This window comes from Caretta caretta, chromosome 2, assembly GCF_965140235.1.
Source record: "Caretta caretta isolate rCarCar2 chromosome 2, rCarCar1.hap1, whole genome shotgun sequence".
Classification (NCBI taxonomy): Eukaryota; Metazoa; Chordata; order Testudines; family Cheloniidae; genus Caretta; species Caretta caretta.
Window position 1 is genome coordinate 39290577 of NC_134207.1, and position 144179 is coordinate 39434755.

A 144179-nucleotide genomic window follows, 5' to 3' on the forward strand; every position below is an offset into this window, starting at 1 on the left:
CCACCAACATACCTCAATTCTGACAGCAAGAGGGCAGAAAGTAAGACTACATCATAATTCATTATCTGTCTATTGTTGACCCAATCTTGTGAGGTGCTGAGTGACCTCAGTTCCCATTGAAATCAATGATACTCCAAATGCACCTTGATCTCTGACAAGAAAGTCAATATTACTGTTAAAAGAATCATCTGTACTATATATATATATATACACCCACACCCACACACCCCTTGCTGTAATTATTTCATTGCTGACTCATGATCTTTTTGTGTTGTACTGATTTACATTTGTAAATTTGGTAACTCCTTTCTACGCTTCAGATTTGTCTCCACAGAATTTCATTTTATTATTTTTAACTCATTTCTTCAAACCACCAAGATCTCACTGAGGTTTTATCATTTGCACCAAAGTATTAGTGATTCCTTTCAAAATTCATCTGTAAAGTTAATTACAATAGTATTCTACTCTTTAAGATACTGTACCAATAAAATATTTAATATAATTGGACCCAGAACTTAGTCCTACTGTATCTTATTGTAGGTTCTTTAGGCCTAATTCTGTTTTTATACTGGGATAAATGAGGATTAAATCCATTAAAGTCAGTGGATTTCAACTGGTGTAAAACAAGTAGGTATAACTGGGAACATAATCAAGCTTTCAGTGTTCAATGAGTTTGATTTTTAAAATAATTTGTGTATCAGTACGATTAGAGTTTTATCTAATTCACATTTTTCCAGTTTCCCCATAAGAATTTTCTATGAAATGATATCACAAGGCTTATTATAGCTGACATATATCCTATTGAGAAATAACTGTTTCCTTTTCCCTGTAAGCTTGTTATATCAAAGAGAGAAATTTATAGGTATGATTTGTTTTAGATAAATCATTATTGCCTACCACTATGTGTATGACCTTATCTCCCTCTAGGTGTTACAAATTAACTTCTTTATTAATTCTACCAATTTTCCAGATATTAAGATGTAATTTATACTTTTATAATTCCATGGATTAACCTTTTTCCCCATCTAAAAATAAGCACTGTGTTTGCCCTTTTCATTCATTTGGGAGCTGTTGTATTGATTTAGATGTAATATATGACCTAAAGGTGTTAACGTAACCCAGTCACTGTCCAACATTAAACAGTGTTAAACAAGGCCTGGGGTTTGGTATACAGAGCCGTCAGCCTGCTTAGTACCATGACAAACACACCATTAAAAATCCTTTTAACCTTTTATTAAAGATACAGAGAAGAAACAACAGTTAAAGCATTTGAAATGTAAAGTATTAAGTCAGGTTTTCATTTTAACAACAACTCTTGTTCCCTTTCTCTTTAGCTGGAGAGAGTTTTAGAAGGAACACCCCCTATTCCCTGATAGTCTGTGATGTCATCTGGATCCCTCTCTCTGGCCCAGTCAGTGCATCTCCCAGGGTCAGGATGACAAATCCCCACAGTCTGAGGAAATGATGGGGGTGGCAGCCATGATGGTGAAGCTCACACCAGTAGCCCCCATCTGTTCTTTCATTCTTTTTCCCCTTTAGCTGGAGAGAGTTTTTCTGAGGAAAAAAGAAGTTAGTTGAGATGGGCTGGAGCTATTGTTAAATCCCATTTTATCCCAGGTGGCATTTGGGATTCAGGTCAGTAGAGGTGGCAATGGTTTCTGGGTATCTCCCTCTGGTCTGGTCTGATCAGAACGTCTCGCAGGATTAGGGTGACGAAGGCCCAGGGTTCCAGGAGACTGTGAAGATGGTAACCATAAAGATGTAGCTTACTTCTGTAGTCTCCATCTGTTCTTTTCTATTTTCCCTACACGTCTCTTTCTTTAAGGACCCAAAAAAGGAGTGATAGGTGGAATAGCCCATTCCCTCCTTATCTTGTCCACCATTTAGGCCTACTATCCAACATACCAATTTTGGTTCATTAATTTCTGATTCCACATCCTATTTTTACCAAGCATGATTTTAACATAGTCCTTGAACTATGCCGGCAGCTCTTTTTGTTTAAGCTAATTCAGTCTGTCTCCTTTTCGTACCCTTTCCAATCAACATTTGTTATTACAGTTTATTGTAACATTTTTGGAACCTTTACATACTAGTTATAGTTGGTCTCACAATTAGAGTAAATTTATAGGCCCACTTATCACAACAGACCTCATCCAGGAGTTCATTCTCAACCATAATGGTCTGTGCTTCAGATGCTCAGTCTGCTATTCCAGTTAGCTAAGAATTCTTGAACTGTTATTGAAATTATTTCATCCTGAATCTGTCTTGTGACCTCTCTCTTTCTTTATTAGTTTTTACTGGATTAGATATTTTGTTACAACTACATTATCCTTTTTAATCAAGACTAAAGCAAAATAATTATGTATCTTAGCCTTGCCTTTGTTTTTGAATATTGACTCTCTTTCTCTGTTAAGTAGGTAACTTGCACTTTCTTTGCTATCCTTTTGCTTTTTATGAACTCATTAAAGCTCTTTTTCATGTTCCCTTGTACCTTCTTTACTAATAGTACAGCTTTTTAAAACCAGATCCCTTCTGTCCATAGGCAAAACTCTCACTGACTTTGATGAGCGTTCCATGAACAGAATGATTGCAGGTCTGGGCCTTTTGTGCATTTGTCTTTATGACTTGTCACACAAACTTGTAATTTCTTTCAGATTTGTAAAACAACACAAGAAATACGTGGTTATGGCTGTACACACATTTGTTATGCCATTGCAAACCACATAAACTTCACTCTTCTAGTTTTAAGATCACCAAAACCCCTTGATATTTTTGTAGTTCAGTTATTTGAATGACTGTCCACATGTATTCCACTTCTGGTGCATATCCATCCTCTGGATGATCGGATTTTTTTGGCCAGGAGTGTCTGTAGAGGTTTTGCCTTTGCCATGGATGCCCTTGTGTGCCTCCCCCACCCAAGGTTATACAGGGCAGAGTGGGCCCAACCATCCTTCAGTTTCTTCTTACAATCTGTGCCTGTGAGACAGAACCCCTGCAGTGTCTGGTTCTTTGTGCACAATTTACTAATTTTGTACATATACAGTTAGCAATATTAGTAGAGTTAGTATAGTGGAGGGATAGTATAGTATAGTCAATGTAGATTTCTTTTCTTCTTGTTACACTTGTCTGTATATATGAGTGTGTTTTTATATATCACTTGTAGAGATTTCCTCAGTCCTAGGATTTAGCTGCTATGGCTGAAACAAGTGTCCCAGGGGTTCAAAACTTGCCCCTTTTGTATTGCAGCTTGTCTGCTTAATGACAGGCACTTGAGGTGTCTTTTTTGTCCAAGAGAACACAGAAGGAGAGAAAGGCCTGTTTAATTTCTTTTTCTCCTGTTGTGCTTAATGAGAGGTTCCTCCGAACTGGAGACAAAACAGTCTACTGGCCCCAAACATGCTGTAAGTTCTAAGTTAATGTTCCTGTGAGCTGCAGCTCGGTTCTGAGCTCCCAGGTGCACTCTTGTAAGTCATCAAAAGCATAATACACCGAGACTGGCAGAGCAGCTAAATTCTCCTCCAGCCAGTTGTCTGAAAGGGGTAGGAAGGAATATCTTTCCCATAGTGAGCAGAGACCAAGGTCACCCTCCCTCAGCACTAGTTAAAGGAGTCATCGGTCCCAGACTACTCAAAGGGCAGTTCATGGCCCAAAATTGGTCCCTCTGTCACCCAGGAGCAGTTTGCACTTCACCTGATACCAACTTGTCAGTACTGACGTCTGTGCCTGTGACCCACATCCCCATGACTCCAGTGCCAACGTCTGTGGTGCAGCTGCTCCCAGCACCAACTTTCTCCGCATCTAAGTTATTTTTGGTACTAAGTGATCTTATGATGATAACTCAGCCTGAATCACTACTATCTTCGGCTGTTAAGAATACCCTGTACTTTGGTACTGACTACCAATACTGTTATGGTACCAGTCAGCTCTTCAGTTATACTGGTATGGGGCACTCAAATTCACCCTAGAATTCCAGATATTAGGGTAACTCCACTATTAGAGAAGAAATACTCATTTTCTTCCTTCCCTTCAGAGCACAATAGGGAGGAGTCCCCACTCATTCTCCTCATTTTCATTCATATGACCCATATTGGTCTGAAAAGGAATCTAGCTATTGTCACTGTACGCAGAGACCTATGGGATCTCAGGGAGAACTGTCACCTTGGTATCCACCCCACTGCCCCCAGTCTCTTACCTCAGCAATCTACAATCTTGACCCCACAAAGCCCTTTGGAGTATGCAAAAGGAGAGGAAACCTACCTTTCTACCACTGCTCCAGAGTTAATCTCCCTACCCATAAAACTTTGTTGAAGAGAGAAATCTGGCACAGACTCACACTATATGCCAGGAAGAACAGGAATGTGAGGAAGAATACTTGCAGACAAAAGAGCACTCAATTCCAGCAGTGATCTCTTCTTCCTCACCAGAAAAGGTAGCATTGCCCTCCACTTCCACTCAGCCAGAGGAGTGTGGTGTTTAGATGTTGCTTGTAATTATTAGAATTTGGAGCACTGGCTGTTGGGAGTCTGAAAGGAAAGGAAACGGGGAGGAGTTGAGAGGCGGAGAGAGCTACATAGGGTGCAGCAGCAGCTTGGTAAAGAGGTTTCCACTTTGAAAATAAAGTCCTGTTGAAGCTTGTTAGTACCTTGCCCGGTTGATACAACATTTTGGTGATGAGGATGGATCTTCTGCTTCTGAACCCACCTGCACCCTTTCTGCAAAGCCATGGTGAGCCTCCAATTGCATTTACTACCTGGATCCATATGTTTGAGACTTACCTGCTTGCAATCAGTGCTACAGAGATTTCTGCAGTAAGAAAGCGTGCTCTGCTAATCCACTGCCTTGGAGCAGAAGGGCAGCGTATATTTTACACTTTTTCCTTTGCAGATGATAAATATGAGACTGCACTCACTGCATTAAAGAATTTTTTTGTGCCAAAAGTGAATGTAGTAGCTAATCGCTACAGATTTTGCCAGCTTGAGCAGAAACCAGGGGAAACTATAATGCAGTATATTGCTTCCCTGAGGAGTCTGATTGTAATTTGTGATTTTGGGAATATGGCAGATGAGATGATTAGAGACCAGCTTATTGAGAAAACAACCATGCTTCATGTAAGAGAACGCTTACTTCTAGAACCACAACTTACACTAGAAAAAGCAATAACCATTGCTACTCAGATTGAGTCAGCTACAGCTGAAGCCAAAATAATGAGCATGGATACAGGAGGCACAGTCCAGGCTGTGACTCCTTTGCAGAAAAGTTCACTACCATTGCAGACACACAATTGCAAGAGGAAAACTAATGAAAAACCACCGAATCAGCAAATTCAAAATAGAGTAAAAGCATGCTTTCGCTGTGGATCCCCACAACACCTTGCAAGCTACACAGGATGTCTGGCAAAAGTAGCTCAATGCAATCATTGCAAAAAGATTGGACATTTTGCTAAAGTATGTCACAGTAGCCAGTTCAATCAACAGGTGCCTGCAGTTACAATACCAGATGTTACTGTGCTGAGCTTGGACAAAATCACTATTGCACATATTCCAGAGCAGATAAAGTGTGCTGTAAACGTTTCCGCCATACCCTCAGGCAAACCACACTCTATTCAGCTAATGTTGGACACTGGCTCAGCAGTATCTATACTACCTGATTCCATCTATCTGCATTATTTTAAAGATGTGCCTCTTATTGAACCCATACTTCACTTGGTGTGCTATTTGAAAACCTCTATTCCAGTACATGGCTGCCTGCCAGTAATAGTTACTTTTGGTGATTGCTGTGTAACTGCAGAGTTCTACATTGTCCACAAAGGCACTCCTATCCTTGGCAGAGATTTATTGGCTGCTTTAAATCTCAGGGTAGTTAATGGATGAATTGATCTTCCTCAGCAAAGTACTCTTGCGGTACACACACCAATTTCAGCTGGGACCCAACACTAGGTTGAGGAGAAACTTGGCTGTGCTTATGGGTTTCTGCATAAAGTTAAAATGCGGAATAATGTGATGCCTGTATGACAGAAGTTACAGCGCTTACCATTTTCAGTCAGGAAAGCTGTTTAGGAGGAAGAGGAACTTAGAAAACTTGTTCAAAAGGACATTATTGAAGAGATCAACTCCTTGGAATGGGTTTCACCTATAATAGTGATGCAGACGAAGGGTGGAGACATTCGCCTTTGTGTGGATTTAAGGGAGCCAAATAAAGCTATTGTGATTGACAGCCATCCTCTTCCTCACATAGAAGAAGTATTTGCAGAACTCCATGGAGCAAAGATGTTTTCTGCTCTTGATTTGCAGAGCGCATACCACCAGGTTATTTTGCATGAAGATAGCAGAGACCTCACAGCATTTATTACACATGAGGGACTATTTCGTTTTAAACGTGTTCCATACGGTCTCGCATCTGCTCCAAGTGCTTTTCAAAAAATGATGTAATTGATTCTGAAGAATCAACATGGAGTTCAGTGCTATCTGGATGATACTGTCGTGTTTGAAAATACTTCTGAGGAGCATGACAATAACCTGCAGTCTGTACTAAACTGCATCAGCACAGCAAGCCTCCAGCTCAATAGGACCAAATGGAAATTTAGACAAACTGAACTCTACTTTCTGGGGCATACAATTTCACAGGCTGGACTAAAACCTGATCCAGATCATAACCTGGCAATTTCAAATGCTGCTCCTCCAACAGATTTGCAAACCTTACGTTCCTTCTTGGGTCTTATCTCCTGGTATGCAAAATTCATTCCCAATTATGCTTCTGTCATTGAACCGTTACAGGAATTACTATGGAGAAGTTCAACCTTAGTGTGGACAACGGATGCACAAGCTAGTTTTGAAACTGTGAAAGACTTAATTGTACATAGTCCAGTACTTGCACTATTCAGTCTTGCATTGCCCACAATTGTAACTACTGATGCTTCTGATTATGGACTTGGGGCTGTTCTCACAAAACTGCATGAGGACAACACAGAGAGGACTGTTGCATTTGCTTCAAGGACACTCAGTAATGCTGAAAAAAAATATTCTACAGTCGAAAAAGAAGCACTTGCTTGTGTCTGGGCTACTGAAAAATGGAGAACTTACCTGTGGGGCCGCATGTTCAAGTTGCGCACAGACCACAGTCCTTTGACGATGTTGCTCACCACAAAAGGACTGGGAAGAGCAGGATACCGTATTGCTCGATGGTCTGCAAGACTACTCTCTTTCAACTATGAACTGGAATATAAGCCTGGAAACCAAAATGTGGTCACTGATTGCCTTTCTCGCCTGCCTTTGCCTTCACCAGGTGGTCCACTGGAGGATGAGGATGTAGTGGTTGTGCTTATTACAAGCACTCTCACTGCAGTTACAAGAGAACAATTTCAAGCTGCGTGTTCAGCGTGTCCAATTCAACAAAAACTACAGGAATTTCTGACAAAAAGATGGCCCACTCACCCTAAAAACCTTGACCCAGTTTTGCTGCCTTATTTTAGAGTTAAGGATGAACTAACTTTGTTTGATGGCTGTGTGCTACGAGGTACACACTGGCTCCTTGTGCCAGAAGAATTACAGTCAAAACTCATGCACCTGGCACACTATACTCATCAAGAAATTGTCCGAAGCAAACAACAACTATGGGATCTGTATTGGTAGCCAGGGATGGACTCTCAAACTGAAGCACTCATAAAATACTGTGTCACTTACCAAATGCATGATAAGACAGCAGTGACATGTACCCCTCCATTACAGCCTGTTCCTCTTCCTGAATTTGCATGGGAAAAAGTGGCGATTGACATTGTAGGACCCTTTGATACTGCTCCAATTGACTGCCATTATGCCATCACTTTAATAGACTATTTCAGTAAATGGCCTGAGGTAGCATTTACATCTCAAATCTCTTCTGCTACAGTAATTAAGTTCCTCCCTTCAATTTTTAGCAGGGAAGGTAACCCCAAAGAACTGGTTTCAGATAATTGTAGTCAATTTACTTCCCTGGAGTTTGAAACTTTTCTAGAACAGAGGAACATTTTACACAGAAGGTCATCCCTATATTACCCTCAAGCCAATGGGGAAATCGAACGGTTTAACAGAAGTTTGAAAGAGAGTTTGCAAATGGCTAAACTGGAAGGGTGACTGTGGATACCCTTCACTACTGATTTCTTGCAAACATACTGGGCTACACGACATGCCACAATGCAAAGAACACCCGCAGAGTTACTGCATGGGAAACAGATGAATACTAAACTGAACATTGCTGGATTGTTAAAGGCATGACCTGATGCTTCAAACGAGGATGATGTGAGAAAAACAGTTGAACAAAACCAAGCAAAGTCTAAAGCTTTCACAGACAAGTGGCGGGGTGCTAAAGAACCAAAGTTTGAGTGTGGTTCCTTCGTTAGAATACGAAAACCTGGAATTTTACGCAAAGGGGACCATAAGTTCACAGCTCCTCTTAAAATCATAGAGAAGAAGGGATTTTACACCTATTGACTTTCTGATGGGCGGGTATGGAATGCTTCTTATCTTGCACCTGCCTATGCACCAAGAGGAGATTATGCCAACAGCCAGTCTACATTGGATGACTTCACCATAGTACCAACACAACAAGACATTGCACTGGAACCAGGGCTTGAGAGACGGCCTGTCAGACCCAGACGACCATCTGTCTGGACTAGAGACTATGTTATGTCATATCTACAGTGTTTTCAGTGTAATATTTCTGCCAACAGTATAGTGTCTTGTTTCATATTTGTTCCTGTGGTTAGAACAATAATGTTTATTTTAATTGGGAGAGTTTCTTAAGAGAGCAGGGAATGTGGTGTTTAGATATTGCTTGTAATTATTAGAATTGGGAGCACTGGCTGTTGGGAGTCTGAAAGGACAGGAAACAGGAAGGAGGGGGAAGGAGTTGAGAGGTGGGGAGAGAGCTACATAGGGTGCAGCAGCAGCTTCGTAAAGAGGTTTCCACTTTGAAAATAAAGTCCTGTGAGAATTGTTAGTACCTTGCTTGGTTGATACAACAAGGAGTTGAAAACAATTCAGGAATGTCTGGGTCACATGGGGAGACACATTAGAAATCCCTGTGGAGGTAGTGCACGAAAAATTGCACAAGCTACTGGACATTCCGCACTCCTCTGTGCCTGGAAATCTTGCTGAGCCAATTAATGAAGGATAGTTGGAACCAATACAAATGTTATGGCAGACACCAGCATCAGTAGCACCTACCTCTAAAAAGGCAAGATAGGTGCTTTCAATCCCTTCAAATGGGTTTGAATATTTTTGCCTGCACCCTGTTCCTGGGTCTCTGGAAGTGGTGGCAATGTATGAAAGGTCCAGACAACATGTACTCCCAAAAATGACTCCAAGAGACCAGGAATAAAAAAAAAATAGATTTATTTGGCAAGAAAAAATTACTTATCAAGCTGCAGATGCACATCACAAATTACCAGGTGCTCTTGTCAAAGTACGATTCCTTAAATGGGACAGGGTATTGCAGTTTATTGAGAAACTTCCTCAAGAACATAGGGAGTAGAGCTAGGTGAAATTTTTCAAATGAAATTCTTTTTCAGTGAAAAATGCAAATTCAGAGATACTCAAATATTTTCTGAATTTGTGATTGAGGTCACTGCTTGTTAGTTTCCAGTGTGGAATACATGTGGACAGTCACTCAAAGAAGAAGGACCGGGTACAGGAACAGTGGTTCTTTGAGATGTATTGTCTTCATGGATTCCACAGCCCTCCCTCTTTCCCTGCTACTATAAAGTCCTAAACCACCGGGCCAAGACTATAAAAGGGTTAAAAAAAGAACTAGACAAATTCATGGAGGATAAGTCCACCAATGGCTATTAGCCAGGATGGGCAGGGATGGTGTCCCTAGCCTCTGTTTGCCAGAAGCTGGGAATGGGTGACAGGGGATGGATCACTTGATGATTACCTATTCTGTTCATTCCCTCTGGGGCACCTAGCATTGGCTACTGTCGGGAGACAGGATACTGGACTAGATGGACCTTTGATCTGACCCAGTATGGCTGTTCTTATGTTCTTAACAGAGGAACAGTTGGGCCCACTGTGCCTTTTATGCTCTGGGATGGGAGGGGGATTTGATGACATTTAGAGTGTAGGCATAGCCCCAGTGGACACTGTTGGCCAACAAAAATCCAATCTCATAGGTATGGGGCACATGGAATCCATATGGACAATACAGCTCAAGGAACAACAGTTTCTGTAAAGTAAGTAACTGTATAATATCATATCCATAAATATTCACTTGTTTCAATGGGACGTGTGCTCCTCAGTCACTTAGTGCTTTTGAAAATCCTTTCCTACAGGTATTGTGAATTTTGGCAGCCTATATATGGACACCATGATCTCCAGCAGGATCAAACTTTCTTTAACACCAAAAGTACAGCCAGGTTTCATTTGAGCTAACAGAATAACCCAAGAACCAGCACCTATCTTCACTGAGGCTAGCCACTAGAGGGAGACATGCTCACATATCAAGTCAGTGTATTCTGTAGACCTGTTTCTATGTGCAGTGAACTACTTTTACAGTTCTAATCTGATCTGGATGAGAGTGGAGTATTTTGAATCACCTTTTCCTTTAGCTGTCCCGATACCAGAAGGCATTTTTTAAACTTCTGGAAGAAGAAGATCAGAAGAAGGACAGAAAAGAAAGACAAGGAGGTGTGGGGGGTGTTATTACAAATCCACCACTCAAGAATAGTCCTTCCTAGGGCAACAGTGGTGGAGGGGGATGTCAGAAGGGATGATGATGGGGAGAGGAGGTGTTACCTCATCCTACTCACCTTTGAAGCAGTTTAATCACACCTCCACCTACATTTTTATTACATATTCTCCTACTCCCCCTGACTCAAGTTCTATGTTCCTCCCAAGTCCTCCTGCTTTACTCCGCCCTTTGTCTCTTGGATATGTGCCTTATATCATGCTGTCCCTCTGGCTGGAGCAGCCTCCTATCACTTGTCTGCTGGGCATCCTGTCTTTCCCCCTTCAAATGCCTTCTTAAGATCTACTTCCTCCAGTTATTCCTCCTATCGCTTTCTCCACAATAACCTCTCCACTACCTTCCCTTCCTGTTCTATATCTCTTATTGTGTTTATCTTGTTTAACAGGTGTCAGACCATATCTAACCTATGCTTATCAAACTCTCTTTAGATTTACAGCTCTATATAAATATTTAATCATCATAATGCTCAAAATGACAATTAATACTGGGGGAGGGAGATGGATAGGGAAGGAGAAAAGAAGTGGGAAAAAGAGTAGGAGCTACTTCCTATGTAATAATTCCACCCTCTGATGGTCTTTTCACTGGCAATAGAAAAGGAGAAGGTGTGAGAAAGGAGATGGGGAGGAAGGAAGTGTTAAGTTTCTCCATACACAAACACCAAAAAGATACATTCCATCAGAATGAGCTTTAGTACCTTCCTAGATTAAGAGAGCAAGAGGAAATAAAAGCAAATTCTCCATGAGAGAGCACAGTGTGTGTCTTCTGATGACCTGTATTCAATGCATCTAAAATATGAGACAAAAGAGTCCTTAGAGATTTAAAGGTGCAGTACAAGGAAAAGGCTTATATACTTATAGACGCAAGGCTTATATATAGGGTGACCAGATAGCAAGTGTAAAGAATCGGGACAGGGGGTGGGAGGTAATAAGTGCCTATATAAGAAAAAAAACCCCAAATTGGGACTGTCCCTATAAAATTGGGACATCTGGTCACCCTACTTGTATAGCTAAATATACCACAGAACAAAGGGGAAAGGAGAGAAAGTGGAAGAAAAAGGGAAGAGGGAAGGGAATATTGATTATGTTTGTGTTAGGATAGGCATCTAGACAGTATTTTAAAGGAGTATATTACTTATAGATTTAAGGTAGAAAAAGGAAATCAAGCAAACACTGTATTTAATGGAATAATCCAGAAGCCACAAATGGCAAAAGTCACCAAAATTATATATTTTTTCCCACACCAAAATAGATATAAATATAATGGTGACAGTCTAGGGCACTTAGCAACAAAGAAAGCATTGGATGTTATAGTGATGGAAAGACAGTAGTATGTGATGACTTCAGAATGCATGGAATTGGTGGCATCAGAATTACAGTTCTATTGGACAGGAAGGATTCTTTTTGTTTGGCTTTCATTGATTAAGCTAGTTGTTTTTTTTTATTGGGATTTGGTTCTGATTTTTGACATATTTAATCTACATGCATTTTTGTTTTGTAAATAAAGACTGTATAAAGTAGGATAAGTGACTTCATAAATTCTTCTCTGTAACGTTCTATCAACCAAAGAGATGCTATAAACATGAAGTTAATTGGGGTCCTTTGTGAGCTTTTGTATTTCATATAAGTGTGGATGTGTAGTCCCAGGTTATGGATAATGGTGGTGGCAACAAATTCAGAGGAGCCTATGACAAACTGATAGTGAGTGGTAGGACACAAACATTACTAAGAGAAGGAGCTGTGTTAGTCTGTATCCGCAAAAAGAAAAGGAGTACTTGTGGCACCTTAGAGACTAACACATTTATTGGAGCATAAGCTTTCGTGAGCTAGGTTTAGGTTGGATATTAAGAAAAACTTTTTCACAAGACGGTGGTGAAGCACTGGAATGGGTTACCTAGGGAGGTAGTGGAATCTCCTTCCTTAGAGGTTTTTAAGATCAGGCTTGACAAAACCCTGGCTGAGATGATGCATCCGATGAAGTGAGCTATAGCTCACGAAAGCTTATGCTCAAATAAATTTGTTAGTCTCTAAGGTGCCACAAGTCCTCCCTTTCTTATTACTGAGAGAGTTCAAAATACTGACAGTCTAAACTGAAGGTGCACAGGAAATGTTTTTTTTTCTTGCTATTTTTATTTTGTGTGTGAAAGTTGACTCTCCAATCCCAGTGGAGAAATTGACCATCTGTGGGATGTGATTGAGAGATATTATACCATTTTCTGAAGAAAAAGCAACTTATTTAGGCCTGGGAAATTAAGAAATAGGAGGAGCAGTTGGAAATTAGGCCGCAGATAATAGTCAAGACTGAGCTTTTGCAAATGGAGCTATTTAGCAGTGAGGTGAGATCATGAAGGAACAAGTATAAGTAGGAGCACTGCCAGCAGATTGAGGGACGTGATCATTCCCCTCTATTTGGCACTGGTGAGGCCTCATCTGGAGTACTGTGTCCAGTTTTGGACCCCACACTACAAGAAGGATGTGGAGAAATTGGAAAGAGTCCAGCGGAGGACAACAAAAATGATTAGGGGACTGGAACACATGACTTATGAGGAGAGGCTGAGAGAACTGGGATTGTTTAGTCTGCGGAAGAGAAGAATGAGGGGGGATTTGATAGCTGCTTTCAACTACCTGAAAGGGGGTTCCAAAGAGGATGGCTCTAGACTGTTCTCAGTGGTGGCAGATGATAGAACAAGGAGGAATGGTCTCAAGTTGCAGTGGGGGAGGTTTAGGTTGGATATTAGGAAAAACTTTTTCACAAGGAGGGTGGTAAAGCACTGGAATGGGTTACCTAGGGAGGTGGTGGAATCTCCTTCCTTAGAGGTTTTTAAGGTCAGGCTTGACAGAGCCCTGGCTGGGATGATTTAGTTGGGGATTGGTCAGGGGTGAAAGTAACTGAGGCCACTTACCGGTACGGGGCAGGACATCTCTGGCCCCCAGAAGGGGTGGGGCCTCGGGTGGAAGGGGTGGGGCTGGGGGTCAGCATCCCCCAGCCAGCCCTTCCAGTCCGGCTGGCCCGCGCCGCCCAGGGCTCCCGTGTTGATTTAAAGGGCCTCGGGCTCCGGACGCCACTGCTGCCCAGGGCAGCTGCTCCCTTTGCCCCCCTCCCTCCCCCTGGCCGCCCATTAGCGGCTGGGGGGGCCAAAAGGGGCAGGAATGTTAAAGCGCTGCAGGGTCCGTTGCTGCCCCTTCCCCCCGCCCGGTCGGAGGCCCTGGCGGTACGGACCCTACCAGCAGGGCCGCCGACAGGGGAGGCAAAAGGGGCAGGGACATTAAAGCGCTGCCACGGCAACGCTTTACTGTGGGCTGGGTATGGGCCGGTGCGGGTTCTTACCGGTAGGCAGGACCGGCCCCTACCGGCTCCCTTTCACCCCTGGGATTGGTCCTGCTTTGAGCAAGGGGTTGGACTAGATGACCTCCTGCGGTCCCTTCCAACCCTGATATTCTATGATTCTATGATAAACCAGACAAGCAGCTGAAATTGAGTTCCAGAATAGATGGTCTTTAGGGCAGGGGTCTGTGTCGTCTTATGTGGTTTTTTTAGTGATGAATACAATGAGGTCCTGATCTTGATTAGGGCTCGCAAACATTACTAAAATCTCAAATAGTAATAACAATCATTCTTATTATTCCTAATAATACACACAAGCTTATTCAAAGTTGGCATTGAGTCCCCTTCCATGGTATGCAGAAAATGGAAAGTCCTCTGCAAATCTACTTCCTAGTCCCATTGTGGGACTTCAGTGTTCTGGAGGGCTTTGAGGTGCCCTATGCCAGAATGAATTTCATCCACTGAGAATAGGAGAAACATGTATGAGAAATATGTTATTTCCTGTTGAGTGAGTTTATTAGTGATCAGAATGGAATCACATGGCTGCATTTTTAAAGGTACTTCACTCACAATGGAGTTGATTCATAGCTTTTCAAAAAGGGTACATTAACCAGTTTCCATTGATTATTATTAGTATTTTAAAATTAAAAATAAGCAACAGACTGCAGATAAGGGGCTATCAGAAACCTAGAGAGTGGGAAAGAGAGACTGGTTCACCATTTTAATGATTGATTTAACATATTTAAAATTATTTTATTAGTTGTCATTACAATGCTAATTCAATGCAGTGTAATGCTGTCAGATGGAAAGAATTGTATTTAAATTATATTATGTTAAAATATTGCAGCTATTTTCTCTCTTCCAAAGAACTGTGTGGGAGAATATTTTTAAAAATATACTTTAAATATTTAAAATGTTTCTTTTTAAAAAGTTATTTTATCATTGCAATAAAAATCCCAAATTGTGTAGCAGTGGTGAATAACGCATTTAGATGTGCATTTTTCAGCATTAATCTTTCCTCTGCATTGCTTATAAACTACCTACATGGAACTCCACTTATAAGTAATTAAACATTTTTCAATCAGTTGCTAGAATACTGACTATACAGATACTATAATTATCTATAAACCACTTAATTTGGGAGGATTGAAATTATTTACGTTTTGTGTTACACTTGTTTTAAATAATACAGTTCTCCAGTGTATCAGAAGCACTTGGCTTTATGTTTGTTTTCACTGCACACCTCAGCTATATTATTCAGCACTGCTGTACAGTCTATGCTTTATTGCTTAAATAGAGGGTAGTACTTTAAATGAACACCAGTTACAGCTAACAGTTTCTCATCTAGACAGTTGGATGTATTAGTATTTTAATTACCTGGCTGTAATTTCCACTTAATTTGGAGAATTTCTAACATTCTCCTCCAGCACTAAACCAATCTCATTTACAATGCTTTATTATCACAGTTCAGATTCCAGCAGCAGTCTCACTCAACAGCAGTCATACCAGCAGGATTTCTCTGGCTAGTCTTCAGAACATTACTTACTCTCGGAAGGAACTTCCAGTTGAAGAGTAATAACATCCAATAAACATATTTTATATTTGGAAAAAAACACCCAGTTCAGCTTGAGAAATAATGTCTTTGAAAACAACCGTGTTAGACAAAAGCTAAGGCTGACTTGGTATCCCACCTAAGGTAAATGTACCTACACAAAGGATCTTTGAACTGAGGAGAGAACACCAAATAGCCTTAAATGTGTTTTCTTTGATTTAAAATTTCCAGGCTAGATTTTAAAAGGAGCCAAAGGGAGTTGGGTGGCCCAAATTCCACTGATTTCATTGAGAGCTGGGTGCCTAACTTCTTTAGGCCCCATTGAAAATCTCAACCTAGCTGGATATTTCTTTACTAATAACACATTTTAGGCTAAGTTGGCTGTTTTGTACATGTAAAGCTTTTTTGATCAGTTGGATTATAACAACAGTTCTCTTTTTCTACTAGGCTTCAAGTCACCACCATGCCAATAATTTCAGGCATAAGAAAAAGATAACCAATTATTCACATTAATGATATAGTCTGTAGGGATTGGCTACTTATTTTGTTGCAGGTATAAGAAAAGATCTCTGATATCTGTTTAAAAAGGAAGGCTCTTTCCTTTCTTTTCCCAGGGTGCTCTCCTCAGGAAAGGAAAAAACGAGTGATAGACTAGTATCACTCGCTCTTCTGCCTCCCTTGGTCTCTTCCCTGCTCACCCAGGTTATTTATACTGCCTCCCTTCATATGGGAAAATGCAGCTATCTTTGTGTTCCTGCTGAGTCAGTGCCCTGTGAGCATCAGCAGCAGCTACAAGGATCACAGGAGGAGGCTGTCACAAGGGCAGCAGCTAACACATCACAATGGAGTCTGCTGTACTTGTTAGAGAAACACCCTGGATGTCACCTCAAACTCAGTGACACAACCCCTGCCCGCTTCCACTTTCTGTTTGTGTGTGTTGGGAATTGCAGACGGTGCCTGGGGTTTCCAGTGGCTCTGTGTGATCAGGCCCCAGAATCCAGTTACAGACACAGAATTATTTGATACTGGTGAAAACCGATTGGCAAATGTTGTGCATAAAATACTCAGCCCCTTGAATCAGGACAAGTGAGAGAGAGAGAGAGAGAGAGAGGTACCTCCAGGGAAAAATAGAATCTTCTTGGGCAGAGAGCTCTTTAGGTTTGCTTTAGAGAAGTTTGTTTGGTCTAATCTTTTTTCCTGCCTGTGCCCACCCCATATCAGTGAATAATGAATATCCCCAGGTCACTTATTCATGAATATCTCCCCTGGAGATGAACAGTGATAATCTCACCAGCCTGTCCAATTGGTGAGTTTGTTTCGATGAGTCACGCTCAGAGAGGAGTAAAAGTATTTGCTAATGGCTCATGTTCTTTCCATGCATTGTCTGCAATTCCATAGCAACCCAGACTTGCTGTGAAGCACACAAGAAAGCCAGGCTGGGTTGCTGCAGCCTGTGTGCCCTGAGCCAAGGTTCTACAGTGTCTCTTTCCAGTCCCCAAGCACGGATTCCCTGGCTGTCCCAGGGACAATGCGGCATTAACACAACGGGGGATCAGTCTCTGCGCAAAAAGTTCCAATATGAGGAAGAAGAGGCTCACAACTGGTATGTAAAGCTCTTCCAACAGGGCAAAGGGGCAGTAACCACTTAGGGCTGTGTCTCGGGCTATGGGGATGATGACTCCAAGGGGGGAGATTTAAATTATATCCTTGAAATTCATACAGCAAAATTCTTCAGTCCTGAGAATGAAAGACCATGAACACTTCCTTTATATGCATCCCAAAGAAGGGAAGCTATATCTCAAGTGGGTGAGACTTGGAGCATATCTGTTTCACCTGGGAACGTTTCCTGTGTTGCCTGTTCTCATGATTTTATCATGAGTCGCACAATATCTAGTGTGTTTAGCCCCAGCTTCTGGAGTCATGGAATTACATGGGAATCAGCTTTCTTTATAAAAAGAGCAAGTTTTTTTGTCTTCATGATTTCAGTGTAAAATGTGATTTCAACTGGAAAATGTGAACTGAGTGCACCATAAAGGCTCAAAAACCAAATACCCCCAATATATGATTTTTCAAAAAAAAATCTCATATTTAAAATAATCTCATGATTTTGAGATCTGATTCATGATTTTTAAATGCTTGGGGTTGACAATACATTTGACATTTCCTTAGAGTTTGTTTTATTTCCTCGAATCAGGTTATTTTATTTCAGAAAACCCAGGAAATTAGTAGAGTCCCATCACTTATTTAATTTTTCAGAGCAATCTCTAAATAATGTGTGCAGTCAAACTGATCTCAACAAGCATAAATGGAAATGTGTTGGATGAATAACAAGTAGTATTTTATACCTGTGTTTCAGAGCCTCCAGATATAACAGAAGATGCATTTGTAAGTAAACTTTAAAAGGACCGATAATTTTTTTTCGTTTTGGGACTACAGAGAAAATAGCAGGTCATGGAAAACTGCTCTATGGTTTCTTATTTCTTCCATTGTAGTAGCTGAGCATTGACATGTTTTTCCCAGCAGGAATACTGCTACTTCTGACAATGTTTCTTTAAAAGAATGGTTCTCATTGTTTCATTTGATTAAGAAAAAAATGCTGCAGTGTTAGAAAAAGTGAAACAGAAATTTAAAGGGAATAAGCTTGCAAAGAAAAGCACAATGGTAGAGGAAGGAAGGAAGAAAATAGTTAATTGGAAGGTCCAATCTGATATATTCTACAGATGCATTTTTCTTACCATTCTGAGAGCTGATTTATCTGTTCTCTGCTTATTGCTTCATACCAAATGACACTCCTTTCCCTATTTGAATGCCTATGCAGTATGCATGTTTTTTTAAACATATTTAGTTCTATCCCTGATGGAGACCCCTAGATGCTACTCTAATATAAATAATATATATTGAAATCCAGGTTAATTTCATTTAGGAATAAACAAAAATATATATCATAACATATTAATAACCTAGCTAAACCAAAAGTTTACATTGGGTTAGGCTCTGATTCTACAATCTGCTCCATGTGGGCAGTAGACTTCAGTAGAACTCAAGTAGGTGCATGGATCCAATATACAGAATTCAGCACAGGATTGGGGTTTCTATAATCACTTTAAGGCTTTGACATTTAAAGTGAGCACTAGATTTTTGTCTGTGAGCACTTTTCATTTCAGTAGAAGCTGCATTTGATGTACTGTTCTATTGTCTTACCAAGTCTATCTGTGTTCAGATCCTCCTTGGGTATCTTATAACATCACTCTGCATCTGTGCTAGAACACTCACGGCAGTGATATGGAGAAAGCTAGCATATAGAATAGATACAGTGTCACGGGATACGTTTCCCTAGAAAATGTAAACAGCATTTTTACAGGATACCACTGACAAAATGATCATCCCTCACTGCTTTAAGACTGACAGTAATAGGACCCTTAATACCTGCATACTGTATGCAGGCAAAATTCCCAGTTACTTTAATAAGTTTTGCCTGCATAAGCACTGGAAGTTCAAGCCATTTGTAGTTCATCCAGATTGCCTATTGGAATAATGAGAATGCTTTTAATAATTATAACTTGGATTGTACACCACAGAGCACATCAGGGAAAGAATTAAAAGAAAATGCCACAAACATCTAAAAAATTTTTGTATATAAAATTATATGGACTCTAATAGGCAAATGAGTGTGTAAACATTATTTTGAAATGAGAATAAGACTGGTTGCTGAAATAGAAGTCCTATAGGAGAGTTTTATTGTTTTTTCATATTCTTTAAAAAACTTGCAGATAGGTGCAATAAGTAGCAAAGCTTGCGTTAACAGCGTAGTAAAAGTTTTATGGATTAATGACACCATTTGTTTATATTTCTTGCTGCTATATAAGACTTTAAAGAACATATTCCTGGCAAATAAAAAACATGTGTACCTGTATATTTTCATAGGACTTCTAATTCAGTGCGTAATAAATATTTTGTTTCAAATAATTCACGTAGATGAAAGAAGTATTTACACTACATGTTATTGTATCTAATCATCATCATCAAACTAGTCTTTACCCATTTCAAATCTAATGATGTATTACTTACGCACAGCAAATGTGAAATATAGACACTTTTTATACATGCACAACCTGTTTCTAACAAAACTTTTCACATAAATAGGGCTCAATCCAATGTCCATTGAAGTAAATGGGAGTCTTTCACTAATTTAATTGGGCACTAGATCAGGCCCTTATGCCTTGATTCAGGAGAGATCTTAAGCATATGTTTATTTAAAGCATGTGCTTCCCATTGTCTTCAAGTTAAGCACATGCTTAAGTGTTTTGCTGAACTGGGGCCTAAGACCCTGGTTCAAAGCTTATTGAAATCATTGGGAGTCTTTCCACTGACTTCAGTGTGCTTTGGATCAGACCCTTTGATCCAAATTCTCCTGTTTAATGCTTAGTCCAAATATATTTGCCCTTCCCCTTCCATGCCTCTCCCAGTTCCTGAGTGCAGGTACACAGGAAGCCACTGTGTAGCTGAGCTTAACACGGTAGTGCTGGGAATGTTCATGCCCTACATGCCCCATCAAATGCTGTCCCCCATGTGTGTAGTTGCACTTAATCACCATGGAGGAAGTGTCAGGATTTGCCTTCTTAAAAACTTTAACAGCGCCAATAGATAGATTTAGACTACAGACAGTTTTTATGCACAGAAATAATAAAGTGTTTGAGAAACTGTATGCAGTGTTGTAAAAGCTGTGTCAAACCCAGGATATTAGAGAGACAAGGTGGATGAGGTAATATCTTTTATTGGACTGACTTCTTTTGGTGAGAGAGACACGCTTTTGAGCTACACAGAACTCTTCTTCAGGTCTGGGAAAAATACTCAGGGTCACAGCTGAATACAAGATTGAATGGATAATTTAACATGAATAGCACATATTCTAAGGGACCATTCAAGGTGAAGTGGTGCATTCACAACCTTGCAGTCCTAGGACAAAAAGTGAGTTACAGATTGTTGTAATAAACCATAAATCTAGTGTCTTCATTAAGATCATCATTTTTAGTCTCTAGCAAAGTTATGAATTTAAGCTCCCAGGCTTGTCTTTTGAAAGTATTGTGCAGGTTTCCTTTGAGGATGAGGACTAATAATAGATCAGCTATAGAGTGATCATTTTGTGAAAAGTAAAGGAGTACTTGTGGCACCTTAGAGACTAACAAGTGTATTTGAGCATAAGCGTTTGTGAGCTACAGCTCACTTCATTGGATGCATTCAGTGGAAAATACAATGGGGAGATTTATATACATAGAGAACATGAAACAATGGGTGTTACCATACACACTGTAATGAGAGTGATCACTTAAGGCGAGCTATTACCAGCAGGAGAGCGGGGGGGAGAGTGGGACCTTTTGTAGTGATAATCAAGGTGGGCCATTTCCAGCAGTTGACAAGAACATCTGAGGAACAGTGGGGAGTGGATGGGGGGAATAAACATGGGGAAATAGTTTTGCTTTGTGTAATGACCTATCCACTCCCAGTCTCTATTCAAGCCTAACTTAAATTGTATCCAGTTTGCAAATTAATTCTGTTTTTGAAATTTTTTTGTTGAAGAATTGCAACTTTTAGGTCTGTAATCGAGTGACCAAAGAGATTGAAGTGTTCTCCAACTGGTTTTTGAATGTTATGATTCTTGATGTCCGATTTGTGTCCATTTATTCTTTTTACGTAGAGACTGTCCAGTTTGACCAATGTACATGGCAGAGGGGCATTGCTGGCACATGATGGCATATATCACATTGGTAGATGTGCAGGTGAATGAGCCTCTGATAGTGTGGCTGATGTGATTAGGCCAGTTGGCAACAGGCTTTGTTGCAAGGATAGGTTCCTGGGTTAGTGGTTCTGTTGTGTGGTTGCTGGTGAGTATTTGCTTCAGGTTGGGAGGCTGTCTGTAAGCAAGGACTGGCCTGTCTCCCAAGATCTGTGAGAGTGATGGGTCGTCCTTCAGGATAGGTTGTAGATCCTTGATGATGTGTTGGAGAGGTCTTAGTTGGGGGCTGAAGTTGACGTCTAGTGGCGTTCTGTTATTTTCTTTGTTGGGCCTGTCCTGTAGTAGATAACTTCTGAGTACTATTCTGGCTCTGTCAATCTGTTTCTTCGCTTCAGCAGGTGGGTATTGTAGTTGTAAGAATGTTTGCTAGAGATCTTGTAGGTGTTTGTCTCTGTCTGAGGGGTTGGAGCAAATGCGGTTGTACTGTAGAGCTTGGCTGTAGACAATGGATCGTGTGGTGTGGTCTGGATGAAAGCTGGAGGCATGTAGGTAGGCATAGCGGTCAGTAGGTTTCCGGTATAGGGTGGTGTTTATGTTGACCATCACTTATTAGCACCATAGTGTCCAGGAAGTGGATCTCTTGTGTGGACTGGTCCAGGCTGAGGTTGATGGTGGGATGGAAATTGTGGAAATCATGGTAGAATTCCTCAAGGGCTTCTTTTCCATGGGTCCGGATGATGAAGATGTCATCAATGTAGCGCAAGTAGAGCAGGGGCATTAGGGGACGAGAGCTGAGGAAGCGTTGTTCTAAGTCAGCCATAAAAATATTGGCATACTGTGGGGCCATGCAGGTACCCATAGCAGTGCCGCTGATTTGAAGGTATATATTGTCCCCAAATATGAAATAGTTATGGGTGAGGACAAAGTCACGAAGTTCAGCCACCAGGTTTGCCATGACATTATCGGGGATAGTGTTCCTGACGGCTTGTAGTCCATCTTTGTGTGGAATGTTGGTGTAGAGGGCTTCTACATCCATAGTGGCCAGGATGGTGTTTTCAGGAAGATCACTGATGGATTATAGTTTCCTCAGGAAGTCAGTGGTGTCTCGAAGATAGCTGGAAGTGCTGGTAGCGTAGGGCCTGAGGAGGGAGTCTACATAGCCAGTCAATCCTGCTGTCAGGGTGCCAATGCCAATGTGTTCACCCACAGGTGATATGGTCTTTTTCATTTTCCTGTGTGAGTTCATTTGTGAGCACAGTGATTGTCTGGTTTCATCCACATAGTTGCTATTGGGGCATTTAGTGCACTGGATGAGGTACACTGCATGTTGTGATAGGCATGTGTAGGACCCAGGGATCTTGAGAGGTATGTTGGAGGCGTGTTGATCATTATAGCAGTGGAGTTATGTCTGCAGGTTTTGCATCTGTTGTTCTGGCAGGGTCTGGTGCTGCTTTGAGTTGGTGTCCTGGTCTGTGGGGAGTTTGCTTCTGATGATGAGCCTGGAGAGGTTGAGGGGTTGCTTGAAGGCCAGAAGAGGGTGTTCAGGAACAATTTCTTTCAGGATGGGGTACCCATTGACTATGGGTTGTAGTTTTTCAAGGATATACCCTGTATGAGTTCTAGTATGTCGTGTAGTTGACAAGCTGGGGTATTGTGGCAGATTGGCCCATTAATTGACATTAAAAACTAGACAGGATTCTCTGTCATAAAGCTGACAGATTTTTAAAAAGCCAACAGAGAATACATTCTATGCTGGCTTGTTCTTTCTTCCATTGATATGAGTGGGAGTTTTGCCATTGATTTCAGAAGTTAAGATGGGGAAAATTCCAGTTTGGGCCAGGCCCTAACTATGGCATACTACTGCTTGACATGGTGTGCCAAATTCTGATCTGGTTAGCACCCTCTTATTCACCTTTGGTGGCTACCCCATTGTGGGTATCAGTTGGGGGATGGAAAAATGCTCCACAGAGCAGCTACATTCCTCTTTCCCAGGTGCAGATAGGTGGGAGGGTGTGGAACGAGTCAGGAATATGTAGGTTACTTGCATATCAATTTTTTTCAGAAGTAAATTTGCAAATTTCCCATTTTTACTAGCTTTTAGGTTTACAAGTGTTTTCTCTGTAAGTTCTTTGGCACATGGACTGTCTTTGTATGCTTTGTATGGTATTGAGCACATCAGTGGTGTACAATGAATATTAAATAACAATACAATGATACACTGAAAAGTCTACTTTTGTGCAAAAGTTCTGATCTGCTTTAAGGCAAATCATAGTATAACAGACTATAATATATACAAATACACATCAACATAATTACTGTAAACATTGTCTTGTGTTTTCATGTTCCCATAGGAAGATTATTTAGCGACAGATGATATGCTTGTGAACTACTTTAATGAATTCTTGAGTCTTCCAGTAAGTATGTTATATTAATTTCTTCCTAAATGCAAGAAAAAACTTTGTGATTAGTACTAAGGCAAACTGACTTGGAAACACATATTGTGTTTTTTAAATTAAAGTGTTCTGTTGGCTTTCCAATTCTTTTGAAGGGCTTCTATATTGGTAGCATCTAAATGTCTTAAGATGTTATCATCAGTAAAGCTTTGCCAATATCCATAAAATACAACATAGTATCTGGACTTCTTGGGATATAATTTCTCTTGCTTCAGGTCAATCTATATATGTAACTTCCAGTTCATCAAAATATTATAGATTAGAAGTGAAGAAGATATATTTAGTGCTTATGTTAAAATACCTTTGAAAATCAGGCCACTTTTATTTAGGTGCCTAATTTAAGGCATTCAGGTTTGCAAATATTAGTCCTAATTCACCTCTCTGCCATTGAGACTATGGACCAAATTCAGCAGTGGCGCATCTTCACTGATTTAATTTAGAGGTGCACCCTCCCTCCCCCATATACCATTACTGATTCTGTCTGAAAGTATATTTCCCTGATTTCAGTGGGAATTTTGCCTGGGTGAAGATGGTAGAATTGGATTCTAAAATCCAGTTTTTGATTTTTAAATAAAATTTGTAAGCATGTAAAAGAATGGCCCACGATGATGATACTGTCCTCTCACAGGAGCTCTCTCCCTATATACTGTATAGTACCTCTCACTGCAAGTTTCCTGGGAAACTCTCTCAACTATCAGAGGGGTAGCTGTGTTAGTCTGGATCTGTAAAAGCGGCAGAGTCCTGTGGCACCTTATAGACTAACAGACGTATTGGAGCATAAGCTTTCGTGGGTGAATACCCACTTTGTCGGATGCATGTAGTGGAAATTTCCAGAGGCAGGTATAAATATGCAAGCAAGAATCAGGCTTGGGATAACAAGGTTAGTTCAATCAGGGAGGATGAGGCCCTCTTCTAGCAGTCGAGGTGTGAACACCAAGGGAGGAGAAACTGCTTTTGTAGCTGGCTAGCCAGTCACAGTCTTTGTTTAATCCTGAGCTGATGGTGTCAAATTTGCATATGAACTGAAGCTCAGCAGTTTCTCTTTGAAGTCTGGTCCTGAAGTTTTTTTGCTGCAGGATGGCTACCTTTAAATCTGCTCATGTGTGTCCAGGGAGGTTGAAGTGTTTTTGTATATTGCCATTCCTAATATCTGATTTGTGTCCATTTATCCTTTTACATAGGGGCTGTCCAGTTGGGCCAATGTACATAGCAGAAGGGGACTGCTGGCACATGATGGCTTATATTGGAGGATGTGCAGGTGAATGAACCGGTGATGGTGTGGCTGATCTGGTGAGGCCTGTGATGGTGTTGCTGGTGTAGATATGTGGGCAGAGCTGGCATCGAGGTTTGTTGCATGGATTGGTTCCTGAGTTAGAGTTACTTTGGTGCGGTGTGTAGCTGCTGGTGAGAATATGCTTCAGGTTGGTGGGTTGTCTGTGGGCGAGGACTGGCCTGCCTCCCAAGGCCTGTGAAAGTGAGGGATGGTTGTCCAGGATGGGTTGTAGATCACTGATGATGAATTGGAGATGTTTTAGCTGAGGACTGTATGTGATGGCCAGTGGACTTCTGTTGGTTTCTTTCTTGGGCTTGTCTTGCAGCAGGCGGCTTCTGGGTACACCTCTGGCTCGGTTGATCTGTTTCCTTATTTCCTCATGTGGGTATCGTAGTTTTGAGAACGCTTGGTGAAGATCTTGTAGGTGTTGGTCTCTGTCTGAGGGGTTTGAGCAAATGCGGTTGGACCTCAGCACTTGGCTGTAGACAATGGATCGTGTGGTGTGTCCGGGGTGGAAGCTGGAGGCATGAAGGTAGGCATAGCGGTCAGTGGGTTTTTGGCATAGGGTGGTGTTAACGTGACCATGACTTATTTGTACCGTGGTGTCTAGGAAGTGGACCTCCTGGGTAGATTGGTCCAGGTTGAGGTTGATGGTGGGTGGAAGCTATTGAAATCGTGGTGCAATTCTTCCAGGGTTTCCTTCCCATGGGTCCAGATGATGAGGATGTCATCAATGTAGCATAGGTAGAGAAGGGGCGTGAGTGGACGCGAGCTGAGGAAGCATTGTTCCAGGTCAGCCATAAAAATGTTGGCATATTGTGGGGCCATGCGGGTGCCCATAGCGGTGCCACTGGTCTGGAGGTACATATTGTCACCAAATTTGAAATAATTGTGCGTGAGGATAAAGTCACAGAGCTCAGCAACCAGTCGTGCTGTGGCATCACCAGGGATACTGTTCCTGACAGCTTGTATTCCATCTGTGTGTGGGATGTTTGTGTAGAGAGCCTCTACATCCATGGTGTCTAGGATGGTGTTTTCTGGAGGATCACCAATGCATTGTTGTTTTCTCAGGAAATCAGTGGTGTCACAGAGATAGCTGGGAGTGCTGGTGGCGTAGGGTCTGAGTAGAGAGTCCACATATCTGGACAGTCCTTCAGTGAGAGTGCCAATGCCCGAGATGATGGGGCATCCAGGATTTCCAGGTTTGTGGATCTTGGGTAGTAGATAGAATAACCCCGGTCGGGGCTCTAAGGGTACGTTGATTTGTTCCTGTGTTAGTGTAGGGAGTGTCCGGAGTAGATGGTGCAGTTTCTTAGTGTATTCCTCAGTGGGATCTGAGGAAAGTGGCCTGTAGAATTTGGTATTGGAGAGTTGTCTGGCAGCCTCCTTTTGGTAGTCATGTTCATGATGACAACAGCACCTCCTTTATCAGCCTCTTTGATTATAATGTCAGGGTTGTTTCTGAGGCTTTGGGTGGCATTGCGTTCTGCATGACTTAGGTTATGAGGCAAGCGATGTTGTTTTTCCACAATTTCTGCCTGTGTATGTCGGCGGAAGCATCCTATGTATAGGTCCAGAATGTCATTTCGACCCTCAGGAGGAGTCCATGTGGAGTCCTTCTTCTTGTGCTGTTGGTGTGGTGTATCAGTGTGCTGTTCAGTGTTATCTTGAAAGTATTCTTTGAGTTGGAGATGGTGAAAGTAGGCTTCCAGCTCACCGCAGAGCTGTATCATGTTTGTGGGGCTGGTGGGGCAGAAAGAGAGTCCCCGAGATAGGACTCTAGCCTCACTAGATAGCCTCACCTCAGTCCCTGGAAAAATCATGGAGCAGGTCCTCAAAGAATCAATCCTGAAGCACTTGCATGAGAGGAAAGTGATCAGGAACAGCCAGCATGGATTCACCAAGGGAAGGTCATGCCTGACTAATCTAATCGCCTTTTATGATGAGATTACTGGTTCTGTGGATGAAGGGAAAGCAGTGGATGTATTGTTTCTTGACTTTAGCAAAGCTTTTGACACGGTCTCCCACAGTATTCTTGTCAGCAAGTTAAGGAAGTATGGGCTGGAAGAATGCACTATAAGGTGGGTAGAAAGCTGGCTAGATTGTCGGGCTCAACGGGTAGTTATCAATGGCTCCATGTCTAGTTGGCAGCCGGTATCAAGTGGAGTGCCCCAAGGGTCGGTCCTGGGGCCGGTTTTGTTCAATATCTTCATAAATGATCTGGAGGATGGTGTGGATTGCACTCTCAAGCAAATTTGCGGATGATACTAAACTGGGAGGAGTGGTAGATACGCTGGAGGGCAGGAATAGGATACAGAGGGCCCTAGACAAATTGGAGGATTGGGCCAAAAGAAATCTGATGAGGTTCAATAAGGATAAGTGCAGGGTCCTGCACTTAGGACGGAAGAACCCAATGCACAGCTACAGACTAGGGACCGAATGGCTAGGCAGCAGTTCCGTGGAAAAGGACCTAGGGGTGACAGTGGACGAGAAGCTGGATATGAGTCAGCAGTGTGCCCTTGTTGCCAAGAAGGCCAATGGCATTTTGGGATATATAAGTAGGGGCATAGCGAGCAGATCGAGGGACGTGATCGTCCCCCTCTATTCGACATTGGTGAGGCCTCATCTGGAGTACTGTGTCCAGTTTTGGGCCCCACACTACAAGAAGGATGTGGATAAATTGGAAAGAGTCCAGCGAAGGGCAACAAAAATGATTAGGGGTCTGGAACACATGACTTATGAGGAGAGGCTGAGGGAACTGGGATTGTTTAGCCTGCAGAAGAGAAGAATGAGGGGGGATTTGATAGCTGCTTTCAACTACCTGAGAGGTGGTTCCAGAGAGGATGGTTCTAGACTATTCTCAGTGGTAGAAGAGGACAGGACAAGGAGTAATGGTCTCAAGTTGCAGTGGGGGAGGTTTAGGTTGGATATTAGGAAAAACTTTTTCACTAGGAGGGTGGTGAAACACTGGAATGCGTTGCCTAGGGAGGTAGTGGAATCTCCTTCCTTAGAAGTTTTTAAGGTCAGACTTGACAAAGCCCTGGCTGGGATGATTTAATTGGGGATTGGTCCTGCTTTTGAGCAGGGGGTTGGACTAGATGACCTCCTGAGGTCCCTTCCAACCCTGATATTCTATATGGACCTGGGCACCGTGAACTATACATTCGTCACCTCCAGGAATGTAGTTTACCAGAGCATGACAGTTAAAGACACAAGATAGATACATCTGCTTCAGTGTATACAGACCCATCTACTCAGTAACACAGCTGAATGGAAACACATTTCTCCTGCACGCTTCAAGCCACACTGGCTTCCCATTGCATTCCAAATTCCTTTTAAAGTCCCTTTCAAAGCATTCAGTGAGTTGGGTTCTGGTTATCTAAGGAACTGTCCTTTATTTTTGTGACTTACCACAATATCTGCATTAATCAGGGATGCTGGAGCTGACAGTACCCAGCTTAAAACTCACAGGGAGTAGGCATTCTTGGTGGCATGCCCTTGGCTGTGGAATTCCCTTACAGCAGAAATCAGGATGATAATGGATTTTACCAACTTCAAATTTTAAGACCTACTTCTTTTCAAAAGCCTTTCCACTATAAAATCCCTAAAGAATGGACAATGTTACTTCTCTGGAGATAAAAACATTTCAACACTTCTCTGGTATTAAAAATAGATATATTTTCCTCTCTCTTGTGTGCACACAAACACACACAGACACATTAATGGTGTAATGTGGAGAGGAAGATGAATATAGTCCTGCAGATTGTTACTTTGTTAAATGGTTTTATTGGCACCCAGGTACGATGGTGATGGCTGCAGAAGAAATACCTAAACACACAGTCTAGCTAGGGATCTGGAATCTTTATGCAGGCAAAACTTCCATGGGACGTAAAGAAGGACTGAGTAAAGAAGGACTCTAGGATTTAGCCTATTGAAATTATCCTGAAAATAAATTAAACAAAAGAAATAAAATAACGTTTAGGCTAATTGCACTTTCAGAAAATAGACACTATGGGCCTGATTGCCCTCTTACTTATACCAGTTTAAATCAGGAGAACAGTGGTTTAAAACTGGTGTTACTAGAGCAAAATCAGACTGTGGATGGGTGGGAGAGAGCAAGTCAGATAGCTGAAAAAAGTTAAGAGTATTCCTCATCTTTAAGACAACTCTAAACCTCTTCGGAAACACCATATCATGGTCAGTAGGTCCCCATAATTTCCAGGCTGCACTGAGGAAATTTGCATGTGACTTGGCACCACTACAACCTGTCTCCAAGTGGCTTTTTCACCACTGAGTCCTTGCACCCTAGGTTATGTTGCCAGAAACTGGCCTAACCCAGGACTAAATCTAAATGAAAGCCTTCGAGAAGTAATCTAGACCAGTTTTTCTCAAACTGGGTTCCATGGACCCCTAGGGGGTCCACGAAGGTACTCCAGGGGGTCTGTGGCCCCTGCTGATCAACCCCTTCCTCTCCCTCAACTCCCCCCCTTCCCTCCTAGTGCCTCCTGCATGCCAGGGAACAACTGTTCCCCTGCATTTAGGAGGCATTGGGAGGGAGAGGGAGGAGCGGGGATAGGGCAGAATCATGTCCAATGCTGGTGGCCCCGCTGATCAACTCCTCCCCAAACTCTTCCCCCTCCCTCCCAGTATCTCCTGCACACAGGGGAACAGCTCTTCTCTGGCATGTAGGAGGGGGAGGGGTGGAGCGGGGGCAGGAAGAGTTGGGGTTAGGCCTTGGGGGAAGGGGTGTAGTGGGAGTAGGGCCTGGGGCTGAGTGGGGAGGCTTGGGGGTCCGCGAAAATTTTTTTAAATCAAAATGGGGGTCCTTGGGTTGCGAAAGAACCACTGATCTAGATCATCAAAAGAAGTCGTCCTTATTTCTCTCCTTACTGACACTAGATTGACTGATTGACAAAAAGCTCATTTCTTCTCCATTAATTAGATCTTTACCAATTGCCTGTGATTTGCTCCTTATTCAGCATTGGGAGTGAAATCCTGGGCCCACTGAAGTCAGTGGGAGTTTTGCCATTGACTTATCTTCACCTAGGATTTCACCCTGGATTCCTAAAGCTGCTTAATCACTTGTACTGGTTTGGACTTTCATTGACATTTATGTAGAGTACACATCTTAAGGGAGTTTTGGCAAAGTCAAAAAGATATTGTATGATTTATTAGGACTTTGTTCATTTTCTGCCTGTTCAGATTCTGATCCTAAGAGATGCTGAGCTGTTGTCACTCATTTTCTCTTGGGTTTAGGTTATGAGACTGTGGGTGGGGTTTGGTGAGCAAAGTTACACATTAGGAACCTCAGCTGAAGTTAAATATTTTTGGCAGCTGTAAAAGCTGAGGCCATAAAGATGGATAAATCTGATGTTTTGGGCATATGGTGATGGATGCTGTTTTGGGAGGAATAAAGGACAGTACAACACAATCAGTACAATTAATTATAAGACTTTACAACTCAGAACTGTGCATTCAGTTTGTTCTTCAGCCAAGAGCATATTCAGCTAGTCTGTTTGCATCCGATATCTGAGAGGTTTATTTGCTTTCGACTGTTTGCGTATGATTGTTTGTTTATTAAAATTTCTCATAAACAGCAATATGAAAACAGCTTTTTTTGTTTTTGTTTTTTTGGCTTAGTGACTTTTGTGAAACTGAGTTGATGTCCCACCTACTGGATGCTTAGAATACGGCTGACATAACTTTCAGAAGCAGGAGGGGGTGTTTTGCCACCAGGCCAAACCAAGTTGATTTTTGCCTTTCAGATTTGATCATAATATTCTTGGGGGTCCTGGATTTACTGCATATTTTATCATGGATATAAAACTATTATCATCATAACAACAAGAAATGTTTATTGTATTTTTCTTAAGCAGTGATGTAAATGCTTCCTTCCCCCATCAACGTTTTAACTGTTCTAAGGGTATTTCTGTTTGAGGTGCTGATGATATTCTCTATCTGGTAGAGTTTTAGCTTGTGTATATGTGTGCACATACTAAGCCTGGTGAGAGAAAACTACATCTTTGATGCTGTTTTGGTCTCATACACATTATTTGAAGTCTTACTTCTTTCATTTCATTAGTGTATATGTCTTATAAATGATTTGTTGTCAAACATCCAAAATGACAATACAATTTATATTTAAAAAGTTCTCATTGGCATCTGTTTCACTACATTAATGTTGCCAGATGTTTTCTGTTCAGTTAATTAGAATGTACAATGAAAAATCCAGCATACGAATCAAATGCTAGAGATTGAGTAAAAGTAGATTTGAGTGATAAATTAATGTTGTCCTTGGTTAGTTTTCAATTTAAATACCATAGAACTAAAATAATCCGGTGATGTCTACTCAAATAGTTCCAGATTATGGAATTTCTATGCCTCGTTTGCATTTTTCTGCAAGGGAGAACACATCAAAGCTTGGGAAATTTTGATTTTTTTTCTCTCCCCCTCGCCCTCTTTTTAAAAATAATAGGAAATGAAATAATAAAAAATATGTTCGGTCAGTATTAGCTTACACAATCACTCAAAAATCAGAAAATGCCAAAGTTAAGGTGAAATATATAAGAAATTTGCAGATATTAAGTTGGGGGGAGTTCTGGACACAGAGAGAGACAATACAAAACAACAAGAACAACAGAACCATTTTAAAATGCAGGCTTATAAATCTGGAGAAAAATAATTGAAACCACAAAGAAACCTTCAAAATAACAATGTCAAAAGAGATTCAGGGGTGAACAGAACATTACATGTGCCTTTGTAGAGTGATATGGCTGTGAAATATGCCAATGCAATTCTGGACAGCATGGTCCTGACTCAATAAAGTCTATAAGCACATGCTTAACTTTAAGCATGTGAATGGTTCTATTGACATCATGGAGACTACTCACATGCTTGAAGTTAGGCATGTGTTTAAATGCTTTGCTGTATCAGGGCCTATACGTAGAAGCATTACATGATGTGAAAGGAATATAATGGACCATTTCTATGGTTCTGCTGTAGCCTAAGATATTGTGTTCAGATCTGGGCACCTCGTTACCAGAAAGACATTGACAATTTGGAAGGACTTCAACATGGTTACTTTGGATTTAAACCGGTGTAACAGAGAACAGAATCTGGCCTACAGTATGCATTCTCATAAAAAAGCAAGAAGCTCAATGAAATGAAAAATATGCCAAATGAAAGAAAATAATTGTATTTTCCAATATAGGTAAACACCAATTTTACAAACTCTGAGTGAAATCCTGACCCTATTGTATGAAGCTGAAGGGAGTTTTGCCAATGAATGGAATATGACCAGGATTTCACCTTCTAATTTTTATGAAATTCTTCTTAATTTAAAATGTTGGTTGTCCTCCAGTTTGATAGTGGGCTATTTGTATGTTCTGTTTTTAAAGAACCTCAATTTCACAATTTTTTTGGGCATTCTCCAAGATTTTTGACCAGATCTATCTGTAATTTTCCCCATCATTTCTGCTGAATGTAAAAATTGAAAGGTAGGATTAGTTTGGGTTTATAGCAAAAATGGGAGTGGAAAATCTGGTAACCACAACACTCAAACTAATGATTACCAAACTCTGCTTTTGGGTATTTTTGCTTTTGTTCAGACAGCCCCCATTGGAGCTGACAAAAGTTGCACATGAATATCTAAAAGTGGGATTTGGCCCATCCTATATACTACACAGTACCTGATTGAATTGGCAGTATATGGTAAATTTCTTGGATTTGACTTTTGGTAGGCTGTTGACCTACTATATCTAAATACGAGGCATAAGCCTTTACTATATATGCCCAACACTCAGAATGATCCACCCACCAAAATAGTAGAACAAGAAGCTTCACTGGATATGGGATTCAATAATTTATGATATAAACAGGGAAGTAGGGACCTGATCCTGAGCTGCTTGCAGAACTGTCATTGAAGACAATGGGAGTTATGTGTGTGAGCAAGCACTTCCTGTATTGGAGGCCTATATTTGCATGGGAAGAAGGTGAATTAGTGTCTGAAATGAGTGACATCGTTTGTAATTAGATATAGTTGAGAGCTGTGGTAATAATTTATTGGAAAACCCTATAATGAGTAGGAAAAGTGGCAAGCATGCAGATTTACTATTGCAGTCCCTAGCAAAAGCCATGGAACGAAGAAGGAAAATGTCTAATGATGCTATCTTGCATTCTGTAGGGTGCTTCCCTACTGCAGAAACAGGAATTTTTATATGAAAGGTTTCTCTTATTACAACTTCTTTTGCAGACCTTTGCAGAGCCAGTTAAGTTTAACCCTGATTTTGACGTTTTTGAAGTAGTTAATGATACCCCACAATGTCTGGAAAACCAGCTGAAAAAAATTCTTCATGATCAGAAACCTCCCAGTCCCATTTATGATGTTACAAGGAAGGCAAAGAACGATGGGCAGCTTTCCAAAAAGAGCAGCATTTTTCCAGTCTTCAGTGTTGACCCAAATTACAGTATTATGGTAAGCTTGTTACGTCCAGTGACTTTATATTTAAATCCAATTATATTGATACTGACAGCAGTTACTGTTGTGTTTGGCTTGTTATCTTGGGAAAAATGTTAGATTGTGTGTTAGGAAAACAGTACGATGGCCCAAATTATGTCTTGCGACGCATATAGGTCTTCCGTTCAAGTGAATTGAACTACACATGTGCATCCTGTAAAGTAGAATTTGTTTTGGTGGTCTGAATGCTCACTAATATTAAGACAAAAGTTAGACCACATCTATACTGGGAGCACTTTATCAGTATAGGAATAACACAGTAGAATCATAGAATATCAGGGTTGGAAGGGACCTCAGGAGGCATCTAGTCCAACCCCCTGCTCAAAGCAGGACCAATCCCCAACAGTACTTGTCAGTACTCTACTGACAAGGCATTCCTAGTACAGATGCAGCTATACTGCCAAAGAGGATAGAAAGAAAATAACATTCAGTATACTGGGAAACTTGGTTTATTCCCATTGTTGCTTATATTGTACTGGAGTAAATTATGTGACTCTAGTTTCTTTCATTCAAGGCTATTCTAATTAGGGCTGTCAATTAATTGCAGTTAACTCAAGTGATTAATGCAAAAAAATTAACTGCAATTAAAAAAATTAATTGTGATTAATCATACTGTTAAACAATAGAATACCAATTGAAATGTATTAAATATTTGTGGATATTTTTCTACATTTTCAAATATAATGGTTTTTAATACAACACAGAATACAAAGTGTACAGTGCTCACTTATTTATTACAAATATCTGCACTGTAAAATTGATAAAAGAAATAGTATTTTTCAATTCACCTCATACAAGTACTATAGTGCAATCTCTTTATCGTGAAAGTGCAACTTAGAAATGTAGATTTTTTTTGTTACATAACTGTACTCAAAAAAAAAAAAACATGTAAAACTTTAGAGCCTACAAATCCACTCAGTCCTACTTCTTGTTCAGCCAATTGATAAGACAAACAAGTTTGTTTACATTTACGGGAGACACCACTGACTGCTTCTTATTTACAGTGTCACCTGAAAGTGAGAACAGGCATTCGCATGGCACTTTTGTATACGGCCTTGCAAGGTATTTACGTGTCAGATATGCTAAACATTCATATGCCTCTTCATGCTTTGGCCACCATTCCAAAGGACATGCTTCCATGCTGATGAGGCTCGTTAAAAAAACAATGCGTTAATTAAATTTGTGATTGAACTGCTTGGGGGAGACCTGTATGTCTCCGGTTCTGTTTTACCCGCATTCTGCCATATAGCAGTCTCGGATGATGACCTAGCACATGTCTGTTTTAAGAACACTTTCACAGCACATTTAACAAAACGCAAATTAGGTACCGATGTGAGATTTCTAAGGATAGCTACAGCACTTGACCCAAGGTTTAACAATCTGAAGTGCCTTCCAAAATCTTAGAGGGACGAGGTGTGGAGCATGCTTTCAGATGTCTTAATAGAAGCAACACTCTGATGCGGAAACTACAGAATCCGAAACACCAAAAAAGAAAATCAACCTTCTGCTGGTGGCATCTGACTCAGATGATGAAAATGAACATGCGTCGGTCCACTTTGCTTTGGATCATTATCAAGCAGAACCCATCATGAACATGGACACATGTCTTGTGGAATGGTGGTTGAAGCATGAAGGGACATATGAATCTTTATAGTGCATCTGGCACGTAAATATCTTGTGACGCCGGCTACAACAGTGCCATGCAAATGCCTGTTTTCACTTTCAGATTACATTGCAAAAAAGACATGGGCAGCATTTTGTCCAGCAAATTGTAACTAAACTTGTTTCTCTGAGCGACTGGCTGAAGTAGGACTGAGTGGACTTGTAGGTTCTAAAGTTCTTCATTGTTTTATTTTCAAATGCAGTTATTTTTTGTACATAATTCTACACTTGTAAGTTCAACTTTCATTATAAAGAGATTGCACTACAGTACTTTTATTAGGTGAATTGAAATATGCTATTTCTTTTGTTTTTTACAGTGCAAATATTTGTAATCAAAAATATAAAATGAGCACTGCACAGTTTCATTCTGTGTTGTAATTGAAATCAATATATTTGAAAATGTAGAAAAGATCCAAAACTATTTAAATAAATGGTATTCTATTATTGTTTAACAGTGCGATTAATCGCCATCAATTTTTTAAATTGCGCTATTAATTTTTTTAATCGCTTGACAGCCCTAGTTCTAATGCCTTGTCAAAATTAGGAATGAGGCTGCTCTATCTTATGCCAGGGCTGGAGGCCAGTTACAGAATCAGAGAGCTCTAACTGGCTGCCTCTCTGTTTTGCTGAGCATAAGCTTGGTGAAGCAGAGATTCTGGCTCACAACAGAATAAGAAAAATCTATGCAGTACTGCAATATTTGGCGGCAAACTAAACAGGAAAGAGAATAGGCTGAAGAGATGGGGCAGTAGCACTATATCAGCCTCCAGATAAGAAAACAAAATTAATGCACAATGTTGAGAGAGGTCAAAGAGGCAGCAAAATCTAACAAAAGTATAGTATTGATGGCCTTCAACTGCCCACGTATACACAAGTCCAATGGGACAAAGTTTGAGAAACAATTTCTTGACATTGTAAGTGACTGCTTCTTGGAACAGCAAGTTGTAGAGCACACGAGAAGTGAAGCTGTTCTTGACTTAGTAGTAAGTAACCCACAGGAGCAAATTCAAGAAGTGACGGTATCTGAGTCACTAAGTAATAGTCACCACAGTATAAGCAGGTTCAACATCCAAGGTCCAGATAAGGTACCAAAAATGGTTATGAACCACTGCTCTAGGTCAAATTCAGCCTTGAAATAATCAAGTACGTTGATTTCAGTGGTGTTGCATAGAGGGTATATGTTCCTTCCTAAGATCAGCAGGGTTTTTGCTGTGTTTCTCTGAATATCCTGCCTCTTTTTCACCACCACTAATGCCTCTCACATAGGTTGGGGCAGGGGGACAGTGGTGCATTGTTTCTAAGAATAATTGACCCTCCAGGGGATTTTTCACATAAGGGAAATATTGTGACCTTTATAAAGAAAAATATTCTTCAGGGCATTCCTGACACTTTTTTTTTTGGTCATGTTGCACCTCTGTTCTGCCTTCTGGCATCCTGGGTGGGTGACTTGTATGCCCCCTCAGCTTTCGTGTGATACCTATGACTGACCGGTATGAATTCAGAAGCTGCTGGGGCATACCAGCATGCGAAAAATCAGTACAGCAGCTACACAAAGTGAAAGAAATCAGCCACAGCTGTTGTATCCTGCCAACAGCGATAATACATCTTGTGTTCTTTTTCTCAGTCCTCGTCTCTCTCTCAGCCTGTTTGGACTTTTAAACAGGAAAAGGGTACATGTGTTGGTTTATTACAGATGTGGGGTATGTATGAATTGATCTGAGGTCAGTCAAGAATCAATTGGGGGTGAAATGTATGAAGGAAAGGCATATGCAGTAATGGGAAGAACTATTAACAAATAGAGAAGGAAACTGGTAGAGGTTCTGCATATCTTTCTTCACATAGCAAAGCACTTAAATAAGACCTGAGCAGTCTATGAGACCATCCACATGCCTAAAATTAAACACATGCTTCAAAACTATGCTGGATTGGGTCCCGCAATGCCTAAAGCTGGCCCTAGTTACAAAATCTACTGTATTAAGTTTAGAACTTTTTCTTAGAACGCTTTCCTTCAGACGATAAATATAATTTTGCATATTATCCACACACGTTACAAATAACTCAAAACACCAGGATTTGATTCAACTGGTACCCTAAATGTTAGATATTTTTCTTACATCCAGAGAGATTGGCCAAAATAAAGAGACAACCTTTTGCATTTCCAAAAACCTTATCAGTTACCAAAAAGAGGCATACACTGTAGGGATGAGAATAATTATTCTTCATCTCCACAAAGGATATGACCCACAGCCAACATAAGCCTTCCACATTTTGATATATTTTCTTTTATTTAAAAGAAACCACCTACATTTCAAAGTAGTTTAGATATTTTAAATCCCCTGGGGATATTTATGGAGCAGAAATAACCCTTGTCCCTTATGAAATATTAGATCACAGAAAGATAATTCAGGACCTAGCCAGTACTGATTAATTGATGTAGCAAAGTGCTAAATAGCCATAATTTTGTCCCTGCTGTGGCAAAATACCTTGTTTGCCTCAGTCCTTTTTAGCCTTGGAGACTCAGGTTTGGCGCAAGGCGAATCCTTATAGGTGGCACAGGGTCCTGCTACTCCTCTCCTCAGTCAGTCCCTTGTGCATGTTTTACTTCCCCTCTGGGGAGTGAGTACAGCCTCCCTACTGGGAAGATCTGGTGTCTTGCTGCAAACAGCCTACTGACAGCTTCCCTACTCCCTCACTCTCCCCCACCTACCACCCAGGGGAGGGTTTAAAAAGGTCCCAAGTAGTTGGAGTCAGCTGAACCTAATTGGTTCCCTAGCAACCCCTTTTCCAGCTGAACCTTATTGCTCCTTCATTCTCTCTCCTCAGTGGATAGGGAGGGGCCTTTTAATCCCCTGGGACTAATTACTACCTCCCTTTTAGACTAACCAATTTATTTGAGCATAAGCTTTCATGGGCTACAGCCCACTTCAACGGATGCCATTCTATGCATCCGTTGAAGTGGGCTGTAGCCCATGAAAGCTTATGCTCAAATAAATTGGTTAGTCTCTAAGGTGCTACAAGTACTCCTTTTCTTTTTGCGAATACAGACTAACACGGCTGTTCCTCTGAAACCTACCTCCCTTTTGTAGCTGTTTGTCCTGGGTTTACCACACTGCCTATATTATACCTATGGACAAGCTGAGGATTTCATTCTTCCAGGCCATCAATGTCACTAACAATCAAGTCACTAAAATAAAATCTAGGAACAGAGAAATACACTTGAGAGAAGTGAAAAAGCTAAACTAAAGTTGTCAAAGGTGCCAGATTTTAGGCTTATTTCTTATTAGCCAATAGAGAGATACTATGGGACTACTTCTCGTCTCACCTATGCTGGTGTAAATGAGCAATAATTCCACTGATGTCAGTTTCAGAGTAGCAAGTGAGCTGTACCTCAGGAAAGCTTATGCTCAAATAAATTTGTTAGTCTCTAAGGTGCCACAAGTACTCCTTTTCTTTTTATTGATGTCAGTATATAACTGCTTATTATGTTCATGGCATACACACAGAAAAATTAGATAAAAACATAGATACTCTTGCTGGAAGATTGCAATGTAACAGTACTTTATTTCTTAGAATTCAAAACTATAACACCCAAGAACCTACAGGCTGCTCCCTAAGGCAGAGAGGCACAATTCATCCCACTTTGCTTTAAGATGGCTCTTTCCAGACTGATGTGGATTGCATACTTTGTTACAGAGCTCCTTAGCCTGCTAACAGGACCAGGAACCAGCCCCTACCCCTCACACACACTTAAAGTGATACCTTGCAATTCTAACACTGTCCTCAATACACCATATGGGTGTAGGTGAAAACGGTTGTTTTTTTTTAAATATCCACAGTCCTCCTGCTTTAGCGCTCTTGTTAAGACCACTTGAAAGTTTCCTCAGCCCTCAAAATATTGACGAAAACACTAACTGTGGTTATTTTTAAAACAAGTATCGTCCCCAAAGTTACCCGTTTCACATTGCAGATGATTTGTGGGCAGCTGGTACTCTGATTTGCATTCCTCTGTCACTTGCACTAGTTTTGAACAGGGAACTTGCAATGGCTTACATTTCCATGTATGCAGTTTTAAGAAAGATCAGAATCAGACCCCCGGTTGTTATAGGAATGTAAATTAATTCACTTGTCTGGTTAGACTATGTTTGAGGGGGAAAGTTGTTTACTTTACTAGAATTACTGCAAGGTAACCTATCAATTAACTGGTTTCAGAGGAACAGCCGTGTTAGTCTGTATTCGCAAAAAGAAAAGGAGGACTGGTGGCACCTTAGAGACTAACCAATTTATTTGAGCATAAGCTTTCGTGAGCTACAGCTCACTTCATCGGATGCATTCAGTGGAAAATACAATGAAGTGAGCTGTAGCTCACGAAAGCTCATGCTCAAATAAATTGGTTCGTCTCTAAGGTGCCACAAGTCCTCCTTTTCTTTTTATCAATTAACTATGTGGCAAATAAAACCTGATGAAGTGAAGCATTAACAGATAATTTATGTTTTTTTTTGTTTTAATAGTGTCTTGAGCGAGAACAGGGAATTCAGTGGATTAAGCAAGAAAGACTCCCAGCCTTTCTAAAAAGTGATTGTTACTTTGAATACAGGTATCGTCCCCTCTAATGTCGTATCAAGTATTACATTTGTTAATTTATCTCCTCTATTTAGTTTGTCTTGACATAACTCTTACAACATTTTCTCAGATCTTTTGCCCCATGTAATCCACATAATTTCAGTGATTTGGATAAATTAAAATGAGGCTGATGCCTTTTCTCCACTTCCTCTTGACTCTAATTTCCCTTGCCCATGAAATGACAAGACTGAAATAAAAGCTATTCTAGAATTAGGGTAATGCTGCTATGCCTGCTTGTGTTATGCATGAGGTCAGACTCGATAATCACAATGGTTGGTTCTGGCCATCAAATCTGTGAATCTATCTAGCCATATCTAGGTACTGTAAATGAATTATAAAAAGTAGTGGAATCTGTGTGGAAGGGACAGCCAATTCTCTGTTATCCTTTTTGTTTTAATCACTGGTTTCTACCATTGTGAATGTAGCTAGATTTTCCTCTGCCCAGGTTCTTTGAGGATTGCTATGGCAAAATGGTGAGTCTTGCAGCATGACCTGATGTACTTGTACTTTTCCTGACCTCCTTTGAGAGGATGTCCCAGAGCCTTGGACCTGCTGTGGGAAGGCCCTTCCTCCAGATCCCTAAAGTTCATGTCTGGGTTCTGTTGGTTGTAGTATGCAGGATGATCACAGCTTTGCTGGTGAGTCCCTGAAAGAGTGGCTGCTTGGTAGCCTGGTTTACCAAGTCCCTTTTTTATTGTAGAAATTGACCAGTTCTTTGGGCACTGAGTGCTGCATAAAAATATTTTAAAATGTTTGCTGTAAATGTAGCAATATTCAATATACTGAAGACTGTGCTTACATTGGAGGGAAAATTGTACAAAGGATAACAAATCCTAGAGAAATGCTGTATTTTCCCTTTAGGCAATAAATGGACATGCCTAAGCCTTTTCTGTTGTGTCAAACCATTTTCTTCATTAAACAAAACAAAAATTATATAAAATGAACTCTAATCATTTGCTTAATTCCCACTGAAGTTAGTATTTAAAACTAAACACATGCTTAAGGACCTTCCTGAATCAGGGCCAAAGTGAGCACAGATGGGAGGAAAAAAGAGACCGAATCTGACCCAGAACACCAGATCTGAACACTCCATTTCCTCCCCGCCCCCACATCTATGATGAAGTTTGGATTTGGAGCTAGATTCAGATATAAACTCCAGGCTCAAGCCTAATGTATACCATGCCTAGCTTTTGGAGGAATTCTTCTCTGGCTCTATGAACCGTAGAATGGCTGTCATTCTTCACATATGTAAATATGGTCCGGGGGTAAAATAGAAGATAAGTAGCATAAATTCCCCTTTAGAATTTATTTTGAGAATGCTAATGTTTCTTACTGTCAGTTGTAAAGAGAAATCAAATGAATGTCTTGATGAATGTTTTAACTGAACCACTCATTTGTCTCCTAATATATTTAACTGTAGGTTAGCTAAACTGCTTTCTCAGGTAGAATGGAGCCAAACTGGTATTAACTTCATTATAGATACAACATATTATCCCTGGATTATGAAAAGAGAGCTGACACCTCCTTTTCCTGAGGAGGGTGAAGAGGAATTAATTATGAGAAAGTTCTATGTTTCACTTGGCCAGGTAAAATCCGCACAACGTATAGGCAATGGCAGCAATTTTGTGCTGGAAGGAGCACACTGGGCTAAGACCCTTTGTACTAATTTAGTCTGTCTGTCTCCCTCTGGCATCTTTTACCATAAACATTTGGTGTTATATGTTATTATGACATTTTACAAACTTTCACTCACTTTTCAGTTAAGTTCACATTCAGGGTAAATTTGTAGGCCCATTTATCACAACTCTTTCAGTTTCCTCTAAGTGCAGGGGGAGCTCTGCTGTTCCCACTTCAGCCCCTGGCCTCTCTGGAGAGTCTCTTCCTTCAGATTTCTGCCTAGCCCTGAATTCTGGGCTCCAACTTATTCTCCCTTTGGATAGAATATCCACAAGCAGCCCTCCTTCCATACAGCTGTGTTTCACTCCTGGCTGGCTTCCCAGCTTCCAGATTCACACCACTGTGGCCTCTCTGGAGAGACCTCTCCCCATGTGTCCTCCTGGCCCTGGTTTCAAACTCCTCCCCTTAGTTCAGGGGCCATGCTTTAATCCTGGCAGGTTTCCCTCCATATTTCTACATCCATTGTAAACCACCATGATAACAAAACCTATGTGGTGAGAGAGCACAGAATAACTACAGACAATATGGTCTCTGTTCTGAGAAGCCCTGCAACAAATAGATCAAACAGAATTATTGTATAAGCTATGTTGAACTTGTTTAATGTTGCTTTTCATAGGCTACAGTTACTCAGACAAAGGATTGGTTTACACTAGCCAAAAAAAGTCAGCAAACAACAACTACAGATACAGTTACTCATCCTTTAGTTTCCACTCAAATTCAAGGCACACGGTATTGGTCTACAGGCCCTCAGAGAACTGTTGCATACAACCACAGTGTCAGTCCAGGTAAGTAGTAATAGTGCAGCTATGCTACTTAGATAACAAATATGACAAGATTGAAATCAAAGCTATTCTGGAGTTAGAGTAATGCTGCTATATCTGCTTGTCATTGTTCTGTGGCCTACAACACAATACCTAGGAACTTGGATGGGGAAGAGAATAGGTGTATTTCTTCTTCACTCCACAACATTAAATGCTGCTTACTATAAATGGCCCATAATCTCTCATCTGCTATGCAGAGCAGAGGGAAGCAAAATGGATCAGAAAAGTCCAAACACATGGGGAAGTGTTGGAACTATGTCTCTCCCCAGTCCTGTGAGAACACAGAAACTGCTGCATTTGAGAATTGCCTCATCAGGGCCATGTGGATCCAAAGCGTGGATAGGGTGGTATGGTAACTCCTCAGGACATTATTGCTCTGGAAACCTACCTTTGTAAAATATGCTGACTCATTCATTAATCATTAATGTACACAGGTTGCACTAATATGTAAGTCATGACTTAATCATTAGTTTATGCAGAGCTGCAAGCAGTCAGGTCAAGACTGTACAGCACTTGCAGGATCTGTATTGCATGGGGCTGGGACTGGGATAGGAATGGGAACCAGCAGGAGGTCCACTTTGCTGTTATATTTTTCTGCTCAGAGTATAATGGCTTCAAATGTTGGGTGAGCCACAAAGTGTTTTAGCATAATCTAAATTTGAAAGAACTTTTAACCACAACACTTCAGTGAGTCCCTAAGCAGTGCACCCCCGTATTCCACCACATTCACTTCCTCCTTAGTGTGGGTTGCTAGTAGCCATGTGGACAGTCTTTCTCCTTGCCCCTCCCCTCAGTTGCCTAGTAATCAGTGAGTTTTCACCCTATGGATCTATTAGCTCTCCTGCCTGAGAGCTTTGTCTTCTAGTGTGGAGCTCTGTTTTTCATCTGCATCTGGCTATTACTTTGTCATGCAAAATCTGCTGCTCCTTCAATCTAAAAGGCATTCTGCATGCACAGTACTTCCCTTCCTTAACCTCCACAGACTGGGGCAGAGTCAGAGAATTGGCACAGGTGAGGTTTGGTTGCAAAATAGTTACCTCATGGGAACATCCTTGGAATATGCGGTGCAGGACATGGTCAGATAGCAGTGTCAGCCAACAAGGATGAGGGCAGTCTAGCCTAGTGGCCAGAGTCAGAGCTGTAGTCAGTCATTGGGAGCCAAAGCCAAGGGTAAAACTGGAAGGCAAAAACTTGTTACCAGAGCCAAGGGTCAAGCTGGAGTCCATAGTCAGGAGCCAGAGCTGAGGGTCAAACTAGAGGGCAGGAACTGCAAGCAGGATGACAGACAAGGACGGGTTCAAAGCAGGAGCAGGCACAGCAATGAGCATGAGCATTGAAAAGCAAGTGAGCTGCTGCTGGCTTAAGAGCCAATCTGCTGGTATCTGCGGGCAATCAGTTGCTTGGCTAATCAGACAGCTTGCTGCAGACCAACTGTACTGATGAGGCTGCCTAGAGACTAGCTCTCCTGGAGACCGGGATTCCTGACACACACCTCTACTTGGAATTTATGCCACTGGGGGATCAGGGCCATGGGTTAGCTTGATGTTTTTTGCCACTTGTGATATTTTTAATTTGTTATGTGATAAAATAATATTTAAATTATTCCTTCATCAATGTAGATTAAGAATTAGAGTAAATTAGATTAGATTCAGTATTATGAAAATTAGTGGATTTTTAAAATTTAAAAATATTTTTAAAAAGTGGAATAGTGTGAGTATGGAACATAGGAATTTCTATACTAGTTCTGACCAGTGATCCATTCCGTTCAGTATTCTGCCCATGACATTGCCCACCACTACATAATTCACAGGAAGTAACAAGAAATACTATAATGGAAAATTATGGAATAACTTGCCCATCCTAAACTCTGATTAGTAATGGATGTCTTATGCACTGAAACATGGACATTTATATCTCTTGTTGTGCTGAATGGTTACAGGAATACGGATGGGATTCGGTTAACTCTCAAATTTAAAAAAACAAATTGAAACCAAGATGCTGTATAGCCATGGTAAAATTATGACTGTTTCTTCTTGCTTTTCATTTAGATTCCATTCCTTTTCAAGGCACATGTAATTTTTCTGCTCAGTCTTACACAGCTGATTTATACAACAGTAGCAGCAGTAATCTAGGTAAGCGATATTTATAGATAAATGGTCACTTGTGCCAACTACCACCTGGACTGGAAAAGTCCTATTGCCCAGAAGCCTGGGATATGCAGAAGGAATCTGGGCAAGTAAAAGTGTCAGGTTTCCTGCTCAGCAGATAAGAACAACAGGGGAGGCTGGAGGCCAGTTTAATAACATGAGACACATCTGCACTGAGCTGTCAATCAAAGGGAGGATGGCTAAAGGGGATGAGTGGGAGTGGAGCAAAAAGAAATGAGTTGCCTCAATGGTACGGGGAGAGAGGGGGGAGCTGGTTATTTATCTAAACACATTATTAATGAAACATTTGTAAACGGAACTGATTCCTTTTTGGGTTAAAGATTTCATCTGTAGGAACTCAAATGTGAAATTGCAGAACTACTAACTGTGGTTTGTAACCTATCATTTAAATAAGCTTCTGTACCAGATGAATGGAGGATAGTTAATATCCTCCAATTTTTAAAAAGGGCTCCAGAGGTGATCCTGGCAATTACAGGCTGATAAGCCTGACTTCAGTACCGGGCAAACTTGTTGAAACTATAGTAAAGAACAGAATTGTCACACATATCGATGAATATAATTTGTTGGGGAAGAGTCAATATGGTTTTTGTAAAGGAAAATCATGCCTCACCAATCTACTATAATTCTTTGAGGGGGTCAATAAGCATGTGGACAAGGGGGACCCAGTGGATATAGAGTACTTAGATTTTTCAGAAAGCCTTTGACAAGGTCCCTTACCAAAGGCTCTTAGGCAAAGTGAGCTGTCAAGGGATAAGAGGGAAGGTCCTCTCATGGATCAGTAACTGGTTAAAAGATAGGAAACAAAGAGCAGAAATAAATGGTCAGTTTTCAGAATGGAGAGAGGTAAATAGTGGTGTCCCCAGGGGTCTGTACTGGGACCAGTTCTTTTCAACCTATTCATAAATGATCTGGAAAAAGGGGTAAACAGTGAGGTAGCAAAATTTGCAGATGATACAAAACTACTTAAGATAATGAAGTTCAAAGCAGACTGCGAAGAGCTACAAAGAGATCTCACAAAACTGCGTGACTGGGCAACAAAATGGCAGATGAAATTCAATGTTGATTAATGCAAACTAATGCACATTGGAAAACATAATCCCAACTGTACATATATTAGCTGTTCCCACTCAAGAAAGAGATCTTGGAGTCATTGTGGATAGTTCTCTGAAAACATCTACTCAATGTGCAGCGGCAGTCAAAAAAGCGAACAGAATGTTGGGAATCATTAAGAAGGGAAAAATAATAAGACTGAAAATATCATATTGCCGCTATATAAATCCATGGTTTGCCCACATCTTGAATACTGCATGCAGATGGGGTCATCCCATCTCAAAAAAGATATATTGGAATTGGAAAACGTTCAGAAAAGGGCAACAAAAATTATTAAGGGCATGGATCAGCTTCCATATGAGGAAAGATTACTAAGACTGGAACTTTTCAACTTGGAAAAGAGATGACTAAGAGGAGATATTATAGAGGTCTATAAAATCATGACGGGGGTGGAGAAAGTAAATAAGGAAATGTTGTTTATTCCTTCTCATAACACAAGAACTGGGGTCACCAAATGAAATTAAAAGGCAGCAGATTTAAAACAAAGGAAGTATTTATTCTCACAAAGCACAGTCAACCTGTGGAACCCTTTGCCAGAAGATGTTGTGAAGGCCAAGACTATAACAGGGTTAAAAAAAGAATTAGATAAATTCATGGAGGATAGGTTCATCGATGGCTATTAGCCAGGATGGGCAGGGATGGTGTCCCTAGAGTCTGTTTGCCAGAAGCTGGGAATGGGCGACAGGGGACAGATCACTTGATGATTACCCATTGTGTTCATTCCCTCTGGGGCACGTGACATTGGCCACTGTCAGAGGACAGGATACTGGCTGGATGGACCTTTGGTCTGACCCAGTGTGGCCAATCTTATGATCACAGGGTCCTAGGATTCAAGGTCCCAGACATGTTCATTTGTATATTTACTCTTTCCATACATAAAAAGATGTTATTCCATTGACAGGTGCCTGTCCAATGCTTTGAGCACCCTGACAACAATTAAAATCAATAAGCTCATGCCATTTTCCAATATGACAAGTAATACACTTTCCATTCCGTCATAGGTAGATAAACAGCTACCATTTATTATTCCCTGTTGCTCCTAAATAAAAAACGCCTCCCACCTCAAACCACCACCTGGCCACATGCATGGGAGAAAAGATGGGCCTAGCAGTATGACCAGACATTTAATAGGTGTTCTGGGGGTAGAGGTGCCTATGGGTTGGGATGCCAGTTGGTGGGGTGCTGCCTGCTGGCAAGGTTGGTTGCCTTGGGGTGTGCTGGGGTCAGATGGTTGAGAATGCATGGATCTAGTGGAACAAGGTGGGGAGTGAGTTTCATAGACTCAAGGGGCTCTCACAGAGAACATTATGGCAGAAGACCCCTCCTGTTTATAGCAAGGTAGCTGCAGCTCAAGCTCATCTGCTGATCCCAACTGTGGCAGTATGGCACTTTCCATTGCTGTCAACAATAAAATGCAAATATGTTCCAATTTTTGTAACTTGAAAACTTGTTTCTGTCGGCCAGGAGAACAGTTCTGAATCTGACAGAGTTTTCAATGATCTCTTTTGATATAATGCAGGAGTGGATTCCCTGGCTATGGAATACAGTCAAAGGAGTCTCCCCCTCCTACAGAGGACAGGAACTTCAAAAACTAGCAATGTTAGTGGGAGATCCAAAAGTACAGAGCTTTACACTTCTGTATCCATTGCTGACACTCCTTCCCATACTATGTTAAGAGTATATCTAGACCAGAAATGGGAGAATGGTGCTGAGGAGAAAGAAAATCTGGAATTCGATGGTAGACCGGAAATGCCAGCTTTTCAAACATTAGAAGAGTTTACATCAGCTTATATTCAGTATATAGTGAGTGAATCAATCTCAAAACTGATGGGACAACCGGCTGCTAAGAGCAAGACTGATATGAACTTCAGTAAACTGTCCGATGTATTTATACATGAGTTATCAAATAATCAACTTTCTGCTACTGCTGCAGAGCCACTTACTTCCCAAAGTGTCTCTCCATCCAACAAGTTAGACTCCAAAGCACATTGCATAAAACAGGAGACTGAAGAAGTGAGTTCAAGTTCAAGGTCTGAAAGTGATGTCACAGACAGTCGGGCTGCCTGGTGTACCAGTTACAGAGCTTATGATATTGGCAACAGAAATGAATTTGAAAGATTCAAGAAGTTCATAAAAGGAACTTTGGGTGAAAGGTACTGGTGGCTCTGGATGGACATTGAAAGATTAAAGGTCCTTAAGGACACTAGAAGGCAGCAAAGGTATTTGCCATTGTTTTTAATGCTTATAAAGAAGGCTAGATAAATGTTGTCTATGAGCATTTAGAATGACCCATGCATAATGGATATGAGTGAATAATGCAAACACAATGGTTCTAATTCTGATTATTTCACTAATACAAGGGTAATTCATGAATAACCACTGAAGTTGGCTGAGTTATATGTTTGCAAAACTAGTGTGAGGTCAGAATCAGGGTGAAAATTAAGGCTTTATACAAAAGGGTTTTTTATAAAACTGAATATGAATAAATGTCTTAATGAAAACAGAATGAAAGATACTCTATAAATGTAAGATTTTAAAGTCACAAGCAGGGCATACAGTATGACACACTTCCCAAACAATGACAGGTTTCAGAGTAACAGCCGTGTTAGTCTGTATTTGCAAAAAGAAAAGGAGTACTTGTGGCACCTTAGAGACTAACCAATTTATTTGAGCATAAGCTTTCGTGAGCTACAGCTCACTTCATCGGGTGCATCTCTAAGGTGCCACAAGTACTCCTTTCCTTTTCCCTAACAATAAGTTTCAGAGTAGCAGCCATGTTAGTCTGTATCCGCAAAAAGAAAAGGAGGACTTGTGGCACCTTGGAGACTAACAAATTTTTTGAGCATAAGCTTTCATCCTATGAAGTGAGCTGTAGCTCACGAAAGCTTATGCTCAAATAAATTTGTTAGTCTCTAAGGTGCCACAAGTCCTCCTTTTCTTTTTCCCTATCAATATGCTTTATTAGATTTAGGTCACCTGTCCTAAGCCAGTAGGAACATTTATTCTGTACAAAACTTGGCTTTATTTGGTAATAGAAATGTTTTGGATTCTGCTATTTAGAAATGTTTGAAAATGTATTTCCAAAATGACAGCTGTTTGCTCAGTGGGATGAATCATGCCTATTATGATTGAATGTTAATATCAGTGGTTATAGCTTATTTAGGAAAGACTGAGTGGGCAAAAGGGAAAGGGGAGTGGCACTTTATGTAAAAAATGGTTGTACATATTTCCAAGTCACTGATAACTTGAAAAAACATTATCTTGAATGCTTATAGATTAGTGTCCTAACTGATAAAAAACACAAGATGTGGTATTAGTTGGTATTTACTAAAGATCACCAAATCTTACTAGGGAACTGGACGATCAGCTCATAAAGTTTAAGGTCAGAAGGGTCCATCGTGATCATCTAGTCCAGGGGTGGGCAAACTTTTTGGCCCAAAGGTCACATCTGGGTGGGGAAATTGTATGCAGGGCCATGAATGAAGGGCTAGGGCAGGGGTCTGGGGTCTGGGAGAGAATGCGGGGTGTGGGAGAGGGTGAGATGTGCAGAAAGGGCCTCAGGGTAGGGGGTTGGAGGGCAGGAGGGGTGCAGGAGGGGGCTCAGAGCAGGGGTTCAGGAGGAGAGTGGGGTGCAGCAGGGGGCTCAGGGCAGGGAGTTGGGATACAGGAGGGGGTGCGGTGTGCGGGAGGGGGCTCAGGGCAGGGGGTTGGGGTGCAGGAGGGGTGTGGCAGGGGGCTCAATGCAGGGGGCTACGGGGCTCAGGGCAGGGGGTTGGGGTGTAGGAGGGGGCTCAGGGCAGGGGCTTGGGGTGCAGGAGGGGTGCACGGCATGGCAGGGGGCTCAGGGAAGGGGGTTGGGAGCTCAGGGCAGGGGGTTGGGGTGCAGGGACATGGTGCCAGCAGCTTCTGGGAGCGGCATGGGGCCAGGGCAGACAGGGAGTCTGCCTTAGCCCCGCCACGCCGTGCCATGGGGCTGGCAATCCCGTGGGCCAGTTAAAAGCCCTGATAGGACGGATCCGGCCCGCAGGCCATAGTTTGCCCTCCCCTGATCTAGTCTCACCTCCTGCACATTGAAGGCCACAGAACCTCACCCACTCCAGAAATAGACCCCTAAACTCTGGCTGCGTTACTGAAGTCCTCAAATCATGGTTTAAAGACTTCAAATTACAGAGAATTCACCATTTATGCTAGTTTAAACCTGTAAGTGACCCATGCCCTATCCTGCAGAGGAAGGCAAAAAATCCCCAGGGCCTCAGCCAGTCTGACCTGTGGGAAAATTCCTTCCCACCCCAAAGATGGTGATCAGTTAGATGCTGAGCATGTGGGCAAGACCCACCAGGCAGATACTTGGGAAAGAATTCTCTGTAGTAACTCAAAGCCCTCCCCTTTCCTATTATTTTTCCCCCTTGCTTGGGATGCAGGCTTCAGATACTTTTTGCAACTTTGACTTAAAGTAATTCCAAGCCTCCTCCACATTCAGATCCTTGAGTTCTTCAGGCCAGTCCACTTCCTGAACTAACTCCGTTAATTTATTAAAGTTAGCTCTTTTGAAATTAAGGACCTTTGTTGCAGATCTATTTTTGTTTATTGTTCCATTTAGTTTAAACTGAATTAACTCATGATCACTCAAATCAAGGTTGTCCTCACTAGTTCTTCTAGGAGGTCCTCACTACTCACCAATGCCAACTCTAAAATGGCATCACCTCTTGTAGTTTCAGCAATTATTTGGTGAAGAAATCTGTCAGCTATTATACCCAGGAAAATCTGGGCCCTACTGTTATTAGTAGCACTTGTCCTCCAATCTACATGTGGGAAGTTAAAGTCTCCCATAATCAGACAATTCCCAGTAGAGTTTATTTCATTAAAAAAAGAAGTCCATATCCAAATTGGATCCTAGTGGTCTGTAGCAGACCACAAGCATATATTAGGGGAACCTCTAATAGCTTTCTTCCTCAAAGTGATTTTGGCCCAAACAGACTGTCTTATCCATTCCATCACTTCTAATTTCTTTACAGTCTACCTCATCATTAATATACAATGCTACTCCAACACCTTTGCCTTTATTTCTGTATTTCCTGAACAGCACAGACCCTTCAATACCCGTACTCCAGTCGTGACTACTATTCCACCAGGTTTCTGTTATCCCTATAATATCTGGTTTCACTTCCTGCACCAATAGTTCTACTTCCTCCATTTTGTTACCCAGACTCCTTGCATTGGTGTACAGACGTCTTAACTATTGCAGCTTGGCTTCGCCCACATTCCTTGCCCAATTGGGTGCAGTCATTTTACTGCCAATATCACCTACCTGACTGGTATCAGCACTATCCTTCCTCTTAATGCCCATTCTCCTACCCACTGCTGTTCCTTTCTCCATTGCTATATCCTTTCTTACTTGATTTTCCTCCCGCTCAAACTTAAAATCAGTCATGGAAATTACATGAGCATCTCCCAGTGGTCTCCCCTGAGTTTCTAGTTTAAAGTTCTTGTAATGAGTTGTGTCAACTTCCATCGAATGAAGTCTGTTTTCCTCCCTACTCAGGATGAGTCCATCCCATGAGAACTGTCCTTTGTCCATGAATGCCTCCCAGTGGTCAAACATCCTAAAGCCCTCCTTCTAGCATCACTGTCTGAGCCATCTACTGATCATCATAATCTAGTCTCACCTTCATTCTCCTCCTCTAGGGACAGGCAAAATCCCACTGAAGATCATCTGAGCCTCCATTTCCTTAAGTGTCTTCCCCAGCCTGGCATAGTCTCCATGGATATGTTCCAGCAAGAATCTAGCTGTGTCATTTGTTCCCACATGAAGGATAATCAGCAGATTCTTTCCTGCTCACATTAGGATCCTCTTCAGCCTCAGGTCCACATCCCATATCTTAGCTCCCGGCAGACAGCACACCCTTCTGTTCTCCGAATCCGCTCTGGTGACAGACCTGTCTGTTCTTCTTAGTAGGAGTCACCAGTCATGTAAACCTGCCTTTTCCTGGTGATGGTGTGTCTCATTCATCACCGTCTGCCTGTTCTCAGCCGTCTGCCTGTTCTTTTTGGCTGCAAGTCTTTTTGTCTTTTATTCTCCCTTGCAATCTTCTGCAAGTCATCCTGTATCCTCCTGGGGCTCTGAACTCTGGGTATCTCCATTGACTCTTCCCCTCTTCTTATAAGACTATCCACACTTCTGTTCTTCCTTTCCCTCCCCCCTTCAGTTACTGCCAGCCATGCCCTGCTTCATTTTTCCAACTCAGCAAACCTGTCCCTAAACTCTATTTGTGAGGTCCCGCCCACCACTCACATGAGGGGAAGGAGGTGGAGAGGAGCGGGCACTTACCAGCAAAAACAAAAGTCAGGGCCTGTGCTGCTCAGTACCTTTTGAACAGGACTGGAGCCTAGAAAGTCTGCCATTTCATCAAAGGAAAATGATCATGCATCAACCTTGTTATCACAAATGGAGTTTCCCACACACTTTAATCCAAAAACACTGGTTAAGATAAAACAATAAGATAGATTTATTAACTACAGGAAGATGGATTTTAAGGGATTACAAGTGGTGATGCATTAAATCAAGATTGGTTATAAAAAGAAAATAAAAGAATAAAACACAAGCTAATACCTAATTTAACAAGCTATGTGAATTTAAAAACAAAGGGGTTTTGTCTCACCGTATACAACAGTCTGTATTGGCTGAAAAGCCTTCCAGCCGAGGCCCCTCTCCCAGTTTAAAGATGTTTCCTTTTTGTCTTTCAAGCATTGTAGCTGCTGGGAGTAGAGATGGGAAGAGAAAGGGGTGACGTGGAGGCCACTGTCTCTCATTCTTATACCACTCTCCCCTCTTTGAGGATTACCTCCAGCTGGGGTGAAGGTGAAAAACAGTCTTTTGTGGACTTGAGGTTTGAACCGGCCCTGTGATGAAATATAAATTTCTTATTCATACCTTCCCCCTGCCGGAGAATGTCTCTGTAAGCAGGTGATAGCTCTTTAGCACCTGGCTGGGGTGTTGGTCTGTCCTTTGTTCCTGTGGTACTGGTTTGGGCCTACTTTTCCTAAACTTGGAGTATGTTACAGCAATGTTATATAGTCGAAACTTATGTATATCGACATTGAACGTAAAGTTATATTTTACCAGGTGAATTATATTCAGCAGGTTATGAGTTTTCAAATTATACCCCACAAGGCATACTTGTACAAAATTTATCACAGTCTTGTAAAAGTGGTGACTATAATAGTATAGACTCTCACAAAACAAAGAGGTTATGTTACCTCTGTATTGGGCCCTGGTGTGACCACCCCTGGAATAGTGTCCAGTTTGGTGTCAATAATTCAAGAAGGATGTTGATAAATTGGAAAGGATTCAGAGGAGAGCCAGGAAAATGATTAAAGGATTAGAAAACATGCCTTTTATTGTTACACTTGAGGAGTTCAGTTTATTTAGTTTAACAACGAGAAGGTTAAGGGGTGACTTGATTATGGCAGCACGCAGAACACAGGTACTACAAGTGTGGCTACATGCCACAGTGAAAGGCAAGCTGCATCCATACTTGTCACTGTGGTGTGTAGCTACACATCCTGGAGAAAGGCTCTGGCATCAGGGAGCTGCCAGAACCTTTCGCTGGTGCTGGGGAAAGGCTCCAGCAGTGAGTAGGCAGCAGGACACTCCACTGGTAAAAATAGCACTATAGACATGGGAGGCTCTGCTTGGCAGGGCTGGCTCTAGGATTTTTGCCGCTCTAAGCAAAAAATTTTTTGGCCGCCCCAGCTTTTTTTTCGTGTCCTACCCCCGGTTCTGCCCCAACTCCGCCCCGCCCCAACCCCTTCCCCAAATCTCTGGCCCCGCCTCCTCCCCCCCATTGCTTCCTGCGGCTCCCCCCCCACAACCCCCTGCCTTATCTCACCTCCGCTCTGCCTGCTCCTTGAACATGCCGCCGCTCCGCTTCTGCCCCCTCCCTCTCAGGTGAGGGAGAGGCAGCGCGTTCAGGGGAGCAGGCGGAGCAGAGGTGAGCGAGGTTTGGGGGGAGCGCAGGAAGTAACGGGGGGGGGATAGAGGAACTGCTCCATGCCCCAGCTCACCTCAGCTCCACCAGCGCTGCCTCCCCCGAGCGCAGCGCCGCTCGGCTTCTCCTCCCGCCCTCCCAGGCTTGCTGCGCAGGAGGGGAGAGAAGCGGAGCGGGGTGGCGAGCTCAGGAGAGCAGGCGGAGGTGGAGCGGAGGCGAGCTGGGGCAGCATGGCCGGTGCTGGAACGCCGCCCCTAGAAATGTGCTGCCCCAAGCACCTGGTGCCTAGAGCCGGCCCTGCTGCTTGGGCATGTGGAGAGACGTGTAGGGTATATACCCTGAGGGTTCAGACATGTAGGGCACTCTTCTCCACTCTGCTTTCCTAAGCTCTGGCTCACTGTCTACACTGCTATTTATACCCATGCAGAGGTGCTGGAACTAGGGGTGCTGGGGGTGCAGTAGCACCTCCTGGCTTGAAGTGGTTTCCGTCATATATAGGGTTTATAGTTTGGTTCAATGGCTCTCAGTACCCCACTATAAAAATTGTTCCAGCACCTATGTACCCATGCTAGCTGGATACTTACATACTACATAGATGTACCTTATATGTACCTACATGGGGAAACAAATATTTGATAATGGGCTCTTCAATCTAGCAGAGAAAGGTATAATGTGGTCCAGTGGGTGGAAGTTGAAGCTAGACAAATTCAGATTGGAAATAAGGTTTAAATTTTCAACAGTGGTGGTAATTAACCATTGGAAAAAATTAACAGGGGTTGTGGTAGATTCTCCAATATTGACAATTTTTAAATCATTTTGGGGAAGTTTTATGGCCTGTGCTATACAGGAGATCAGACTAGATTATCACACTGGTCCCTTCTGCCCTTGGAATCTAGTAATTTATGTGCAGGGTCTAATATATGTATATATTTTCTTTGACTCAAGACAGCTTGATAAAATGAAAAAACTCTATCTCGTGAGCAGTGGAGATTATTTTCTCAACTCAGAAGTCTTATTCAAACTGGACCTGCTACTTGGAGACCAGTGGAATACAAGACACTTAAAATGGATTCAGCCTGAAGTAGTGAAACCTTTACTTCTTTACTGGTAGGGATAACCGAAGATGAACTCTGACGCCATTGTTTTTGTAGTGTTTATTTCCTTTTACTTTGACCCCAATCTGCTAAAGTTGTGAGGGAAATTCTGACCTCATTTACTCTAGTACAACCCCATGGAGCTAGCGTTAGCATAAGAGATAGCAGATCCTGGCCCTGTGAATTTTTGTTTGAGAGATCTGAGACTCAAGGTCAAACTCTATATTAAACTACATCCTGTACAGCCCATCTAAAGTCGCTGGTGTTGCACATGATATAAATCTATGCAGAGTTTGGCCCTGACAATTTACTGTTGGACCTCTGTTATACAGAATATTAATAGCTGTCTTGCTGTAACTTTGAAAGCCTGCTTACTGCACTGCTGCTAAAAGTTTAAATGTGGATAATTATATTTGCTTGTATTGTAAAGCACTTTGAGATCTGAGCATTAAAAGTGTTATACAGAGCTGAATACTATTATTTATTTAGCTTTGATTTACAAAGGCTGTTCTCTCAAGGACTTCACAGTAAATCATCTGTCTTCATATTAATTGTTCTCCTTCTGCTGTAGTAGATTATGCAGATTCTAACCTAGTTTGCAAAGCATAATCAGCCATATTCTTTTTCATTTCCTCCTCACCCCCCACCCCCACCCCCAAAGTGAAAATCTGCATTCATGAACTAAGGCTACCAAATTACTTCATGCTACCACAGTGCCTCATGGGAGCTGTAGTTTGGGTGTCTCATGGCTCCATTCTCTTTTATAGACTAGACATAGATTGTTAGATTGAATGTAAATTGCAGTCTCATGAACAAAAGCAGCTGTATTATACTTTGCCATTTAGAACCCTAACGTAATTTAGGCAATAGGTCACTTTTATATTTAGAGTAGTGTAAGAGGTAAATTTATCTTTTATGTTGTCTGATCTTTAACTCTGGTTATTAATAGCACCATACATTGATGTAGTAAATGTCACATTAGTCCAATAGTTTGTGTTTTGAATAAATTCTGCTTGTATGTATTCCCCCCCTGCAGGGGTCCCAGATTTTGTGTCACTCATACAGCTGCAATACGAACTGCCAGTGCAAAGTTGAAACAGTGGCACACCTCTCACGAGAGACCAAGGACAGATATTGATCCTTACCCACAAATGGTGACGTTGTTGCCACTGCGAGCTAAATCTTGTATTCCAAGGTTAGCACCTTCCCATCCTCAGGTAGGCATGATAAGGACCCTCAGAAGTTAACGGCAAAAGTTCTATTGAATTAAAAGGGACATGGATTTCGTCCTCATTCCTTGAGTCAATTTAGAGTCAGATCTAGTTAATCTAAGCTTGTCTCATCCAAAATCTATGTGTAAAATGCAGTAGAATGCTACTGTGTTTTGTACAGTAGCTCCCATTCAAACTGCAGGTCAATTTCTGTTCACAGTTACACCCTGACAACTCCATTGATGTCAGTGGGCCACAAGGATATACCTGAGAGCAGATTTTAGCTGAAAATTTCAAATTTCATTGAGTTACATAAGAGCTAGAAGGCAAGATTCTGCTCTCTAGTATCCTGGTGTAAATCTGGAGTAATTCCACTGGTTTCAATTAAGTTACTTTGGATACATACTTACTAGCGTAACAGAGAGCAGAATCTGGCTCACTGTCTCTCAGATCATAATTGTTTAGTCAGAACAGCCATCTGTGATATTTTTTCTAGAGATGGTCTCAGGCTACAAAACTCAGATCTAGATATGGATTTTTAATATACTAGAATTTGTACATTGCGAGATCAGGGTTCTTGACTCAGCTCATCACAAAGGGCCTGAATATGAGAGGTCACTTCAATGGAATTTGCACGTACTCAGCAACACTCAGGATCAGGTCTCAAGATAGGAGCTATTTACAAATTGTGAATCCAGATCACAGTTCAGATTTCAAATACTCCCAAGGATAAAGGATGCTCTGATTCAGGGGTGAGTTCAAACCCATTTCTAATATTTTTATTGGAATAATTTTTGGAATGCAATTTTAATATCTATGTATATTAAAAAAGTAATTAATACGATAGATGGTTCATTATGGTCTAAATTAATCTTCGTGGCCTGATGTTACTGCAAATGGCTTCAGCTGTTTAATTAAAATTTCATGAAACTTCTTGATTTCACTTTATAGGGATTTATGCAAACATTTTTCTGGTTGTTGTTTTTAATGACGTGGGCTTGGATCCTTGAGATACTCGCTGAGTCTGGATTTTGAATGAACTCACAGTCTTAATGGAAACAAACAAATTTTCACCTGTTTTAATTTCAAACTCATACATAGTGCAGTTTCATTGCATAGCCCTAAACTGGTCCAGATTTGCTTGGAAGAGTTTTGCATTTTAGCAAAACTTTCTGGGAACCTAGCTTCAGATAACTGAATTTATAGGAAAGCCTGAAACTAGGTGAGCTTTGTGTGGTCTCAGGTTTTGTCAGAGCTGTGCAAAACGTTCATAATTCTAAGTTATCCTTTGAACATCTCAACTGATTTGTAAACTAGAGGACATTCATCTGCTGCCATTCATTTTCATCAGCATCCTTAGAGTCCAAAAGGAACAAAATCCTGGTCCTGTGAGCAAAGTTTGAGCAAAAGGGCTTTGTCCAGGAAAGTATGCAGGGGGTGGTGGAAGTCTAGATGAGCAGGTGCCACCACTGGGTAAAGAAAGGATTAGTAGATTGCATCTGCACTGTGTGTGCCCCCGGATGTGCCCACATTTACCCCTGATGGTGAATAGTATAATAATGTACAGCTTCCCCCTACACAAGTTGTCTGCTTCCCTGTGCAATGTCTATCTGCTGTGTTTTGTAGTTTCCATGTCTTCTGGATCAAATCTGGAATCAGGAGCTACAAAGACAAAAAAGGTTACATTAAAATTGAAGGATCTTGATTGTTTAGGTGATTTGTTTAATATGGGTCATGTTAAACAAGATATTCCATATTCTCCTGTACCTTCATTCCATTTGCAGAAATCCCACTGATGTCAATTGGAATTTTATGTAAAGATGGAGGTGAAATATTGCCCTCTGCTAGCAACTTTTAATGCTTTGTAGTTATTAAAGGATGATGGAAAAAGCTTGAACCTACTTTACATATTGTGATTGGAAAGAAAGTCCCTGATGTCAATAGAAACCTTTAATTGGAGAGCATCAGAAAGAACAAAGGTGGGAAAATTTATTACTGAGTTATTCTATTTTTCTATTCCTTTAGAGAAATGAAACCAGCTCACCCACAACCTTATTAAAAACAAATGTGATGAATTTATCTTCTAAAAGAGCTTCCAGATTATTGTCAGCTACCCTGCCAGCAAGTGAAACCATCATAAGGGATGATTTCTACAGTGTAACCAATAAACCTGATGTTAGTAGAAACAGGTAGGTGCAAAAATCTCTTGTGTATTATCTATAAATCCCATACTTCTCACCTATTTAACATGGTTTTACAAAAGTCTTAAGATACTCATTGTTTTTACGGAATGCAACTTTTCCATTGCCCACTAATTTAATACAATAATCTGCTCACAAGAGCACAGTTATGATTTAATCTGCCTGTAGTGGAAATTTCTTCCTAACCTCTAGCTGTTAGTGGTTTGCCTGTGCCCAGGAGCATGAAGGCTTTGTCCAGGGAAGTATGCAGGGGCTGATGGAAGCCTAGATGAACAGGTTTATTTAGATGAGTAACATTTATTATCCTTTCTGATGTAACTGTCAGTGTTCTGACTAGGCACATACATATCTTTTTTAAATCCTTCTAAGCACTTGGCCTCCATGATAACTTGTGGGAAGGAGTTCCACAGGTTAATTATGTGTTATGTAAAAAAATATTTTCTCTAACTTCGTTTTAAATCTGTTGCCTTTCAATTTCATTGAATTTCTATTTGTTCCTTCTATAAGAAGACAGGCTAAATAGTAATGCTCAATTTATCTTCTCTATACCATTTATTATTTTGTTACGCCTACATCATGTCCCCTCTTATTTGTTTCCTCTCTAAACTAAACATTCCTAATCTTTTCTTAAGCAATTATCAAACATTTTTGTTTCTTTGTGGGTCCAGGCCAAAATCAGTGGGAAGCAACATGACTCGTCTCTCAGCTGTTACTGATGATACAAAATGCCTGAAGTCCCAGACAGATAGAAAATACACCTATGCTGAGTTGCTCCCAGTAAGTAGCCCTGGAAGAACCTGGCTTCCCGGAATCTATGGTTGAAGACACTTCATTCTACAGTATAACCAATCAAAGGGGGTACGCCCTCTGATTTTGGAAAATGTGTCTGATTATACAGATAATATCTTTGCCTTGTGCAATGTTTTAATTAGAAAGTAGGGCTGTTGATTAATAGCAGTTAACTGACACGATTAACTCAAAAAATTAATCATGATTAAAAAAATTAATCGCCATTAATCGCAGTTTTAATCGCACTGTTAAACAAGACAATACCAATTGAAATTTATGAAATACTTTGGATGTTTTTCTACATTTTCATATATATCTTGTATTCTGTGTTGTAATTGAAATCAAAGGGTATATTTTGATTACAAATATTTGTACTGTAAAAATGATAAACAGAAGAAATAGTATTTTTCAATTCACCTCTTACCAGTACTGTAGTGCAATCTCTTTGTACTGAAAGTGCAACTTACAAATGTAGACTTTGTTTGTTACATAACTGCACTCAAAAACAAAACCATGTAAAACTTCAGAGCCTACAAGTCCTCTCAGTCCTACTTCTTGTTCAGCCAATCGCTAAGACAAACAAGTTTGTTTACATTTACAGAAGATAATGCTGTCCTCTTATTTACAATGTCACCAGAAAATGAGAACAGGCATTTGCATGGCACTTTTGTAGCGGCGTTGCAAGATATTTACGTGCCAGATATGCTAAACATTCATATGCCCCTTCATGCTTTAGCCACCATTCCAGAGGACATGCTTACATGCTGATGATGCTTGTTAAAAAAATAATGTGTGAATTACATTTGTGACTGATCTCTTTTCGGGAGAATTGTATGTCCCCTGCTCTGTTTTACCCACATTCTGCCATATATTTCATGTTATGGCAGTCTCGGATGATGACCCAGCACATGTTGTTGTTCGTTTTAAGAACACTTTCACGGCAGATTTAACAAAACGCAAAGCAGGTACCAATGTGAGATTTGTAAAGATAGCTACAGCACTCAACCCAAGGTTTAAGAATCTGAAGTGCCTTCCAAAATCTGAGAGGGACGAGGTGTGGAGGAGCATGGTTTAAGAAGGCTTAAAAGAGAAACACTCTGATGCGGAAACGACAGAACCCGAACCACCAAAAAAGAAAATCAGCCTTCTGCTGGTGGCATCTGACTCAGATGATGAAAATGAACATGCGTCGGTCCACTTTGCTTTGGATCATTATCAAGCAGAACCCATCATGAACATGGACACATGTCTTGTGGAATGGTGGTTGAAGCATGAAGGGACATATGAATCTTTAGCGCATCTGGCACGTAAATATCTTGCGATGCCTGCTACAACAGTTCCATGAGAACACCTGTTCTCACTTTCAGGTGACATTGTAAACAGGAAGGAGGCAGAATTATCTCCTGCAAATGTAACCAAACTTGTTTGTCTGAGTGATTGGCTGAACAAGAAGTGGGACTGAGTGGACTTGCAAGCTCTAAAATTTTACATTGTTCTATTTTTGAATGCAATTTTTTGTACATAATTCTATATTTGCAGGTTCAACTTTCATGATAAAGAGATTGTATTAGGTTAATTGAAAAATACTATTTATTTTGTCTTTACAGTGCCAACACTTGTAATAAAAATAAATATAAATTGAGTACTGTACACTCTGTATTCTGTGTTCTAATTGAAATCAATATATTTGAAAATGTAGAAAACACCCAAAAATATTTAAATAAATGGTATTCTATTGTTTAACAGTGTGATTAATCGCACGATTAATCGCGATTAATTTTTTTAATCTCGCGGTTAATCTCGATTAATTTTTTTAATTGCTTGACAGCCCTATTAGAAAGCCAGAACTCACTCATAGTTACCACTCTATGGTATCCATTGGTCTATTCTATTTTTTTATTCTTAGACTAGGAAATAATGGTGGTAAGTGTCATACTGTGGTATGGTAACTACTAATAAATGATTATGTTTTAATCATAATAATGTTCTTTGTGTGATAGTAAAAAGGATTACTATGTGTGAGTTAATGGATAAATGCTTCAATAGAGACATTCCCACACCTTAGTACAGTTTTGGGCAGTATTTTAGTGATCAGTGGAAGTGAGAGCTTGAATATGGCCCTAAAATATGCAGTGATGAAAACAGTAAAATATACATGAGGAACATTTTTTTTCATCACTCCTACACTTTATTGTATGGCTTGTAAAATTACTGCCTCCAAAAGCAACTCCCTGAATCAAGTGCACAGAAGAATGTTTTCTTAATTTTTGCTGAACTGATGGAGGCTTTGGGGGCTTCCTGCTTCTTGAAGTCCAAGAATTAAGAAATAATGCCACACATACAACTATAAATCCCAAACTCTTCATGTCCATTGAACATTCCAGAGGTGTCCTGTTCTTTCATAGAGATGTTGGCACTGTTCAGGAAATAAACTCTAATGGTTAAACCTTTCATATGTGCATTGAGTTCCTTAATCTGTTAATGGACTGGTTTCTTTTATTAGGATAGTACTCTTGTTTATTCCTTTGCTGAAGGTATTCTCGTTTAGTTAACAGTGGTGGAACAGGCGGATATTTGTGGTCAAGTGAAATTTATATTGGGGAACCAAACATTCAGGAAATATTCACACAACTGAATATCTCTATTTGTATATCCCTGTCTTTTGTCTGGAGGAGTCTGTCTCTGGCTGAGGGGAAGAGAGGCCCAGCCATTTATTCTCCACTTGGTTATTCATGGAGGCTATCAAGGACCCTTATGGTCATTTATGCCACCACAGGACATGACGGTGGAATCTGCTTGGTGTAATGAGTGGTCAGCAATGACAATCGTTAATCACTCTCTCATCACTGACCCAACCATCTGCCCACCAGGTTTTGACCTGCCAAGGCACCTGTGGCCATCCCTGAACCGGTTTCGAACAACACAGGGCAATTGTGCAGCCAGTCGCTCTTCAAATGGGGTTTCTCTAATGACCCATGATGTAGATATAGTCAACTTCAGCCTACATTGCATATCCTTGACGAGTGCCCAATGGCTTACTTTGATGGTGGGTGAACTCCAGTATGAAGATGATTGTGCTGTAGTTGCACACTCAAAGAAGGATCTATAAAGAGCCCTTAACTGCTTCTCTGAGCTTAAAAAAAGTGTAGGACTAACCCTGAACATTGGAAAAACAAAAGTTCTCCACCAGCCAGCTCCTGGTCAATCATCAAACCGAGCAAGGAAGTTCTACATTGACAGAGAAGAACTGAAACTCTGAAACCAGAGAAGAACCTTGCCTACCTTGGCCACCATCTTTCACAGAGGGCAGCCATAGATGTTAACATTCAGCACAGAATAGGCTGTGCCAGCCTTGTCTTTGGCAGACTGTCTTGATGGGTGTTCAACAACCATGACATCAGAACACACACTAGACTACAGTGGTAATTCCAACTCTCCTCTATTCCTGTGAGACTTGGGTGACCTACAGAAAACACCTGGAAAGCCAGCACTATCACTTTCTCCAGAAGATCCTCAACAGAAAGTGGAAGGATCGCCACATTAATGTCATTGTCCTCATGGAGGCCAACACCTTCAGTACTGAGGCCATGATTATCCAGCACCAGGTGAGGTAGAGAGGGTACTGTGCGCGCATGACTGATGCATGCCTACCAAAACAACTGCTGTACGCCCAACTCACCAAAAGAGAAAGGAAATGGGGAGGCCAAAAGAAACACTTCAAAGACACCCTCAAGACAAAGATTAAGAGATGTGTCATCGATACCACGCACTGGTAGACAGTAGCCCAGGACAGGGCTAACTGGTGAAGACTTGTCAGAGAAGGAATGATCACTTTTGAGAAAAATTGCCTTGCCCTGGTTGCAGAAAAATGGCAGAAAAGAAAGAACAGACAACTGTCATACAGCAATCATGGCCCAACCCTGCCTTCCAACATCACCTGCAATGTCTGCCAACGAGTTTGTGGCTCAAGGATTCAGTCACCAAAGGACCCATAAAAAGTAAAATCTGTGGAAGAGATCATCCTTGACCTCAGGGGATCACTGCTGCTGCCACCCAGCTGATGATGATGCTATCAAATGGCTGGGCACACTGAGCATATTCTGAGTATCAAGGATTCTAACTATCCCGTACCCTTAGGCTTCCCATTGTGTGACCCCTTTCTCACGAGACCCTCTCTCAAAAGGCCCTGCTCTTTCTTTCCGACCTGCTCTTGAGCAATCTTTGGAGAGAAACCTCCCATCCCCAATCCTTCATCCACTCCCAGTGTCCTCACAGGATGAGACCAGTCTGCCACATATCTCCTCAGCTCTTCAGGGGTCAGCTCACTGGCCTGCATTTTCCTTGGGATTCTTTGCAGGAGGATAGGAGGGAGATGTCAAAATAGACTCTCTCTCCCTTAAATCTCTCCTGTCCTACACAATACTCCTGGATACTTTGATACCTGGAAAGTTACTGGAGCAAGTTAATAAACAATCGATTTGTAAGTACCTGGCATGCCAAACCAACCTAATTTCCTTCTTTGACAGGGTTACTGGCCTAGTGGATGGGGAAAGCAACAGATTTGATTTCCTTTAATTTTTAGTAAGACTTTTGACACAATTCCACATGATATTTTCATAAACAAACAAGGGAAATGCTGTCTAGATGAAATTACTATAAGGTGGGTGCACAATTTGTTGAAAGACTGTACTGAGAGTTGTTATCAATGGTTTGATATCAGATGGGACCCATGGGGGCGGGGTGTGTGTCCTCAGTCTGGTATGCTTCAACATTTTCATTAATTACTTGGATAATGGAGTGGAGAATATGCTTATAAAATTTGTCGATGCACTAAATTGGGAGGGGTTCCAAGCAGTTTGGAGGACAGGATTAGAATTCAAAACAACCTTGATGAATTGGTCTGAAATCAACACGATGAAATTCAATAAAGACAAGTGCACAGTGCTACATTTAGGAAAGAAAACTCAAATGCACACCTACAAAATGGGGAATAACTAGCTAGATGGTAGAACTGCCGAAAAAGGAGCTGGAGGTTGTAGTAGCTCACAAACTGAATGAGTCAAAACTGTGATGCAGTTGCAAAAAAAAGGCTATTATCATTCTGGGATGTATTAACAGGAGTGTTGTATGTAAGACACAGGAGGTAATTGTCCCACCCTACTTGGCACTGAGGCCTCAGCTGGAGTATTGTGTCCAGTTTTGGGCACCATGCTTTAAGAAAAATGAGACAAATTGGGGAGAGAGTTTAGAGGAGAGCAATAAAGATGATAAAAGGTTTAGCAAACCTGACCTCTGAGGAAAAATTTTAAAAACTGGGCATGTTTAGTCTTGAGAAAAGAACATGGAGGGGGATCCGATAAGACTTCAAATCTATTAAGGGCTGTTATAAAGAGCATGATCAATTGTTCGCCACATCCTTGAAGGAAGAACAAGAAGTAATCAGCTTAATCTGCAGCAAGGGAGAATTAGTTCAGATATTAGGAAAAATGTTCTAACTTTAAGAATATTTAAGTACCAAGGAAGATTGTGGAAACCCCCTCACTGGAGGTTTTTAAGAACTTGTTAAACAAACACCAATCAGTGATGGCCTAGGTATTATGGGTCCTGCCTCAACACAGGGGGATGGACTAGATGACCTCCGCACACCAATTGTATGTGTAATATAATGTAAAATCTGGTTGACTGGAGTGAAGATGTCAGCTGAAGAGTCTGCGTAGCACCCCATTTCAACATAATGACATCTAAGAAAAATTAATCACCTTTATTTCTTGCTGTTCTGTTAACCTAGGGTAAAAGTCCTACAGAGAGTGTTGTCCTAGGGGGTTCTAAAATGGAATGCATGTTGCAGTCTCTTTATGTGGAGAACAGAGCAGGCTACTTCTTCACATGCTTCTGTGAGAAGTCAGGGAATGAGGTATGAGGTATTTTCTTACCCTGTGGTAATTTATTCCATAACTGACTGAACACCAAGCTACAGAGGGCAGCCAGGCTGAAAAAATAATTGGAGAAAGAAAGGGGTGGTGGTCATGCATATTTTGGAACTAAAGATGGGCCTCAACCTGACTATCCCAAACCTATTTGAAGTCTGAGTGTTCCATCAGGGATGAAAGGGACTATTCATTGTGAATAACTGCCTTTTCCATCTGGCAGAAAAACCAGATGAGATCCTGGCCTGCAGAAAGATTTAAAAAAGGGGGGGAAAGAAGAATATCTACTAGAATATAATCTCTTTCACATGCTAGTCTTTCACCCCCTTCCTTGTGGTGTCAGTAATGTCCAGAAGTATCCAGCATTTGCAAAAAGTTCTTTAGCGTTAACTGAAGTTCCATGAACTTCTAGGAAACATCATTATATTTCTTCTCTGCAGTCTGCAAAGCCACTACTTGCTGCAGGATGTAGAGGGAGAATATGTTGGAGCTAGTCAGCGTGTGGGCTTTGCAGAAGCAGTGAATCTTTAGGAAAGATTTGAAAAAGATGAGGACGTAGGCAGTGGTCATTCCATCCATTGGCAGGTTTCTTATAGATTTCTCACAGATGTCTAGAATGCAGCAGCAGTGGCCAGAAATGCTTTCTTCTGCCTTTGGCTCTCCAGGAGACAAATAGCCACAATTTTTCAAACCTGGGTGCCTTAAATTAGAATCCTAAATTACATTTAGCCACATACATAAAACTGGCTTCACTTTGCAAAGAGGATGAGCATCCATAAATCCCACAGAAGTAAATGGGATCTGTGGTGATCACTCCCTTCCAAAAATCAAGCCATTTATATCAAGTGTCTTCAGCTGTGGAACTTGTGTTCAGCCTGACCTCTGACTGAAACAAGTCTGTAACAAACAGGTTATGGAGCAAAACTCCTCTCTTCAGCAGGTATTCCTTTAATTGTCAGTCTCAAGAAGCAGCTAGCCCAAGAAATGTGACCCAACCCTCATAAGTGAAGGGCTAGAACAGAGAGGTGGGGGGAGGAGGGGAAGAGCTAGCTCTTTCTTCTGAAAGATGTTTGATATTTTTGTTTGACTCAATGAAATGGGGGCCAAGATATGATACCTTAGAAACAAATATAATAACAATATAGTCAATAACAATATAGTCACAATAACATATGCCCAGTATAAAACATTTAATTGTCTGGATTATTGCTGCAAAATGCAATCCCACCATGGCACAAGTTCTGCACGTACATTATCAACATTTCTTAAGTGCTGGCTTCACGCCATCGAAATGTGGTTACTTTTCAAATGTTAACTGTAACGTTAACAATTTTAATGGCCAATTATATGCAAAGGATACAATAAAAGATATAATATCGCAGTGACAATGCCATTAAACATGTTGTCCTGTTGCCAGTATGCAACAGAAGATTAAAACCATCTTAAATTGAGCTTGATTTATGATGACCCCAAGGAGCTAAACAATTACTTGGATTGGAAACCCAAGCTTTTATAAAGCCCTGATAATTGGGTAGTAATAACTTATATTCTTTTTCCATCTGTAGCTGTGGAAGAACAGTGCGTACTTTTGGTTTGACCTACAGGCTTATCATCAACTTTTCTACCAAGAAACCCTTCAGCCTTTTAAACTATGCAAGCAAGCTCAAGTAAGTTATAAATGTGTTTTCCCTTCAGTACTATCTTTGTTCAATGTAAGACTGTTTAAAAAAGACAGAAGAACTGAAAGGGTTTCCAAGTCTCCTCAACCCCAAGCAAAGGAAATTTGAGGTTGTGGACAATAAATCCAGCTTTAAATTGTTACCATGGAATTGCTTGACTTAAATGTTAGCCATGCATAGTTTGTTTAATAGGATCAATTCCATTCCCAGTTTTTTCTATTAATATTCAGTTTGCATAGTCTCCCCTTTGCTACTCACTGCCCATGTTACCTCTTATTTGAAAATAGCTACTGTTAATGCTGATCATTCTTTTCGTATGTTTATGTGTAAATCAGTTGCTACCCTCTCCCATGAGGGTTAGAATTTCAAATCCTGAAGCCTAAGCTTAGGATATTGACTTTAGTCATAGAAGTGGATCTTCCAGTTGTCAGTCTTATAGCTTTTCCTTTTCTTAATTTCAGCCCATTATTACTCCTGATTATACAGTTACTCTCCCTCCTTGGTGTTAAGCTGCTGCACAGATTTTTAGAGTGCTAATGAGATTGCTTACCTGTGAGAGTTCTTCACTGGCTTTACACTGTAAGTTCAGGTGCAATGAAAAAGTTAATTATTCTCCCACTGACCAGCAATGTCGATAACTCAGACCCTGGCCCTATAAGACTGTTGGATACTGATGTGGGAGAAAGATACAGCCATTTTAAGTATGCCATATACATTTTACTGTCATTTTGAGAAACCTGGGTCTCCTTTTCCTTTCTAAATTATCCTGTGACTGGGCAAATTGTATCTAAACCTTTAAATATATGTCCGTTGCCCCAAAGACAGCAGACCCAAGTATCACTTAGGGAGCACCACTTCCCATGTCCATAAAGCATATGTCTGTAGAGAGAGGAATGGCAATTTAAACAACCAGGGTAATTTAAATTACAATGTAATTTGCATTATAAGTTATTGCTGTACTGAGCAGTTGTAACTCTCCCTCCATGGCTTTTCCATAGCACTGAGTGTGCATGGGTCAGTGGCTGACTGTGGATATTGATTGAACTGGCAGAGGGATGGCTACTCCTTGGGATCCTTGTCAGGGGAAGGAGGAGGCACCTCCTACTCCATGCTCTCATACCTGCCCAGAAACACGTGGAGTCCATGTGTGTCCATGGGGAGCTGGGGAGTCTCAACCTACTTCAGTCTCCCATTCAGGTTCACTGGAGACAGGGACTCTCTCCTCCCGCATCACCTATGGCCCTCTTAGAGCCATCTTAGACCCACAGGTGCTGTGTTGGCTACCCCTACCCTTTAGTTGCAGTTGTCACAGCTGGGTTTCTGGGCTTGCTTTGGCGGGGCTACGGAGGATTTTTTCCTGTATTTGCAGCATCCTAAAGGGCTGGTAATGTAGGAAATTAAGGAAAAGAGATCACAATTAAAACAAACAATAGACATTAGACTTCGGTGGTAATGTCATTAGTAAGGGGTAATAAAACAGAGTAATTATTGTTAATACTTGTGTCCAATGTCCAGTACACATGAGAGGCTTTAGAGGCTAGCTTCTGGGCTAAACCAAAGCCTGGGACCCAGGAGTTCCTGTGGTGGAGTCACCCCTGTTGCCCCCACCACCTTGTCTGCGGAGGAGGATGCGGAAGGTATAACTGGCTGAGTCACTCCCTCAATGTCCACAGAAGCCTGAGAGACTTTGTACTGGGCCTCAATAGCCTGTGGGCATAGGAATGTTTTAAGGTGCATGAAGAATAAAACACCCTTTGTCTGTACCCTCACTCTCCTTCAGAGTGGGAGAGTAGCAGGACTGAATCCTGTCTTCAGTTAGGGAGGGCTAGACTAAAGGAGTCAATCTTCACTCATTGGGATGTTAATGCTTAAGGCTGGTTAATCTCATACTAGAGCCAATTAATGCCTGGTAGTCTGAAGGGGTGAGAGCAGAGTATGGCAGCATGTTCAAAGTTAATAAAGTTGCAGCCTGCTTCTTTAATTCCACCTCAGTTCTGCATCTTCATTCTTCTGTCTGTCCTGATCTAAGCGTTCTTACTCATGGGCAATAAGGGAAACACCACAATAACTCAGGGATAACAAACACTCAAAGCAGTCACAATGTTGAGTTTTTCTCTTTTTCCTAAAATTCAGGAGGACACATTATAAATTGTATGTATCAGTCTCTGTCTTAAGACAAAAATGTCAAACCTAGTTGCCTAAAGTTTGATGTCTAAATTCATATTTAGGCATTTAAATATGTGAATGGCCTGCCTTGAGTGCCTGCAGAACACATATATATTAAAGGGAGCTGCAGGTACATAGGATCTTTGAAAAATCAGCCAAATTTATTTAGGTGTCTTAATATGGATTTAGGAGCCAAATTTACTTTTGAAATTTTTAGCCTTTGGGCCCGTGTCTCCATTGTGTTGCACCTTGTGCAGTCATTTGCACCAATGCAAAGTGGATATGAAATACTGCCATTCTGATTTGGTCAAGTTTTATACTTACTTTGCCCTGGACTAAAAGGCTACATGACTGAAAAGCAAGCCTTTAGTCTTGTCTTATCTTATTTCCAGCCCTGGCCTGGTGGTGACAGCAAAACATCATACAATCAGCGTTACTAGGCAATCACAGAAAGCTACATACACATGACCATTAAAGTAAATACATCAGAACGAAATATGTGAAACTGTTCCATTAGCATCACAGCTGAAATGAAATATAACAAATCAACACATGTGCTGAAACATTTGGTATCATTCTCAAGTTTGCCTTTTAAGGCTGCACACAAATTATTCTTGTTTTCATTGGAACACAGATGAGAGTCAAGCTGTATCCAATCAAAAGGGCCTGCTTCTGGAAAAGATGCCTTCCCGAATTCTGCACTCACCTTTGAAACAATGAGATAGTTATTCCAGCTACTCCTAATGTCAATCAGATTTCTAACAGCACATTGTCATATATTTTACTATTTACTACTCAGAGAGATCAAGTGTTTCATACGATTTTCTGTACATAACACAGTTAGAAGAAAGAAGAAACTTTGATCACTGTATTTTCCTGGTCAGTGTTTTATCTAAGCTTTATGATATGCCCTGGCATGTGTTTCCTTAATATATAAGTGTGTATAATAAAAGAAACTCAAGTGAGGATGAAATGTGATGCACTAGAAAAAGATGAGTGACAGTAATAATCCAGGAATGTATGGGTTATTTCACTATAAACACACATGCTGGAGTGTAAAACGAATTGGAAAAAGAAAAATAATAAAGAAACAAAAGTTGCAATCTGCTATGAAAAATAGTATTTAGGGTTAGACAAATTTAATACCATTATTGGAAATATAGTATTTTAATACTAGAGCCAATTTAGATGAAGAGTTATTATTATCATGGATTTGTTGAGGAATAATACTAAGCATCCTTTGTGTTTTTGCATAAACCTAAGCATTCTGAGATTACATACTGAAAATCTTTACATTTAGGGATGAGTTTAACCAAAACCCCAGATCTGAACACTCCCAAATTTGGGAGTTCATAATCCAGACCTGAATCATAATCTGACTTTCCCAGAAGTTTGGTATATTTACATTTGGTCCTTTATAAATAACTTCAAGATGCAAATTCTGATCAGACTCCAGATTCCGGTTTTGGTTTGGACCCATCACTAACTTTAATACTTTTATAGAAAAATATATAGCTGGAAGGTAGGAAAATTCTTTGTGTGTTTTACTGAAGTTGCAAAACATTGAATAAATTAAGTCTGATGGGCCTGAGATTTTACATATGCAAAGATCTTTATTTGAATTTTACAGCCTTATGTTCATTTAATTTAAAGCAAGTCTCTTGTAATACACAATATAATGCTCTATGAATTCCTTAGTGCACAGGCTCGCATAGGGGCCATTCAGGAGTTTCACAGCCCCAGTGAAAATCTGGAAGAACAGTAATTCTTATAGTTCCCTTGCATGGAGCGGAAACAGGGCCTCTGATACACCACGGTAGTTGAGCAGGGCAGTCACCTTGGACACCAGCTTCCAGGAGGAGCCAAACTGCTAAGCAGCTCGCTTTTTTTGGTCTTGGCCGCTCAAAGAGTGGAGATGAGCACCGAAAATGTTTTCCACCCTCGGGGTGCTCCTGGATACACCCATTAAGAGCATGTAATGTGTTCTTCCCTCTGAAACTGACTGGCTCCATTTGACAGTGCAGAAGGAGAAAGTCATGGGCACCGCTTCTCCTCCACTTGTTTGTGATGACCAGCACAATTTGCAGTAATATCCCATTCACTCCTTACATTCAGGCCAGGGCAAGGTGTGCAGTTGTGACTGACCCCTGTATTGGGAACACAAGGTGGTGGAAGGTTCCGTGTCACCTCTCCCATCATGCATCAGCACAAGCACTTAGTCACACTCTGGCCCTATATTTCTACTTGGGGGCTCAGACATTACAATGATGGGCATAGTATAAAAATCTTGATAGATTGTTGTGGGCCAGCTTCTCAGATGTCATAAATCTGTATATCTCCCTTGAAGTCAACAGAATTACATCAGTTTAGAGCAACTGAGGAGCTGGTCCTTAGGGTATATGTCTATGCTGCACTGTAAACCCGAGTGTCCACACCAAATTGTAAAACTGGGTTTACAATTGCTGGACCCTGGTCTCACAGCCATGCTAACACATCCATACTGCACTGCACAGACCTTCTGACTCAGTTCTGCGAGTGCATACACATTGCAAAATGACAGGGCTTGGACCCAAGTCACGGTGGTTTTCAGGCTCTGACCCACCCCATAGTGGGGTCCCAGGACCCAGGTCCCGAGTGCTTGCTGACCTGACTCAGACTGATCTGTGGGTGGATGGATGTAGGGCTTGGGCTCCAGTCTGAGTCAGAGCCTGGCCTCCATGTACCATGTAGACATACCCTTAGTTAGGGAAAATTAGAGCCCTCCTAAAGCTCATTTAACACCTGTAAATTCCCATGTCTAATAAGTAATAACTATATATAGCCTAATGTATACAACATCTGCTTTATGTAGGAGCTCATTCTGTAGCATCTCCACATGTGAAATGGAAGTGGTATCACTAGCAGTTCCACATGTGGAGCAGCTGCTGCATCAGGCCCTCATGTTGCAAAGGTAGTGAGTTCAAAGCCTGTTAATAATTTATGACATTGTCTATCAAGGTAATTATAAATTAGTTTTCCCCACTTTTCCAATTTCTAAACCAAAACAAACAGAAAGCCATTTGAATGAAAACATTTTGTATATAAAAAATTCTATTTAGAGAGAGAGAACAGTTCCATCAAAGAAAGATGTATTTTGCTTTTTAAAAAGCCACATTACAAGAGGAAAAGGAGGAATTGTGGCACCTTAGAGACTAACCAATTTATTTGAGCATAAGCTTTCGTGAGCTACAGCTCACTTCATTGGATGCATACTGTGGAAAGTACAGAAGATCTTTTTATACACACAAAGCATGAAAAAATGGGTGTTTACCACTACAAAAGGTTTTCTCTCCCCCCACCCCACTCTCCTGCTGGTAATAGCTTATCTAAAGTGATCACTCGCCTTACAATGTGTATGATAATCAAGTTGGGCCATTTCCAGCACAAATCCAGGTTTTCTCCCCCTCCCCCCACAAGCCCACTCTCCTGTTGGTAATAGCTTATCTAAAGTGATCACTCTCCTTACAATGTGTATGATAATCAAGGTGGGCCATTTCCAGCACAAATCCAGGGTTTAACAAGAACGTCTGGGGGGGGGTAGGAAAAAACAAGGGGAAATAGGTTACCTTGCATAATGACTTAGCCACTCCCAGTCTCTATTCAAGCCTAAATTAATTGTATCCAATTTGCAAATGAATTCCAATTCAACAGTCTCTCGCTGGAGTCTGGATTTGAAGTTTTTCTGTTGTAATATCGCAACTTTCATGTCTGTAATCGCGTGACCAGAGAGATTGAAGTGTTCTCCGACTGGTTTATGAATGTTATAATTCTTGACATCTGATTTGTGTCCATTTATTCTTTTACGTAGAGACTGTCCAGTTTGACCAATGTACATGGCAGAGGGGCATTGCTGGCACATGATGGCATATATCACATTGGTGGATGTGCAGGTGAACGAGCCTCTGGTAGTGTGGCTGATGTTATTAGGCCCTGTGATAGTGTCCCCTGAATAGATATGTGGGCATAGTTGGCAACGGGCTTTGTTGCAAGGATAGGTTCCTGGGTTAGTGGTTCTGTTGTGTGATATGTGGTTGCTGATGAGTATTTGCTTCAGGTTGGGGGGCTGTCTGTAAGCAAGGACTGGCCTGTCTCCCAAGATTTGTGAGAGTGTTGGGTCATCCTTCAGGATAGGTTGTAGATCCTTAATAACGCGTTGGAGGGGTTTTAGTTGGGGGCTGAAGGTGACAGCTAGTGGCGTTCTGTTATTTTCGTCCCCTAACGCCCCTACTCTACTTGCGCTATATTGATAACATCTTCATCATCTGGACCCATGGAAAAGAAGCACTTGAGGAATTCCACCATGATTTCAACAATTTCCATCCCACCATCAACCTCAGCCTGGTCCAGTCCACACAAAAGATCCATTTCCTGGACACTACAGTGCTAATAAACGATGGTAACATAAACACCACCCTATATCGGAAACCCACTGACCGCTATTCCTACCTACATGCCTCCAGCTTTCATCCTGACCACACCACACGATCCATTGTCTACAGCCAAGCTCTGCGATACAACCGCATTTGCTCCAACCCCTCAGGCAGAGACAAACACCCACAAGATCTCTATCAAGCCTTCTTACAACTACAATACCCACCTGTGGAAGTGAAGAAACAGATTGATAGAGCCAGAAGAGTTCCCAGAAGTCACCTACTACAGGACAGGCCTAACAAAGAAAATAACAGACCGCCGCTAGCCGTCACCTTCAACCCCCAACTAAAACCCCTCCAATGCATTAATGGAAGCGGTTCTCCATCTGGTCCTCCCAATGGCAGGAGGGATAGCTCAGTGGTTTGAGCATTGGCCTGCTAAACCCAGGGTTGTGGGTTCAATCCTTGAGGGGGCCATTTAGGGATCTGGGGCAAAAATTGGGGATTGGTCCTGCTTTGAGCAGGGAGTTGGACTAGATGACCTCCTGAGGTCCCTTCCAACCCTGATACTCTATGATTCTCTATGAATTCCACCTATGCAGTCCACTCTGCAGCTCATTTTGGAGTACCTTCTGCTGCTGAAACAACAAGGTCTGGCCTTCTCTTCTGTCAAGATCCACCTAGTGTCCATCTCAGCCTTCCATCCCAAGGTCGACAACCAATCTGTCTTTTCACACAAGATCGTGATCCATTTTCTCCAAGACTTGAAGAGGATATACCCACCAGGTTAGAGAACCCATTCCTCCCTGGGATCTAAACCTTGTCTTGTCAAAGCTCATGGGCCCACCATTTGAGCGGCTAGCAATGTGCTCATTGTTACACCTCTCCTGGAAAGTGGCCTCCTTAGTGGCCATCACTTCAGCCAGAAGGGTATCCGAGATCCTGGCCCTTACATCGGAGCCCCCATATACGATCTTCTTCAAAGATAAGGTTCAGTTGCATCCACACCTGTTGTTCCTCCCAAAGGTGGTGCCAAAATTCCACTCCAGTCAAGCAATCTTCCTGCTGGTATTCTGCCCTAAACCCTGTGCGAACAGAGAGGAGCAGCACTTGCACCCTTTAGATCTTAGACAGGCTCTGGCTCTCCACATACAAAGGACCAAACAGTTCCGCAGATCAACTCAGTTGTTCATCACAATAGCAGAGAGAAGAAAGAGCCTCCTCATCTCTGTCCAGATAATTTCATCCTGGATTACTTCATGCATCTGGACATGCTATGAACTCATGGGCATTTTACCTCCAGCTAATCTGACTGCTCATTCCACACCTCCTCAGCTGCCTTCCTAGCACAAGTCCCTATTCAGGACATCTGGAGAGCAACAACCTGGTTGCCAGTGCACACGTTTTCAACACACTTCCTAGCAGACGTTGTTCCAACACCCAGCAGACTAGAGACGATGCCAACTTCGGCCATGCAGTCTTGCAGTCAGCCTGTCCTTGAACTCTGAGCCCACCTCCTGCACAACTGCTTGTGAGTCACCTACATTGGAATGGACGTGTGCAAGCACTCAAAGAAGAAAAAATGGGTACTAATCTTTCTGTAACTGTTGTTCTTCAAGATCTCTTGCACATGTCCATTCAAAAACCCACCCTCCATCTCTTATTGGAGTCACTCAGTAAAAATAAACTGAAGGGGCACAGGGCTGGCAGGCATCCAAGGCCACTGGAGCTGACCCATGGATACCACTAGGGGAAAAAATTCATGCAACTGTGCTCGGGGTGCACACACATATACATTGGAATGGGCATGTGCAACACATCTTGAAGAACAACAGGTATAGAAAGGTTAGTAACCATTTTGGGGTTGTTGTTTTTTTATGGTTGAAGTTTGATATGCTAAATAAAGAAAAGAGAAGTTATTTTTTAACTATTCAAACATTCCTCTGCTGTGCTCGACACTGAAACACAATAGTATTTTATTAGTGCATGAGAACCAGAAAGTAAAACTGACCAGCCTTACTTCACTGTCTAAGCTGAGTGAGACAAAACAGGGAAGGCTATTTTCTCAGCTGGTGTATATTAGTGTAGCCCCATTCAAGTCAGTGAGCCATGCTGATTTACCCCAGCTCAGAATCTGTCCCAAAAGTTGCATTATATCGGGGTCTCAAACTCAATTTACCTTAGGGCCAGTGCCAGTCCTCAAATCCTCCCAGCGGGCCAATAATGTCACTGAAGACGGTGTTCAGAAAAGAAAATGTTTATATTGTATTTTTTATTTTGAATTTCTTAGAAATAATAAAACTGTCATACAACTTTATACAATTCTTCGCCTCCCAGAGAGTTTTTAGTGTTGGCCAGCCACCTGGCAACGCTTCAGTTCTGTCAGTTTGTTGATGTTTGGCATCAGTGACTGAGCAGTTAAAACCTGCAGGATTGCAGCAAGGTGTGCATCAGATAGTTGTGTTCGGTATTTTGACTTGTATTCATTGTGGGGGAAAAAGTGATGCTGCCTCTATGGCTGCCTCTGCCTGGCAACCAATGATGCTACCTCCATGACTGACTCTGCCCGGCAACTAGTGGTGGTATCTCCCTCTCCCCCAGCCATTTGGAGCTGCGGGGGATGGTGCCTGTAATTGAGATTGCTGGCAGCCTGTCTGCATGCATCTCTCCTCCCTGGGCCTCAGTGGGGAGGTTCTCAGGTCGCAGATGGCCTGCAGGCCGCGATTTTGAGACCCCTGCATTATATTTTTGAATATTCTTACAACTTTAATGATATAAGGTGCTGATAACAACAAAAGTCAAGAATGTTTAAAACTATATGAATTTTATCATAGACTCATAGATATTTGCTTTGGTGAGGCTTTAGGCCCCAGCACTCCATTGGGATACGCTGAAGTGGGCTCCTGTGCTGTGGCCGAGTCCTAGTGAAATCAGTGGGGGTCTGCATAAGCACAGAAGTCCATGCTAGTGGATCCCGAAGCAGGACTGCGGTCTTATTGGTATTTCAAATTTTCAATTTTAGGTTAAAATTCCAAAATCTTGCTTGGCTTGGTTTCTAAAAAGCAAGAAGTAACCATCTTTCACAAAATGGTTTTTTGTGCTACAGAACAGTGCATCCTGTTACAGTTAAATGTGTAGAGTAATAACAGTGTGTAACTCAAAGATGAAGATCCGCATTTGTTGTTGTTAATTGTGATTGCTTGAATGTAACTAAGGATCAGCAAAATGTCTCTGTGTAAGCATTACCATCACCGTTATGCATGATTTTGGCATCAAAGAAGCTTTTAATAAGCAGAAAATGTAGGAGTAAGGAAGTCAGGGAGCTGTGGCATAAACTGTATTTTGGAAAACTTAGTAGCATCGAGGGAATAGAGGAAGCGGGGGAAAGATGATGTGTTCGAGAGAGTAACTAGGATAATAAAAAACAGTTTGCTACCACACTCGTCTTTAACTAACTTATTTACTGTGGCCATTAGAATGGATGGTGGTTAAAAAACTGTTGTCTTCTCTTTTATTGTAGTTCCTTTATGCCACTTACATTGCTCCTTCTGCCAGCATGGATATTGGACTGCAACAGGATAAGAAAAATGAGATTTATCAGAAAATTGAGCCACCTTATGAGGATCTTTTTGACCCAGCAGAAGAATATATCCTCACCCTTCTGCTGGTACCATGGATGAAAATGGTGGAAGTAGACAAATGCATTTATGGAAAGGTAACTTATATAGGGCCAGCTAGTGAGTGCCCTTTATTCTGTCCCTTGATCATCCCCATTCCAGTTACTGGGCTTGAGTGAGTGCAGGTACTGCTCCCTCAGTGTTCCTCATAAGGGAAAGAATGGGGCCATTGCTGCAGTTCCCCTCTGCACTGACCCCTGGAGTGAGTAGGACACATTGTGGAGAGCAGGCTACACCGTTCTGTAGATGCAACCTGCACTGTTCTCTAATGAACTGGACCAGTCTGCTCTGGGAGGGAATGTAACTTCCTGAGGCACAGGCTTTCCCTGTGGGATGGTGTGCTCTGTGCGGTCTCATAATCACACCATTGACTAAAGGTCACCTTTGATTTTACTTAGCATGAGTGGTCAAGGAGTCATTTTTTTTTACCATGAAGAGATAATAAGCAGAGTTGTCAGAGTGTCATTATAATGACCCTAAGTCAAGACTAACTGCCTCAAACATGTCTTAGTGCTTAGAATTAGTTGTGGCTAATGCTTAGAGTAAGAGGAAATATTGTACAACAGACAAGGAGTGTTTGCCTGAAACACTCTACCATGTAAGCACGTGGTGAGTCTCCTGTGAAAGAATTGAGTGTATTCTGCAGGCTTATTGAGGCAGCCTGCTCAGTGTCCAATCCAGATATGAGGTGGGAGTGGCTCTCTAGATAGAGGATCTAAAGTAAGGGCTGGGCGATCCTGAGGGAGAAACTATAAGAACAGCAAAGCCAGAAGAGAAAGTTGGAAATTCCAATTTTGCTTCTTACAAAAAAATCAGAACAAGAAGTAATTAGGCAAGGCTGTGTGTTCTGACTGTATTCTGTATGTGGACTTTGTTTAAGAGTATGTTGGGAAATGCAACCGCTCACAAGCGGTTACAAAAATTAGGACCAAGTTTTGCTCTCAGATTCATAAAGTGTATCTGTGGATTAGGTGAGGAGGGGCAGTGATCCGTTTAATGGGAATGGGAATCTGGAAACCTGGGTTCTGATCCTCGTAGTTTCACTATAACCTTGGGTTAAGTGGCCTTCTTTTATTATATGTAAAGAAAAGAGCATTACATAATAACACCTCCATAGATGAGGGTATATTTGTTAATATTAGTAAAGCACTTTGAGATCTTTTATTGGAAATCACTATAGCAGTGAAAAGTATTATTATTATTATATTCTCTCTACGTGCATGAACAGCTATGAGCATGCCACACATATGGGGAGACCAGGATATCAAGGTTGAAGACTGACAGGCCTGAGAACAGAATTTTGCCATGCTGTACATTTTATGCCATAATCTCTTCTCTTTCTAAGCTTTGTCACGAGAAAGATATTTCAACTACATTCTTAGTGATCTACAGAATATGCTATCAAGTATCAGAGGGGTAGCCGTGTTAGTCTGTATCCACAAAAACAACGCTGTAATTGGCCAACCCATTCATTAGTATGAAATTCCACTTAGACTTTGCCAGACTAATGTTATACTAAGCATTACACCTTTTGCAAACATTATTAACACTTAACATATACTGAGAATAGCAGCTCCTCTGACCAAGTGGTTTCATTGTAAAGCATAATTCTTAATATTTTTTATTAAAAGAGGGATGACATTTTCTGAACATTCTTTTAACATATTGTTTTAATCTAAAACCTTTTATGATTGCTTTATGTTAATTTCATGCAGGCAGCCTACAATGTCTCTGTTAGTGATATAATGAGAAACTTTTATCACCCTTTCTGCACAGGTGGTGTTTTGCTTTGCTGTTGTATGGTTGTGCATAAACTTTTCAAATGTCAATACTCTAATAACAGAAGAGAGCTGGGCAGATGCGTAAAAAAATATAGGGCCTGATACTGTTGAGTCCAGCAAAAAGGAGAAGACATATTCCTTAGAGTGGACAGAACAGCACATGCTCTGGAAAGCTCTGTGCTGCTCCTCTCAGACTATGCCCTCTTGATCCAATCCACTCTTCAGTAACTTAGTTCTCCTTCTACGAAAGATCCAGCTTTGCTACTTCTTTAGGGAGAGGAGACTCCCTGTGTCCTCTTTCCCAACTTGCTTGGCAACCCAGAACAGTTCATTTAGTCCGTAGAAAACAAGATATTTCAACCAGCAATAAAAAAGAGGCTTAAATCATACATTTGAGGCATGGTCAAAATATCTTTTATAAAAACCCAAACACCAAATCAAACCTTTTTCATTATGGTGTCTCATCACACTTCTATCAATTCTCTCTTTAATCTTTGTACAAAATGGTCTGAAATTATTTTTCAACTTGTTTTATTATTACATATTATTTCTCAAAAAACAAAACCCAACAACGAAGAAACGGAAAAGGGTTTTCCAGCAGTAGAACAGAGTTAGATTGTAGCCCGTGGACGTTCAGATATACGAGGCTGAGTATGGTATGAGTGTCTAGATAGATGTTAATTTGGAAATATCGTCTTTTCTCTTTCATATAAGCTCTTCCATAATTAAGACCATGGTGGGGGAAGTCTGTCTGTGATGGATTACTGCACCACTACAACCTGTAGGTCCAAGTTTGGTAAATGTCCAGTTGCCACATTTGAACATTCCAACCAACACATAGATGCATAAAACAGTTACTTATGCACCTAATTGCTGATCTGAGCATACAAATGCAAGATTACTGTTGTTGTTGTTGTTAAGCACCATATATGTGCATGGGGCTACACAGATTAAAAAATACCACTCAAGTCTTTGCCCTGAACAATTTACAGTCTAAAGGCACCAACTGACACAATATGGAACAAAACAGGAAAAGCACAGAATAGTTGTCTTATAGCTTTAATATTTATTGGTTGGATTCTCTATTGAGGTGCTCATGTTTCAAAACTGGTGATGAGCATCATTTCCTAGTGAGTGCTAAAGTTCTAAGAACTGGATTGCTGCTTCTCAGTGGCTCTCATAGGGATGCAACTTGCAGTGATTTTTTTTTCTTCTAAACATCTGTCTCATTATTGGCAAGGGTGTTTCTTTTCTACCCACTGTCATTGGCAAGTTGCCTGCCCAGCTCTCCATCTTTCTATAATATGTACTTTGGGAATGACATAAGATATTATTTTTATTAGGTGGAGCTGGTGGAAGAAAGTCGACAGCTGGACTCAGTGTACTTTAGAAAGCTACAGTCTTTGCATCAAGAGAGTGTTTCCAAGAAGGATGAGGTAAGACAAGCACCTACTAACAAAAACAAACTTGATTTCTATCTCAGAGGCTTAACACTTTATGTATCAGCAATGAAAGGAGACTGTGAGCAGGTTTGATGGACCAACAGTGCTGTTCATTAGTATTAATTTTCAAATGAATGCTTGACAGCCATCATTGTTTTAATTATGGTTCCAATTCTGCTCTCAGTTACATCAGTATTTGGGCCTGATTCCACCTCCATTGAAGTCAATGGTCTGACTTCTACTGACTTCAGTGGGAGGTGGATTGGGCCCTAAATATTGAGGAAATCCTTTGATTTCAGTTGAGTGACTGGTTTATTTAAGGATAGAATCTGGCCCAATATGTTTAAAATAAAGCCGATGACAAACCTTAGTGATATATGCAACTTATTTCCTTAGGAATCGGGAAGTTTTTATATCAAGACAGATTCTTCTCCTTTTCAGCAGTGGTAATAATCTCTGTGTAGCAGCATCATTCCTTGTCTGCTTGGTTATGACAGAGCAGTGTTTCCTGTAACAGGAGAAAAAGTGACTGCATGACAGCAATTAGCAACAACAGAAGAGAAGGAATTAAAAACAATACAGAGGGATTAATGGAGGATTATTAAATTGTCCAGGTTATAGAGGTAGAAGACTTCTTTATATAATTGAAATTGTTTCTTCTGTTAGAGTGTTGCTCCTGAAGTCAGTCCCCTACCTCAGCCTGATGTTCTCCGAGAAGGACAGGTCTTAAGTGAAGTCCCTGAGGAATACAGAGATTGTAGCCTTCATGACCTGATCCACAACGGACTGGAGTTAGAACAGTTCCGACTCTTTCTTGAAGAGCATTCAGCAGTGTATGTTTGTTGTTTTTCAATAATTTCTGCACTCAAAATGCCCATTGTCTTTTATGGGATTTTTGGCATGTAAGGGTTACAGGATTGCAATCTATCCATTTTTTTTTGAGAATTATATGTATGCATTAAAATGAGAATTTTGTTCAGACATCAGAATGGCAGTCTCAGCTGTTTGCTAGGAATAAATCTCCTGTGATGAAATCATTTGTGGTCAAATGCTGCCTGCATATGTCCCAGGGCCATTTAAAGGCATGCGCCCAACACAGACTTTGATCTATAATGAATTAAACCTTCTTTTTTTGGTAGAACAATTTGAATCTATTTTTTTTTTTCAAATTGAAGGCTCAGAATGACAAATATATACACACAGAATTTGGGCACACAGCTATCACAAGTGTGTAAGCAACTGCAGTTTTGGTTCATGTAGTTAACACAGTTAAATACACCATCATAGTAACTGCATGTGTAATTTATGCATGCACACACAAATTTTCAAAATTTGAGCCTACATATGTAAAATAAAGATTTCAACAGAAGTAAATGCGGGGTTTGCGCCTAACTTCCCTATATCTTCCCACATTAGTCCCCATATTTTTAACATTCCAGAAAATTGCAAAAGTACTCAGTTCTTAAGTAACTGCTGAAAATAGTTAAAATATTTCCTTTTTTCAACCTTCCAATCCCTTTTTACACTCATCCATTTCTTTAAATTAGGTTCCCCTAAACTAATGCTGAGGGTGTTGTCTACTCGTCCAGGGTAAACGGTAATATAATTATAGACTAGCATAGAGCAAAAGAGTCAAAAATGCCTAAGTGACAGGTGCAGAGCTTTGTGGAGAAAAGGCATTCTGTTTCATGGAGGATTTTGAGATTTTAAACTATGGTTTTGTTCTGATTTGGAAGCTTTAGGGCCCCTGGCTCTGAGGAAGTCTACCTAGCAAGCTGCCCCATAGCCGCAGACCCTGGAAGCCCTGTGGTCCCCAACTCTGAGGCAGTCTGCATAGTGGGCTGCCAAGAAACTGGGTGGGAGAACTGCTAGGAAACGAGGCAGTGTTCCAGCTGAACGTTTTTTGAAACTGAACTGTCTCCGTTATACATTCCAATTTGGACAAATCGGCAAATTCCAGTGAAACGTTGTTGTTAGAATTTTTCCAACCAGCTCTACTAAGGAGACTAAGTCCTAGTAGGACTTAAACTCCAAAGTACCCAAGAGACTTTTGACAATGAGACTTCAGTTTTTAAGTCAATTAGATACTTTTGTAAATTTTACCCATGAGCTAATACCTCAAAAAATGAAACAAAAGTCAGCAAATATTTATTAGAACAAGAAATTAAAGTGGTTTGGCTGGATCTCCCTCTGCGTGTTTCACTTTCTGCAAATATTCTAGCAAACAAGTTTACTGTCAGGAATGTTCACAGAAACACCAAATTTTAAAAGAGAATAATCATAGAAAGTGAATTTGGAAGTGTGAGTATTGTAAATATTTCTCTTCTCCAATGAAGGAACAAAACCAGTATCATGTAACCTGTGTGTCCAATCAAGATTATCCCGTTAAAAAGCTGGAATTTTTAATATCAAATACTCATATTGAACTAATTATGAGCAATTTACAGACCAGGAATTTTATGTAGAAATTATTCATCTTTTAATATGGATAATAAAATAGTTGAGGAAATAGGAATTTATTAATAGATGATTCAAAAAGAGCACAAGAGGCAAATTCATCAAAGAAATTATTTGGTCTGGTCCACTGTAGACTGAGACTTCAAGGCATTCCCTTTCTACATCTGATTGTTGAACAAGTGGCATAGTCGTTCTCATGTTAGCTTATTTCTCATCTAGTAGGGAACAACCGAGGCAAAAAGTCTATCCCTGATAGAGCATGCAAGATCTGGACACTTGATTCCACTTCTGTTAATTGTAATTAAAATAATAACTTGTTAGAATTCTAATGAAAATGACATCAACATGGAATAATGAAGAATATTCTCATTGATTTCTTTGTAGCATGGATCTCATGTGTTGGACAGATATTGAACAATTCAGAAGGATGCTCCACAAGGAAAAAGAAAAAAGAGAGGAAAAATCTAAAGATATTAAAAACAAGTACCTAAATAAAAAATACTTCTTTGGACCCAATAGTCCAGCTACAAAAGAACAACAAGACCAGGTATCAGTATATAAAACAATATTTATACACAGCTGTCACAGTTCTGGCAGATCCCCCCCTGCTGGACACGCTTCAGGCTGCTGTGGTTGGGTCCCAGATACTGGCCATAAAGGCTTTAAGCTTCCTGAGTCAGAATAGGCTCCTCCACCATCTCTTTGTGCATCTCTGGCACATTTTCTGGGCAAGATCTCTGTCTGCATAAATGGGACTTCAAGGTCCAGCTGCCCGAGTCCCCCAGGACCAGTGCTGAGCCCACATAGACACCCCAGTTGCTTAAACACACCCTTTCCCAGAGATCCACTTTGTGGGCACTCAAACTTACAGTTCACCTCCTTTGGGACTCATGATGGTGGAAGCAGACAGACACACAGACCTTGAAAGGTTCCAAAAGTAATCACTCTTTCCTGTAGATAGCTAAAGAATTATACATTTTTAGACAAATCAATAAAATGCCTTTACACATTTCCCTGCCTCAGTTTACTCACCAATCTTGACTGTTCTTTGGGTTTAGGTCATAGTCATCTTGGGTGTCCAGGATTCCTCTTCTCCATATGGCTTCTCCTCTGAATCACTGAGTCTCTCTCTGACCCCTTCAGACAATGCCTTTTTGCTCTCTACAGTGGTTGTTGAAAGACCCTTTATCTTATAGTTTCCAGTCCCCTTTGTCAGGTAATCAAAATCCCTCACCAGGTGAGCTGTTGACTATTTACTCCCTCCCCCCACTAGGAGCAGTAGCCATCTTTGTCCATGGGTACACCATTTAAATGGAGGATCACCAGAGTTCAACAACCCTCTATTGTTAGCCCACTGCCAGGTGCAAGAATGCCTCTTGTCACCTCCTGTGGGTGTTAACTCAATATGAGGCAAAAGACAGAAGATAAGGCAAATAAGCCCCACATTAGAAATAGAGTTTGCAGTCTGACCCAGATTCACATAGAGAGACTCCAGCTTCAAATAGAATTCATCAGCTGTCTGCAGATTCCTGAAATCATCACAATAACAATTATACAAATACATGTCTTTATTCCAGCAGAACTTTGTGTTGACTGAGAGGTGTCCACTTTAATTAGCCGTCACTTGATGAATACCCAGTTTATTTTTCTAACAGATTATTTAATTGCGATTTATTTTTGTATTTTTGGTATTCCTAGCACAGAGGTGGGCAAACTTTTTGGCCCAAGGGCCACATCAGCGTTGCAAAACAGTATGGAGGGCCAGGTAGGGAAGGCTGTGCCTCCCCAAACAGCCTGGCCTCCGCCCCCTCTCACTTCCCGCCCCCTGACTGCTCCCCTCAGAATCCCCCACCCATTCAACCCCCCCTGCTCCTTGTCCCCTGACTGCCCCCTCCTGGGACCCTCATCCCTAACTATCCCCCCCAGGACCCCACTCCCTATCCAACCTCCCCTGCCCCCCCCCCCCTCCTGGGACCTCCTGGGACCCCACCCCCTGTCCAACCCCCCCTGTCCCCTGACCACCTCCTCCCGGGTTTTTGGGTGATGTGTGTGAGACCCTCCTCAACTCAGGGAAGGTATTTTATACAGTTTCAAATCGTTTGTGCCCCAAGGCCTTTGAACTAGGTCAGGCTATTCCTCAGGGGTCGAAACTTGAAAAAGACTTGCTACCTGCATTGTTTCATTATTGGGAATTTGTGTTAATTTCTCCCATTGACTTTAGTTCCTGCAGGAGCCATTCCTTATCTGACCCATTTAGCCAGGAATGCAGTCACTAGCCAGCCCATATAGATACACTTAATATTTATAAAGCTAACACAATAGTCTTTGAATGTTCCATGTTTCCATAACATTGCATCTATCACAAGGGATAAGTAACATTTGCCCAAACACAAAAGAGCTTCTCTAATCTGTTATTGTATTTGGATTGTTTAGCTAATGCAGTCAGGTGGAGGCTGGGGACGCATACTTCATGATCGACTTTCCGCAGCAGTTCTGCTAGAAATTCAAAAATACGTCCAGATGAGGCTAGAAAAAAAGTGGCTGCCACTGTTCCTGGCAAAAGAACAATCTGGGGCACGTAGAAAAACAAAGGTAATGTTTCAGATATGGCCCATCCCAGTACTGTTTTCATGCTGAGATGTAGCTTACTGCTAGGGTAAGATGGTGCAGAAAAATGACAGTCAATCATAGCTCATATTGAATTTAAACTGAAGGGAAGTGACTTGTGCATACAGCTTGCAGTGTTAAGTTGATGCCTGCGAATGAGGTTTTTTTCCCTCTAATAGCCCAATCCTGCTGATGGCCTCGTTAGCCACTGAAGCTGAAGAAGGCAGTTGATGCTGCCTTCACAGCCAGCCAATATAGGGAAAAGTTGGATCTTTGCATCAGAGTTCACCCTCTCTACTCCCCCACCACACATAGTCACACCCAGAAGAAATCCAGCTCCACAGAAAAGAGTTGGAGGGATGCTCAGGGAGACAAGAGCACAAACAAATGAGCTGGTTTCCCACACTTTGCTACTCCTGTTTCTCACGCTGCCCATGTCCTCCCACCTGAAGCTGTATCGCCTACAGGAGTTACTCCAGGCCTTCTGCAGAGCTGCCAAGTGGGAAGACTGGCTGGCTTCAGGCCTGGCTTCTGACTGGTTACATTAAAGAATGATCAATTAAATTACACATGAGTGTTCAGAGTAGGGAGAGCTTTTCTCCTGCTGGCACATCGTCTTCTACCTTTTTTGCTATGGGCATAGCTTCCACCTCACTGACTTTTATGGCAGTGTAGCTAGGATGGGATCTATGAGTGGTAGGGGGAATGACACTGCTGCTGAGAATAGCAAAAAATCCTGTTTTTAGCAGACACACACAAACTGAATGGAGAGTTTGTATTGTACTGATTGAGGCAAAACCTGCCGTTTCCAACCAGGCACTGAAGTCATTCAAATCAGACATGTAACTTAGTTTTAATTTTTTTTTTAACATAAAGACGTTTCAAAGGGCTTACAAAAATTTGGGCAGATTGGATCGTCCATCTCTCTATTTGTTGATTTAGAGCACTGGACACTTTTCACGAATCTGTATTTTGTAGGTTTTTAAGTAAGCCAAATTATTTTATTTGCAAGACTATGATTTGTAACAATCATAGGAGCTTTGGTCTTTTTCTACCTCCATTTATGTTTCCTTACTATGTTCCCTATCTTATCACAAAGTGAAAGGATAAAAAGGTCCTTTAAAGCTGGGATTCTCAACCTTTTTCTTTCCTAGCCCCCCCACCCATCAACATACTATAAAAACTCCAGGCCCAGCAGTGGGCGGGGGTTTCAGATCTCTTGGTTTCAGCCACTGGTATGGGGAGGTGGGAGGCCTCAGAGCTTTAGCCCTGAGAGGCTCAGGGGTTCAGTCATGGGCAGGGGCTCTGGGATCTGGATTTCAGCCCCTGGGTTGGGGGGGCTGGGGTTTCAGCTGTGGGAGGGAGGAACCGCTTGTGGCTTTTGTCCTACAGCTCTGCATCTGGTTTCAGCCCCTCAGGGGGTGCTGAGGCTTGGGGCTTCAGCCCCGTGGCTCTGCTCCTGGCTTCAGCCCCGTGGAGGTGCCAGGGCTTGCCTTCAGTCCCGCAACTCTGATCCTGACTTCAGGCCTGCAGAGAGCGCCAGGGCTTATGGCTTTAGCCTCGGGCTCCACTCCCAGTTTCAGCCCCATAGGGGGCACCGGGGCTTGGGGTGCCCAGCTTCAGCCCCATAGGAGATGCTGGGCTCGGGGCTTTAGAATCTGGTTGAGAACAGCTGCTTTAATGTTTATTTAGTGGAATTGAAACCAGATGACATTCTCCATCCATCTTCATAATTCAGGGTGACCAAACATGCTGCGTTTGACCATGCAGCTCTTATTCAGAGAATCTTCCCTTGATTTAGGTGGGTGTTTTGGCTGCAAAGGGGCTGCCTGATCAAATCTACCTTTTCTGAAGCAGATGACTTAAAAACTGGGAGCATTTTATATCCAAACCCATTATAGCCTGCACATTAAACAAGAAGAATTTATTACTTGGCATATGAACATACTGATAATCTTGTGTTCAGCCACAGATAAGGGACATAGCTGAAGATCTCCTAATCCAGAGAAATGAGAAGAAGATTGGGTCCTGGAAGGCAAGTAAAGTATGTTATGTCTCTTTTCCCTGGTATTCCTTTGTTTCCCTATTGAAGCCTGGAGACTTCTTCATTGTTTCCCTGCTTTACATATCTAGGCCCAAGTTCACTGCTGGCATTTGTGGGTGTAATTACATTGACTTCAGTGGAGTTGTACTTGCTGACATTAGTGATTAATTTGGCCGCCAACTGGATGGGACTTCCAGCAATACTTGTACTAGCCAGAGGGGTCGCTCTGGAGCAATTCAGGTCTCTCCCCAGGGATTGTGCAGCAGTCTGAACTCCCCTGAGACTCATAATTGGTACTGGATTTTTAATGCACGTTCATCTGTATTTTCCATGCAGTGGACTTATTGGGACAAGCTGTTCATTCCAGCATCTGGTAGTTTATTTATTATTGAGAGTGGATTACATGCAGACACAAAAGAGAATGTGAAGTATGCAGCAGAATGGGCAAGTTTAATCATATCACACAGTATCCGTTTCATTTAGAATTGTATTTTAACCTTACAGCGCTAAGATAATATCGATTTTAAACATCTTAAACCTCAGTCATCTGACATTTCAGGAGACTTTTGCCAGTTTTTTTCCCCTTGAAGAGCAGTGAACTCTTTGTGGTTGCCAACGTGCAAGTTGTATACATTTATTCAGTCTACATTTTATTGTCTGTTGAATTCAAACTAGAGACCAGGTCACCATTACCGCTGCAGACCACTAGATAGAAAGAAATCCAAAGTGCAGGTGGGTTCTGTTAACTGGGTTTTCACCTGGTACCTGTGTTTAGGGAAATAGTTATTTGCAGCATCTCACTTAGGGCTGTGCTTTTGTCACATCTCATCATATAAGCAGGATGCATTTGATTATTTTTTCACTCCCATCTCCCAGCACTTAACCAATTCCTGATCACAGTGATCACAGCACTCTGAATGGAAGCAGCTTTAGCATGTGAGGGAGGACTATAGTAAAATGATTCTTTTGAGTCAAATTTAACAAATTTTCTCTTAAACCAAGCTGATTTTTGGGTCGCCACTACCCATCTCCACTGGAAGAGAAGTACAGCCCAGCTGCCTGTGCTGCAGATTGTATATAGCTACTGCATGAGGAAAGCAATATGGTATCTCAGCCCTTAGGTGACAACAGCATGCATGGTGGTCACAAAGTCGGCATCCAGAAGAGATGGTTGCAACCTCCTTCCGAGCTGAGGATGAGAAAAAGCCAGTCTAGCTGCTGTTGTCCTGAATATTCTAGTAGCAGTTGAGGGGCAAACCAGAAGTCCAGACTGTGAATCCAGTCAGCCAGTGATGAGCACATCATCTCAGACTTAGGGATTTATATTACTCCTGCCATATCTTCCAGTTCCTTCCCCCACCCAATATCATTTGGTCTGTGTTATGCAGGAGATCAGGCTAAATGATCATAATAGTCTTCTTTGGCCTTAAAATCTATGAATCCCCTCAGTCTTATCTGGATTATGACTCACCCAGCTTGCCCTCAGCCAAACATTAAGGGCTTGTCTTCACTACGGGGAAGATCAATGCTGCTGCAGTCAATGCAGTGGGTGTTGATTTAGAAGGTCTAGTGAAAACCCAATAAATCGATGGCACAGTGCTCTCCAGTTGACTCCGGTACTCCAGCTCCCCGAGAAGAGTAAGATAAGTCGACCGGAGAGTGTCTCCTGTCGATGCAGCATAGTGAAGACACTGCGGTAAGTTGACCTAAGCTATGTCGACTCCAGCAACATTATTCACGTAGCTAGAGTAGAGTAACATAGGTAGACAACCCTGGTAGTGTAGACAAACCCTAAGTAATGCATGTAGCAGTTTTGGAGAGTCAGAAGGCATGGAGGAGTACAACGGGGTATCATCAGTGCACTTAAGGCACCACAGTCCTTGCTTCCTTACTAACCCTCCTAGAAGCTCATACACAGGTTAAACAAGAGGGGTGACAAGCTGGAATCTTGCAGAACTGCAGGATCGAGGAGCAGTTGCCCCACCAACTCTAAGAGTGCTCATCAGTGTTACAATAAAGCCAGTCCCCGGAGCAGCCCCAACCATCCTTGTTATGGCTGCAGTTGAGCTAACAAAAGCTCATGAGCAGAGGTGTCAAAAGAGTTGAAGCTACTCATCATCTTGATGAGTTGGGGTTATTTTCTCCTGTTTGCTCTGGGGTTTTTATACAGTTATTTAACTAGAGAATCAAGCACAGCCCAGAATAGTAACATCAACAGTCTACAGATGGGGAAACTTAGGCAGAAAGGCTAAGGGACTTGACCAAAGACAGTCAGAGTCTGTATCAGGGACGGTATTGGCAAGCAAGAGTGCTCTCAGTGCTGTCCTTAGTTACTAAGCTGTGCTGCCTCTGATTCTATTGAACTGCCCTCTTGGTGGCCCAAAGCCACGCTGGCTGCTCAGCAGAGGAACCCACTCGATGGCACCCAGATGGCTGGCAGCCAGGAGGCAGCTTGTAATGGCACTAACATCACCAGTAGCAGCCTCGGCAGCATTTCCAGCCCTGATTCTGTCTGTGGCTTTCCGAAACATTGAGGGACTTGTTATAGTTCCCACAGTGCCCAAAAGTTAGGCTGGGTGACTGTAGCAGGGGACTGTGTATAACCTGTGATTTTATTTTACTATTAAGAGAAACCATTGACAGACTTTCAGCTCCAGCTTTCACGTTACATTTCCAAGGCTATTTGCAACAAAAAATATTCCTCTACCCCTTGCTTGCTAGCCATGGGACATTACTCCCTCCCTTTAGATCCTCATGGATTGTATACTGATGTTATAGGGTAGTTTTCAGTCATCCATCTGATAACAGCGAGGAATTGCTTGGCTTATTGTACAAGAATAATAGTAAAGCATGAGAATTGTGAGCTCAGTAAAGAAGGACTGAGGGTTGATTTCCATTCTAAACTTCATGTCAAATGAACTTCTGCATAAATTGTCTTTCTTTCTCTATCCCCTCTGGCTTTTCTTTTCGCTCACCCTTTCATGCGCTCTGTTTCACTGTCTATTTTGAAGCATGAAGATTCCCAAAATGTCTCGATGACTTTAAATCACATTTTACTATTCGTGGAATTCATTCCAGAAACAGCAAACTCTCCAGCTTCTGTTGGTGATCATGGCAACACTTTTCAAAACTGGTTTTGTTAGTGAGGTCCATGTCAAAAGCATTTTGGAGTTTTTAGCAATGTGGTTTGTCTGTTCTTTTCTCTTAGTTGCTGTTGTTTGTTTGTAGAAAACTCAAACTGTTCCCTGAAACATAGCTTGTTGCCATAATTAATAGCAATGGCTGTTTCCATTTCCTCTCTCGTCCCTCCTTTCCAAAAAATGTTGTCCCAACCAACCAACCACACAAAGAAAGAAAGAAAAGAAAAGAAAGATTGCCAAGTTCTATTGTATCCTTGTCATAAACTACTGAAAGTTAGGGTCAGTGCAAAGATAAGAATCAGACAGTTTACCCTAACTAATGCTTTTGTTATTGCTTTTTGAAACAGTTTATTCAGTGCATTTTTTTCCTTTTGACAGCATGTGGACAATAAGTGGGTTTCTTCATCTAGAGAAATAATCATGTTCCGTAAAGCGCTGCTGAATCCAATAACAGCATTACAATTTCAGCGCTTTGTGTCTTTGAAAGGAGATTTACTGGAGAATGGAGTGCTCTTCTGGCAAGAGGTTCAGAAATATAAGGTATGGTGCTATAATGTGAGCAGAGGAATATCATGTAGATTTAAAAGTATATATCCATTAACATACTTCAGGAGACTTTTAACTATAGTGCCTTGATGCAATTTACTGTCAACATCAATGCCACCTGGTTCATTTTAAATTAATTGAGAATTTCATACCCATATTCCTTTGTGCTTATATACATTATAGAATCCTATTGACCTTTACAGGGATATTGTCAATTAACTCATGCCCAAAATTTTATTATTATTTATATGTTGAGCATTGATGTGCTCTGTGCTGTACAAAACACAGTGGGCATTCTTAAAATGTTTATTCAGGTTATAGATAAATTCCACTAGTATTATCCATTGTAAGTAAAGGGAATACTAATTTTATACACAATATGTACACAATTTTACAAAGGGTAAGTGTTCAGGAAAGATGCAGTCTGAGTTGTCATCATCCTCTCGTTCTCCCAAACTAGTCATGTCTCCTTTGGCCCAGATCCTCCGCTGCAGTAGATCAGCGTAGCTCTATTGACTTTAATGGAGCTGCACCAGAGTATTAGCAGGAAGTAAGTCATGCCTGTGTTCAGGAGAGCACAAGGACTAGTTTGTTGGGGAAGAGTCAACATGATTTTTGTAAGGGAAATCATGCCTCACCAATATACTAGAATTCTTTGAGGGGGTCAACAAGCATGTGGACAAGGGGGATCCAATGGATATAATGTACTTAGATTTTCAGAAAGCCTTTGATAAGCCTTTGACCCTCACCAAAGGCTCTTAGGTAAAGTGAGCTGTCATGGGATAAGAGGGAAGGTCCTCTCATGGATCACTAACTGGTTAAAGGATAGGAAACAAAGGGCAGGAATAAATGGTCAATTTTCAGAATAGAGAGAGGTAAATAGTGGTGTCCCCCAGAGGTCTGTACTGGGACCAGTGCTATTCAACATATTCATAAGTGATCTGGAAAAAGGGTTGAACAGTGAGGCAGCAAAATTTGCAGATGATACAAAACTACTCAAGATAGTGAAGTCCAAAGCAGCTACAGGGGGGTGGGATAGCTCAGTGGTTTGAGCATTGGCCTGCTAAACCCAGGTTTGTGAGTTCAATCCTTGAGGGGCCCATTTAGGGATCTGGGGCAAAAATTGGGGTTTGGTCCTGCTTTGAGCAGGGGGTTGGACTAGATGACCTCCTGAGGTCCCTTCCAATCCTGATATTCTATGATCTCACAAAACTGGGTGACTGGGCAACAAAATAGCAGATGAAATTCCGTGTTGATAAATGCAAAGTAATGCACATTGGAAAACATAATCCCAACTATACATATAAAATGACGTGGGCTAAATTAGCTGTTCCCACTCAAGAAAGAGATCTTGGAGTCATTGTGGATAGTTCTCTGCAAACATCCACTAAATGTGCAGCGGCAGTCAAACAAGCAAACAGAATGTTGGGAATCATTAAGACAGGGATAGATGATAAGACAGAAAATATCATATTGCCTCTATATAAATCCATGATTCGCCCATATCTTGCATGCAGATATGGTCACCCCATCTCAAAAAGGATATATTGGAATTGGAAAAGGTTCAGAAAAGGGCACCACAAATGATTAGGGGTATACAACAGCTTCTGTATGAGGAGAGATTAATAAGACTGGGACTTTTCAACTTGGAAAAGAGATGACTAAAGGGGGATATGATAGAGGTCTGTAAAATCATGAATGGTGTGGCGAGAGAAAATAGGGAAGTGTTATTTACTCCTCATAACACAAGAACTAGGGGTCACCAAATAAAATTAATAGGTAGCGGGTTTAAAACAAACAAAAGGAAGTATTTCTTCACACAAAGCACAGTCAACCTGTGGAACTCTTTGCTAGAGGATGTTGTGAAGGCCAAGACTATAACAGGGTTCAAAAAAGAACTAGGTAAGTTCATGGAGGATAGGTCCATCAATGGCTGTTAGCCAGGATGGGCAGGGATGGTATCCCTAGCCCCTGTTTACCAGAAACTGGGAATGGGCGACAGGGGATGGATCACTTGGTAAGTACCTGTTTTGTTCATTCCCTCTGGGGCACCTGGCATTAGCCACTGGTCAGAAGACAGGACACTGGGCTAGATGGACCTTTGGTCTGGCCCAGTATGGCTGTTCTTATGACTACGACAATGCCTGGCCCCTACACATAGGCTGCAGAGAGTGGGGAAGGCTGCTGTGATCAATTAATGTGATCAATGATTATTATTATTTATCATTCATCCCATATTGCAGTAAGAGATGGAGACCTCAGTCAGGATTGGGGCCCAGTGCTTCCAGGCACTGTATGAACACAAACACTAAAGACAGTCCCAAGTAGGAGTAACAAACAAATGGAAGGGCTGGCAGGAGGGAGGATGAGGATAATAGTGTAAGAATATGTGGTTGCTTGGGCAAGCTATGAGCTTAATTTGCATGTTTCAAGGTTTATTTAAAAAATAAATAATAGCTATAAATAAATGAGATACTAATGATACCAGTAATCATTGCTGGCCACCTGCTTAGCCATCATAAATACAAGTTAACACATGAATAATGCTGCCACCACAGAAAAGCAGAGCTGGCTCATCAGGCTTTGAAATTACTGAACTCTAAGTGCTTCCCAAGGCCACTGGTTCCGAAGGCCCAGCAGAACTGAGACTCTAGCTAAGGCTATGAGATGGTGATTCACTTGTTACTCCAGAACTGGGAGTAGCTGAGAGGCCAAAACCCACACACAAATGACTGAGGTTTATGTTGGTTTGTGGTTCTCCCGAGCTACATTATGGAGAAAAGTGGGCTCCAATTTGAAGTGATTTCTCTGTGGACATATTCTATGAAGAAAGCTATTGTTTTACCCTCCATTTATGTTAATTTTATTTATTTTCCTATCTAACAAAGAAAAGTACAATCTGACCATAATTATACATGCACACAATTTGGCAGAGTTGGCAGCTGCTGCTCTTCATAGATGCCAAGGACTAGACGAGCAGGCGCGTTGCAGGTCAGGATGTACCATAGGACCATTGCCAAAAAGCTGTGTGCAGAACTTTGCATAGTACCTGCCTGCAGTGCCTGGATCATATTGTGCCATTGGTTTTCAAACAGAACTCCCTGTGAGAGTTGACATCTGCAGTGCTCCTTACCACCTGGCAGATTGGTAGGATATTTTTGGGCAACTAAAAGATAATAAATAAGAAGAAATGACTTTTAAAATAAATATTAGACAGTAGGATTTTTTTTCTGTCTGCTACACTATGTTCTGCCTCTTATCTTTCCTTTTATATCCTATGGCTTGTTTCTCTTTCCTCTATGATTTATTTGATATTTTTTACATCCTAAATTAATAAGAAAAGGCATAATATTATTGTAGGATATGATGAATATGGTTTTCTATTGTCCTTTCAAACATACATTTATCTGTTCTCATTGTAATTGTTATCATCTTTTCCTTTCACACCATTAAAAAGTATTAATAATAAAAACAAAACAGTTCTCTGAATTATGAAATATCTTTTAAAAACAATGGGGTTTAATTTCCTTTCAGATTAAAGATCAAGTTGCAAAACAAATTCTTCTATCAAAAGTTAACCCAAATTCTTGAGCTCAATCAGATCTGCTCCCACAGGTTCTCTAGAGTGCTCACTGCATCTTAATAGAGATATTTAAGGAACTGTGATAAACTCATAATACTATGGAAAGTTAGGAATTCTGCACAGAAGGAAAATGCATATCAAAGGATTTGAAGGCAGTTCTTCATAACATTTTCTCATAGGTTAATGCTGCCACTGCACTTCGTCAGAGCTTGACTACACAGCACTTGCTTTCAGTCACAGGTTTTATCAGAATTATAGGATCATAGGAATGAGACCCTTGCAAGTGAATTCCTGTTCTCCATGTTTTAGTGCTGTGTCCACTCTACTTTTAATAATCCCAAGCCATGGGACTTTGGGAAACTATAAAACAATCCTGAAGATCTCAGTGTCAAGAAGGTTTCACTGGTAGCCTAAATTGTTCCCTTTCTTAATTTCATGCCATTTCTCCTGGTTAGAGCTCCTTATACCATCCTGAGTCATTCTTATCTCACTGTTTGTAGGGAGTCTCCTTGTCCCCTTTAGTTATGAGTCACCATGCTATCCATAGACTTTTTTGGAAATCAGTCCTTCTCACGCCTTCGTGTTTGGAACTACCTTACTTTTGTCAATAACGTGCTGACATTGAATCTAGAATATCAAGTGCACAGCTTCACCAGAAGCACATTCAGGGACTATCACGTCTGCTCAATGACTATGAATACCACCCAGGATGTCTTGGGCCTTTTATGGTGTCATTTGTTGTTAAGAAAGTCAATGCAAGAATTCTGTTGCATCTTAGTTAAGGGTGTGTGTGTGTGTATGATCAGTGGTGCAAGTAAGCCGGTACGGTCAGGTACACTGTACCATTAAGATATTTATTGCTGGTACACCATACCAGAAAGACACATTCGGTATCTGCTGAACACCCAGGGCTGTCTCAGGAACCACAGCGGCGAAAGGAGCAGAACGTGGGGCTGCTGGGTTGCCCCACGCCAGCAGCTCCTCTGGCACGGCTGTACCATCCCCGGTCCCGGCCCCCAGCTCTTCCACACAGCTGTATCTCCTTTCTGGGGTCTGTATAGCCCTGCCAGAGAACAGGGCTGCGGGCGGGGATGGGGGCGGTACAGCTGCGCTGTAGGAGCTGCTGGCGTGGGACCACCTGGCAGCCCCACATTCTGCTCCTTTTGCCACTGTGGTTCCTGGGAAAGCCTTGCAGTTCAGTGGATACCGATTTCTGTCCATGGATATCCACATCCACAAGTATAAATTTGTATTCATGCAGGGCTCTAGTCATAGAACATTTTTTGTGAGGCACGGGCGACTGGCGGGAGGGGCACAAAGGGTCAAGTGACCCTCCCTAGGCCTGTGGTTGGGAGAGGAAGGGGCTAGAAGGCCAGCGCCTCTCCTCTTCCAGCCATGCTGCCTGAGACACTGCCCAGTGCAGCGCAGCAGCTGCCTGGGAGAGCCAGGCACTCTTCCAGGCAGCTGCTGTGCTGCACCGGGCAGCATCCGGGAGTGGCTCTGGGGCCTGGCTGCCAGGAAGAGCAGCCGAATTACAGAAGGAGCCAGTGCAGTGGGAGGACAGAGCCTTCCTCCCAGGTAATGGGGGATGGGGAGAGCACAGTGGCCCCGGGCTGGGAACAGGGCAGGGAGGAGGTCACATGGGAGGTCATGTGTGGGGGTCACGTGAGGAGGTCGCGTACCCCCCTTTAGCTGGTGCCCCACTTTGTGTCCCTCCCATGAGTCGTCATACCGGTAAGAGTTAAAAATCTACTTGCACCACTGTGTGTCATAATTATTTGCATATAACTGATCTTATTCAGATCGCTTAGCTTTTGTAAAGGACTGAATGGCTAGTTACTGATGAATAATACATTCACTGTATGCTGCATTTTCCACTGTTCAGGATTTGTGCCATTCTCACTGTGATGATGCCACTATCCAGAATAAGATCACAGCTATCATCAACTGCTTTATTAATTCCACCATCCCACCAGCTCTGCAAATTGACATCCCACCGGAGCAAGCTCAGAAGATTATAGAGCACAGGAGAGAACTAGGGCCATATGTATTTAGAGAGGCACAGGTAAGACGATGGGGATGGGTGAGGAGAAAAGTATCAGATTTGGTTAGAGATGTTGTGCCTGATCTTTAGAGATGGTCTCTGTTATTATGGGCACAATTTTGGGCCCAGAAATCATTGTGGGCACAAAGTTGCTGTCATTATATGAATTGTTATCCTGAAAAATAAAGGGTCAAGATGTGGGAGAGACCTCTGAATATTGTTAATCACCAATACGCTGTATAATCTTTTTCAGCTGGTTTTACCATGGGAAGGGGTGATCAGCCCTGCATTAGGAGTTCTTGCTTTAGACCTACTACTCCATTTTACTGAATTGCTTGGTGTGAATAGTTAAAATGTAGGGACCAAATTTTGTGGTTTGAGGAACCACTTAAGTAGATACAAAAAATGTTACGGACATTAGCAAAACACAAAGGCAGCTTATAACTTACTGAAAATGCTGCCTTTTCTTTTTCCTTTTCTTCAGAAGGTCTGTGTAATAGGAACAGGCTGTGAACAGGTTTTTTCTCTCTCTGCTCATTCTGCTGCACAGACCAAATAAGGTCATTTGTAAACCCACACTTTTTACCTTCTATGGTCATTACCTTTTATACTTCTATTCCTCAAAACCATGTAGCTGTGCCTTTTCCCACCAAATTCCTACCCCTTTTTAAAAGATCTATTAATGCAAATCCACAAAACATTCAGATCATGAGGTGAATGATTTGGAAGACAGGAGGATTCATACAGATCATAAGATAAGAGAAGGTGCTGATTTAAGGGCCCAACTTGTATAGAATGCAGCAAAGTCCAGAAATACAGCGTGGGACTAATGGAAGAATTTGGCACAACGATATGACTGACATTCTTATCAAATATCACTATTAAGCACATTGACCTCAATTTTGTAAAGTGGTGAGCGCCCTCAACTCCCACTGAAGTCAAGTGACAATACAGGACTTTCAGCAATATCATGCCTTAGCACAATGTGTTAGTAGAATGTATTGCTCTCTGATTGCTTTTTTTTTTATTGTTTTTCTTATTCCAGTTCAAAAAAGACCCCATGAGAGATTATATCATTTAAAAATTATCCAAGATTTGCTCATAGATCTCTAATGTGGTTTAAGAGCTTTTCCAGAGGCAAAAAAAAAAAAAAAAAAATTCCTTTCTCTTAAGGAGGGCAAAAAAACAAAGCTGTCTCCCTGATGAACAGAATATTTGGAATACTTAAGCAGAAGAATGGTGTAAAAAGCAATCCAAGTGGTGAATATTTTATAAAGAATACTTGTAAAAAATGATGGATGTTTTCATTAATGTAAACAATTGTTTACGGAAATATAAAAAAGAGTGTCTTTTAACTGTGTTTTAGGAATATTTCTCACCAGTAACAAACATACTGATGAGAAGCATGTGCAGAGCAAAGCTAGACTGAAATGTCAAGAGACAATACGTGGGAGGAAACGTGCTGTGTACTAAAAAGGAAATAGTTATTGCATTGTTATGGTAAACTACATTTACTTTTTACAGTACACTCTGTTTTCTTAACATAGTCATGTTATGCTTCCTTTTCTTTCTGCTCAGATGACTATTTTTGCTCTTCTGTTTAAATTTTGGCCAAAATTTTGTGAATTTAGAAGCAATTTGGCAGATGAGAAAATTTTGCCTACTTTGGAGCGAAAAAAGGAAAAGAAGAGACAAAAAGTGAAAAGAAAAACAACAGAGGAAAGACTTGCACTCGTAAAGGTGAGAAGCTGAAATACCATAAGCACATTTTTCAGCAAACAAGAGTAAAACATTCAAATATTCCCCCTATGGGCCATGAGAAGACTCCCATTGACTTCAATTGGCTTTGGATCAGGCCCTAAATGTCTTTTGTTAGAATACAGGCTTCAGATACAATTCAGTCCTTGGAGAATTAGGCTCCAGTCCTGCAAACACTCACGCATATGCTTAAATTGTGTGCTTAAAGATAAGTCCATGGGTAAGTGTTTGCAGGATTGGGACATTTGTTCTCCCTCTCATTTTAAATAGGGTGGAAATATATTTCTGATCATCTCTTGTGGTGAAGGAAAAAGTAAAAACATGAAAGGCTAAATTTTCAAACGGACCTGCATGTGCTGCATACGTAAAACTGTCAGTTGCACATGGAATTGCATTAGAACACGCTGTCATTGTCAGTAGACCATGCTTAGCTGTTTACTATCAGGCCACAAATTATATTTAAAATCAACATGTTTCTTTGCATATGTAATAAAAAGCACTTTTAGATTATTCAAACAAAGATTTTGAAATGCCAATACAAGATTCTCTCCTTATCCTCTTTGTTTATTTTTTGCATTTCCCTAAGCGCTGACAATGACATTATCAGTCTACTCGCTTTCACTTTTGTTAGTGGGTAGTTTCTAATTTGTCTGAGTTGTTAGTTTCTCATGCAGTAGTAGAAGTAGGCTGTGTTTGGGATGCAGCTACTACAGGGGAATGTTTGTGAAGCTGTTTATCTTGAAATTTTGTTTTTAAAATATGGAAAAAATTCTGTTGATATTTTGTGTGATGAAAGGTTGCGTTTACAAAATCTAAATGTTGGGCCAACTGTGATACGTGTGTGTCCCTTTAAGAGCAAATAAATTATTACACCTGCAAGCCTTCTAATTAGCACTTATATAGCACTGTACGTATTCAAAATACCGTACAAACAGGTGCTCAGATACTGTAGAGATGTGAACTATATGAGTAGCTAGATAGGTAGAGACATTAACTAATAAATCCTCACAACAGCCTGGGAGATCATGTAACTATTATTATCCCCTTTTAGAAAGGGAAACAGAGACACAGAAATGCTGTGGCTTTCCCAAGGCCACACAGCTGTCAGTGTCAAGCCAAGACCGAAACCCCCAGCTCATGCTCATTGCTCCAGAGCACATCTTCTCCCTACTGAAATGCCTGCATGGGCATGGATAAAGAGTGCAACATTTATGGGTAGTGCATGTTTGTGTCTTCACCTTGGTAAAAACAGACTTTTCCTTCTCTCTAGTTTCTTTCTTTTTTTTGAAGACTATGGAGTTTGGAGCAACAAAGCTGAAACTCCCTAGCCCTTATATAGCACAAAGAAAGTCCCATGTAGAAGAGGAGATTGTTATGGAGCAAGGAAAAGTTGATGCCTGTGCAAAATCTTTTCTTTACATTATTTGAATATTTTAATATTCTGTGTATGTGCCAGTCAGCGTTAGGGGAAAATCCAGCTCCTTCATCTGTGGCTGTTGATGGCCCTGTGGCAGTGAATCCAATGTAGAGGGGCTGGACACAGGGGAGCTATACACGGGTTGCATCATCTCTGTCCAGTGCAGAGTCCAGCTCTATGCACAGTCCCTGGGTGGCAATGTGCTGGGTTGTGTGGTCGTGAGGTGAAGGTAGCCCATAGCAGGGCCAGAGGATTCACTCACATGCCAGTATTTCAGCTATTGGGCTGAAGTAGCTGTTGTGAAGGTCGCAAGCTCGAGGGAGGCTGCTCTCCCCCTCCCTTTCTGCACATCTACCCATGGCCAAACCCAGCAATTCATCCTGGGCTTTGAGCTATGGTTTTGCTCCTGGGTAAGGCATTAGTCTATACATGCTCCATTCCTTATTCCTATTTGCATTAGTCACTCTATAAATTGCTCTTATGACAATATTTCTGCATAAGCAGTTGCACTTCACTTACAGAAAGAGCTTTTGCAATCTTAACCGGAAAAGCACCCAAAGCCTGACTGAAAAGTTGCAATTAGTTTTAGTTTAAATCTGTGCTCATCCTTCCCTTGCCCTCCACCAAGAGAGGACAATCCCCCGTGCCAGGGTTTGACTTTTCCTTCTTCTCTTTATCCGCTTGGCACAAATGTAGGTTACTAAATAGATCCTACTAAGTGCTAAGCTTCTCTTATCCAAGGAAGTTGAGGGTGCTCAGTATCTAGCAGAAACAGGATCTTTAATTTTTAGACCATAAAGCTTTAACTATTTTTTTAAAGCAGTTTCTTGGAAGATGTAAGTTAGTCAGTCACTATTTTATAAAACCTTTCAGTTCTTTGGTGGATAGGAAAATTACTTAACTTTAATTTCCAGGATTTTATGGTATGTTAGGACAATTAGGGGAGGAAGATAAATAAAATGTTATGAAAATTCCAAGAAATGTAGGAAACAGAAAATCCAAGGTTAGAGGAAGAGACGATCTATTACATGAATGGATTGCTGCTGTTTAACCGATTTCTGCTTTAAAATCGTACAGTGGGTGACTTGTTGACCAAGTGGTACTGCTTTGTGCCAGGGCAACATACGGTCATTAGTGTGTTAGATCAGCATGACAGGTTTCAGAGCAGCAGCCGTGTCAGTCTCTATCCGCAAAGAGAACAGGAGGACTCGGGGCACCTTAGAGACTAACCAATTTATCTGAGCATGAGCTTTCGTGAGCTACAGCTCACCTCATCGGATGCATACTGTGGAAAGTGTAGAAGATCTTTTTATACACACAAAGCATGAAAAAATGGGTATTTACCACTACAAAAGGTTTTCTCTCCCCCCACCCCACTCTCCTGCTGGTAATAGCTTATGTAAAGTGATCACTCTCCTTACGATGTGTATGATAATCCAGTTGGGCCATTTCCAGCATAAATCCAGGTTTTCTCCCCCTCCCTCCCCACACACAAACCCACTCTCCTGTTGATCACTCTCCTTACAAGGTGTATGATAATCAAGATGGGCCATTTCCAGCACAAATCCAGGGTTTAACAAGAACGTCTGGGGGGGGGGGAGGAAAAAACAAGGGGAAATAGTCATTGCATAATGACTTAGCCACTCCCAGTCTCATTTGCAAATTGGATACAATTAACTTAGGCTTGAATAGAGACTGGGAGTGGCTAAGTCATTATGCAAGGTAACCTATTTCCCCTTGTTTTTTCCTACCTCCCCCCCCCCCCCCCCCAGACGTTCTTGTTAAACCCTGGATTTATGCTGGAAATGGCCCACCTTGATTATCATACATGTAGTAAGGTGAGTGATCACTTTAGATAAGCTATTACCAGCAGGAGAATGGGGTGGGGGAGAGAAAACCTTTTGTAGTGGTAAACACCCATTTTTTCATGCTTTGTGTATATAAAAAGATCTTCTATACTTTCCACAGTATGCATTCAATGAAGTGAGCTGTAGGTCACAAAAGCTTATGCTCAAATAAATTGGTTAGTCTCTAAGGTGCCACAAGTACTCCTTTTCTTTTTGCGAATACAGACTAACACGGCTGTTACTCTGAAACCTGTCATCATCCAAAAACTCTCACAAATCCCCCATTCCCAGTTTAAAGAATAGGAAGTATAAAATTTGTACTCAAGGTTATATTGTGTCTCTGTCCAATCAACGGAGAGTTTGAGGGTTCAGAGGTCCTGCTTTGGGATGGAAGATAAAATTCGTGCTGGAGGGGCAGCTCAGGACCCTGTTGGGCAGTGTTTCAGGAGCTCTGGTCAGTTGGATGGTGAGGAGAATGAGGGAAGTATAGAGGAAAGATGCTCTTCTGTGGCAGGTAATTGGAAGATATTGGTCCTTTTGCCGACTCTGTCATCTCTGCTGCATGACCATGGGCAAGCCATTTAACCTCTCTTGCTCAGTTGTGCCATCTGCAAAATAGGGGTAACACTTGCCTCACAGGATTGTCGTGAGAGTTAATTAATCAATGTTTGTAAAGGACTTTGAGTTCCTCAGATGGAAGGTTCAAATGCAAAGCATTATTATGACATCAGAAAAACATTCACAGTGAGGGTTTTTACCAAGGGTTGTGGTAGATGCTCCATCACTGAAAATGTTTAAATTGAGAATGGATGTTTTTCTAAATAATCTGCTCTAGTTCACCCAGACCTATTGGACTTAAAGCAGGAATTATTCAGGGAAGTTCTGTGACCTGTTTATGCAGGTGGTCAGACTAGATAATCACAACAGTCCCTTCTGGCCTTAAAAATCTAGATTATGTGAGTTTGTCTACACAAACATTTAGTTTGCGGCAAATTGGGATGCAAATCTACTCTGCTTTAGCTTGCTGTGAACTAACTGTCCACTGAACTCTGCTGACATACATTAACCATTTGTTAATGAGCTTTGATCTACTCCTATTTCAAAGAGGACTAGATCAAAGTGCATTAACAAGTTGTTAATGTGCATTAGCGGGGTCCACACAGACAGTTAGTCCACAGCAGGTAGATTCACATCCCAACGCCTATAAAAACCAAAATCTTATTAGCATGCAAGAATGATAAACTACAAAACTGGGCATCAGAAATACAAAAGATGCACAAAATATTCTTGGAGTGCTATGTGATATTGCATGTGTCAGCTGAAATGCAACAATACCATCTTCTCTGACTTTAATTCTTCACCCCAGCTCAGCTGCAATTATTTGCAACTAATCAAAGAATTGTTTCTATTGGTAACAGCAAGTGAAAAAAGTTGTCAGCTTATCAGACAGTATTTCTGCAGATCAGAACAGTGTGGGTAGAGGAAGACCTTCATCTGTAACTGGATATGGACGACAGGTGAGTAATAAAATATCTTGCTACAGATATCCACACCCCCACCTGCATCAATTGAGAGAAGTAAGGCAGGGTGCTGATGTAAAGGGAAGGTGGAGGATTGGCTACTAATGCTGCTGTTGCAGGGTTCTTAAAGAACTGGTCATTTCTGGTACATTAACTTTTCAGGTTAAAAGCCTTCCCTGCCTCTTCTAATGTTCTTTCACTTTTAGATGCTGGGGAGTATTTCTAACAACTTGAGGCCTTTTGAGTTTATAAGTGAAGGTAGCACTGATTTACACTTGAGATAAGACCAAGGCAATGGAGTTTCAGATTCATATCAGAACTTTCCCAAAGACTGGGGATCTATAATGCCAGGGGAATAGTAATTTTTTTTCTTTCAAATAACAAAAGGAATGAGCACAGCAGCTTCTGAATACCAAGTGATGGTTTATAGTGTAAAATGAATGGATGGAATATAGTTTGGAATATAGACCAGCTTGAATGTCATCCAAAATCTCAAACCAACCAAAATCCATGTTTTTGGGTTCAGTGAAGTTTGGTTAAGCACACTGTCCCCTACACAGTCCTCTCCCTCAAAGAGGCCTTTTACCTTTGCTGACATCCATCTCTGGAAAAGGCTCAATTGACTGATTCTGAAGCCAGGATGCTACCCTACATGGACAGGCCAGGGTGGAGAGGCTTCAGAATTTCTAGGAGTCTGGTATCCTCTGCTGAACCAGCTTCTGTCTTCAAATCCTGTACTAATGTAGGAAGTGAATTAAAGTTCCTCCCACTGAGCCACCAAATCTAAAATTAGCCTCAGACTTTCAATGTTTTAGGGAAAAAAAGGCTGATACAGAACATTCCTGCCTTAAACCAAACAGAGGTACAGTCTCATAACGTTTGGGTGAGTGCCCTAAAGCTTACTTTGAACCTGACTGGGTACATTAAAATTTAAAGAGCAGCATTTTTTCCTTACTGCAGGAGAGAAGGTACCATGTCGTAGACCAACCATCTCAGTAGGTAGAAAGGTGCTGCCAAGTGTGGACAGAAAGAATCAGGAGATTTCATATCACCTGCTGGGATCTGGGAGGGGTAGCTAGAACATAGAGAGGCTCACGGCGGTGTGGGGGGGTGACAGGGGAGTGGGCACTTTTGAGTGCTCAAAGGAACAAAAAGAATGAAATTTTGGCAGGGGTAAGATTCTGTAATGTTTTAGGAAGAGGAAAGGAAGAAAAATGTGACATGGAGAAGGGAAGAGTAAAAGAAAATGGAGACCAAAATAAATTAGGATAAGCATCCAATCTGTCAGACTTTTTTGAATTGCACCTCCCAATGCTTTGTGATTCACTTCTTGCTAGTGAATTGTTTCATAATTTCAGTATTTAATGGCATAACTCCCCTTTCAATAACTTCTTCAGCTGCGAGAAAGCTGGTATTGTATTAACATAAACAAGCCCTCCTGCTGCTGAAATAGACCATCAACTACCAGTCACATGGTATAGAGGCTGATGTTTGAAAATGGTTCTTTCAGGTTTCCTGGTCTTATTCCAAGTACATAGAAGCCCTCGAGCAGGAGAGAGTACTCCTTAAAATACAAGAAGATCTGGAGAAAAGGACATCATTATTTTCTACAGGTTATTAATCATGTTCTGTGGTTTAGGAGGACAGTATTCTGACTACTAAACATTATATGGTGAAAGTCACACAGCATGAGGCCCTCCTCATTTGTTCTGCTTTAGGGCTGTGTAGGTGGTCCTCGCCTCCACTAGCAAACTACCCTGTCTGCTGTGGATTGGCTCTTCACACCAGCCCCATATTGCTCAGTGATAAGGGTGGTGTTCAGAGCAGCCAGGGGAAGGGCCATGGGATCCAATGTTACCAGTGCCATGCACATGTAGCACAGAGGAGAATGCTCTCTATTTCAGCCCGTGCACTGACTCTGCAGCCGTGCATTTCAGCTCTGTGCTCTAGGCTGCATTTTACCTCCCCAGTTCCTTGCACTACAGCCACTTGAACTTTATGTGGACAAAATAATTTAAACATTCTATTACACTGTCAGTGTTCTCTCCCTGAAGGTATTGGGAGTTGCAGCAGCTCATATCTGCATTGAATTTAATGTCCTCATAGTCCATGCCCCAAAACTATACAGTCAACTGTGGTGATCCATTAATTTTTTGGAGATTGTGTATGATTGTATATAAAATAGGCACTTCTCCTAAGCAAAAGCACAGTTTCCCTCAAATTCAAATTGCTTTCTTTATACAGGTATCTCATCCATGACCTATTTGAAGCCTGACTTCACTGCAAATCCAGAGAAATCCATCACTTCATCAAACACTAGTCTGATTTGGGAGAAACAGTCCAATCTTCCCAAAGACGTGGGAAGTGAGTCCCAAATAGTTAATAATTTGCTTCTGTTTGTTATTAATTGTTGAATTACATCCTTGGATTCTGAAATTCTCAGATTATGACTCAGAGCTAGCTAGAGACTAACTCTGCCACTGCAGCTAAAACAGAATAAAAAAGGGTAGAGGAGAGAAAATGAAAGAGATGTCAAAGGAAAAAACAGATTTTGCTACAATTTGAAACCCCAGGTTAAGAGTCCCCTGGGTTCCTTCAGGCTAGGCTGAACCTATGGTGCCTCTCTTGAATTTTTTTTTAAATTGATGCAGTCTAGAATTACTGTAATGTCTATGGAAACATGCCTCCATTCCTTCTCAGGCCTTGTCTACACTATGGGGGGAGATCGATCTAAGTTACACAACTTCAGCTATGTGAATAACGTAGCTGAAGTCGACATACTTAGATCTACTTACCACGGTGTCCACCCTATGCTATGTCGACAGTAGACACTTCTCCCACCTCGTTCAGTTTAAGTACAGGAGTCGATGGGAGAGCGATCTGCGGTCGATTTAGCGGGTCTTCACTAGACCCGCTAAATCGATCACCTGTGCATCGATCGCTGCACGTCAATATCCTGGTAAGTGTAAACAAGCCCTCAGTTTCCCCTTCATCTTTTATTGCTTTCTTTTAATTTTCCTGCTTTAGGCAAGGTGGACTCAACCCTTCCCTATTGCTAGTGCACTTCGTAGTGCCTGGATGGGCCCTTTTTGAGGCAACACCTTTTGTCTGTGACCAGCAGAAGGAGCAATATGCGACAGGCTAGGTTTTCTTCATCACTGTTTAAAATTCTTTCTTTCTTTCCCATGGTTTTTCAGCCTGTTCAACTCCTCCCCTCATGACTCTGTCCTCCTTTATGCTCTCTAAATCACTCCCACATCTTTGGTTCCTCATTATCAGTTCCCTTTTCTCTCTTCCTCTCATCCCATCCCATTTCCTTGCTACCTTCTGTTGCCCCACTAACTTCCTTAGTACTCCATCTCTTTTTTTGTCCCTTCCTTTTCCCCACAAACAACCCAGGGTTTTGGCTGCCTTAGGATGGCCCTGAGACTCTGACTGTGATGTGATTGTCTGCTCTTGTGACTCTGCCTCTGATACAGGAATGCAGCTCACTCTTAGCACTGCTCCTCTCCTTCTTGTATTACCAAAGAGCAGCACATCTCATTACTGCCTAGATATGAACTAAAACCTCTTGATATCTTGGTGATTACAAGTTCCATCCCTTCCTCATGGTTGCCGCCTTGCTAATGGTATTCTGTTACCCTTTGCAGGAGGATTTAAAACCTAAGTGAAGAACAGAACGCAGAGATAATGAATTATGGCGGCCTTGGGACGAGCTAGCAGTCAAAATAAATAATGTGTGGTTTGGTTTGCGCTCATCTTTTCAGAGCACAGATAATCAGTTTGGATATTATAAGAGCCAACAGACGCTAGAATCAATATAACAAAGGAAAGCCCTCCAACATACTCAGTGGCAATATATTGTTCTTATTTACGCTGGTTGGTGCCTAGAAGCTGCAATCAGGATTAGGTCCAATCACACATATAAACACACAGGTAGATGTGGTTCCTGCCCCAAAGATCTTACAACTGGATTCAGCTTCTTCAGTGCCTGAGCTAGTGAATAAGTGCTACACCATCTTAAATACAGCACAATGCATTTGCTAAAGGATCCCTCTGCCTTTGATTCTATAATTGTCAAGCAGGGTGGCTTTGTGCACTATGACCCTGATTCTGCCTTTACATACTCGCATGCAACTCGCATTCCATTACTGACAATGATTCATGAGATTGCAGAGCTGTCAAAACCAAACCCTAGCCCTGTTGTTCAGTCAATATGATTCCAAGCCACAAGGTTAGTGGCTTCTGCTGTACATGGGCATAACCCAGGTATGGGAACGGAAATTCATTGAGTTTCAGTTTGTGGCGGTTCCTAGGAATTATACCAATTACAGGATGGGGTTTTTCTCTCTCTACACCCAGTAGAAGAAGGCAAGGATACATGTGAATCTGAGGGACCTGCCAGAGACCAGGCTATCCACTGTAACTCCAGTGTAGCCCCCTACCAAGAACATCCTTGCCCTCTGCTGTTCCTAGAGCCCCTCCCCATAAAGGATTCATTCCACAGCACAGAGTGGTAGGCTGTGGGAAATTAATGCAGCATATGGGCTGTGGGGGGAATTTGGAAGAGTCCAGCCAGCCCCTTTTTCTTAAGCTCAGGGAGCTGGAACCATATGGAGCTTTTATGGAAGGGTTTCTGCAGAGTTGAGGGCAAAGATGGAACAACCTCACTTTCGTAGGTTCAGGCCCGCCCATCGCATATACACAGAACTTCCTAAAGTTCAGATAGACTTTTGGTTCTATTATTTCTGCATTGTATGCCTGAACAGCACACATTGCAACTGTTTGCAGCTAGCAGAGCACATGCAGTGGCATGTGGCCGGCCTCTCATTAAAGGGAAAGGCAAAAGAGAGTTGTGCCATGCCACCAAGGCAGTGGCATGTCTTAGTCTAAAAGTCAGTGAGTGACTCTACCTGTATTCTGGGAAGTGTGTGGCATGGTATGAAATGCTGCAGACTGATGGTCTGTTTCTGATTTGTTGTATTCTCGCCTGCATGGTATTTTGAAACAGTTAAATAGCATGAAGACAATGTTTATCTTTCATTAGTAGCTTTTTACTTGAGTCATACTTGGATTACTTATTAAATGAAGCCTATTATCCAGATATATGTCACAGATGATAACACTCCACATGAATGTATTTCAGCCTTGCAATATTGTCACGAACATTTACCAGCCCACGCACAAAAACTACTCTCCCACCCATTACCATGACAATGATGATGAAAAAATTACCTTACTTGCCTATTTAAAAAAAATACTTCTCTCAGTCAGGGATTAGAATTTTGCAAGGCTGGTACAATCCATTCATTGCTTTATGAACCCAAAGGTCCCCCAGAGAGCATCACACAGCAATCACTCTATATCTAACCTATCAGTCATCCTCAAAAGAAACTTGCATGACACTTTCAAATGATGAGCCTGGGAGTTTAAATTCATAATTCTGCTAGACACTAAAATCGTGGCTGGAACAGAGACACTGGATTTATGGCTTATTACAACAATCTTTAACCACTAACCCCCTCTTTTTGTCCTATGACTCAGAGGAGTTAATGGGTCACTCTACCTTTAATGGTCGCTTACAATATGCACTAACTCTTTATGCTAAATAATCTGTTCCACCTTGCATTTAGCTGGGACATTTGGAGTACCTTTCCCAGACCTGAAGAAGAGCTTTGTGTGGCTCAAAAGTGTGTCTCTCTCACCAACAGAAGTTGGTCCTATAAAAGATATTACCTCGCCCACCTTGTCTCTCTGATGTTCTTTAGTCCATTTCACATTTGAATTTCTATGTTATATAAAAAAATCACATGTAGCCAGTATCCCGTTGAGTATGCATCTGATGATGGTCATGTGTTATTAAAACCACCAAATATAAGGAATATATCATCATTTTTATACATCTGTTTTAGACAGAAAGTGGCTGGGTTGGGTGTAAATTTGGGGGAATGGGTGTCTGAGTGGACAGAGCTAAGTGATAGAGCTCCTTTCAGCTCCAGGTTACTGGATCTAATCTTATCCAATAGTGACTGAAATTTACCACCTAATGGCTGTTTGGTGATGTATCTGAAAAGCACTGTTAGCTTTAGTCCATCACCTAGTGTCAGATAATGGTAATTACCAGTCTCAGCAGAGAGGCTGAGGATTAAATAGATATGGAGATTAAATTATTTTCTGACCCAAGAAATGGGATTACTCTAGATCACTACAAATGGGAATGTCAGCACTGCCTTTGGCTTTCCCTGTTCTATGGAAAAGAAGTACTTGTGGCACCTTAGAGACTAACCAATTTATTTGAGCATGAGCTTTCGTGAGCTACAGCTCACTTCATCGATAGCTCATGCTCAAATAAATTGGTTAGTCTCTAAGGTGCCACAAGTCCTCCTTTTTCTTTTTGCGAATACAGACTAACACGGCTGTTCCTCTGAAACCTGTTCTATGGATAAATCAGCGCTAGGGCTGTTGATCCAGCACTTTTCTTTAGCACTCAATGCAGTAAATATTTTTTTTAAGAAGTAAAAAAGTTACATTGTGTATGTCTAAGATCCCTCCCTTTTGTCAAACCACACTTCATTTCCATTAGCTTCAACCATGGGTACCTTGGCTTTTATCAAATGTGCCTTTTAGAAAACTGTAGGGTTCTAGCAGAACAACAGTTTTGTATGGAGTTTGTTGCTACAGCTTGAGGCAAAAACTCCTGTTATTTGGCAATATGCAATATCAGAAACCATTCCAATCTGATTGGTGATTTATCTGCTCTAGCGGTGGTGAAAACACAGAGTCTAATTATACTTATTTGAACATATACTTTTCTCATTTAGTGCCATGGGATACAATATATTTAGGCTTAGCAGAATTTGGTTTTTATTTTTTTATCATTTTGAAGGATAATATCATTAAGCCTTTTTTCCAATGTTTATCAGCTGAAATTTTCACAGCTGTGGCAAATTTTGGGGTGGGTGGGTCAGGCAATTATTATTTAATGGCAGTAGACACAGATTCAAAAACTTCAAGCTTCAGAGCTGTTAAAACACAAATTGTAAACATCACAGCTCAAAATATTCAAAGTAAATATCCTTAAATCAAACTCTAATAAACTCTCAAGCAGCACTTTTCTGTGTCTCTCTGTAAATTTCAATTATTATTGATGGAAATATGTTTTCATACATTTGTACATGTAATTGATGTTCACTGACATTTACCAATAAAAAATTAATCCTTCCAAACTCAAATATATTGAAACTGTTTGGAGTTTTCTTAACTGATGTTTTGAATATATAGGTATTTATACTAAGTACCTTTACCATATTACTTCACATTTCTCCCATCAAATCCTACATTTTTTATGAAAATCATTTGTATTCTTTGTCTAGAGTGGACTGTTTATTTTTAAAAGCCCAGCCATGAAGTTATTCAGTCAAAACTCCCCTTGATTTCAAAAGAAGTTTTGACTGAATAAGGACTTCAGAACAGCGGCACTGGAATGGAGTGGGGCAAGGCCCTCCCACTTTTGAAAGTGGATGGGTCTGTCCTGTCCACTCTTTGCCATGGGCCTGGCCCCTGCCCCTCCTCTTCCCTTTGAGACCCTCCAGCTCCCTGGCTGGGCCAGAAGCTGAAGCCTGGACCGGGGAGCCTGGGCTGCTGTGGGGAGCTGTGGACCCTCCACCTGTCTGGCGTGGGGTGAGCCCAAGAGCAGCCCCTGGCCCACATCCCCGTCTCCTGGGCCTCCAATCCAGGGCAGATAGAGGGCCCACGGCTCCCCACAGCTGGCTGGGCGGCTCTTAACATGGCTTGGCTGTGTCTCTTTGGCCCCTGGGATCCCGGACCTGGCTCCGGCTTCTGGCTTGGCCGGGAGGGGTCTCGGAGGGAAGAGGAGGTGGGGGCAGGCCACAGAGGGGGTGGGGCCTCATCCCCCTCACACTTTTAGGAGGAATCCATCGCCCCTGCTTCAGGATCAGGCCCTATACATATCTCTCAGCCTGCAAACCTGCCAATGTATGACACAAGCCATCAAACTGTGTGATGAATGGCCAATGTTTCATATGCCATATACTGATTAATAACAGGAGAGGACTCTGTTTCTAAAGCTAAACTGACTCTTTATTAAAAGGATTATTTACCTAAACTTTATCTATTATTTATCTAAATTTTTGCCTCCAGCAACCCATGCTCCTCACAAGTTCCATGCAAGTTGCTACAGCTGAAATACATAGGCCTTGATTGTGACGTTAAGGCATAGATCCATATTAGCTCCCTGATATGCAGGCAGGCTTGGCTGCTGCACCACCCTTTAAAAGGGAGCAGAATGATCTTCCTAGTGTATCCAGCCGGTGCTGCTGGCCATTGCCTTTTCTACATCCTGATCCCTTTGAGGGTGGCTGTCATTCATAGATGATACATGCCTGCTGACAAGTGGGGGGGCACAACCCCAGGACAACTAGAGCAGGGGTGAGCAAACTTTGGCCCTGGAGCCGCATCCAGCCCTCCAGACATTTTAATCCGGCTCTCGAGCTCCCGCCAGGCAGCAGGATCCAGGGCTTGCCCCACTCTGGCACTCCAGCCGGGGAGTGGGGTCGGGTGCTTGCCCCACTCCGTGCAGCTCACGGAAGCAGCAGCATATCCCCCTCTGGCTCGTACATGTAGGGACAGGCAGGGGGCTCCACACATTACCCCCGCCCCAAACGCTGCCCCCACAGCTCCCATTGGCCGGGAACTGCCCCTCTGCGTAGGAGCTGGAGCGGGGTCATGCTGCTGCTTCTGGGAGATGCCTGAGGTAAGCGCCGTCTGGAGCCTGCACCCCGACCCCCTCCGGTACCCCGACCCCCTTCCCCAGCCCTGATCCCCGTCCCACCCTCCGAACTCCTCTGTCCCAGCACGGAGCAACCTACTGCACCCCTAATCACTCATCCCCAGCCCCACCCCCAGAGCCCTCTCCCCTGCCCCCCACCCCAACCCCCTGCCCCAGCCCAGACCCCTCTCCCACACCCTGAAATCCTCATTTCTGGCCCCACCCCAGAGCCCACACCCCCAGCCATAGCCCTCACCCCCTCCCGCACCCCAACCCCCAATTTTGTGAGCATTCATGGCCCATCATACAATTTCCATACCCAGTTGTGGCCCTCAGGCCAAAAAGTTTGCCCACCTCTGAACTAGAGTCACACACCCCACCCTCTCAGCAGTCCTCTCCCTTCCAGAAAGCAGCCCCCCCAGGAAAGCAGCCGCCCCTTTCTGCAGCGCCCACTTGTTCCTCTGCCTCTCCCAGCACAGTTAAAGCAGCTGCACTCTAAGCTGCTCCCAGCTGTTCCTCTCCCTGCTCCCCTGGCTCAGCGGAGCAGGGAGGGGGCTCAGCTGCACCACATGACCAAGCAGTCTGGGGGGGCATGGGACCCCACATGCCCCCTGCCTCGCATCACCTCTGGTGAGCATGCTTGAGAGGCTACTAGCTGGGAGTAGTCTTGTCCCTGTGCTGAGAGTTGTGTTGTTCTTATTAAGTCATGGAAAACTTGTATTTAACTATCAAATTTTGAAACCAGAAGCTAGTGTTGACTGCAGCCCTCAGCTTCCTGCAGTCCAGAACCCTGCCTGCCAAAATGGAGGCTATCAGCCACAAACCCTCATCGTTCTACAGCCGTAACAGCTAGTGCACACAGGCATGCAAGGCAAGAGAAAGGCTCTTGGTGCCCTCCCCATTGGAAACGTTAGAAGGACAGACACAATCTAGCCCTTTGTTTTTATTCAAACTATTGATTGCAATGGATGTTTTGCTTGGGTAAAAATTGATTGAAACTAGGGTAAGTGCTTCAAGATTTCACCCCATAATTAATAAAACTCCTGAAATAATGTTTGTATCCAATTTTAAATAATGTGACATAATTCAGTCCTGCTGTAAATATATAGAAGCCAGTGGAGTTACACCAAGATGAACTTGACCGAGGGGTTTAAAAGTGCTATATAGCTGGTTGGTCAATATTTGTTTCACTTTTTGATTACAGTGCTCTCAGTTAACAATTGTAAATCATTTCAGAATATAGCTAAGAATGGTTAGTTAGAGCTTTTAAACTTTGTGATCAAAGTGTCTGCAGACTATTGGTGGTTCTGTAAATATATTTAGAGATGGGTCTGCACCAAAATTCCAGATCTGTGCCTGGGTTTGGAACTAAGCTCACCATTCACACCTATCTCTAATGACCTGATTCAGAACACTCCCAGGATCAGGGAAATTCACTATTCAGGTCTGTATTTTGAACCCCTATGTACCAGACTGTTTGAATATGCAGTATTGGAACAGACCCATATCTAATATTTTAAGTTTGTAGTCCCCAAACTAGAAACCAGACAGAATTGATTTTTCCTTTAATATGAAGACAAATCTTGCAACAAAATTCCATCACTGAATTGGACTGATATGAAACATTAAAAATATACAATTTTCCACCTCCAAACAAATGTACTCATACTTTGCAATTTGCACTGGCAATATAATAATGTAGCTAGAAAACAAATACACAATACACTGCATTGCTTTAGTGCCAAATAATAATTTTCCACACTGCCCAGATACTAGAAAAGGATAGGGATATGCAGAGGTCTGTTGGGCTTGCCGGAACATGATATGGATATTCTAGGTATAAATATGAGGTCTTGTTTCTAGTTTAAATAATCAGTTAGCCAAGGTTTGTAACCTCTCTAATGCACACGCTTTTATGTTGGATTTGCTACTATTTTTCTTCTATTGAATTTAAAATGTTTATTTTTTTAAAGAAACTAAAAATGTTGAAGCGGTTGCTTGTTCCATATGTTAATTAAATGTTTGTTTAGAACATGTAGTTATTTAGTATTCTGATGAACTATGTGTACTCATTTTAACTTTTCATTTCCGAAACGTCAAAAGAAAACAGAAATGCACTAACAGTGTTGCTTTTTTAATTTGGGATTTTTCTTTTCTCTCTTAAAACTATTTTGAACGAGATCCCTTTGTGCAGTATGTGTTTGAAGGTCTTTTGTTAACAAGATTTTTTTTAAAGGAATTATCACTTCTCAGAAGAGGATTCTTGAACAAAGAAAAGTGCTCTTGTCCTCAGCAAGGAAATTCAATGAAAGAAACAATAGCACAAACAAATAAAAAACCTCACCTTTGTCAGAATTCAGGAATGCATCAACACACAAGGGCTTATACATAACACAGTAGCTTTCAAGGCAAGCAAATAAAGAGATTTAATTGTAGATATATAAACAACTCTAGTCTGAAATACACAAAGCTAAGTAAGTGCATCTATTAGACAATTCGCTTTCTAACCATTGTTCAGTCTTCATTAGTACTCTTTACCCATATGCATTTCCCCTCCCCTCCCCCCCCACCCCCCCGATATGGTGGTCAAATATTAAGGCATCCGTCTTGGAAACAAAAGATACTGGTGGGCTTGAATACCATTCATGCGTGAACCAAGTAGATTGTGAAACAAACCTGGCACATTTCTATGAGAATTTAGAACTTTGCCGCTTGGGAAATATATTCAAATTAAAACCTATGAAACATTAAATTGTCTTGTTCTGTGAACTATTTCAATGTTGCAATCAATAGGGGTTTAAGTTCAGTATACATCACCTTCCCTAATAATTTTCCAGCCATTTTCTTCCAAATCATTGTTTAAACTATGGTATCTGGTTAAAGCAGAGCTCCCCAAACTGTGGGATGAGCCCCTCTTGGGGGGCACAGAGGAACGTTCAGGGGGGCATGGTGGGATCTGGGCCAGGCCCTATAGGGGCAGGAAGGGAGTGCTACCCAGCCCTGTTCTGGCCCTGGCCCCAGCCACGGACATGGCTCCCAACCTTGCTCTCCCCTTTCACCCTCAGCCCCACCCTCAGCCTTGGCCCCCAGCTGCAGCTCCACTCCCGCCCCCAGCCTCGGCCTCTGGCTGCTGCTCTATTCCCCAACCTGGCCCCAGATCCGCCCCATACTGTGGCCTCAGTCTTGGCCCTCTTACTCCTGTCCATGCTTCCCTCCCAGCCGTGGCCCCACTCCTGGCCCCAGCTTCCAGGGGGGTGGGCATGGACAGGGGTAAGGGGGACATGACCGTGAAAAGTTTGGGGACCACTGGGTTCAAGGGTTTGGTTCTTTACCCGTTTGCATCTCAGAGGATGCAGATATAATACTGCCTTGGTCCAGAGTTATTCCTCTTTTACTGCTCTGTACTCATGTATCACCATCTGGGGAAAGAAAATGCACCCCTGTTTTAAGTGTGTTTGCCTTGTGAAACAGCTACAAGAGAAGAGTAACTCTCTCTTTATTCTTTCCTCCCAAAATAGGTACATAGGTTTTACTGAGTAGCAATTAACAGCAGATGGCTAACTGCTGGCCTCAGACTAGTGTGTTACTGTTTTCAAGCTGGAGAAATAATAACTAATGTTTGACATAAAAAATAAGTGTGTGTGTGTGTGTGTATATCTCCCAGTAATAGTATTTGTGTTTAGGCCATTCCTGGGCCCTCTTAATGCCTGGCTGCCCGATCTGGCAAGTGCAGAGCAATCTCAGCTCCCACTGACTTCATTGATGGTCAGCATCTGGCAGCAGTAGGTCCGAAGAAAGCTATCCATAGGGCCAGAGCAATGTAATCCAGCTGGTCCTTCCATTGTTTATCCACCATCCAGGTATTGAAATGCCGGGACAGCACTAGATCCTGTGCCACCTCAGCTCTACAGCTGAGGCCAACAGAAAAAAAGCAAAGGAAAACCACCAGTACAGAGATATAAAGAAGTATCCACTTTTCCAAGTCACTGAGATATACAGCTTCCTCTGAATTCAAATGCTCATCCTCTATTAAAGTATGATTTGGGGCATGACACTGCAATCCCTCTGCGCCCAAAACTTCCACTGAAGCCAATTATTCAAATCTAACTTAATGAAGACCACAGCTTTGTTGGCTGTGCAATCACTGGTAACCATCAACAAACTGATTCATCTACAAGTGGGCCAAAAGTTACAAAAGCTGGTTCTGAGTTCGTTTGTACCCTTCATCACAGATTATACCAAAATTAAAGCATGCAATACTTGAACTGACTTCAAAGGCTGAGCTTGCACTTCTAGCTAGCTAAGCCTTTTACTGGTTTATGTTTTCCATTTGGCTTCATCACCCTGTTTTCTGCTGATGCCTTTCTAGAATTTCATTTACAAATATTACAGCTCTGGTTGGTGAGACACGCTAATTAATACCATGGTGGAGGCTATGGCTTGTAGCAATCTCATGCCTCCTGCCTGGAAAAATGCTGCAATTTTTCCACTCACATACATCTAGCCCCAGACTGAACATGGCCAAATGTGTCTTAAGAAAATGTACTCTAGACTCATTTAATCAAAATACATTTAGCCAGGATTACACTGTTATCTATTGCCAGCTCTGTTAATCACAAAGCTCAAACATTTCAATGCGGTCGAAACATGAGATCTACAATTTCCTCATTCGATTCTTTTCAAACACAACAATAAAGTAAAACCAGGCCATTTTATGATTTCTTTAAAACCGGTTGAATGCCATCAGTAGATTAGGTAAAAAATAAAAATAGATAATTCTGTGATTTTCTGAAAGTCCCGTCTTATTATCTTGTCTTATCTTTCAAACTTGGGACCATATCCTGACATTGATTTTAGCTTAGTTAGGAATCTTGTGTGCAGAATGATGGGAGCAAGTAACTTGAATCACTAACTGGTAGGATGACAAACCTTGTTAACGTCATGATCATAAATAAAATCAGTTTTATTTATAAAATCCTGAACATCAAATGACATTACAGGCAGAGGCATACAGCTTAGCAGTCGAGCATGGCGCTCTTTTAAGTTGATGGTCCCTCATATGTTATAAATGAATCCATATCATCCAGAGTCCTTCTTTTTGTTATGATGTGTATTGCAGTAGTGCCAGAGGTCCCTGCATTGGGCACCTGATGGTGCTAGGTGCTGTACCAGGAAGAGGCAGAAATGGTCCCTGTCTCAAAGAACTGACATTCTAAGATGACAAGCAGTGTACACAGTGTAAGGGAGATGGATACAATCAAATTATGCAACATTTATATGCAAATTATGTACTTTAATATTTTTTAAATAATGAACACAAACACTTCAGCTATACCCATCTGTTCCTCAACCTATACCTTTTTGTAGGTATTCTGGAAAAAGCAGGTCTTGGGGAGAGAGAAATGGCCTTCCAGCTCAGTTTGAGACCAGGACCACGGAAGAATGCTTTTGTTAGAAAAGTGTTGCCTTGCAGGCAGCAAGGGTTACAGACCCATGAAGAAATGCAAAGTGGTTCAAATGAGATAATAATACTTTAACTGTGCTGTCATGCTTATACTACAAACAATATCCCAGACAGAATATTTTAATTAGTCTGATATGTGCTGTGTGGTATACTCTAGTGGAGAGCGCAGAGGCTGTGAGACAGGAAAGTTGGATTCTGTTTCAGATTGCCACTGGCTGTATATTGACCAGATTGTGACCTCCTTGTTCCTGCTGTGAGCAGCTTCTCCCAGGAGTAGTCCCACTGGGTATGTCTGCACTGCTTAGTTAACCCAGGCTTTTACTTGGGTGTTTCCCCTAAGCCCCCTCCTGGCCACACAGAAAAACCTCTGACCAGAGTTCATTGGTGCTTTGGCCTCAGGCTAGCTAGCTTGTCTGGGACTAGAGGCTAAAGCCTGAGTGAAGCTTTCACTTAGGCTGGTAACCTGCCCACTTTGTAGTAAAGCTGCAGGCTGAACTACCTGCATGCTGATCGCCCTCCAGCGCCTTCACACATCTCCCTGTGTGCCCAGAAGGAGAGACAAGTTTGCCCACAATTTCCTGGGAAAGAATCAGCTCAGCTTAATGCTTCACAAAGAACTATGGAATAGGCCTCCAGAAATCCTAATGACACATACGCACGGGTGAGAGCAGCACCAGTGAGGACAGAGTAACTCGAGTGTGGCTTTGCAGTGTGGCTGCTCATATCTAGGTTAACCTGGGTGCTCAGGCCTGGATGCCGATCATCTGCATTAACTCTGCAGTGAAGACATATCTATCGACAAAGGGGGTTCACAATCTTGCTGTGTGTGTGTGACTTTGGATAAATCAATGCCAGTCATGGTGCCTCAGTTTCCCCACCTTTAAAATTGGGATAATACTTATCCTTCCCTTTGAGATCCTCACTGGGAAATGGCTATGGAAATGCTAAGTATTATTTGATATTATTTTTACAGTTAGTAATCTGTAGTGTTTTGTTTCTGCCTAAGGTTTTTTAAATTATTATTATTATTTTTTTGGTTTGATGAGAGAACATGCCTGCTGCAGGAGAAAAAACAAAGCCTTAAACTTTAAAGTTTCCCCAGTGTTCTTTCAGATGCATGAGACGATACTAACAGTAAAATCAGACTGCTTAAAAATATGGGGGTATCCACGGTGCTGTCTGATTGTGAGAGGATGATTAGTTTAGAATGCAGGTAATTTGTTTGCTGAATGGCAAAATGTTTTCCTAATTGTGTCCCTTTCATATAATCTGTCTGGTCTGCCTAATACATACATAGATCATAATAAACACCTATAATTTTTCATCTTCAAACAGCTTTATTGACATTAGCTAATTAAGCCTCACCACAGAGCTAGAAGGTAGTTAGGTTGTTATTATCCCCATTTTGTTGATAGAGAAACTGACAGAGAGAGATTAAGCATCTTTCCCATAGCCATGAGGGAGTCAGTGTCAGAGCTGAGATTGTAGAGGTGGATACATTATGATTTGTTAGATGGTAAGTGCCTGTCATAACCCATCCAAAAAAATTACAGAGGATGGTAGAGATTTTGACAGTGTCTCAAAATCAGGGAGGAGTGGTTCTGGCTCAAACACTGTGCTAGCTGAGGGAGAATTTGTTCCAGTGGACTTGTTTGTCAAGTCTGCGATGGCCCTGTTCACCTCCTCTTCCAAAGATGGCTGTTGCTGGATAGCCATCAAAAAAGAAAATGACTCACCCGCTGCCTGTCAATTTGCTCCTGGAGACATAGTGTGTTATATCGATTATGGGTCTCATTCTACATTGTACTGGAAAGCAGTAGTCATGACTGTTCATGAACTCTCATTTCACAAATGGTGGACATCATTAATCTGACATGTCACTACAATAAAGTAATGTGGGACATTTAGCTCCATCAAAAATGCACCTTCTCCATTAAAAATGCACTTTGCGCATGTCTAAGCTGCCAGGCATCAAAATTATTCTAAAGTTACTTGCAATGATCTTATAAGACTTGTCATATCAGCATCTCAATAGGAATTCAAATCCGCTAAAACAGAAGGGCTAAGAAAGTTTTGTGTAAAAGGCTGCCGTTGCAAGTAACTTCAGAATAATTTTGATGCCTGGTAGCTTAGATTTATGCGAAGTTTTTATACTTGAACAAGCTTTGCATACTAAGACTTCTTTATTAAAAAGAAGTGCAGGGGAGCCTCAAGAACATACTGTGAACCAGCAACCGTCTTAATGTCCATCTCAAATATATGCCACAGAAGGGGAAAGTGAGGCTTTCCTGTGTGGAACATAGGTGTTACCTGACACCAGGAAGCTGATATTTAAAGCCAGCTTCCAAATTTGCACTCAGAATTTTGTGCCTACAATTAATTGCAGATGCAATTTTGCAGGCAGAATTAATTAATTGAAGAAATGTTGGCAGTTAGAAACTTCCTGATTTTCAGGTGAAATCAGGATTTATGAATACTATATGTTGGCCTAGTTATTGGGGTGTTTCCTGTATGACTATATTGATTTAACTCAGCAGGAGTCTGACTAGAAAAACAGATAGCAAGGAAAAAATGGTTCTAGATAAGCGAGCTCTTGGCAAACATTTATGAGATGATAAGGAACAAGGCCAGAACTATTAGCTTTGATGATTTTGCCTATTCTCCAGTAAACCTACGAAACTGGTTTGGATCCGAACAGGAAAAGGTACCCGAACACAGAAGGACAAAAGAACTTTGACAGGGTTAAAAAGACCGTCACCTACAGCCCCCAACTAAAACCTCTCCAGTGTATCATCAAGAATCTACAACCTATCCTGAAGGATGATCCATCACTCTCACAGACCTTGGGGGACAGACCAGTCCTCTCTTACAGACAGCCCCCCAACCTGAAGCAAATATTCACCAGCAACTACACACCACACAACAAAAACACCAACCCAGGAATCAAACCCTGCAACAAACCCCGGTGCCAACTCTGTCCACATATCTATTCAAGGGACACCATCATAGGACCTAATCACATCAGCCACACCATCAGGGGCTCGTTCACCTGCACATCTACCAATGTGACACATGCCATCAGGTGCCAGCAATGCCCCTCTGCCATGTACATTGGCCAAACTGGACAGTCTCTATGCAAAAGAATAAATGGACACAAATCTGACATCAGGAATCATAACATTCAAAAACCAGTAAGAAAACACTTTAATCTCCCTGGTCACTCAATAACAGACCTAAAAGTGGCAATTCTTCAACAAAAAAACTTCAAAAACAGACTCCAACATGAAACTTGCAGAACTGGAATTAATTTGCAAACTGGACACCATCAGATTAGGCCTGAATAAAGACTGGGAGTGGTTGGGTCATTACAAAACCTAAACCTAATTTCTCCAATACTGATTTCCCCCTACTGTTACTCACACCTTCTTGTCAGCTGTCTGAAATGGGCCACTCTCATTACCACTTCAAAAGTTATTTTTCCTCCCTTGGTATCCTGCTGTCAATTGAATTGTCTTGTTAAACCTCACACTTGGTAAGGCAACTCAATTCTTTCCTGTATTTATACCTGTTCCTGTATTTTCCACTCCGTGCATCTGATGAAGTGGGTTCTAGCCCACAAAAGCTTATGCCCAAATAAATTTGTTAGTCTCTAAGGTGCCACAAAGACTCCTCGTTGTGTTTTCTCAAGAGAGGCAGTGATCATTCAGGGGAGATAGACTGAGAAACAGGACCCCACTGGGGGTGTCTGAAGAAGCTAGCCCTGCCTAAGTTAGCATCAGGGGATGGTAAACCTTTAGGTAAGACAGACGTATGTATGATGTTGATTTAAAATCCTATTTATCTAAAAGCTTTGTTCTTACTGCTAAAGTAAACAATACTTTTGTTTTAAGAAGGCAGTCTGGTCACTGTATTCCATGGTCACGGACTCTTGAAGGGAAGAACCGGAGGTGCCTGAACTCAGCTGGACTACAAGGGTGAGAATGGCTAATATACAGGGCTCAGTCTAGGAGTGGGAGAACTGTGAAATTCCAGCCTCAGACAAGTAAAAGCATGAGGCCTAACACCTGAAGGCGTGCCCTCAGAGGTACCAGAAAGGCAGGTGCAGTTAGCCCTGTAGCTATGACATTTGTCTATTTTGAGACATAGTTGAGTCTCCTGTTTGATAATATGATAAATCATGGCACCATGTACTGGACAATCAATGGGTGTCATTCATGGAATAATGAATAATGAATTCCGGGCCCTATCCTGTTCCCATTGACTTCTGTAGGAGCAGGAGCAGGCAATAAAGGTACTGTACCACATGAGCACAGGCATCAGAATCTGGCCCTTTAAAAAGTTCAACAAAGTTAAAAAAATTGTAAAATGAGATTTTAAAATGATATAAACAGTTTATGAAATCAACAAAAGGCTCATGAAATCCCCATCCACTGAGTTTATTTGGATTTTAATGTTTGCTTTTTTTCCTCCATTGTTCGGGATACCTTTTAGAAGTTTGAAAATGATTATTTTCCCCTACCAATTTTGTATTCTTTCCATTTGGGAATCATTGATTTGCCCCGTCCCTGATGCTCTGAATACAGCTGAGATTAATACAGCTGTTTTATTTAACTGCCACTTCAATTTTATAAAATGCCTTATCATACCATAGCATCTATGTTTGTGCCCCAGCACCTCTGATTGATGCCAACACATTTCTGAGAAAAGAAGTCTTTAATTAGTTAATTTCTAGCTCAGAAACAGCATGAGGAGCACAAATGTTTTTGTTTGTGGCACAAAGCTAGCAGCTAGTGTTGTTTTTATTAAAAAAAAAAAAAAAAGCCTTTCCTGGTGATAGAGTACTAGACTTTATAACAAACAAATTAGGAATGTGGCAGGCTCGGAGGATTGCTGTTGTGACACACAGCCTTGTTCCACGAGAGTATTCTTTCTAATTCGATCCAGGTTGGCTAACAATCATTGCCATCAAATGACTGTTTCGTGGCCTGTGTGAAAATAATTGATTATTACAGCGTTGTTCCTAGTGGACCATTGTCCATGTCACAAAACCCCCTAGGATAATGGGTACCTTTTCAGGAAGTCTCAGTAGCAAAGCCAAGGATTCCGGGCCCTATCCTGTTCCCATTGACTTCTGTAGGAGCAGGAGCAGGCAATAAATGAGCTTTAACTACCTCCTTCCTGCCTCTAGAAGTGATCTTTTTATGCCAAAAGGTACTAGGGTGCTTCAGTTCCTGCCAGTGCTACGCCATCCTGGGGATAAACAGAGGACTTGTCTCCAGAGTTGTAAATCTGGCAACTTTTCTTTACAAAACAAATAAAAAACTCAAGCAAACAAACTAGATATTTAGGGCCAGATTTTTAAAGGGATTTAGACCCTAAACAGGCAGATAGGCACCTAAGACCATCAGGAGGTGCCACTGCCATTTTCACAACCAAAGCTCAGGCACTACCTAACCCTCCTAGGTGCCTAAGTCCCCTGGGCACCTAAGTTTTCACCAGTCAGCATTGTCAAAACCCTTAGCTCTGATGCTGCCCCACAGATAACAAGCTGCTCAGAGCTTTAGCTCAAGCCAAGGCCCTGAAGTGGGATTTTTAAACTAAGTAGGGGAACAAATATCTTGCCAGAGCGTCCCAGTCCTCATGCATGATCTGAGTACGCCTAACACCTGATACGTTAGACTGCAGCAGCAGCTGCCACCAACGCTAGGTGAAGGGGCAGCGCAAACAATTATTAAGGCCCTAAAATATAGGCTCCCCTCAAAATGCAACACAGGGAAAATTACTAGCGAAGCTTTTTGTAATGATTTGCAACCATAAGGCTGGACTTCGTGTGAAAAAGAGCTCCTGAACACCCATACTAAAGGAAGATAAAGAAACTATTGACAATATTTTGGAGTCAAAGTGCTCTTTAATCTTCTGCCCCCAAATGGATTAAGGGGGTATGGTAATACACACAAACTGAATTGTGATATTGAAATATAAAAAATTGCTAAATGGTTAAGATTAAGAGCTTTGTTAGTTACACTTTAATTTACAATTATGGATAGTGCATGAATTTAGATGAGGTAACATTTAGGCCAACATGAGTGTCATTTAACTAATTCTCCTTTTAAATAGAATTGCTGATTTGCTTAAAAGTGATGTTATTGCTGACAGGACCAAGGTAACATGTTGTGTTGGAAGATTTTAGGTAAAAAATACACAAACCTGTAATGACAAGAAATCCCCTTTACTTAGGGTGACCATAAAAGAAGACTAAGGTAGTAGTTAGAAGGGAAACATGGGCAAATCATCACTTTATTTTAAAAATCTTCCTATTAGTTGCTAACCGTCAACAAAGTGCTTGTTTTATTTACAGACTGCACCAATCATGCTTATCAGTGAACTAAATCATCTCATTTTATCTACCATCTGCTCTTGCACCAATTCTGGAGATGTGTGAGAATCACCATTTGGTGTAGGATAGGAAGTGGAGCAGGGGGCATTAGTTTGTTGGCTAAACAGCGAGGAAAGTATTTATTTCTGACAAGGATGACTAAATGGAAGGGGCCCTGTGCAACTGCATATGTACACAGGCCTACTAAGATCACTGCTCAAAGTGAAAGAAAAATGCCAGCAATCCTGAAGTGCAGGCCTCAACCAGGTGGCACAGGGGTCTAATTTGGACTTTGTTGCAGTGTCACAACAATGTTGCTTGCCTCCTAGGTGTGATTCTATGCCTTTTTTGGGTTGGACATGATGGCCTTTTACTTATGAAGGGGGCTGTTGTTGGTCTGGAGGTCGGGATGGATCTGTCAGTCATGCGGGGTGGGGCGGGCTGTCGTCAGTTGGGAAGGGTGGTATGGGTCTGTGGTCAGTCAGACAAGCAGGGGCTGTTGTTGGTCAGTCAAGATGGGGCTGTTGTAAGTTGGATAGGCGGGGACTGTTGTCGGTCAGTTGAGGTGGGACGGTGCTATTGTCGGGTGTGGGGGGGCTGTCGTCAATTGGGGCAAGATGGGGCTTCCGTTGTTTGGGGCAGGGCTGGGCTGTCATTGGTTGGTTGGGGTGGAATGGGGCTGTTGTTGGTCGGGGCTGTCATTGAATGTAGTGGGGATATCATTGGTTGGGGCAGGGTGGGGCCACTGTTATTCAGGGCAGGACAGGGCTGTTGTTGGTTGGTTGGGGTGGGATGGAGCTGTCATAGGCTGGGGCAGGGCTGTAATCAGTTGGTCTCAACGGGGTTGTCATCAATTGAGGTGAGGCAGAGCTATTGTTGGTTGGGGCAGGCTAGCTGTCATCAGTTCATTGTGATGGGGCTGTCATTGGTCAGGATGAAGTTGTCATTGGTTAGTCGGAGCAGGCAGAGATGGGGCTGTCGTTGGTCGGTTGGGGAGATTGTTGATCAGTTCGGGCATGGCGGGGCTGTCATCGGCCAAGGCGGGATGGGGCTGTTGTCAGCTGGGGTGGGGCAGAGCTATCATCAGTTGGGGCAAGCTGGGGCTGTCATAGGTTGCAGCAGGTCTGTCATTGGTCAGGGCAGTCAGGGTGGGGCTGTCATCGGTTAAGGCAGGATAGGGAGGTCGTCAATTGGAGCAGGGCTGTCACTGGTCAGGGAGGGGCTGTTGTCGGATAGTCAAGGCAGGGCTGCTGTCTGTTGGGGTGGAGTAGGGTGGGGCTATCGATGGTGAGGGCATCTATCGAAGTCCGGGAGGTGGATAGGTCCAAGCTCACCCACATCTGAAGGCCCCTCTCTCAGTCTAAGTGGGGAGGCCAGGGCTGTTGTCAGTCAGATGGGACAAGGCTGTCACTGGTCGGGACAGGGCAGGGCCATCATCGGTTGGTAGCAACATAGGCTGTCATCAGTCAGTTGGGACAGGGCTGTCATCGATTGGGATGGGCCTGTCATCGGTCATGATGGGGCTGTGGTCGGTCGGTCAGGGTGGGGCTGTTGTTGGTTTGGGTAGGGTAGGGCTGTCGTTGGTTGGAGTGAGGTGTCATCGGTCAGTCGGGGCAGGGCTGTCATCAGTCACTCGGGGTGGGGCTGTCAGTCAGTTGGGATGGGGTGTCATGGGTCGGAGAGGGGCTACTGTTGGTCAGGGTGGGGTGAGGCTGTCATGGACCAGCTGGGATGAGACTGTTGTTGGTCTGAAAGGGGCTGTCATCAGTCAGGGTGGGGCTGTCATCAGTCGGAAGGGGCGGGGCTGTCGTCTTTCAGTTGGAGCGGGCCGGGGAAGGGCTGGCCTTGGTTGGTCATGGCAGGGCTGCTGTCAGTTGATTGGAGCAAGCTGGGGCAGGGCTGTTGTCGGTTGGTTGGAGTAGGGCGGCCAGTCGGAGCTGGTCAGGGTGACGCCACTGTTGGTGGGTCTGAGCAGGTTGGGGGGGTGCCTTGGTCAGTCGGGGCGGGGCTATCGTTGGTCAGAGTGGGACAGGACACTGTTGCGCACTGCAATGTGCATGCAAGGATGATGCTGTCACACTGAAGGCTCCTGCAGAAGGAGCAGTACGGGGTGGGGGTGGGGCTCCTGTCATGCCCTTGCCTAGCGAGATGGTGGGGTAGCCAGAGCCACAGCAGGGGAGCTTGTCCTCTCCCTCCCCACAGCTTTTCCTTTGCCCTCCCTCACTCCCTCCTTCCTCCCCCTCCATGGTGGTCCCCTGCTGTGTTGCTTAGCCCCACCCCCATACGAATCTGAGTTTAGTGGCTCGCGGTTTGAGCCGGGCGGCTTGCCGTAGCCTAGTCAGTGTGTTGCGCATGCGCGGCTGTAGTTCCGTAGTCGGTGTCCGGCTCTCGGTGCGGAAGGACCTTGGTACTTTGCTGAAGTGAGTGGCGTCTCCCCGCGCCCCGCTCTCCCGGAGCTGGTCCGCTAGCCAGGCGCCCCCGCCTTTCTCTTCCCCCTCCCCCCTCCCTTTCCCCGCCCCGCCCCGGCGCTCCGGGAGCCCCCGCGGCCGCCTCTGACCTCCGTGTCCCTGAGGCCTGCGGCACCGCGCGGCCGTTACCAGCTTCCGCGCATCGTGCGAGTGAGGGGCCGAGCGAAGGACCGGGGAAGCAGGACGAGGCTGCGAGGGGGGCGCGTGCGAAAGAGTTGCCCGGAGGCTCGGTCGCTTCTGGGTCTGGTACTGACCCGGGCGTGCCTGGGCCGTGTGAATCTTGTCCCCATTTTGTCACTCGGTTGGTGTTTGTGGCCTAGGCACCTGCCGCAGGCCAGGGGCGGGCCCTGGCCTAGTTCTCTGCGTATGATCCCCGGGGATGTGTATAAAGTTGGACAGTGGAGTAGGGTCTCTGTTACCATAGGGGTCTGACCTACAGACCACAGACTACCACTGCCTTGCGTTCCCTGCCAGGAGATGGCAGACCGCGAGGTGCAAACGGAGTTTTTTCAGCAACAGCACTTTTATCTGAGCATGACTGCATCTGCATTTGGAGGGCTTTGCTGGCATAGCTGAACTGGCAAAACTCTTGTATAGACAATTCCTTACATTCAGTTCTATGTCTCATACGACTGTGTGCACAGTCTGTTGCACTACTGTGTACATGGCACAATAAACCCCTGTTGAAGAGATGTATTACTTTACAGTAGGGTTGTCTCTCACCTTTATTTTTTTAATCTAGTGCATTAGTCATACATGATGCTATCTAGCTTAATAAAATACGGTTCCTGGCCTAAAAAAATCTGAGTATGACTTGTCTCAGGAATATAAAATGACAGTAGACTTCATAGGAGACGGAAGGGTATTGTGTGGATAAGACACAATAAACAGTAGAAAGAAAAACTCTTATCAACTAGTCTATTATATGTAAAGTATTTAAGGTCTGTTGTGTTTTGATAGTTTCCTCTTACAAATAGATTGTCCTCAAAAAGCATCTCAGATGTTGTAAAGAGGTATTTTAATGGAGGGGATGATTTTGCATATGTTGTGAAGCTACTCTAGTATCCTCTTGTGAAATATTTAGTCTAACAAGTCTGTTATATACATAGAAAACAAAATGCATCAATTAGGACAGGAACTTCCTGTGTACATCTCTTAATAAATTTCCACTGTATTACTTTCCTAGGAGAAATCATCACCATGTCATCTACTCTGTTGCCCAAACCACAGATGAGAGGCCTCCTGGCCAAACGGCTGAGATTCCATATTGTAGGGGCAATGATTATATCCCTGGGAAGTGCAGTTTTGTACAAGGTGAGGTCTGATAACATCTGTGAACCCAGTTCATCTTGACCAATCTATATAGCCTTCTGGTTCAGGACTTTGACTTGATTTATCTGTTTATGAGAAAACTGCTGTGGTGGATTTCTCATGAGCATGTCTCCAGAGTGCTATGTAAAACCTTTTTGGTGCTTCTTTGAGAGGAGTTGTTCCTATTTTACAGATAACCTTTGATAGTTTGAGTGACTTGACCGAGGCCACGCAGTTGTTGGCAAACCTTGGACTAATCCTAGGAGCCAAGCATTGCACAATTCATGTCTACACTGCCCAGTTAACATGAACTCTTACCTGGCTTTTAGCCCACATGGTTCATACAAGAAAAAAAAAATCTGACCCAGATTTGGAAGTGCTTTAAGCCTGGGTTATTTTATCTGGTGGAGGTGGGGTAGAATACAGGCTCCACTTTAATCCAGACTGCTTTTAAGTGAGGAGATAGTCCTCCAATGCCTTCCCACAATTTTTCCTGAAGGACAGTCAAGTTTTCCTGCAGTTGAGTGGGAAAGAATCCTAGGGCATCTCACAACTAAGAACAATGAGATATGTCTGCATACACACATGGGTGAATGAGGACACAAATACTGGTAGGGGTTTGCTGTTGGGATGCCCACACCCAGGGTAGGTTAACATGGATGCAATCACCCAGGTTACTTGTGCCGTTCAGACATAGCCCTAGTGCTGTGTGCAGCTCATGCTGGTTTGACCTAAAAAATTTAAAATTAGTGGTGCTCAAACTGGTTCATGGACTGGCCTATGTTTAATGTAGGATATTTATTGAGGGGGAAGAGGGGAGAGAGAGATGCTCCCTGAGGAGGGTCCCACTTATGAAGTTATCCACAGAGTGGTGGTCTTTGAAACTCTTAGCTAAGCAAGATGGGCAAACTCTCTGCCTTGTAAAAAGAAAAGGGAGTACTTGTGGCACCTTAGAGACTAACCAATTTATTTGAGCATAAGCTTTCGTGAGCTACAGCTCACTTCATCGGTGAGCTGTAGCTCACGAAAGCTTATGCTCAAATAAATTGGTTAGTCTCTAAGGTGCCACAAGTACTCCCTTTTCTTTTTGCGAATACAGACTAACACGGCTGTTACTCTGAAACCTGTCATCTCTGCCTTGTGTAACTTAATTTGATTTCATAGAATATCAGAGTTGGAAGGGACCTCAGGAGGTCATCTAGTCCAACCCCTTGCTCAAAGCAGGACCAATCCCCAGTTTTTGCCTCAGTTCCCTAAATGGCCCCTCAAGGATTGAACTCACAACCCTGGGTTTAGCAGGCCAATGCTCAAACCGCTGAGCTATCCCTCATCCCCCTCATTTAGGAGAGTCAAACATCTCTCAGCCGTTTCTGCTTTCTTAGAGTGGGTTAACCCTTCTTGGCATATGCATTGGCATCTGAGTATTTTGTAAAGTTGTTGTAGAGTGTAAAATAAACATCTAGACTGATTTCTTGTAAGATGAGGTCTTCCTCTGTGTTTGCAAAGTGCTTAAGGGACTTCAGATGCCGCTGCAATAGAAGTAGTATTTTTATTGTATTAATTATTATCTGCTGGATGCTCATAAAGGTTGAGAGCCACCTTTTTCAACTATCTTTAGCCACCATTGAAAGCCAGAGAATTGTTAATAGCCTTGATATCATGCTTTGGTCAGAAGACTACCTATGTGCTCAGTGGAGCGTCTATCATTATTGTTGACAATCTGTCTGATAAGGTACAGTGGGCAAGGTGGATACAGGATATCTCTGGAGGGATAAGGACAACATGGTGAAAAAATAGAACTCTGGCTTAAGTGTGAGGTTGAAGACCTTTTTCTTTAAGGATTAGGGGCAATGCCACATGAGTGAAGCGTTGCTTTCTGGGACCCTAAAGAGTCGTGCAGACAGAATAGCGGTAGTTAAACACTTTAAATACCTTTAATACACTGAATGCACAACTATCACTTTTTATGTCTTAGGATGGCTTGATTGCCTTTATTACTAAATGTTTGCTAGATTTGAGGTGTGATATCTTGCAAAAAAAGTTTCACTCAAAATTAATTACCTAGGCAGTCTAAACACACGCATTCAGCAGCTCATTTCTAAGTTATAGAATAACTGACCCTCCAGTCCCTTACTAAACTTCATTCTTGTCACTTGCAACATTTAAATTTTCAGAAAGCCCTAGCTGAAGATAGCTGTAAATATTAAGGTTTAATTACTATTATTCATCAGTAAAGCCTAGCTCTGTTACCAGCACAGTCAAAGGCTTCAGCTCCCCTTGGAGAGTTGAAAAACAGTCCATTAAAGTAAAGTAGCAACTTACCAGGACATAATTAAACTGACACTTGATGTATCATTAATCACTGCAGTGCTTCTCTTTTTTTTAAACAAACCTGGAGCATATGTGGTGGGGCAACTCTTTAAAAAAAATATATAGGGTCAGATTTTTGGGTATGTACAAAGAGCACACTGCAAAAACTGGGAATGCAGATAGGGTATAAATCTCAGTTTTGTGCTTTTTCCACCTGGGGCTTCTGTGTGAAGAGCCAAGCTCCTCATGTAAGAGCAGTTAAGTTTCCTACACTCTTGTTCCTTGCTTTGGCACACTTTGTTGAACTGAAGGGGTATGTGTGGGAGGACTAGTCTTCATCCACTGGTCCCTTAATTATGTGCACACATGGCCAAATCCTGCAAATGTACAGGTGTATAACTCCACTGACCTCTGGCATTCGTCTAGATTTACATCAGTTTAAAATACGTGCAGAATATGCCCCTGGTCTGTGAATATTGTCAATTGTCTTCTCTTCTTTCCTAGCCAGCTATGCTCACAGCTGGTATAGAATTTGAGGAAGGTGGGGATGGGTGAAGAAATTCATGCATGGTATCTTGCCCTTTGCCACTGCTGTGCCCAATCAGATGATTCCTCAAGGAGCTCCCAGATTTATATGGCCATTCAGTTGACTAAAAGATTCTATCAAAACAAATGAACCACAGCATGGAGCACAAGGGTGTGTTCATACTAGGAAAAAGGTGGCGGATGTTCTTACCTTATATGTGAACACATGGTAATTAGCACAAGGTAAAATCTTAGTGAAGACAAAGCAATTTGTAGTGTTCACATGTGTGAAGTTAAGTACCATGTTAATATTAAACTGCCTTGTCTTCCCTAGGATTTAATCGTGTGTTAATTAATGAGTGTGAACCCACCTTTTTCTTAGTGTAGATGTGGCCAAAGTGGGTGCATCACTTTGGCTATTTGCTTTGGCAGCCCCCTTTCCGCCTTTTATAAGCTTACAGAATTGTTCTAACTGTAACTCAGTTTTAGTAGGAACGATAGATAAAAGGGCATCCCTAATTCACTTAACTGTGTGATTGTCCATGGGCATATTAAAAGTTTATTTCTAAATCCTTTAAGAATAGAACCATGACCAGTTGGTGACAATTTTTTGAGAGAAGATGATCACTTGGACTTCTGCACGTTATCTGACAAGGAAGAATAAATTTACTGGTGTCCTGAAAATTTAGTAATGCTGTTTGTAAATCTGGTTCCAATTTTTAGATGAAACAACACTAAACATTTGTTTTCCCATCCGTTAAATAGTTCAGGATCTAAATCTGAGAAAAAGTATTGCTGTAACCTGCTAATATCTAACTGTTCTGTGTTGAACTAAAGACAGCTTTTTTGAGATTGCAGTAGTCTTGTATCAGGTGATACGGCACCACCAAGTGAATTACAAGCTTTCTGCATCTGTTACACAAATTTTTCTACTCCTTAAAACTTAATTCTTCTACCTTTTTGCATTTCAGTACGGCGTGTCTGAACCCAGAAAACAAGCATATGCAGACTTCTATAAAAACTATGATTCCATGAAGGACTTTGAGGCCATGAGGGAAGCTGGTGTGTTTGAAAGTGTACAACCCAAAAACTCATAAGCAGCATATGTAGGTAATAGCAAAATGCCTTACATCAAACTGATCTCACTAACTTCTGTTTACATTGATACACTGGAAACTTCCCATTTTGATGTTGTTGATCAAGTTCTACCCTTAAATGGGCTTCCAGTTAAATGGAGGTGAGAGTTCCTGAAGTTTAGAAAGGGAAAAAGGGTCTCAGTGGGAACTACAGATAACGTTTCTTTTGTTACTATATCATTAGGGCCAGTGATGATAAATGCAAAGTATTGCATATTGAGGGGAAAAATTGAACTACTTATACACCCTTTGGGGGTAATAAATTAACAGTATTAACTTAAGGAACGGACTTGGCATCATCCTCATCTCTGCGTGATGTGCAGTTGTCAAAAAAGCAAAGTGTTAAGATGCATAGGGAGTAGAAAATATTATATAAATCAGTGGTTCACCCTAACTTGCAATAGTGTGCAGTTATGGTAACCCTATCTCAAAAAGGAAGACACTCGTATGAAGAATTGGGATATGGGATATGAAACTGAGATTGATTTCTTCATTGACAACTTTCTTCCATTTCTCTTAAAACTACTTCTTCAAAGACTGACCAAGGGCAATGGCTTCTCCATTCTTCCGGTGCTCAGGAATGTTCACTGTGATCATCACATGATGATTTGTCTTTCTAAATTATCCTGGCCAACTAGGGTTTGACTTTTAGTTTGTTCATTCAGTTTGTTACTTGTTAAATGAACAGGTCAAGTACTGGACTTAATGGTGTTAATGTTTGTCTTGCTTCCACACACACACATAACATCAGATAGCAGCTGGTTCTGGTATAACAAACTAAGGATGATGGATGCTTCTCATATAGTTGTAAAGTAAAAATGCAAAACAGAGTAGTGTAAACTAATAATGGGATTATTGACCATCCTTTTATTCTTCCTCCCAATGGAAATTCTACATGTTTTTAGGAACATGTAAGAGTGTGGTAAATAACATAGGGATCACTTTACCTTTGTACTCCTACCTTCAGTTTAAGATCATAATAAAGAATACTGCTAATGTATGTTTATGTAAACTAACTTTTTCAGGCACTTACATCACCAATGCTTTGGTCAGGTGGCCTTCTTCAGGGTGTTTTGAAAGGCTATCTGGCAAGAATGTCAGATCTAAGTATGGGAGGAAAATCAACTGAAACACTACTGCCAACAAACTTACAAGTTTAAAACTCTTTAATTGAAACTAAGAACAGAGCTTTGCTGTGCAAACAGAGTTAAAAGAAACTCTTGATTACACCAAGACACTGTACGCATTCCAGTTTGCAACCAATGTACAAAAGTCTTTCTCTGACCAGGTTGAGTGCACCTGTTTGTTAGAACTGTGAAACATTAACTACCTCAAGGCTTTAAAGGGATTTTGGGATTATCCTTTCCTCATCATTTACCCAGTGGCATTAGTTGAGAGAAAGTGGCACTAGTTGAGAGAAAGTGGCACAAATACTATAATCTTAATCTGTAACTCTGCTTAGGTAGAGCATTAGAAGAATTATCAACAGATGTGGAGATGTAATGCAAAAATATCCTCAACTTCTGCAGTAGGAGAGAAGCTGGTTGGGACCTACAGTGATTGTAGGGTGCATATGATTGCCTAGGTCAGGGGTTCTCAAACTGGTGGTTGGGACCACTCAGGGGTCACAAGGTTATTACATGGGGGCGGGGGGAACGGTCACAAGCTGTGAGCCTCCACCACAAACCCTGCTTTGCCTCCAGCATTTATAATAGTGTTAAATTAAAAACACTTTTTTATATATTTATAAGGGGGCTCACACTCAGGCTTGCTATTTGAAAGGGGTCACTAATACAAAAGTTTGAGAACCACTGATCTAGGTAAATCAGAAGGAGGGGGAAAGAGGAGATATAATTTAACATTGCTGCTTCCGACATCTGTGGAAGATTGCACCTGCACTTTCTGCCTATATAGTGAATGGGGAGATCTCCCGGCCCCTCCAAATATATATATGAAACTGGATGACGGTTCAGTTTTGATGCTATTTTTGCTATGGACACCTGTCTTGTAGGAACTGTACTAATACCAACCTGTTGAAGGTCTGGATAAGTAAATAGAAAATTTGTCATAGGCTTTCGTGATCCACGCTGAAGATGTGTTAGACTATATCTAATACTGCAGCAAATCCAGTGGTTTGGACTGACGAACTTAAAAATAGACTGAAAATCCTCTTATTTTCCCACATCCCTTCTCCCCAATTTTAGGGCTAATACTACTTCTTTTAACCTGCTGTTTTTGGAATGTTTCTTGCAGTTACCGAAGAGGAAGTAGATCAGTGATTAGCATATTAGCATGGGACTTGAGAGACTGAGGTTCAAATCCCTGCTCCGCTATAAACTTATGCATGACATAGGGCAAAGAGGTAGGACTAGCACTTCAAAGAGCTTTCAGCACTGCAGTGCTGAGTCTTGCAATGCTTGACTTTTGGGTGTGTTGCTACCGGGTGGAATCCACAGCCCCAAGGTAGGCACCTAGGATGTTTTATAATGCATGAAAAGAGTTAGATGCCTAAGAATGAGACCTAGAAAAACCAGCATGCTGTGTGGGGAGCTGCTGAAGGTACCCAAAAGAAAATGCTGAGGAGACCTAAACCCCATTCCTCAAAGACAGGTGACTAGGTCTGGTTTGGAGAGAGGCTCTTCTCTCCATTTGCATTCACAGCCATGAATGAACCCTCCCTGGAAGTTAGGTGTGTAATCTCTTTCTTGCCTCCTCCTGTGTGTCCTCCTTTCCCCCCATGCCCCCTCCTCCCCCCAAAAATAGTGTCAGCAGTGGAGCCACTCTTACCCAGGCTGTTGCAGATCTGGGATCAATTCCCCTGTCTGCCTGATTTGGAGAAGGGAGGTTTGAATTCTGGTCTTTGTCATCTCTGGAGAGTGCCCTAACCACCGTGCCGTGGGGTATTCTGGGGCAGGTCTCTGAATCTCTGCCTTTGCTCAGCTCATATTTAAGTATTTATACACAGTGGAACAGCTTCTACAAGAGAGATTGAGACCTGCTGCCGAATACCCCAACCCAGTGGTTAGGGCACTCTCCTGGGGATACCAGAGTTCAAATCCCTTTCCCCCCTGGGGCTAGGGTGGCAAATGAGCCTGGGTGTCCTACAGCTTGTGTGAGTGCCCTAATCGAAAGACTAAAAGTTATAAGGGGGAACGGTGGCTCCTCCAGCTATTTTGGGTGGGTTTAGTCTGAGTGCCTATTGGATAGGGCCCTGCATGTAAGAGAGCTAGTTTGAGGATTCTGCTGGGGTTTAGGCATATGCTAGGCATCTAGACCTAGGCAGCTGTGTGAATGCTCACTGGCAGATTTTTAGGTACCTAGGGGACCTACAGAGTTAGGTGGTAACTGAGTGGGGATATTGAGGAATTTAAATGCCTCAGTCCAACATTTAGGCACCACCAAGTTGTTTTGTGGATCAAGCCCTTAGTACTTCCATTCTCCATCTGTAAAATGGGGATAATAGTCCTTCCTCACAGGCATGTTAAGGATAAACACACACAGGCTGCGAGGTGCTCAGATACTGTGGTAATGGGGACATACAATATAGATGTTCTGGTGCTACGGTCTTGCATGACTCTTGTCATAGAGCGCAGCTGTGAAGGATTGAGATTGAGGGTGTTTAGTTTAATACAGAGAAGTAATTTAACAAACATGGATTTCTTCCTTTCCAGGTAATCCACCTGCATTCATTTGTTTCCTCTGTTGCATTCCTTTCTTTTTTAGGCTTCTTGCTACAGTACTTAGTAAGATGTCTTATTTTTTCCATCATACACTTGTGCATTTATCAATGCTGTGTACATAATGAATCTTGAAGGCTGTTCCAGATCTTATTTTGTAGCTCTTGATTTGTTCCATGTTTCAGTTTTATTTACCACATGCAGTGTCTTAATAAGCCATGAGGAAATCGTAGTGGGAAATTTCTCTAGACTAAACTACTGGCATAAACACTTTTCCTCTCTGTTTGAATTCATACATCCTAATGTTTTTACTTCTGAGAGCTAGGATTGTCCAAATATATTAACTCGTGTTTTTCTTATTTTGCAGATCATCTTCAAGGAGACTTGACAGCTTAAACTTGTTTCTTCAGTCAACTGTAAAATGTGTAATACACTTCAGTGGCGGGCATGCTATAGTGTAATTCAATAAACTAAATACTTAATGAAGCTTATTTATCTTAACTGTTGACCATGACTGTTTAGATGCTGAGGGAAGGGGTGGAAATTCAGGTGGTACTCTTCATATAATGCTAAAGACAAGTTGAGAGATAAAATAGAGATCCTGAACCCTTGTGGTTACTAAAACTAGTTTTTTTTCCCAAGAGTAGGAGTGTTATCTCCATTATTCTGGCCAAAATCAGCTGAGCCAACAAATTTGCAGGTAGGCAATACAGACAGCATTGTTTGCTTCCTGGCCTAAAGTGTTCAATAGGCAACAGCTGCTTGGACAGCACTTTCAGAGGACTCCTATAAACAGTATTTACAAAAAATTGAAAGGTTTTTTTGCTTAGGTTACAAAGTTTAAAATGTACCAGAGTTAAGGTTTCCAGGGCCACATAATTTCCCCCCTCCCCCTTCAAAATTCAACCTGTACTACTGAATGAGGCAAGGATCCTCTTGAGAATATGTGGTCATGTAATTAAAGACAGCATCCTAATGCGTACACAAAAGGGGTTGCAAATTAATATTGCCCATGCAACCTTAATCTGGCAGTTCCAAACTTTTGACTGATAGAACTCTTAAATAAAATGACCTTTAAGGGTTGTGGGTTGACTGGGAGGTGTGCATGGGAGAGTTTTGAGTCATTAGCACTTCCTTCCCTATCACACTCACATTCATTGGAGGAAAGGGGGAAGAAACAGACACAGGGAAGGGGAAAGGTGAGAGAACAGTGTGAGATCTTCCCTCCCCTCCCCCAATGTATTTTTATACTTTCTCCCATCAAGTTGCCTGTTTGCTTGCTGTCTGGTCTTCTCCTTTCTGTTCCTGGACTCACTACTCTTGAGTTCTCTGCTGGTTTTCCTCTCTCCTCCATTTTAGTCTTTGGCTCACCTCCCTTTTCTTTCTGAGGAGTACTCTTTTTTTTTTTTTCTTCCCCTCTGTCCTGCAATGCTCTGTATCTCCAACACATTCCAGAAGCTTGAACTCTCACGGTTCCTGCTACAAGCTGAAGGCCCCTACTTATTCCCCTTTCTGCTGAAAATACCTTCTTACTTTTTTTCTCCCCTGTGTGCCCCCCCTTAACACCCTTCCCTAATAGTGCTGGAATGTGACTCCTAGGGCTGGCACCAGCCCGCTACCTTTGGGTATAGGCAGCAGTGCATGACAATTGGAAGATCGTTTAACTACTTAAGGCCCCAGATCCTAGATATATGCCTGTACCTCAGGCACTGTATGGTCAAGGAGAGGGGCTAGAGAAGACAAGGGCAAGTGCACCTAGTGGCAGCCGAAGGCACTCAGGTGCAAACATATTGAAGTAAGAAGATGCGTGATTAAAGTACCTAAACAAACTTTCCTTTGTGCTGTGGTGATTTGAGAGGAAAATGTTCTGTAAAAGTCAGTTTAATTTACTCTGGGACTGCGAACACTAAAATGTCCATTGTGATTACTGCATGACATCAATACAGAGCCATTAAAGGTGGGTTCGCAAAAAGAAAAGGAGTACTTGTGGCACCATAGAGACTAACCAATATATTTGAGCATAAGCTATCATGAGCTACAGCTCACTTCATTGGATACATACTGTGGAAAATACAGAAGATGTTTTTATACACACAGACCATGAAAAAATGGGTGTTTATCACTACAAAAGGTTTTCTCTCCCCCCACACTCTCCTGCTGGTAATAGCTTATCTAAAGTGATCACTCGCCTTACGATGTGTATGATAATCAAGGTGGGCCATTTCCAGCACAAATCCAGGGTTTAACAAGAACATCTGAGGAACAGTGTGGGGGGGGAAGGAATAAACAAGGGGAAATAGGTTACTTTTTATAATGAATCAACCATTCCCAGTCTCTATTCAAGCCTAAGTTAATTGTATCCAATTTGCAAATTAATTCCAATTCAGCAGTCTCTCGTTGGAGTCTGTTTTTGAAGTTTTTTTGTTGAAGGATAGTCACTTTGAGATCAGAAATCGAGTGACCAGAGAGATTGAAGTGTTCTCCGACTGGTTTATGAATGTTATAATTCTTGACATCTGATTTGTGTCCATTTATTCTTTTACGTAGAGACTGTCCAGTTTGCCCAGTGTACATGGCAGAGGGGCATTGCTGGCACATGATGGCATATATCACATTGGTAGATGTGCAGGTGAACGAGCCTCTGATAGTGTGGCTGATGTTATTAGGCCCTGTGATGGTGTCTCTTGAATAGGTATGTGGGCACAGTTGGCAATGGGCTTTGTTGCAAGGATAGGTTCCTGGGTTAGTGGTTCTGTTGTGTGGTATGTGGTTGCTGGTGAGTATTTGCTTCAGGTTGGGGGCTGTCTGTAGGCAAGGACTGGCCTGTCTCCCAAGATTTGTGAGAGTGTCGGGTCGTCCTTCAGGATAGGTTGTAGATCCTTGATAATGTGTTGGAGGGGTTTTAGTTAGGGGCTGAAGGTGATGGCTAGTGGTGTTCTGTTATTTTCTTTGTTAGGCCTGTCTTTTAGTAGGTGACTTCTGGGAACTCTTCTGGCTCTATCAGTCTGTTTCTTCACTTCCGCAGGTGGATATTGTAGTTGTAAGAATGCTTGATAGAGATCTTGTAGGTGTTTGTCTCTGTCTGAGGGGTTGGAGCAAATGCAGTTGGATAGCTTACTTGCCTTTCTTACGTTTACACTTTAAAAAGAATCCAAACATGTTATCTTGGCTTTGAATTTCCTGGGTTTATGTTTGGTTCTGGGATAACTAAAGCAGCTGTGCAATGTGTTTTAAGGTAATGATGCATGCTGTTAACTGTAATTCCATTTTATCATAGATAAGGTCTAGGAATATAGAGTGAGGCTTAGCTTCAGTCACTGTGGTGTTTCAACCAACCCTCCATACTGAATTTAGGTCAAGCTATCCTGTACGGTCTCAAACTTGGACAAGATGGCCTGTTACAAGAAGTAATTAAAACACTCTTGTTCTTACATTAAACAGAACACACTAACCTCAAATAATGTGAATCAGTGTCACATTTATAGCTAGAATGTAGGAAACTGCTTCAGAGTGTTTTTGGCTTGACAAAAGATTCTAGAGTTGCTCAATAATGTCTTTAAAGTAATTTTCCTTGTAATACCTACTGTTCAGAGAACATAGACTCCATCTCTCCCATAAGCAGACAATAAAGTCTTCCCATGAAGAAGCACAGCAAATTAAGCCATTTGTATTATATTTGGAAGGTCTTAAGTTCAAATAGAGTTGGCATAGCATTTATATTTCAAATAGACCATTAACTTTTCAACATTCAGTATGGACCATGCAGAAACAGTAATGAAACTCCTTGTGTAACTTTTAGTTGATTCAAATCTTCTGTGTTATTTCATATTAGTGTTTTGAAGAAAATCCCATCCATAAAGGTTTTGCTGTGAAGTAGGGAATACACTTTTATTTGATGTCAAGTATCAGAGGGGTAGCTGTGTTAGTCTGTATCCACAAAAACAACAAGGAGTCCGGTAGCACCTTAAAGACTAACAAATTTATTTGGGCATATGTTTTTTTTTTTTACCACAAAAGCTTTTCTTCAGATGCATGGAGTGAAAATTACAGATGCAGGCATAATATAATGACACATGAAGAGAAGGGAGTTATGTCACAAGTGGAGAACCAGTGTTGACAGGGCCAATTCGATTAGGGTGGATGTAGTCTGCTCCCAATGAGGAGGTGTCAATTCCAGGAGAGGCAAAGCTGCGACACCATCAGAGGCTCATTCACCTTCACATCTACTAATGTTATGTGTGCCAGCAATGCCCCTCTGCCATGTACATTGGCCATACCGGACAATCCCTATGTAAAAGAATAAATCGGACATCAGGAATGGTAACATACAAAAGCCAGTAGAACACTTCAATCTTCCTGGACATTCTTTCTTCAAGTATAGCTACTTTTAAAGCTGTTACAGAAACTTCAGAAACAGACTTCAAAGAGAAACTTCAGAACTAAAATTCATTTGCAAGTTTAACACCATTAATTTGGGCTTGAATAGGGACTGGGAGTGGCTGGCTCATTACAAAAGCAGCTTTGCCTGTCCTGGAATTGACACCTCCTCATCAATTATTGGAAGTGGACCACATCCACCCTGATCAAATTGGCCCTGTCAACACTGGTTCTCCACTTGTGAGGTAATTCCATTCTCTTCATGTGTCATTATATAATGCCTGCCTCTGTAATTTTCACTCCATGCATCTGAAGCAGTGGTTTTTTACCCACACAAGCTTATGCCTAAATAAATTTGTGCCACTGGACTCCTTGTTACTTTTATTTGAGCTTCATATAGATAGTATTAGCGGTGGTAGGGAAACACTCTCTCCCACAAATGTAAACTTAATATTATAGCATGATAGAAAAAGACAATCCTTGGTCTCTCAAAGCTGTAACTATCCCAGCCTGTTAAGCATGTGCAGCAAACATGCCTAGTGCTGTCTCAAGCACATCTATAGGTTCTAATATTTTAGTTCCACAGAGCTTTGGTGACACTAATTTGTTAATGGCAGATGCAGGCTAGTGGAGTCAATTTCTTGCGCAGGCCACTATCTAAACAGACCTTATTTTTCTCATTCCTTTCTGCAAATTTAGCTTTTAAATCATTTTGCTTTTGAAGTCTGACTTCTGTTTTACCAAGTTGATTGCTATAGTAAAGATTGCTTCAAAAAGGCAGACTACATAGAGACAAAAAATCCCTCTCTGTCCTGTGTCCTCTTCCCGCAGCTGGAAAAGAAATGTGCCTTTCTTAAAGAAATAGAGGGCTGGAAGGGAGCTGGAGACACCAACTTGTCCAGCCGTCTGTGCTGAGGCAGGACTAAGTAAATCTAAAGCATTTGTGACAGGTGTATGTCCAACCTGTACTTACTAACCTCCAGTGAGGAGGATTCCACAACCTCCTTAGTTAAATTCTGGAATAGATTTCTATCTTTAGAGTTGAAAAGTTTTCCCTAATACCTAGCCTTCTTGATTACTTCTTGTTCAACCTCCAGTGGGCATGGAGAACAATAGAGCAACCCCTTAAGCCTCAAATGGTATCAGTTTCTCCGCCTTGGTCATCTTTCATTAGACTAAACGTAGCCCTAGGTCAAGTTTTCTAAACCTTTTATCATTTTTGTTGCTCTCGTGTGAGCTTGCTACAATTTGTCCCCATCATTCCTAAAGGGTGGCACCCAAATTGGAACCAGTACTCTACCTGAGGCCTCACCAAGGCTGAGTCGCATGGGACACTTGCTGCCTATCCCTCCTTCTGCCTTCCATATAAGACTCCTGTCAATGCATCCCAGAAGATTAGCCTTTTTCATAACGGCATCTGTTGACTAATAGTCAATTCATGATCCATTATAATCCCCAGAGCCTTTTCAGCAGTATTACTGCCTCACCAGTGTGACAGGGTCAGGCCAGATGGCTGCAAGAGAGTGATAAAAGGCAGATATATTAGCCCCAGGTTAAGTAGGTCCCTTTTCCCTGGGTAAGGTAACAGGGAAGGTTCCAGAACACTCAAACTTTCTGGGAACAAGGCAGCCAGGCTGATTAGAACACCTGTGGCCAATCAAGAAGCTGCTAGAATCAATTAAGGCAGGCTAATAAGGGCACCTAGGTTAAAAAGGAGCTCACTTCAGTTTGTGGTGCACATGTGAGGAGCTGGGAGCAAGAGGTTGAGAAGGCGGAAGACTGAGAAGTACAAGCATTATCAGACCGAAGGTCCTGTGGTGAGAATAAAGAAGGTGTTGGGAGGCGGCCACCGGGAAGTAGCCCAGGGAATTGTAGCTGTCATGCGCTGTTACAGGAGCCACTGTAGACAGCTGCAATCCACAGGGCCCTGGGCTGGAACCCAGAGTAGAGGGCGGGCCTGGGTTCCCTCCTTCCCCCCAACTCCCTACTTGATACCAGAGGAGTTGAACTGGACTGTGGGTTCCACCAGAGGGGAAGGTCTCTGGCCTGTTCCCCGATCCACTAGGTGGATCACCAGAGACTGCAGGGATTGTTCTTCTTCCTTTCCCCGTGCTGGCCAGGGATGAGGCTAACTGAGTGAACGGTAGATTTGAGTCACGAAAGTGGCCAAACTGAGGGCTGCCGTGAACCTCTGAGGCAAGAAAATCCACCAATAAGCGCAGGATCCACCAAGGCAGAGGAGGAGCTTTGTCACACCAGCTATTCCCCATTTTGTAGTTGTGCATTTGATTTGATTTTCCTTCCAACGTACTTTACTTTCCATTTGAATTTCGTCTTGATTTCAGACCAATTATCAGAGCTTTTTGAATTCTAAGCAGAGCTTCGAAAGTGCTTGTTACTCCTTCCAAGTGTGTTGTCATCTGCAAATTTGATCAGCAGAGGTGCCATCCATTTATTGAAGTCATTAATGAAAATAGTGAATTGTACTGATCCCAGAACACACACACACACCTCTGAGTTGGACAGCAAACCATTGAGAACTACTCTATGGACTTTTGACCAGCTGAGCATCCACCAGACAGTATTTTCACCTAGACGACTAGGTTCCTAGGCCGCGTATGAAACAGCCTTACTAAACTCAAGCCATAGCTCTCTGCCCTCCTCCTACCTGCCCCCCTCCCAACCATAGCGTAGCCAAATAAGCCTGTTAAAGAAGGAAAAATAGGTTGGTTTGGCATGATTTGTTCTTGACAAAGCCATGCTGGCTAGTACTTATAACTAAGGCTGCGATTTAGTCACGGAAGTCATGGAATCTGTGACCTCCAAAGTCCTCTGTGACTTCATCCAGTGCTGGCTGGGAGCTGCAGGGTACCCCCAGTACCCCAGGCAGTGAGAGCCCCCCCCCCCCAGCTCCCTGGCAGCAGGGGAGACCCCCCCCCCCAGAGCTTGCCACCTCTGCAGGAAGCTGGGCGAGGGGGGAATGACCCGCCACTGCCACGGGAGGACTGTTGCGGCACGGAGTTGCCAGTGGAGGGGGACCCTGGAGCACCGAGCCCCCAGGGGTGGTGGGAGCTTCCCACCCCACTGCAGCTGCCCAGGCTTCCCATTTTGTCATGGATATTTTTGGTAAAAGTCAGGGACAGGTCATGGGCTTCTGTGAATTTTTCATTATTGCCCATGACCTGTCCCTGACTTTTTCCAAAAATATCCATGACCAAGAAATCTTAGCCTTACTTATAATCCTATTCCTAGTCTCCTCCAGGTGCTTACAAATTTAATAAGTTGTATCTTTCCAGATAGGGAGGGGCTGACTGGTCTATCAGGCCCTCAGGACTCTTTTTTCAAGATATGGTTGCCCTTTCCTAGTCCTTGCAGCTCTCACCCAGCCAGCATGCGTTCTCTAATTGCTAACGGTTCCTTAAGTATCCTAGGCCAGAGGTTCTCAAGCTGTAGTCTTCAAGTTCTGTTCAGGTGGTCCGCACACAAGAATGAAGATGCACATTGAGGTGGTGGCCTTTGGGAGAATGGGGGCGGGAGGTAGGTGGAAGGGGGCAGTGGGGTGAGAAGAGCGGGGTGTGGGGTGGAATTTGGGAAGTGCAGGGCTGCAGTGGCCAGAGAAAGAAGTGCCTTTCCCCAGCTCCAGGGCTGCAGTTCCCGGGGAGAGACCCCCTTTCTTCCCAGCTCCACCTGTGTGGCTGCTGTACTGGGGGAGAGACACCCCCCCCCCTTCCCAGCCCCAGCTGCTGACAGGGGAGAGAGGGCACATCCATCGCAGTAGAAAGGTAAGACTATGGATATTAAAATATGAGTTGTGTGCTTTTATTTGAAGAACAAAAAAACATTTATTATTAGTTTTTTTTAATATAGTGCTTTTATCCAAAGCGCTTCACAATAGCTAGCTAATGGTACACACAACATTTGGAAAGATCGTTAAGTGGTCCGCCGAGACCCTCAGCAACTTTCAAGTGGTCCACGGAAAAAAAAGTTTGAGAACCACTGACTTGGGCTGTTCATTAGGCCCTGGCAACTTGAAGACCACTAACTTAATTAAATATACTTTAGCCTGGTCTCGCCCTATTGGGGCTTGCAGTTCATCTCCCTTAAGTAGCTGGCCACCATTAAGCCCGAAGCCAAATCAGCATTAACCAACTCTGTCTTGGTGTCGCCAGTTATTAGTTCAGCATTCCTGCTAAGTCAGAGGTGGGCAAACTACGGCCCGTGGGCCCCTCCTGCCCAGCCCCTCCCTTGCTGGTCCCCCTCCCCCACAGCCTCAGCTCACTGCGCCGCTGCCGCAATGCTCTGGGAGGCGGGGCTGCGAGCTCTTGCCGGGCAGCGCAGCTGCAGAGCCCGGCCTGACGTGGTGCCGCCAGCTACCAGTGCTCCAGGCGGCGCGGTAAGGGGGCAGTCGGATAGAGGGGAGGGGAGTTCGGGGTGGTGGTCAGAGTGCAGGGTGTGGATAGGGGTCGGGGCGGTCAGAGGGTGGGGAACAGGAAGGTTTGAAGGGGGGCAGGGGTCCTAAGGGGGGCAGTTAGGAAGGAGTGGGGGGTTGGATGGGGCGGCAGCAGGCAGTCCGGGGACAGAAAGCGGGAGGAGATGGATGGGCCAGGAGTCCCGGGGGGAGGTCAGGGGGCGAGAAGCAAGAGGGGGGCAGATAGGGGGCGGAGGCACAGCCTGGCACAGCCTCCCCTAACCTGCCCTCCATAGAATTTCTGAAACCCGATGCGGCCCTCAGGCCAAAAAGTTTGCCCGCCCATGTGGTAAGTAGACAACCTGCCCTTTCCTTCGCTTGTTCCTA

General features: G+C 42.2%; 2 protein-coding genes across 11 annotated transcripts; both read left to right on the top strand.

Moving 5' to 3' along the window:
• Nucleotides 1-17015: 17015 nt before the first annotated feature.
• RGS22 (regulator of G protein signaling 22) lies at nt 17016-110170 on the top strand. 9 transcript variants are annotated; one of them, XM_048841345.2, is made up of 28 exons: nt 17016-17195; nt 17949-17977; nt 23678-23740; nt 33304-33525; nt 39738-39823; nt 41270-41435; nt 42143-42311; nt 44396-44479; nt 47145-47844; nt 54559-54720; nt 55744-55924; nt 57944-58107; nt 58788-58896; nt 64697-64822; nt 66401-66502; nt 76610-76804; nt 79891-79983; nt 80656-80822; nt 82831-82993; nt 84880-85038; nt 87020-87097; nt 90616-90777; nt 96252-96431; nt 97989-98150; nt 102851-102949; nt 104463-104565; nt 105197-105316; nt 106603-110170. In XM_048841345.2, the coding sequence occupies exons 1-28, from the start codon at nt 17171-17173 to the stop codon at nt 106617-106619; spliced, it is 4086 nt and encodes a 1361-aa protein (XP_048697302.1). In that variant the 5' UTR covers nt 17016-17170; the 3' UTR covers nt 106620-110170. The 9 variants fall into 9 exon arrangements, with proteins under 9 accessions (XP_048697302.1, XP_048697303.1, XP_048697305.1 ...); XM_048841346.2 differs by having other exon boundaries at nt 87020-87088; XM_048841348.2 differs by lacking the exon at nt 64697-64822.
• A 15683-nt stretch (nt 110171-125853) lies between these two features.
• COX6C (cytochrome c oxidase subunit 6C) lies at nt 125854-135498 on the top strand. Of its 2 annotated transcripts, none has more exons than XM_048841374.1 (4): nt 125854-126000; nt 127235-127362; nt 131166-131304; nt 135375-135498. In XM_048841374.1, exons 2-3 carry the CDS (start codon nt 127249-127251, stop codon nt 131289-131291), a joined length of 240 nt encoding a protein of 79 aa, XP_048697331.1. In that variant the 5' UTR covers nt 125854-126000; nt 127235-127248; the 3' UTR covers nt 131292-131304; nt 135375-135498. The 2 variants fall into 2 exon arrangements, with proteins under 2 accessions (XP_048697331.1, XP_048697332.1); XM_048841375.1 differs by having other exon boundaries at nt 131166-131300.
• Nucleotides 135499-144179: the final 8681 nt, after the last annotated feature.

What these genes read in the sequence shown, in the direction of transcription:
- COX6C (XM_048841374.1), top strand. Translation starts at nt 127,249, where the DNA reads ATGTCATCTACTCTGTTGCCCAAACCACAGATGAGAGGCCTCCTGGCC. An exon ending in GAAGTGCAGTTTTGTACAAG is followed by an intron (nt 127,363 to 131,165) that starts GTGAGGTCTGAT and finishes TTTGCATTTCAG; the next exon opens with TACGGCGTGTCTGAACCCAG.
- RGS22 (XM_048841345.2), top strand. Translation starts at nt 17,171, where the DNA reads ATGAGGAAGAAGAGGCTCACAACTG. An exon ending in GACACTAGAAGGCAGCAAAG is followed by an intron (nt 47,845 to 54,558) that starts GTATTTGCCATT and finishes CTTTGACTCAAG; the next exon opens with ACAGCTTGATAAAATGAAAA. An exon ending in ATGTATTTAGAGAGGCACAG is followed by an intron (nt 96,432 to 97,988) that starts GTAAGACGATGG and finishes CTTTCTGCTCAG; the next exon opens with ATGACTATTTTTGCTCTTCT.